At 39.7% G+C, this 144,179-nt stretch overlaps 3 protein-coding genes across 17 annotated transcripts in view; 2 read left to right on the forward strand and 1 right to left on the reverse strand.

The window, feature by feature from the left end:
• Positions 1-6,716: 6,716 nt before the first annotated feature.
• Positions 6,717-94,410, forward strand: LIN54 (lin-54 DREAM MuvB core complex component). 4 transcript variants are annotated; one of them, XM_025385621.1, is made up of 13 exons: positions 6,717-6,837; positions 31,854-31,906; positions 38,090-38,213; positions 46,935-47,077; positions 72,918-73,134; positions 79,752-79,825; positions 79,978-80,175; positions 81,205-81,296; positions 82,409-82,480; positions 83,295-83,397; positions 83,555-83,692; positions 88,821-89,023; positions 91,648-94,410. In XM_025385621.1, the coding sequence occupies exons 2-13, from the start codon at positions 31,886-31,888 to the stop codon at positions 91,847-91,849; spliced, it is 1,587 nt and encodes a 528-aa protein (XP_025241406.1). In that variant the 5' UTR covers positions 6,717-6,837; positions 31,854-31,885; the 3' UTR covers positions 91,850-94,410. The 4 variants fall into 4 exon arrangements, with proteins under 4 accessions (XP_025241406.1, XP_025241404.1, XP_025241405.1 ...); XM_025385619.1 differs by lacking the exon at positions 6,717-6,837 and adding an exon at positions 8,783-9,133 and having other exon boundaries at positions 31,854-32,569; XM_025385623.1 differs by lacking the exon at positions 6,717-6,837 and adding an exon at positions 8,794-8,870.
• Positions 94,411-100,115: 5,705 nt separating this feature from the next.
• THAP9 (THAP domain containing 9) lies at positions 100,116-120,202 on the reverse strand. 2 transcript variants are annotated; one of them, XM_025385614.1, is made up of 6 exons: positions 119,972-120,202; positions 115,935-116,130; positions 114,938-115,003; positions 114,220-114,523; positions 112,600-112,750; positions 100,116-103,425 (listed from the first exon to the last, which is right to left on the reverse strand). In XM_025385614.1, exons 4-6 carry the CDS (start codon positions 114,401-114,403, stop codon positions 101,448-101,450), a joined length of 2,313 nt encoding a protein of 770 aa, XP_025241399.1. In that variant the 5' UTR covers positions 114,404-114,523; positions 114,938-115,003; positions 115,935-116,130; positions 119,972-120,202; the 3' UTR covers positions 100,116-101,447. The 2 variants fall into 2 exon arrangements, with proteins under 2 accessions (XP_025241399.1, XP_025241398.1); XM_025385613.1 differs by lacking the exon at positions 114,938-115,003.
• Positions 120,203-129,820: 9,618 nt separating this feature from the next.
• SEC31A (SEC31 homolog A, COPII coat complex component) overlaps positions 129,821-144,179 on the forward strand; it is an 82,181-nt gene continuing 67,822 nt past the window's right edge. For 6 of the 11 annotated variants that reach the window (XM_025384612.1, XM_025384614.1, XM_025384619.1 and 3 more), the window contains exons 1-4: positions 129,821-130,015; positions 140,567-140,649; positions 141,934-142,057; positions 144,154-144,179. The exon at positions 144,154-144,179 is cut by the window's right edge and continues 173 nt beyond it. In XM_025384612.1, the coding sequence (XP_025240397.1) occupies positions 140,571-140,649; positions 141,934-142,057; positions 144,154-144,179 (229 nt within the window). In that variant the 5' untranslated portion in view covers positions 129,821-130,015; positions 140,567-140,570. The remainder of the gene's footprint in view (positions 130,016-140,566; positions 140,650-141,933; positions 142,058-144,153) is intronic. The other 5 variants (XM_025384615.1, XM_025384621.1, XM_025384620.1 and 2 more) reach the window with 5 other exon arrangements.

Consider the following 144,179-nt stretch of genomic DNA (forward strand, 5'->3'; position numbering starts at 1 on the left):
TTTTAAGAAAATTTTATTAGTGTATACTATGTACCTAACAGTATACCTGGCACATAATAGATACCCAGTGATACCTTTTTATTTTTTTTCTGATGATTCTACCCAGCTCATTTCTCCATACTCCTGTCTTTATTTATTTATTATTATTTTTTTTGAGACAGAGTTTTGCTCTTGTCACCCAGGCTGGAGTGCAATGGCGCCATCTCTGCTCACTGCAACCTTCACTTTCCAGGTTCAAGCGATTCTCCTGTCTCAGCCTCCCGAGTAGCTGGGATTACAGGCATGCGCCACCACGCCCAGTTAATGTTTGTATTTTTAGTAGAGACGGGGTTTTACCATGTTGGTCAGGCTTGTCTCAAACTCCTGACCTCAGGTGATCTACCTGCCTTGGCCTCCTAAAGTGCTAGGATTACAGGTGTGATCCACTGTGCCCGGCCTCCTGTCTTTTTTAATATTAACATTTTCCTCAGAAACCTCCTCTGTTTATTTAAAAAGCTCTGATTTTTTTCTTGTTTATTATCTGTCACATCTTCTAGAAGTGTCCAATACTGTCTATTTATTTTTTATAGAGACAGGGTCTCATTCTGTCATCCAGGTTGGAGTACAATGGTGTGATCATGGCTCACTGTAATCTTGAACTCCTGGGCTCAAGCCATCCTCTCACCTCAGCCTCCCAAGTAGCTAGGACTTTAGGCATGTGCCACCATGCCTGGCTAATTTTTTTATACCACTTTTTTTTTGTAGAGAGTGCTTCTCACTATGTTGCCGAGACTGGTCTTGAACTCCTGGGCTCAAGTGATCCTCCAGCCTCAGCCTCCCAGAGTGCTGGGATTATGGACGTAAACCACCACTCTGGCCATATGTGGCTATTTAAATTTAAATTAATGGCAATTAAAATGAAAAAGTCAGTTATTTTAGCCACGCTAGCCACATTTCAGTTGCTTGATAGCCACATGTGGCTAGTGGCTACAGTATCAGATAGTGCAGAATAGTTCCACCATTGCAGAATGTTCCATTGGACAGAATTGTGCTGTCTTGTTCACCACATTATTTTTAGTGCCTTGCACAGACGTTGGGATCCAGTAGATAATCAACAAATATTTGCTGAATAAATGTTTTTAGTTCATCTGGAAACACCATCATGCAAATGTAAAGCACAGAGTTTCTTCTGAAATAGATGTTTGAATAGCAGAGGTTTTTGGTGTTTGTTTGTTTTTTGTTTGTTTGTTTGTTTGTTTGGGACAGAGTCTCGCTGTTGCCCAGGCTGAAGTTCTGTGGTGCAATTATAGTTCACTGCAACCTTAAACTGCTGGGTTCAAGCAATCTTCTGTCTTAGCTCCCACGTAGCTGGGACTACAGGTATGATTCATCATGGCCAAGTAATTTTTTTTTTTTTTTTTTGAGACAGAGTCTTGCTCTGTCGCCCAGGCTGGAGTGCAGTGGCCGGATCTCAGCTCACTGCAAGCTCCGCCTCCCGGGTTTACGCCATTCTCCCGCCTCAGCCTCCCGAGTAGCTGGGACTACAGGCGCCCGCCACCTCGCCCGGCTAGTTTTTTGTATTTTTTTAGTAGAGACGGGGTTTCACCGTGTAAGCCAGGGTGGTCTCGATCTCCTGACCCTGTGATCCGCCCGTCTCGGCCTCCCAAAGTGCTGGGATTACAGGCTTGAGCCACCGCGCCCGGCCAGGCCAACTAATTTTTAAATGTTTATTTTGTAGAGACAAGGTCTTGCTATGTTGAACAGGCTTTTTTTTTTTTTTTTTTTTTTTTTGAGACAGAGTCTTACTCTGTCGCCCAGGCTGGAGTGCAGTGGTGGGATCTCGGCTCATGGCAACCTCTGCCTTCCAGGTTCAAGTGATTCTCCTGCCTCAGCCTCCCTAGTAGCTGGGATTACAGGCACGCACCACCATGCCCAGCTAATATTTTGTATTTTAGTAGAGACAGGGTTTCACCATATTGGGCAGGCTGGTCTGGAATTCCTGACCTCAGGTGATCCACTTGCCTCGGCCTCCCAAAGTGCTGGGATTATAGGCATGAGCCACTGCATCTGATCTAAAATTATTTATTTGAGAAAGTAAGGCCGGTCGCAGTGTCTCACGCCTGTAATCCCAGCACTTTGGGAGGCTGAGGCAGGTGGATCATGAGGTCAGAAGACAGAGGTCATCCTGGCTAACGCAATGAAACCCCATTTCTACTAAAAACACAAAAATTAGCCGGATGTGGTGGCACGCCCCTGTAGTCCCAGCTACTTGGAAGGCTGAGGCAGGAGAATCACTTGAACCCGGAAGGTGGAGGTTGCAGTGAGCCAAGATTGCGCCACTGCACTCCAGCTTGGGCGACAGAGAGAGACTCTGTCTCGAAAAAAAAAAAAAAAGTAAAAGATTAGATTAGATTTAGACTCTATTTAGTTTTGATTATTAATAGCTTTCAGACGTTGGGCGCTTACTATATGCCAGGCACTGTTCTCAGTGTTTTACACACATTACCTCATTAATTTTCACAATAACCTTGTGATGTATGCACTATTCTCAATTTACAGATAAGGACACTAAGACACAAGAGGAAAGTACACAAGAGGAAAGTTGCCCAAGTTCACAGAGCTATTATGTGGAGGGCCAGGATTTAAGCCTAGGCCGTCTGGCTCCAGGTGCCATGCAATTTACTGTAACACTTTGAACTCTTTATGATTATTTTTAATAAGGGCTTTTAAAATGAACGCTTTATGAGGCCGGATGCGGTGGCTCACACCTGAAATCCCAACACTTTGGGAGGCTGAGGAGGGTGGATCATGTGAGGTCAGGAGTTTGTGACCAACCTGGCCAACATGGTGAAACCCCATCTCTACTAAAAATATGAAAAAAAAAAAAAAATTAGCTGTGTGTGGTGGCCCCTGAGCCTGTAATCCCAGCTACTTGGGACTCTGCCTGAGGCAGGAGAATCACTTGAACCCGGGAGGCGAAAGTTGCAGTGGGCCGAGATCGAAGAACTGCCTTCCAGCCTGGCCAGAGCAAGACTCAAAAAACAAAACAATACCAAACAAAAACAGGAAAAATAACTATTTATGATTATTTTTATTTTTATTTATTTATTTTTATTTTTAGATGGAATCTTGCTCTGTCCCAGGCTAGAGTGCAACGGTGTGATCTTAGCTCACTGCAACCTCTGCCTCCTGGATTCAAGCTATTCTCCTGCCTCAGCCACCTGAGTGGCTGGGATTACAGGAGCCTGCCACCACACCCGGATAATTTTTGTATTTTTAGTAGAGATGGGGTTTCACCATGTTGGCCAGGCTGGTCTTGAACTCCTGACCTCATGATCCACCTACCCTGGCCTCTCAAAGTGTTGGGATTACAGCGTCAGCCACCGCGCCTGGCCTCTATGATTATTATTTTTATTTTTATTTTTTGAGACAGAGTCTCACTCTGTCACCCAGGCTGGAATGCAGTGGCACCATCTTGGCTCACTGCAAACTTCACCTCCCGGGTTCAAGTAATTCTCCTGCCTCAGCCTCCCGAGTAACTGGGATTACAGGTGTCCGTCACCACGCCTAGCTAATTTTTGTATTTTTAGTAGAGGCAGGGTTTCACTATGTTGGTCAGGCTGGTCTGGAACCCCTGACCTCGTGATCCACCCGCCTCGGCCTCTCGGCCTCCCAAAGTGCTGGGATTACAGGCCTGAGCCACCACCCCCGGCCTGATTGTTTTTAATAAGGACCATTTAGTCTCCTTCTTCCCATATATTACACCTCTTCTTTCTTTTTTTCTTATTTAACTTAGCTAGGATACCCTCAAAAATGGTAAATAATAGCTACTATATCCCTGCCTCCTTGTTGAGTCTCTGATTTTAAGGTGAATGCCTCTGCCATTTCACTGAAATGTATGGTGTTGCTCTCTGATGATTATCTTGCTCCAATTAAGGAAACATTCTTTTATTTCTAGTTTACTAAGAATTTTAAAAATTCAGAGTGGTTGCCGGGCGCGGTGGCTCACGCTTGTAATCCCAGCACTTTGGGAGGCCAAGGTGGGCAGATCACGAGGTCAGGAGATCAAGGCCATTCTGGCTAACACAGTGAAACCCCGTCTCTACTAAAAATACAAAAAAATTAGCTGGGCGTGGTGGCGGGCACCTGTAGTCCCAGCTACTCCGGAGACTGAGGCAGGAGAATGGCGTGAACCCGGGAGGCGGAGGTTGCAGTGAGCCGAGATCGCGCCACTGCACTCCAGCCTGGGTGAAAGGGTGACACTCTGTCTCAAAAAAAAAAAAAAAAAAAAAAATTCAGAGTGGTTGTTGAATGTTATACAGTGTATCTCTAGAGACTATCATTTGGTTTTTCTCCTTCAGTCTAATAAATTATACTTGTAGATTTCTTAATGTTAGATCACTGTTTATGTTAAACCACATACTTTGTCATGATGTAAATTCTTTTTTTTTTTTTTTTTTTTTTTTTGAGACGGAGTCTGGCTCTGTTGCCCAGGCTGGAGTGCAGTGGCGCTATCTCGGCTCACTGCAACCTCTGCCTCCCAGGTTCACGCCATTCTCCTGCCTCAGCCTCCCGAGTAGCTGGGACTACAGGCGCCCGACACCACGCCTGGCTAATTTTTTTTTATGTGTTTAGTAGATACGGGGTTTCACCGTGTTAGCCAGGATGGTCTCGATCTCCTGACCTCGTGATCCACCTGCCTCAGACTCCCAAAGTGCCCGGATTACAGGCATGAGCCACCGTGCCCAGCTTGTAAATTCTTTTTACTACCACATTGCTGGAATTTGATAACATTTTTTTTTTTTTGAGAGTCTCACTCTGTTACCCAGGCTGGAGTGCACTGGTATGACCTCGGCTCACTGCAAACTCTGCTTCTCGGGTTCAAGTGATTCTCCTGCCTCAGCCTCCTGAGTAGCTGGTACTACAGGCGCATGCCACCATGCCCGGCTAATTTTTGTATTTTTAGTAGAGACAGGGTTTCCCCATGTTGGCCAGGCTGGTCTCAAACTCCTGACCTCAGGTGATCCACCTGCCTCAGCCTCCCAAAGCGCTGGGATTACAGGTGTGAGCCACTGTGCCTGGTCTGATAACATCTTAATTCTTTTTATTTAAAAAAAATTATTTTGTAGAGATGGAATCTCACTACGTTGCCCAGGCTGGTCTCAAACTCCTGGCCTCAACCCATCCTCCTGCTTCGGTCTCCCAGAGTCCTGCGATTACAGGTGTGAGCCACAGCAGCAGACCAATAACATCTAAATAATCAATTTTCCCTTCATAACAAAATCATAGTGAGAAAGGAAGTTTCCCTTCTCTTTTTTGGGCACTGTTTGTCTTGGGTTTTAGTATGAGAGTTATGCTGCCTTGTGGAATAAACTGGGAAAGGGTCTCCCTTTTTTGAGATTTGTTTGGTCTCTCTAAAATCTAGCCAGTTTTGGGTACCCCATCGCACTCTCTTCTTCCTTCCAGTGGTGCGCCAACAGTACCATCAATCATTTTACCATGAGGATTTCTCACACTAGCTCTCAAGGTTGCTCATAAAGTGGGCTCACAATGCTGATCTCCAACAAAGCCTTTGTGTCTTTCAACTTTATCACATTCCTTGCACATGTCACAGACCTTACCATTTTCAAGGCTTTGCTAATTTCATGACATCTGCCTTGTTAAATCCTGACTATTAGTGTTTGGGCTGGTACTGGGTGTTGATTATGGCACAACGGAACTAACATTTTAGGCAGAGATAGTGTACCTGCTTAGCACCCTTCATTTTATTTAATCATCAGAATTCTGGGAAGTTTTGTTATTTTTATTTGCTGGATAGGAAAATAAACGTTATACACTAATAAACGGAGGTGCCACTAAATACCAGTACCGCTTGATTCCAAAGTGATTGCTGCCTCCACTAGTTTCACCTCCTCCATTGTGTTCCCTAGGTAGTCTCTGATGCTGACCTGTATGTCCTCCGTGCTCCATTAGCAAATTATACACTGTACCGCACCATCTTACATTTACACTCTTGTATTTTCTATTTTTTCATATCTGTAGTGCTTGTCTCACACACAGCAGTTAATAATCTCTCAGAATAATTTTTCTTTTTCCCCTCAGAATGATCTCTCAGCATCTGGTCATCCGACTCCGTATTTGGATATCATATAAATCGCGGGAAAAAATAAAAGGTGATTAAATACAAATAATTTTGACTGTGTTAGTCTTAGCTGTGTGTTGCAAGAAAAAAACAAAAGGTCTCTTTCAAAATAAGTTTAACTCTCAATGATCTCCCTGGGGCTTTTTAGCGACCCCTGCAAAATTGGTGCCTAAAAACACAGTGACTTGGCATTTGTGACTACTGATCACCTCCTCACTCAAGCACATCAAACAGCGGGATATCCTGGAAGTCGCACCTACAGCTCACACTTACTAACAAGGAAAGCTAGACGAAGGGACGGTCTTTCCCAACAGCAACGCGATGCGGGTCCTCCCCCCACCAGCTTCAGTGGGATGGAACATTCCGTGCGATCGCTTTGACCGGGCGCCACTCGGAGTCACGTGGAGCTGTAGCGCCCCGGCGGAGCCGGGCGGAATAGCGCGGGCTCGGGTTGCCAAGGGGAGGGGCGAGGCACCGCGGAAGAGGCGGAGCGAAGGAAGCCGGCCGTGGGGCGGGGTGCTGAGCGCAGGGGCGGGCAGAGAGGGGCGCGCGGGCGGGGAGGGCCCGGCGTATTATGGGATGCGGCGGTGGAATGGCGCTGGGCGCGTGATTTTGAACAAACCCTGGTCTGTGTCTCGGAGGCGCCGCCGCCGCCGCTGCTGCTGGGAGCCCAGGGAGCGCCGCGCGACCAGGAGGCGGCGGCGCCGCCGGCTTTGGTGAGTGTCAGCCGCCGGGATGGGGGCTACTGGGCGGGCGGGCGGGAAGGGGGAACCGGCCCCCGCTGCGAGTGGCTGCGCGGGCGGAGAGCGCTGGACCGCTCCCTCCGGGAGCCCGGGCCGGTGGGCCTTGGCGGGGAGCGGGAACCCGCCAGCGGGGTCAGCCGCGCCCCTTCCCTGGGCTGCGGGGGGCGGAGGATCCTCGGGGCTCCGTCTCTTCCCGCCGGCTCCCGGGAGGGTGGCTGTCACCCGGCAGGGCCAGCGCTCGGCCAGCCGCCTGCCTGGCGGTCTGGAGGAAGGGCTCCCGCGACTGTTGACACGCACACTGCGCGACCCAACAAGCCGGCCGTGGCGGCCCCGGGTTTCTGGGAACCGGTTTTGCTGCTGTGTCATTTGTGCCAGTCCCTCCTCTCCCTACTGCCCGCCGCCGCGTTCTTCCTATGCCCCTTTGTACAGGCTCTTGTTCGTGCGTGTCCGTTTTCCTCGCGAAGCCCACCAGCCAAATGTCATAATGTTCCCGAGGTGCACGGGGGAAGGGAGCTGGCCGGGACTTAGCTTGGCCAGCAACGGTAAACAACCAAGCAGAGTGCGGATGGACGGGGCCGTCAGTGGGGAAATGAAGTTTAAAGATGAAGTAACTGATAACACTTTATACTCTCAGCATCTGGCAGTCTGCATATAAAAACAGCAATTGGGGTGGGTGGTAGACAGCCCTTGTTGAAGGCTGAATCTACCGACTTTTATATGGAGTTGCCATTGAAACAAGGTAGGGAAATGAAATGACTTTTTCAACTTCAACCTTAATCTTCTTACACTAACTTAGACAGTAGAGTGGCCCTGTTCGCAGCCTTGAAATTCAGTTTGCCCAGAGCTTATATTGTAGTTGAATGATAAAGAATTAAGTTTTTGGTTGGTTAACTCTTTCTGAAATTGACAAAGGCAGCCAGTTTCCTTTTTTTTTTTTTAAGTGTTGGTCTCAGAAGAAGCCTTGCAGCTTATGTTTTGTTATTTTTTAAATGATTAAGAATTACCTCTGTTCTCTTTTGGTTACTTATTCAACTGACTGATGACAGGAGCTGGTAACTCTTACTTAACCTGGTAGGTAACTCTAGGGTCTTGTTCTGAAGCAAGCTGTTTATTTTCACTGTATTGAACAAATATATCAGCAGCAGATGGTTTGTTTTTTTTTTAATTTGATGACTTAGATCCTAAAAACATTTGGCAAATACTTTTAGCTTAGAGTTGTATTTTCAATATTTTAGAAATTGATCATTCATGAATGTTTCTACAATTAGTTCAATACATTTTAAATCTAGTTGCGCTTTGACGTCTTAAACCGATGACAGATTGGAAGTCACAGTGTTCATGGACAGAAATGACCAGATAAAATTAAGTTGGAGAGGAAGACAGCTCAGAACTTTATTTTTTAAAATGAAGTGTTTTGACCACCTCACCTGCATGAGGATTGCTGCCTGTAATTGACAAAAGTGTCAAAGGTCGAACATGCATATGGAAATAGCTCATCCTGTCAAAGTAGTTCCGCGGGTGGGGTAAAATGTCAAAGTTGGTGAATGACATTAAGGGTCTTCACAGTGTTTTTGGTACCTGAGATAGCCACAGTGAATAAAACGCATTCCACCATCTCTCTCAAGTTGCTGCTCTGAAAATAAAAGAGTTTGGGTTCTTTATTGTCCTTATGCCACCCTCCGCATGGCTTTTGGTCTTGCAAACAAAAATATGCCGGACTTGGGACCCCGCAGGTGGCGCGACTTCCTTTGGCGTCCCTGCGGGGGCCCGTGCTCCGCCCGGGGGTGAAAGGTCTCGGCGTAGCCGGTGTGCACTTGCACGGCCCTTGTGCGTTTGAAGGTTGGCGGGGCGGCGGGAGGCTTCCCCGGATATGTGGGTGTGCGCCTCCCGGGAGGGGCGGGCGGGGAGGGGAGGAGGAAGGGGGAGGTTACTGGTGGTGGCGGCGGCGGCGGCGGCCCGGGCTCCGGCTGTCGGGGAAGCTGCTGAGCTGTGATGGTGATGACGAGGTGAAAATGGCGGATCTTTCGAAATACAATCCCGGCCCCTGACATACCAGAGGCGGCGGCGGCGGCGACGTCGCCACCCCGGCTCCCTTCTCGGGCCCCGGGTACCCTGAAGCGCTCCAGTTTGGACAAACTGGGAAAGGAAGCTGTTGGCCAGAGCTATCGTGCACGGGCAAAACAAGCCCCGCCGGGGCTCGGGATTGCCCAGGACCTTCTGGAGCCCCCACCTCGGAGCCCGAGGGAGGAGAAAGCGGCAGCCGCTGGAGGTAGAGGAGGAGGGGGTACCCGAGGGCTTCTCTGTCTGGAGATCTCTTTATTTGGGGGGATGGGGGTGGGTGGGGAAAGAACTGCGCTGTGGATCAAGGAATGACTTGTCCGGAGTGCGAAGAATCAGTAGCCTCGTCATGACATCAACATTATTCTTTGAGTGTTAAGAGGGCTCCAGTTTGCTCTTATACCTAAGGCTGCTGCTGAGGCCTAGAGGAACCGCTAGCACTTAGCATGATTTCCTGATACAATTTTTAAAACAGCCACTCTGGCGGGTGTTGCTTTGATGGTGTTCAGCAGTTCTTGGTGTTGTATGTTTCTTTAGGGAGGCGGAGCATTGGCATTTTATTCTGCATTTAAGGTCTGTGTCTTAGATCCTAGTCTGTAACTTGTTGGGGTGTGGATGTTCACATTTTATAGAATAGGGACCAGTTTTGTAAGAATTAGAAAAAAAATTTTTAATGCTCTGTTATCCATAGAGTAACCTCTTTGCCCCTGCCATTTGGCAAATAACAATTGAGATACTGTCAGTCATATTTTATACCCACGCTTTTCAGGGAAGTTCTTCTCTATACCCACCCTCCTGCCCCCGCCACTCTAGTTCATGAATTCAGAGAGTAAAGTTATGAAAAATTTTGCGGTAGATTTTATAATGCAAATGAAATACAGCTTTAGGAGCTCTCTTTTGGTCCTGAGTTTTACCTTCATTGTTAGGGAGAGTTGTGATGGCGTGACGCAAGCATTTGTTGTGAGTACATTAAGTTGGTAAAGATAAATTGAGACCTCTGTTATTTCTAAATGCTGGAGTGTTTAGCCTAGCCCTTTTAGAGAGCTGTATTGATTGACTATAACAGCCACTGTTTTATTAGGTTATCTAAAGACCCATGTAAGTTTTAGGTTATGCTGAAAGATCCCTAAGGAGTCTGTGTCCTTGCACACAACACTAGTGTTACGGAAAAGTTACATGTGAAACAAATGTTTAGGCTGGGCAAAAAAATTTTTGTTTGTTAATTTGGACCCTATGCTTTTCCCCAAGCTTTTTTGAGTCAATGACATTGAGTGTATAATGAACAGAGAGATTAGTATTTGAGGAATGCCCATGGGTAATGTTTATGATTAGCCCTAAATTTCCTTATTCAAATTGTCTTCAGAGAGTATATGTGATATTATTTCCTTATTCAAATTGTCTACAGAGAGTATATGTGAACACACTATGCCATAGTGTGTCATTTATCACAAATTTTGTAGTGTACTTAGAGGGGAAAAATTTTGTGTGAATGGATGTGTATAGTTTGGATGTCTGGCTTTCACTTACTAGAAGAATAAGAGACCCAAAAAATTTTTTAGGACAAATACCTGAGAGGTACTCAGAAGATTTAATGATAATGATAATGATTATTTTTTAAAAATAGTTTGTCTGATGCTGTATTATTCAGTAGGTATTTCGTTTTGTCTTTTTAAAATTACAGTTTTTATGTTGCAGTTATTTAACCCATGCCTTATAGCTGCTGACTTAGTAGCAAGACTAAGAATTTTTAAAGTAATTAAAATAGGGGGATTAAAAAGCTTTTTCATTGACTTTCTTTTAATCACAGAGGGCTATTGTCTCTTTGTGATTCTTTGTGATTGTCTTTAAAGACCAGTTTTCATATTGTCCTGGTTAGAACAATTGTGTATTAATAATTAAAAATGTGTTAGAAAGAAATGAAGCAAGAATTATACCACCAGAGATAGTCCAGTGTTCATTTTTGGGGGAAGAGTATTACAGATTTTCACTACTTTTTCTTTTTTTTTTTTATTTCGAGACAGAGTTTCGCTGTGTTGCCCAGGCTAGAGGGCAGTGGCGAGATCTCAGCTCACTGCAAGCTCCGCCTCCCGGGTTCGGCCATTCTCCTGCCTCAGCCTCCTGAGTAGCTGGGACTACAGGCGCCCACGACTGCACCTGGCTAATTTTTTGTATTTTTAGTAGAGATGGTGTTTCACCATGTTAGCCAGGATGGTCTCGATCTCCTCACCTCATGATCCACCTGCCTCAGCCTCCCAAAGTGCTGGGATTACAGGCGTGAGCCACCGCGCCCGGCCGATTTTCACTGCTTTTTCAAACATTATTATTGGGTGTCTATTATGTGTCATATAGTATGCTAGGGATCGTGGATAAAATAACCTAAATATCATTACCTCAGGGAACTTACAGTTTAAGAATCACTGGAGGTGAAGTTGGAAGGATCTATTCAGTGGGGCGTTGCTGCAAAAGGCCTTAAGAGTTACAGAAAATGTAACTTAGTGTAGGAGAATGACAACCTCAGAGATATACTTCAGAAGATAAATCCTGTACATATAGCTTTTATGTAGAATGCATTACAGGTGAGAGGAGATGGAGGTAAAAACACCATAGTAGGCTTCAGGATTTAGAGATTTAGACACGATTGGTTACAGGCGGATAGAGTCATGGTGAAGGTGTAATCTGCATAATATATGACAGATTAATATTTCTATGGAAAGAAGAGATGTCAACGACCATACAATCGTAAGCCCTGGTGTTTGATATAATTTTTTTTTTTTTTTTTTTTAATGAGATGGGGTCTTACTCTGTCACCCAGGTGAGGGTGCAGTGGATCTCAGCTCACTGCAACCTCTGCCTCCCAGGCTCAAGAGATACTCCCACCTCAGCCTCATGAGTAGTTGGGACCACAGGCATGGGCCACCACGCTCGGCTAATTTTTTATATTTTTGGTAGAGACAGGGTTTCACCATGTTGGCCAGGCTGGTCTCAAACTCCTGAGCTCAGGCTATCTACCTGACTCACCCTTCCAAAGTGCTGGAATTACAAGCGTTAGCTACCACGTCCGGCCATTTGGTAGATTATTGAATGCTGTAAAACAATAGAGAAATCAGAAGGAGAAGCTAATTTAGATAAACAGGAAAATAACTTTGAGTTACAGCATACCTCATAACTATCTTCACAGTAACCCTGTAAGTAAACTGAAGCTCAGAGATGTTATTATTGACTCGGATTACATGATAAAGCAACTAGGAGAGCCATGATTTGGAAACAGATCTTTTCTGATTTTGAATCTCCATGTTTTTTCCATCATGTTAATCATAAGCATGAATAATATAGAGTTCCCTTTTTTATTTTTATATATTTGTTCAGTTTTATAGGCTGTGTTATTCTCATTCTTGGGTACGATGCCTATCCCTTGGTACATAACCCTATTCATTGAGTATGTGAATAAATGAATAGCATTTATTTGTTATTTCACTCAATTATATAATCTTTTTTTAAAATTTATTTTTATGTATTTATTTTTTGAGACGGAGTCTCATTCTGTTGCCCAGGCTGGAGGGTAGTGGTGTGATCTCTACTCACTGCAGCCTCTACCTCCTGGGTTCAAGCGATTCTCTTGCCTCAGCCTCTTGAGTAGCTGGGATTACAGGCACCCGCCACCATGCCCGGCTACTTTTTGTATTTTTACTAGAGATGGGGTTTCACCATGTTGGCCAGGCTGGTCTTGAACTCCTGACCTAAGGTGATCCACCAACCTCAGCCTCCCAAAGTGGTAGGATGTGAGCCATCATGCCTGGCCCATTTCTTTTTTTTATTATGGTGTTAATTCACACCCTTTGAAATACATTGTGAAATTCATGTAATTATCATGTAGCAAAGACTTTATGGAAAGTAAGTTACAAAGTTAAGGAAGCTCACCTAAATAGAATGGGAGTAGTGCAGCAGATACTTCATATACATTTAAATATGAGTGGCAGAAGCTCAAATTTAAATACTATATACTTGAACATAGACTTTAAAGGTATGTGACTAATTTGGAATTCACCTTTTTTTCCAGCTTTTATTTTAGGTTCAAGGGGTACATGTGCAGTTCTGTTACCTGGGTATATTGCATGATGCTGAGGTTTGCAGTATGAATGGTCCTGTCACCCAGGCACTGAGCATAGTATCCAATAGTTTTTCTTTTATTCTTTTTTTTTTTTTTTTTTTTTTTGAGACGGAGTCTCACTCTGTCGATTGCAGTGGTGCAATCTTGGCTCACTGTAACTTCTGCCTCCCAGGTCCGAGCTATTCTCCTGCCTCAGCCTCCGGAGTAGCTGGGACTACAGGTGCATGCCATCACGTCTGGCTAATTTTTTGTATTTTTAGTAGAGATGGGGTTTCACCATGTTAGCTGGGATGATCCTGATCTCCTGACCTCGTGATCCACCAGTGTCAGCCTCCCAAAGTGCTGGGGTTACAGGTGTGAGCCACTGTGCCCAGCCAATAGTTAGTTTTTCAACCCTTGACCCCCTCCCTATGTCCCCAGTAGTCCTCAGTTTCCATTGTTGCCATCTTTATGTTCATGAGTACCCAATGTTTAGCTCCCACTTATAAGTGAGAATTTGTGGTATTTAGTTTTCTGTTTCTATGTTAATTTGCTTAGGATAATGGCCTCCAGCTACATCCATGTTGCTGCAAAGGACGTGGTTTCTTTCTTTTTTTTTTTTTTTTTTGAGACGGTGTCTTGCTCTGTCTCCCAGGCTGGAGTGCAGTGGCACGATCTCGGCTCACTGCAAGCTCCGCCTCCCAGGTTCAGGCCGTTCTCCTGCCTCAGCCTCCCCAGTAGCTGGGACTACAGGCGCCCGCCACCATGCCCGGCTAATTTTTTTTGTATTTTTAGTAGAGATGGGGTTTCACCGTGTTAGCCAGGATGGTCTTGATCTCCTGACCTCGTGATCCACCTGCCTCGGCCTCCCAAAGTGCTGGGATTACAGGCATGAGCCACCTTACCTGGCGGTTTCTTTCATTTTTATGGCTATGTAGTATTTCATATTGTATATGTACCACATTTTCCTTATCCAGTCACCATTGATGGGCACCCAGCTTGATTCCATGTCTTTGATGCTGTGAGTAGTGCTGCGATGACCATGCAGGTGCATGTGTCTTTCTGGTGTAAACATTTATTTTCTTTTAGGTATGTACCCAGTAATGTGATTGCTGGGTCAAACGGTAGTTCTCTTTCAAATTCTTTGAGAAGTCACCAAGCTGCTTTCTACAGTGGCTGAACTAATTTACATTTTCACCAACAGTGTGTAAGTGTTCCCATGACCTCTCCAGCATCTATTTTTTGACTTTTTTTTTTTTTTTTTTTTTTTGAGACAGAGTCTCGCGCTGTGTCACCCAGGCTGGAGTGCAATGGCGCGATCTCGGCTCACTGCAAGCTCCGCCTCTCAGGTTCACGCCATTCTCCTGCCTCAGCCTCCGAGTAGCTGGGACTACAGGCGCCCGCCACCACGCCCGGCTAGTTTTTTGTATTTTTAGTAGAGACGGGGTTTCACCATGTTAGCCAGGATGGTCTCGATCTCCTGACCTCGTGATCCACCCGCCTCGGCCTCCCAAAGTGCTGGGATTACAGGCTTGAGCCACCGCGCCCGGCCGACTTTTTTTTTTTCTGAGATGGAGTCTCACCCTGTTGCCCAGGCTGGCGTGCAGTGGTGTGATTTCAACTCACTGCAACCTCTGCCTCCCGTGTTCAAGTGATTGTCCTAGCTCAGCCCCCTGAGTAGTTGGGACTATAGGTGCGCTCCACCATGCCCAGCTAATTTTTGTAGAGGCGGGCTTTCCCCATGTTGGCCAGGCTGTTCGCAAACTCCTGGCCTCAAGTGATCCGCCTGCCTTAGTCCTCCAAAGTGTTGGGATTACAAGCGTGAGTCACCATGCCTGGCCCCTGTTTTTTGATTTTTTAATAATAGCGATTTACAATTCCCTTTTAAAGGAAACAAAAATTGTGAATCCCCAGTATTTTATTAAAATATTTTATTAAAATATTTACTAACTTATTTTATTAAAATATTAAAATATTTACTTTCTAAGCTAGATATAAATATATAAAACCAGGATAAATCAAAAGTAAATTTATAGGCCAGGTGCGATGGCTCATGCCTGTAATCCCAGCACTTTGGGAGGCCAAGGTGAGCCGATCATCTGAGGTCAGGAGTTCGAGACCAGCCTGGCCAACATGGCAAAACCTCATCTCTACTAAAAGATACAAAAATGAACTGGGTGTGGTGGTGGGTTCCTGTACGAAAATGCCAGCTGCTTCGCAGGCTGAGGCAGGAGAATCGTTTGAACCTGGAAGGCAGAGGTTGCAGAGAGCTGAGATTGTGCCACTGCACTCCAGCCTGGGCGACAGAGCCAGACTCTGTCTCAAAAACAAATGAACGAAAAGTAAATTTATGAATCTAGTATAAACAAAACTGGAAAACCAATGTAAAATAATTAAACTTAGGTGATGTTGTTTTGCTTAAACAGTCTTTAGGTCAGGCACAGTGGCTCACACCTGTAATCGCAGCACTTTGGGAGTCCAAAATGGGGGGAAAACTTGTGTCCACAAGTTCAAGACCAGTCTGGGCGACGTAGCAAGACCTTGTCTCTACAACAAATATAAAGAAAATTGGCCAGAGTGTGATGGCTTGTGCCTGTTCTGTAGTCCCAGCTACTCGGGAGGCTGAGGTGGGAGGATCACTTGAGCCTAGGTGTCTAAGACTGCAGTGAGCCATGATCTTGGCGTTGCACTGTAGCCTGATGACAGAGCAAGACAGTCTCAATACAAAACAAAACAAAAATATATTTCTTTCCATAGTGAGTATACTAGGTTCTGCCTTAGGGCAGATGTGCAGTTTCTTTCTTTCTTTTTCTTCCTTTCCTGTCCTGTCCTGTCCTTTCCTGTCCAGTTTCCGACAGTCTCACTCTGTCACCCACACTGGAGTACAGTGGCGCGATCTTGGCTCGCTGCAACCTCTGCCTCCCAGGTTCAAGCGATTTTCCTGCCGCAGCCTCCCAAGTAGCTGGGACTACAGGCGCCCGCCACCATGCCTGGCTAATTTTTTTGTATTTTTAGTGGAGACGGGGTTTCACTATATTGGCCAGGCTGGTCTCGAACTCCTGACCTCGCAATCTGTCCCCCTCAGCCTCTGCAAGTGCTGGGATTGCAGGCGTGAGCCACTGCACCCGGCCTGTTTTCTACATACTCTATATCCTATGATGACTCAATTTCTACGCCACTCTTCTGTGTTTGAATGCTGCAAGGCTTTCCTTCTTAAATCTCAGGTTAAGTGGTTTGGCTTTTATTTGGCATAAATATGTCATTTATTTTATAAGTCCATTTTTTGCCTTTTTCTTTAGCTCATATGAATTCTTGTACATTGATTTTGGATGTGATGTGGTTATTCAAATGATCCAGAATGTACTTTATAAAAATACTATTGAAATGAAAATACAAACCTTTCTTTTTTAAAAAAAATTTAGGCCGAGTGCGGTAGCTCACGCCTGTAATTCCAGCACTCTGTGAGGCCGAGGTGGGTGGATGGCTTGAGCTCAGGAGTTTGAGACTAGCCTGGGCAATATGGTGAGACCCTGTCTCTAGAAAAACGAGACAAATTAGCTAGTTGTGGTGGCGCACACCTGTAGTCCCAGCTACTCCAGTGGCTGAGGTGGGAGGATAACTTGAGCCCCCAGGTGGAGGTTGCTGTAAGCCAAGATTGCGCCACTGCATTCCAGCCTGGGCAACAGAGTGAGACTCTGTCTCAAAAAAAAAATTTATGTATTTAATTTGTTTTTTTCATGGAACACTTCACAAATTTGCATGTCGTCCTTGCACAGGGGCCATACCAGTCTTCTCTGAGAAATACAAACCTTTCAAACCTTCATCAGAACTCATGGGTTATAGTCTACTGCTCCCAGTTTAGTTTGAGAAATGTAGTTCTATAACTGGTTTTTTAGTTGATGTTTGATTTTAGAAATAAAAGCTAAAATCTGGCCAAGCGAGGTGGCTTACACCTTTAATCCCAGCACTTTGGGAGACCGAGGTGGGTGGATCATTTGAGGTCAGGAGTTCAAGACCAGCCTGGCCAACATGGTGAAATCCCATGTCTACTAAAAATACAAAAAATCAGTCTAGTGTGGTGGCATACGTCTGTAATCCCAGCTATTCAGGAGGCTGAGGCGGGAGAATCACTGAAACTTGGGAGGCGGAGGTTGCAGTGAGCGGAGATCGTGCCACTGCACTCCAACCTGGGTGACAGAGCAAGACTCCATCTCACACACAAAAAGAAAAGCTAAAATCTAAGTGGTATAGTTAACCAGTTAACGCTGGTAGTAAGCTCTAGGTACAAAAAATACAGTTGACCCTTGAACAACATGGGAATTAGGGACACCAACCCCAAGCAGTCATATCCACATCCACATATGACTTTTGAATCCCCAAAAACTTGTTGTCCAAGCCTTACTGATAACATAGTTGATTAACACATAGTTTATGTATTTATTACGTAGCATATTATTACAATAAAGTATGCTAGAGAAAAAATGTTATTATAAAAACTGTAAGGGAGAGAAAATATAGTTACTGTTCATGAACTGAAGTGGATCGAGGAAGAGCAGCGATGGGTCTTGCTGTCTGGAGTGTCAGAGGCAGAAGAGGTGGAGAAGGTAGATGAGGAGACAGGAGAGGCAGGGACACCTGATGTAACTTTATGGAAATACATTGTAATTTCTGTCTGACTTTTTTTCCCTCCCTCCCTCCTTCCCTTCCTCCCTCCCTTCCTCCCTCCTTCCCTCCCTTCCTCCCTCCCTTCCTCCCTCCTTCCCTCCCTTCCTTCCTCCCCTCCTCCCTTCCTTCCTCCCTCCCTTTCTTCCTTCTATCCCTCCTTCCTTCTCTCCTTACTTCCTTCCTCCCTCACCCTCACTTTTTTTTTTTTTTAAAGAGGTGATATCTCGCTATGTTGCTGGTCTTGAACTCCGCCTGGGCTCAGGCGATCCTCCTGCCTCAGTCTCCCAAGTAGCTGGGATTAAAGGCGTGCGCCACTGTGCTTGATTTCTCTAACAATATTTCCCTATGGTAGCAAGCTTTTTTTCACTGTTTGCTTTAGCTTCATTGTGTGTATCGTAGAAGGGTCCACATCAAAAGCAGTCTTGAATAATGCCAATCGTCTACTGTCAATTTGTTTTCTGTGCTTCTTCTACATCTTCTTTCTCATTGTCTGGCACTAGTTCAGAAGCAGTCATCTCCGTCAAGTTGTCCCCTGTTAATTCCTCTGGTATGGTATCTGTTAGCTCTTGAATTTCTCCAAGATTCTTTCTTTTTCTTTTCTTTTCGGCAGGATTTCACTCCTGCTCAGGCTGGAGTGAAGTGGTGTGATCATAGCTCACAGCATCCTTGACCTCCTGGGCTCAAGTGATCCTTCCACCTCAGCCTCCTGAGTAGCTGGGACTACAGGTGCACACCACCACATCTGGCTAACTTTTAAATTTTTTGTAGAGTTGAGGTCTCACTAGGTTGCCCAGGTTGCTCTCAAACTGCTGGGCTCAAGTGATCCCCTCACCTTGGCCTCCCGAAGTGTTGGGATTACAGGCATGAGCCACTGTGCCTTACCCAAGACGCATATCTTGAAACCCTTCACCTCTCACCATTTTTGTCATATCCACAATTTATTTCATGATTTTCTTCATTGGTTATGTCGTAAATCCTGTGAAGTCGTGCACAATGTCTAGACGCAGTTTTCTCTGTAAGAATTTATTGCTTTTGGGCCGGGCCTGGAGGCTTTGCCTGTAATCCCAGCACTTTGGGAGGCCAAGGTGGGGGGATCACCTGAGGTTAGGAGTTTGAGCCCAGCCTGGCCAACATGGCAGAACCCTGTCTCTACTAAAAATACAAAAATTAGCTGGGTGTGGTGGCGCGTGCCTTTAATCCCAGCTATTTGGGAGGCTGAGTCAGGAGAATCAGTTGAACCTGGGAGGCAGAGGTTGCAGTGAGCCGAGATTCAGATTGTGCCACTGCACTTCACCCTGGGGGACAAAGTGAGACTCCATCTACAAAAAAACAAAACAAAACAAAAAAAGAATTTATTGCCTTGGGCTTGATGGCTTTCATGGCTTTGTCTATAACAATGATGGCATCTTCAGTGGTGTAATCCTTTCTGATTTCCATAATGTTCTCTCAACTGGGTTCTCTTCCATAGACTTGATGTTCATTCCATAGAGTACCATATATAATGAGCCTTAAAGGGCCTTAGAGGCCAAATTAAAGATGCTGTATCTGGGGGCAAGTAGACCATGTTGATGCCTTCGATGTTGAACACATGGTGTTCTGAGTGGCTGGGAGCATTGTCCAATATCAAAGGAATTTTAAAAGGCAGTTCCTTACTGGCAAGGTACTTCTGTCTTCAGGGACAAAACACTGATGGACCCAATCCAGAAAAAGAGTTCTCATTGTCCAGGCCTTCTTGTTGTACATTTGAAAGAGTGGCAACTGGTGTTTATCCTTTCCCTTCAAGGCTCAGGGTTTAGCAGCTTAATAGATAAGGGCAGTTCTGATCATGAACCCAACTACATTTGCACAAAACAATAGACTTAGTCTATCCTTTCCTGCCTTAAAAATTCTGGTGCTGCCTTCTCTTCCTTACTAATAAATGTCTTTTATGGCATTCTTTTCCAGAATAAGGCACTTTCATCCGCATCGAAAACCTGTTTGGGCTGGGCATGGTGGCTCATACCTGTAATCCTAGCACTTTGGAGAGCTGAGGCAGGAGGATCACTTGAGCCTAGGAGTTGGAGACCAGCCTGGGCAACATAATGAGACTCTATCTCTATAAAAATTTTAAAAATTTAGCCAGATGTGGTGGCATGCACCTGTGGTCCCAGCTACTCAGGAGGCTGAGGTATGAGGATCACTTGAGCCCAGGAGGTCGAGGCTGCAGTAAGCTCTGATTATGCCACTGCACTCCAGTCTGGGTGACAGAATGAGACCCTGTCTCAAAAAACAACAAAACAAAAAACCTGTTTGGGCATATATCCATTCTCCTCAATGATTTTCTTAATGGCACCTGGGAATTCTTGGTCACCAGAAGCTGCTTCTCCTGTTTTCTTGACCTTTTTTTTTGTTTTGTTTTTTTGAGACAGTCTCACTCTATCACCTAGACTGGAGTGCAGTGGTGCAATCTCAGCTCACTAGAGCCTCCACCTCCCGGGTTCAAGCTATTCTCCCACCTCTGCCTCCCAAGTAGCTGGGACCACAGGCACGTACCACCATACACAGCTAATTTTTGTATTATTTGGTAGAGATGGGGTTTTACCGTATTGGCCAGGCTGGTCTAAAACTCCTGATCTCAAATGATCTGCCTGCCTCATCCTCCCAAAGTGCTGGGATTATAGGCATGAGCCAAATCCCAGCACTTTGGCCACACCTGGCCAAAGGCTGCATTTTCAATGTTAGACAAAAAAATATTTTGCTAAAAGTGCAAGGTTTTTGTATCTGCTGGTGCAACTGCAGTGATGTCTTAACAGATTTCCTTTTTTATAATGGTCTTTACACTGGATTCATTTATCTTGAAATGTTGGGCAACTGCAGCTGTACACCTCGATCTATAGTACATATCAAGCAGTTAAATTTTTGCTTGTAATGTCATACTTTTCTCTGCTTCTTGGGAGCACTTCCAGCATCATTAGTGGCACTTCATATGGGTCTCCTAGTGTTATTCAAGTTTTACAGTATTGCACTAAGCACGATGAAAAATATGGGAGATCACCTTTTACTGCAATACACAATTTACTGGAGGGAGGAACTGCTCATGTGGAAACTGACAATTAGTGGCAACATTTGAGCTCACCACAGTAGCAACAGGAGGTGGCTACAAAAATGTTACAATAGTATAGTATGTACTACAGTTACTTTTTTGTGGTTTTGATTTAATAGTGCATCTTTGTTTACATTTCTCTCCACTGCAAATGATACAATGTGTTTGTGTGGGTAAGTTTTTATACATTTTAACTTTTTATAATTTATATATTTTATGGTAGTAAATTATAAAACACAATGTTTACATATGTTTTATGCATTCATGACATATCAAACTTTTTCTTAAATCTTTTTGATATTTCTAAGTGGTGACATGGTTCATCAGCAAGTTTTTTCAAATTGCCACAAATTTCCAAAAAATATTTAATATATTTATGGAAAAAAAATGTGTGTAAGTGGACCCTGTTGTTCAAAGGTCAACTAAACACTCAGATTCTCTTTCTTGTCTTGTCTTGTCTTGTCTTGTCTTGTCTTGTCTTTTCTTTGAGACAGAGTCTCGCACTGTTGCCAGAGTTGGAGTGCAATGCCGCTATCTCTGCTCACTGCACCCTCCACCTCCCGGGTTCAAGCAATTCTCCTGCCTTAGCCTCCTGAGTAGCCAGGACTACAGGCATGCAGCACCACGCCCAGCTGATTTTTGTAGTTTTAGTGGAGACGTGGTTTCACTATGTTGGCCAGGCTGGTCTTGAACTCCTGACCTTCTGAGATTACACTTTCCTCCTGTCTCAGCCTCTCGAGTAGCTAGGACTTTAGACATGCTCCACCATGCCCGGCTAATTTTTAAAAATTATTTTTTTGTAGAGAAGAGGATCTTACCATGTTATGCCCAGGCTGGTCTCCAACTCCTGGACTTAAGCAGTCCTCTTGCCTCGGCCTCCCAGAGTGTTGGGATTACAGTTGTGAGCCACTGAACCCGGCCCAGACCTTTTCTTGTTAGAAGTTAGGACTTTGCTCCTAGTTCAAAGGGCGAGTCCCACTCCTGTAATTTTCAGTGTCTTTTAACAGGACAGGTAAAAATCTATGTTCTTCCGACAACAGAACTTCAAAATATATGAAGCAAAAATGTGCAGAGGAGGAGACATGGACAAATCCACCATCATATTTGGGAATTTTAACAGCCTAAAAATTTATTAAGGATATCAAGGATCTGAATAACACTATAAACCAGCTTTTGCTAACTGACATAAATGGAATACTACCCTCAGCACCTATTAAGAAAAAAATGTTCTTGGCCAGGTGCGGTGGCTCTCGCCTGTAATCCCAGCACTTCGGGAGGCTGAGGAGGGCGGATTGCCTGAGTTCAGGAGTTCAAGACCAGTCTGGCCAACATGGCGAAACCCCGTCTACTAAAAATACAAAAAAAGTAACTGGGCGTGGTGCCATGCACCTGTAATCCCAGCTGCTCGGGAGGCTGAGGCAGTGGAATTGTGTGAACCAGGGAGATGGAGGTTGCAGTCAGCCCAGATTGCATCACTGCACTCCAGCCTGGGTGACAGAGTGAGACTCTGTCTCAAAAAAAACCCCAAAAAACTAAAAAAAAGTAAAAATTCTTTTCAAATGCACAAGGAACATTCACCAAGAGAGAATATACTGAGTCAAAATATAAGTCTCTAATTTCAAATTAGAATGTTGCAGAGCATTATGTTCTCTGACAATACTATAATTAAATTAGTAATCAATAATAATAGCATAGCTAGAAAATCTCCAAGTGCTTGGGAATTAAATGGCACACTTTATTAACCATGTGTCAGATGAAATCACAAGCAATATTAGAAAACATTTGAAGTGAATGATAATAAAAACATATTGAGGCTGGGCGTGGTGGCTCACGCCTGTAATCCCAGCACTTTGGGAGGCCGAGGCGGGCGGATCACGAGGTCAGGAGATCGAGACCATCCTGGCTAACACGGTGAAACCCCGTCTCTACTAAAAATACAAAAAATTAGCTGGGTGTGGTGGCGGGCGCCTGTAGTCCCAGCTACTTGGGAGGCTGAGGCAGGAGAATGGCGTGAACCCGGGAGGCAGAGCTTGCAGTGAGCTGAGATCGTGCCACTGCACTCCAGCCTGGGCGACACAGCGAGACTCCATCTCAAAAAAAATAAAATAAAATAAAAAATAAATAAAAACATATTGAAATTAATGGAATACATCTAAAGCAGCTTTGGGGAAAAGTTTTCATATTAAAGGCTTACTATAAAAAAGAAGAAAGTTTTAAAATCAATCAATCATTTAAACGAGGAGTTGACAGACTTTTTCTGTAAAAGTCCAGGTAGCAAATATTTGAGGCCTTTGTAAGTCATGTAAGTCTGTCACATATTCTCCCTCACCCCAACCATTTAAAAATGTAAATATCAGGCCGGGCGCAGTGGCTCATGCCTGTAATCCCAGCACTTTGGGAGGCTGAGGCGGGTGGATCAGTTGAGATCAGAAGTTCAAGACCAGCCTGACCAACATGGTGAAACCCCATCTCTACTAAAAATACAAAAGTAGCCAGCAGGGTGGCATGCGCCTCTAATCCCAGCTACTTGGGAGGCTGAGGCAGGAGAGTCACTTGAACCCGGGGCGCAGAGGTTGCAGTGAGCCAAGATCGCACCACTGCACTCCAGCCTGGGTGACAGAGCAAGGCTCTGTCTCAAAAACAAACAAACAAACAAACAAACAACCATTCTTAGGTGGGAAGCAATACATAAAGACCATTGTCATGATTTAGTAGTTTGGTGAACACTGATCTGTGCTTCCTTCTTAAGATTCTAGGCGGGTAGGCGCAGTGGCTCACCCCTGTAATCCCAGCACTTTGGGAGGCCGAGGCAGGCGGATCACCTGAGGTGTGGAGTTTGAGACCAGCTTGACCAACATGGAGAAACCCTGTCTCTACTAAAAATACAAAAAATTAGCCAGGCGTGGTGGCACATGCCTATAATCCCAGCTACTTGGGAGGCTGAGGCAGGAGACTCGCTTGAACCCGTGTGGCGGAGGTTGTGGTGAGCCGAGATTGCGCCGTTGCACTTCAGCCTGGGCAACAAGAATGAAACTCCATCTCAAAAAAAAAAAAAAAAAAAAGATTCTGGGAAAAGAAGAATAAATCAAACAGAAGGAAAGAGGTAAAAATAATAGTTAATTAAATAAAAAATGGGCCAGGCACAGTGGTGCATGCTGAGAGGCCAAGCTGGGCAGATCACTTGAGCTCAGGAGTTTGAGACCAGCCTAGGCAACGTGGTGAAACCTCATTTCTACAAAACAAAAGCCAGGCATTGTGGTGCATGCCTGTGGTCCCAGCTACTTGCAGGGCTGGGGCAGGAGGATTGCTTGAGCCTGGGAATTTGACGCTTCAGTGAGCCATGTTCATGCCACTGTGTCGTGGTTTGCTTGCTGCAGCCTCCAAGTCAAGGGAGTGTGAGCTAGGACTACAAGGAGGCCCTACCACACCCAGCTAATTTTTATCTTTATTTTGTTGATATGTTGTCCAGACTGGTCTCAAACCTGTGGCCACAAGTGAGCCATCTTAACCTCTCGAAGTTCTGAGATTACAGGTGTGAGCCACCATGCCTGGTCCAAAAATGGTTCTTTGTAAAGGTCAATAAAATGGATAAATCTCTAGCTAATCAAGAATGAAAGGAGAGAAGACAATTTACCACTATGAGGAATGAAGAGAGGACATTTCTACAGATCCTGCAGATATTAAAAGAATATTACATGTAATTTTATGCTAATACATTTGGCAGCTTAGAGGAAATAGACAAATTCCTTCAAAGACACAAACTATCAAATATCCCAGGTTACTTGGGAAGAAAGATATCTGAATAGCCCTGCATCTGCTGAAGAAAGTGAATTTATATTTAAAAACCTTCCCACAAGGAAGCTTTATATCTAGATGGCTTTACTGGTGAATTTTAGCAAATATTTAAGGAGGAAATAGAGACAATTCTGTGCAAACTTTTCCCTGAAAAATAAGAACACACTCCAATTCATTTTATTAGCTAGCATTGTCTCCAGGCAGACACTATAAAATGAAAAGAAAACTACAGATCAATATCCCTCATGAACATAACAAAAATGTTTAACAAAATATTAGCACAATGTAATTTAGCAATATATATATAAATTATAAGATGTGATCAAGTGGGGTTTATATCAGGAATGCTAAATTAATGTAATCAAAAATTAATATAATTCACAGACTAAAAAAAGAAAAGCCATACGATTCACTAGTTACAGAAAAAGCATATGATAGAATTAAACATCCTTTTATGATTTTTTAAAAAACCTCATCAAATTGGGAAAGAAGTAAACTTTCTCAACCTGGTAAAGAAAATCTATGGAAACCTATAACTAACAGATAAAATTAGGAACAGGGCAAGGATGTCTGCTGTCACCACTTTTAGTCAACATTTTACTGGAGGTCCCAGCAAGGTGTAGTAAGGGAAAAGAAATATAAAACATGCAGATTGGAAAGGAGGAAATAAAGATGTTACAGACAACATGGACTGTATTTGTAGAAATTCATAAGGAATCTATACTGAAAAACTGTCAGAATTAACAAGTGAGTTTAGCTGGGTTGTAGGATACATGGACAGTATACAAAAATCAATTTTATTTGTACATACTCGTAAACAATTGGAAAACGGAAAAAAGCGCCATTTATAACAGCATCAAAAAACCATGAAATACTTAAGGATAAATTTAACAAAATACGTATAAGACCTATATGCTTAAAGTGCACAACATTGCTAACATAAATAAGATATAGTTATTTGGGAGACAATTCTCCATGGGTTTTTTTTTTTTTCCCTTAAGAGACAGGCTCTCACTGTGTTGCCCAGGCTGCAGTACAGTGGTGCACTGCAGCCTTGAACTTCTGGCATCAAGCGATCCTCCCATTTCATCCTCCTGAATAGCTGGGACTACAGGTGCACGCCATTGCACCTGGCTTTTCCATGGGTCCTTGCATTTCTGTACCTCTTACCAGTGAGGCAGTGACAGCCCTTTTGTTTTAAATGATCTTCAATGATATCTGTATAGCAAACAGCCTAGGATGATACAGCATCTCCCTCTGTAGCAAAGGGCAGATTTGCTTATTGTCCAGTATAATAAAGATAATATGTGCCTCTGGGCAAAGAGCAGGTTTGCTTTGGGTTCCCTGGCTGGGCGCGGTGGCTCATGTCTGTAATCCCAGCACTTTGGGACGCCGAGGCGGGCGGATCACGAGGTCAGGAGATCGAGACCATCCTGGCTAACATAGTGAAACCCTGCCTCTACTAAAAATACAAAAAATTAGCCGGGCGTGGTGGCGGGCGCCGGTAGTCCCAGCTACTCAGGAGGCTGAGGCAGGAGAATGGCATGAACCTGGGAGGCGGAGCTTGCTGTGAGCGGAGATCGCGCCACTGCATTCCAGCATGGGCAACCGAGAGAGACTCTGTCTCAAAACAACAACAACAAAAAAAGATTTGGGTTCCCTAAGCTCAGGGTTCCTCAGCTATGATGCAAACCTACTGCATGTGCGGCATCTACCTGGACCCCCCTGTGTCTTCCCTGCGGGACTTGGAGGATATGGGGGAACTGATACACACATGATGCTCATGTTCCTTGCTGTACTGTGGGTCAAAAGTCCTTTTGTCTCTGACACAGGACTACTGTGTCTTCTGCCGGTATCCATGGAAGAGTACTAGGCTACTTTATTAGCTTTCAAAGAGAGTAGGAAGTCTCAGACCTCTCACAATTCTTGATAGTTTTGGCCATAAGGATGGGGTACTGACAGGCATGGCATTCTGAAAGAGGAAGGATGAGAGCCTCTTGAGCTAGGTTAGGAGATATAAAAATTCTCTTTGGCATCTGTTAGTGAATGGTCTTACCCAGGTGGTGGGCAAGGGCAGTGGGGATAGGGAGAGTGAAAGTCCTCCACTGTTCTACCTGTTAATGAATAATTTAGAGGCTTAGTTGAGAGGCAGGATTGAAACATACCACCTGAATGGTGCTTTGGTTGTTGTACACTCAACTTCATGGCCCCTGCTCTGCTGAAAGGCAGTGTGGCTATAGCTGCTGAGTTAAGGAGCCCTCAAAGCGGAACATACGGTGTCCACAATAGGGATATAGAGCTTTAGGTGGATTCAAAACCTTAGAAGTTTGGTTTAGCTGCAAGGGTTAATGCTTGAAAATGAAAGTAATTGCAAGCTTTGCTTATTGCTGTAGAGCCACAGTCTTGCTCTGTGGCCTGACCTCTCCCTCCTCCTACTCTTTAATTTTAGGTGCTTTAAAGAGAAAGATTAAAAGGGGTTGGGCTGATGTCTGTGTGTCCTTAGGGGGACCAAAGGCCATACCCATATGTCTAAATATGCTGGAAGAACTTCAGGGAGAGGAAGGAGTCAAACTTTTATGGTTCTGTTGGATATAGGAACTAAATCATCATTCGGTGGGGATGGAGTATCCAGATTCAACTCTTGGGATTTGGGGAAGAAAGCTAGTGTGACATTGTGAGTGGAGCCCTTTGTTGTGTGTTGTTGTGATTGTCATTGCCGATGTATATTTGATGTTGATATTTTTACATGCTTGTGCCGTGAATGCCCATAAGTGCCAGAGGGAATTCTTTGATCAGGAAGAGTCACATAAAGAAGTGCTAGTAGTTTGGGGTCCCAAAACCCTAGTGAGTCCTTTAAGATGTTATAAGTGACGGGTAACTTCGCAGTACATGTAACGAATTCATCCAATTAAGTAAGACTATAAACCCGTTTTTTTTTTCCCCCTTGAGACAGAGTCTCGCTCTGTCTCCCAGGCTGGAGTGCAGTGATGCGATCTCGGCTCACTGCAAGCTCCGCCTCCCGGGTTGACGCCATTCTCCTGCCTCAGCCTCCAGAGTAGCCAGGACTACGGGCGCCCGCCACCTCGCCCGGCTAATTTTTTGTATTTTTAGTTGAGACAGGGTTTCACCATGTTAGCCAGGATGATCTCGATCTCCTGACCTCATGGTCCGCCCGCTTCGGCCTCCCAAAGTGCTGGGATTACAGGCATGAGCCACCACACCTGGCCAAACCAGGTATTTTTAAAAGAAAAAAAAAAAATGACAGAGACTTTAACAGGAACTTGTCAAAGGAAGATATACAGATAGACAATATGCACATGAACAGAGGCTAGAGTCATTAATCATCTGGGAATTGTAAATTAAAAACACAATGAGATATCACTTCACATACACTAGAATGGCTGGAGTTAAAAAGACCAACAGAAGACTGACAATACCAATTGTTGGTGAGGCTGTGGAGCAGCTGAAACTCTCATACATTGCTGGTGGGTGTATAAAACGCTACAGTTAAGTTGGGAAATAGTTTAGCAGTTTCATGCAAAATTAAAAATAAACTTACCATGTGATTCACCTAGAAGGAATTGCAAGATCTCCTTTTAGATATTTACTCAAAAGAAATGAAAAATATATTTTCAGAAAAAACTTGAACCTAAATATTTATAGCAGTTTATAGTAGAATTATTCATCATAGTTCCAAACTGGAAACAGTCCAAATGTCCATTAACAGATGAATGCATATACAAATTGTCGTTGATTTATACAATGGAATATTACTCAGCAGTAAAAAGGAGTGGAACTACTAATAAGTAAAACAATGCAGATAAATCTCAAACGCATGCTGAGAGAAAAAACTCATACTATATGATTGCTTTATGTCGTAAGTACATATATTATTCAATTTATATGAATTTCTGGGATGAGCAAAAACACAAAACTAATCTTTAGTGATAGAACAGACCCACTTTTCAAAAGAAGACAAATATGGCCAAAAAACATGAAAAAAAGCTCGACATCGTTTCATTGATCATCAGAGAAATGCAAATCAAAACCACAATGAGATACCATCTCATGCCAGTCAGAATGGCAATTATTAAAAAGTCAGGAAACAATAGATGCTGGCGAGGCTGTGGAGAAATAGGAACACTTTTAACTGTTTGTGAGAATGTAAATTAGTTCAACCATTGTGGAAGACAGTGTGGTGATTCCTCAAGGATCTAGAACCAGAAATACCATTTGACCCAGCAGTCCCATTACTGGGTATGTACCCAAAGGAATATAAATCATTCTGCTCTAAAGACACGTTCACACGTATGTTTATTGCAGCACTATTCACAATAGCAAAGACTTGGAACCAACCCAGATGTCCATCAGTGATAGACTGGATAAATAAAATGTGGCACATATATACCATGGAATACTATGCAGCCATAAAAAGGAATGCAATCGTGTCCTTTGCAGGGACATGGATGAAGCTGGAAGCCATTATCCTCAGCAAACTCACACAGAAACAGAAAACCAAACACTGCATGTTCTCACTCCTAAGTGGAAGTTGAACAATGAGAACACATGGGCACAGAAAGGGGAACAACACACACTGTGGTCTGTTGGGGGGTGGAGGTCGAGGGGAGGGAACTTCAACAGGTGTGGCAAACCACCATAGCACACATACACCTGTGTAACAAACCTACATGTTCTGCACATGTATGTCGGTTTTTTGTTTGTTTGTTTGTCTTTTTGGAAAAGTAGACTTATTTTTTCCCTGTTTTAAAACACCAATGGTAAAATTTAAGGGAATATAATTTTGGGATTAAGATTATTAACTGTGGCATCTTTTAAAAAAATTTTTTTTGAGACAGAGTCTCACTCTGTTGCCCAGGCTGGAGTGCAGTGGCACAATCTCGGCTCACTGCACCCTCCGCCTCCCGGCTTCAAGCGATTATTGTGCTTCAGCCGCCTGAGTAGCTGGAATTACAAGCGCCTGCCACCGCCGCGGCTAATTTTTGTATTTTTAGTAGAGATGGAGTTTTGCCATGTTGGCCAGACTGGTCTCGAACACCTGACCTCAGGTGATCTGCCCACCTCGGCCTCCCAAAGTGCTGGGATTACAGGCAAAAGCCACTGTGCCCAGCCAAGATTATTAACTGTGGCATCTTAAAAACCTGAGCTGGAGTCCTGGCTCTGCCATTCACTAGCTATGTGACCTTAGGCAAATTAACCTTTCTAAATGACCTCATCTATAAAACAGAGATAATGATGATTCCCATCTCTGAGTTGTTGTGAGGATAAATTAAATTATGTCATCACTGTTGTATAGTAAGCACTCAATAATGATGGTTTATTTTGGCAGTAGTAGTATTTGCCAGTGCTAATAGTCATAATTTGCTACTTTTGTGTTAATTTTATATGTGTGGTGTATCTTTTTTTTTTTTTTTTTTTTTTTTGAGATGGAGTCTTGCTCTGTCGCCAGGCTGGAGTGCAGTGGCACGATCTCGGCTCACTGTAACCTCAACCTCCCGGGTTCAAGCGATTCTCCTGCCTCAGCCTCCTGAGTAGCTGGTACTGTAGGTGTACGCCACCATGCCCAGCTAATTTTTGTATTTTTAGTTGAGACGGGGTTTCACCATGTTGGCCAGGATGGTCTCTATCTCTTGACCTCGTGATCCACCCACCTTGGCCTCCCAAAGTGCTGGGATTACAGGCGTGAGCCATTACGCCCAGCCGGGTGGTGTATTTTTATATTTAAAAAAAGGGGGCCGAGCATGGTGGCTCACGCCTATAATCCCAGCACTTTGGGAGGCCAACGTGGGCAGATCACCTGAGGTCGGGAGTTTGAGACCAGCCTTACCAACATGGAGAAACTCGGTCTCTACTAAAAATACAAAAAATTAGCTGGGCGTGGTGGCGCATGCCTGTAATCCTAGCTACTTGGGAGGGTGAGGCAGGAGAATCGCTTGAACCTGGGAGGTGGAGGTTGCAGTGAGCCAAGATTGCACCATTGCACTCCGGTCTGGGTAACAAGAGCAAGACTCCATCTCAAAAAAAAAAAAGGAAGAGAAGAAAGTTGCTGATTAGGTTCCTATGGATCTGATGTTCTCTGGGCGAATAACTCACTGCAATTTATTCTGTCATAAACATGATTTACTGTCTTTTGTACATGAAGATAATAGAATTGATTCCTTTATTGGAAGTTCTGCAGACCTTTGGCTAAAAGTACCACAGCTCAAGGTTTTTCATAATCTGCTTTATGACTATTACTTTTTTTTCTTCATGGGGACTGGCTGTGCGTCTCTTAAATGGTTCTTTTTGACACTTTAAATGGCTGAGGATGGCCAGGCATGGTGGCTCATGCCTGTAATCCCGGCACTTTGGGAAGCTGAGGCAGGTGGATCACCCGAGGTCAGGAGTTCAAGACCAGTCTGGCCAACATGACAAAACCCTGTTTCTACTAAAAATACAAAAATTAGCTTGGCATGGTGGCAGGCACCTGTAATTCCAGCTACTCAGGAGGCTGAGGCAGGAGAATCGCTTGAACCCAGGAGGCGGAGGTTGCAGTGAGCCGAGATTGTGCCACTGTACTTCAGCCTTGCCAACAGAGTGAGACTCCGTCTCAATAAATAAATAAATAAATAAATAAATAAATAAATAAATGGCTGAGGAGGGTTTGAGAATCTTCTTTCCAAATAAAAGTTTCCTTGGTATGAAGCTAGTTGATCAAAGTTGGACCACAAATGCTATTTGATCTGCAATTGCTGAGATGGATTACTCTAGAAACTCCTTTAACATTAATTTTGGTATTTAATGGATTTTTAAAATGGGGTAGTACACTCATATTAGGACTTAGCTCATTGGAGATTTGAATATATTTTACAATATGTTAATATTTAAATCTTTATTTCCTTGTGTGAATCAGCAGTTTTCAAGTCTGTCAATGAGAGGAAAAAAAACTGGGAAGAAATAAGATCAGATACGTCAAAGATTACAAGTTTTATTAGAGGGCATTAGAAAGGAGTTTCATGTGATTATGTGACTTAGTGTTGCCTGAGTGCGGGATACTTGTGGATTGAGACAAGGAGAGTAAGAATGTTTGCTCCTAGTTTTGTGTTCTATATGACTTAGATTACAGATTCTTGCAGGTTGAAGATCTGTTAACATGATTTAGCCCAGATAAGCATCAGGAATGTTCTTCATTCAATTATATATCAATTTAAAAATTGTCATTTTGCCAGTTGCATTTTTCTTGGATTTTTTTTCTTACATCTTTTGAAACCTAGTAACTTGTTCATTTTTCAACTTTTATTACAGTGCCTGATCAACTTTCTAGCGGGAGAACGATCATGGAGGTGGTGCCAGCCGAGGTGAATAGTTTGCTTCCAGAGGAAATAATGGACACTGGTATAACTTTAGTGGATGATGATAGTATTGAGGCTGTTATTGTTTCATCCCCAATTCCCATGGAGACAGAACTGGAAGAAATTGTCAACATAAATTCTACTGGTGACTCTACAGCCACGCCCATTTCCACGGAACCAATCACAGTGTACAGTAACCACACTAACCAAGTTGCAGTGAATACCACAATTACTAAAGCAGATTCTAATACCACAGTGAAACCAGCTTTTCCAAGTGGCCTTCAAAAACTTGGTGCTCAGACTCCTGTGACTATATCAGCCAATCAGATTATTTTAAACAAAGTATCACAGACATCTGATCTTAAACTTGGCAATCAGACCCTTAAACCAGATGGACAGAAGTTAATTTTAACAACTTTGGGCAAGTCTGGTTCACCAATTGTTTTAGCACTACCCCATAGCCAACTACCCCAGGCTCAGAAAGTTACAACTCAGGCCCAGTCAGGAGATGCTAAGTTACCACCGCAGCAAATTAAAGTAGTTACCATTGGAGGGAGGCCAGAGGTGAAACCTGTCATTGGTGTCTCAGCATTGACCCCAGGAAGTCAACTGATTAATACTACAACTCAGCCCTCTGTGTTACAGACCCAACAGTTAAAAACAGTACAGGTAAAAGAAAAAAGGGGGCTTACTAATTAAAATGCATGTTAAAAAAATTTAACTGGTTCATAGTTGTGTTTGTAGGGTTACTAAATACATAGTTGTTACTGAATTCTTTTGAATGTTGTTTTACGTAATTGTGTGTGTGTTTTTTAAGTTTGATATGTCTAATGCTTATGAAAATTTTTACCAGATAACTTAGAAAGCAAACTTAATTTTGGTTAAACTCCAAATTAGTATTTTATAGCCTTTTACTAATCTTAAAATGCATTTTATTCTTAGTGGTAGTTTGATTACAAGGATGTTTTGCTGGTATAAAGATGCCAGACTTGCTGCTGGGCTATCAAAAAATCATTTAGACAACATTGTTTTTTGTTTTTTGTTTTTTTTTTTTCAAGTTAACAGATGGCCAAAGGCTAGGTTCACAGAACTTTGTTGCTCTGAGAAACCCTCAGAGCCAGTAATAGTGCATGTTAGCCAACGTGTGCCTTTTATTTGGAGTTTACTACTCATTGCCATTATTTAAGTTTGTACTATGGAAAAGACAGTGACATGTGATGGAAGATAACATATAGGCTTTAGAGTTGTACCAGCTGGGTTTGAGTTGCCTCTATGTTATCCTACCAGTTATGGAAAACTTTTGTAGGTTACTTATCTTCTCTGAGTTTTTGACTTTTTCTTAAGAATACTTTTTGATCATGATAAATGTGTAGTATAATTCTCAAAATATTGAGGATGTTTCATAATGGTACCTATTATTAGTATGAACAGGACCCTAAGAAAGAAGGTTACTGGAATATCTATTAAGTGATTTCCAGTTTATCAAGCCCAGATAGGCTTTCTTAGGCCACCACTGCTCTTAGAAATGCGGTGATCGGCTGGGCATGATGGCTTAAGCCTGTAATCCCAGCACTTTGGCAGGCTGAGGTGGGCAGATTCCCTGAGGTCAGGAGTTTGAGACTAGCCTGCCCAACATGGTGAAACCCCATCTCTACTAAAAATACAAAAAATTAGCCGGGTCTGGTGGCGAGTGCTTATAATCCCAGCTACTCGGGAGGCTGAGACAGGAGAATTGGTTGAACTCGGGAGGCAGAGGTTGCAGTGAGCCGAGATCGCGCCATTGCACTCCAGCCTGGGCGACAAGAGTGAAACTCCATCTCAAAAAAAAAAAAAAAAAAAAGAAAAAGAAAAAGAAAAAAGAAATACAATGATCTAGTTATGACCAGGAAACAAAAATGTATCCTCTGTTTGAAAGAGCTATCTTTGAGAAAAAAGGAGAATGCATAGAAATAAAGGAAATGTATAAGAAGGAAGTAGGAAGGTTTTGGGAAACTACACTCAGCTGATACTAGAAGTAATGTTTTGGTTACTGTGTTGACAGTAGAATTAGAAACCACTTTTCATGGGCTTTGCATTTAAGAACTTTGTAGAATTTATTAAATCTTATAACTTGCCTGTGTCCCCTTTGCTACTATTAAATGTTTAGTGCTCTTTCTTGTTCATTATTCTCACTTATCTATGACTTCCTTTTACTTCTTATTTTTGCTAAGAATCTCTTGGATGAGATATCCTATCAAGCATCTTGTCCTCAGTTTTGAAGCTGGTGTTGATTAGTTTACCAAAGTTTATTTGGCTTTGGCAATATGGATCATAATTATGTTCAAAAGAAACTGATACCAGGTGTGGTGGCTCACACCTGTAAGCCCAACACTTTGGGAGGCCAAGGTGGGCAGATTCTGTGAGGCCAGGAGTTTGAGACCAGTCTGGGCAACATAGTGAAACCCTGTTTCTACCAAAAATACAAAAAATTAGCCCGGCATGGTGGTGCACACCTGTGTTCCCAGGTACTCAGGAGGCTGAGGTGAGAGGATCGCTTGAGCCAGGGAGGTCTAGGCTGCTGTGAGCTGTGGTCGCACCACTGCACCTCAGCCTGGGCTACGGGAAGACCCTGTCTCAAAAATAAAAAAAAAAAAGGAAAAGAACATAAATTAGAATGGCATTTTTTTTTTAAATTTATGAGAGCAAGGCATATGTGCCATTTCACTGACCAGTGTTGCTTGTCTCTATTATTTCTCTACTTTAATTCCCTAAGTAATGATGATAAAAGCGAAGACTGGGGTCTAATTCTTATAACTTGTTTTATTGTAACTTTTCTCTTCTGTTTTGTTTTTGAGAAAGGTCTTGCTGTCACCCAGTCTGGAGTGCAGCGTGTAATCTTGACTCACTGCACCCTTGACCTCCCAGGCTCAAATGATTCTCTCATCTCAGCCTCCCAAGTAGCTGGGACTACAGATGCAAGCCACCATACCTGGCCAATTTTTGTATTTTTTTTTTTGTAGCGATGGGGCTTCGCCATGTTGCCCACGCTGGTCTCAAACTCCTGGATGCAAGCAATCCACCTGCCTTGGCCTCTCAAAAGTGCTGGGATTACAAGCATCAGCCACTGCACCCAGGCTACTGTTAGTTTTCTAAAGCCTGACTCTATTTAATAAAAAAGAATTCTATTTTAAAAAACACAGTAAAAACAAAAGAATTACATTTAGAATATTTTTTTACTTGTACGGTCCGTTATTTTTAGGCGTCTTAAGTCTTTCCAACTCAGAAGTAACCTAAAAAGCTCTGAAGCACAAAAGACAAATTAAAAACTATGCATCTATATTTTTCCTTTTTCAACACCAGAATATTTGGTTTAGTATTACAAAGATTATATCATTTTCTGGGTTTTTTTCCCCCTAGGTAGTTGTCAGTGTTGTCTTAAGTTTAATCAGAGTATTAAGACTGTTAGGGTATAGTTAGCAGGCAAGGGTGGAAGATGGAGGCCATCTTGAAAAATGAAGAAAAGGGCCGGGCGCGGTGGCTCAAGCCTGTAATCCCAGCACTTTGGGAGGCCGAGGCGGGTGGATCACGAGGTCAGGAGATCGAGACTATCCTGGCTAACATGGTGAAACCCCGTCTGTACTAAAAATACAAAAAATTAGCCGGGCACGGTGGCGGGCGCCTGTAGTCCCAGCTACTTGGGAGGCTGAGGCGGGAGAATGGCGTGAACCCGGGAGGCGGAGCTTGCAGTGAGCCGAGATCACGCCACTGCACTCCAGCCTGGGAGACACAGTGAGACTCCGTCTCAAAAAAAAAAAAAAAAAAAAAAAAAAAAGAAAAATGAAGAAAAGACGTGACCTTTGAAGCCAGGGGCAGTAACAGAGGTATAATTATATGTAATAACAGATATATAAACACTTTCCCATGTTTCCTGTGCATAGTTTATAAGAGTAGTAAATAACTAGCAGTCTGGGACAACAGAACTCCTTACTAGTTCCTGAATCTATCCAACACAGTGCCAAAAATTACTTATATGTATTACTTGATGACATATTTTACTACCTTATTTGTAAGATTTTTTTTCATTTTTGTCTTAAGCTGCTGATTTTATAAACTTGTTAAAGGGATCTTTGATGCTTTGTTTTACTTAATAATTTTGTTCCAGGATACTTTAGAATTCATAGTGCAAAAAATTCATAGTTCTTTTAATGAAACCAAAAGTTATTATTTTCAGCACCACTAAAGAAACATAACCACAAGGGCAAGATGAGATTGTTTATTTGAATAATTAATGTGCTTTTGGTTGTACTGTTTATATTTTTTTCCTCACTGATAAGTATTCATATATTCATGATTGTGAAAAATCAGTTTAAAATGGGGAAATACTTTAAGCCCATAATTGTTATAGCTAAGGTTATTTATTGTTAATATGGCTTTCTAAGAATAGCAATACTTCTACCTCTAGAGATCCTTAATATTATAGATACAATAGATACAATTTTGACTGACTTTAGGGTTTTAGGTCTGTAAACATACTTGGGAAATTTGTATTTCTCTAAATTTCATTAGCTTTCTAGAGTATAATTATGGATTTATTTGAGTATGTTATAGTTTTGCAAGTTGGCTGTTTTTAAATACAATAATGGGTATCTTTTTTAAGTAATTTGTATCGTATGTACAGTTGGTTTTGTCAGTAATGTGTTCTGAGTATAAAAAAGTAATATATTGTGAGTATGTTGTGTTATTTAGTTTAATTTATAATTTGAGCACAAAGAGCTAATATTTGCCTAGTCCTGTGATCTATTATAGCTTCCGGTGTATTTCAGTTATTCACGTTGATCATATATTTTCATTTGAGTCACTATTTCCTATAATAAATAGTACTTTTATGGTCTCAATTTTCATTGCCAAAAGATATAATTAATATTTAATGTTCTTCACACTCTAAAATTCTTTGATTTTTATCCTAGGTAAATTTCTTCTTTTAACTTTCAGAAGAAGCTGTGTCTTTGTATATGGTGATAATTGCAATATAAAAATTTGATAATTCTACACTCCTTGACTTGCGGAGAATTATAATTCAGGTCAACAGTGTGCCAATATATAACTTCAAGTTGGAGATGAATTAAATATAGATTCCCTCTTCAAGGAATTTAAAATATAGTAAACAGTTGCTGTAGCCCAGGAGTTTCGGGCTGCAGTGAACTATGATTGCACCACTGCACTCCAGCCTGGGTGACAAGATGAGACCCCATTTTTTTTTTGTTTTTTTTTTTGAGACAGAGTCTCACTCACTCTGTCACCCAGGCTGGAGTGCAGTGGTGCAATCTCGACTCCCTGCAACCTCTGCTCCTGGGTTCAAGCAATTCTCCTGCCTCAGCCTCCTGAGTAACTAAGATTATAGGCGTGCGCCACCACACCCTGCTAATTTTTATATTTTTGTAGAGACAGGGTTTCACCATTTTGGCCCGGCTGGGCTTGAACTCCTGACCTCAAGTGATCCTCCTGCCTCAGCCTCCCAAAGGGCTGGAATTACAGGCATGAGCCACTGCACCTGGCCCGGGACCGCATCTTTAAAACAAGAAAAGTATAGTACCTAACAGTTTAGTAAATAATATTTCACAGCTATTGCCCTTAAAATAGTTTTTGTTCTACCAAATTTTTCTGTTTTGTACCCTAGGGCTTTACCTTACTCAGTTCTCCCTTAATCTACTCCTCATATTTAGATCTAAAGTTGAAAATCTAGTCATAAGCCTACCTTTAATGTGTATGTATTTATATTTTGCATCCAAAGGCCAATGTAATTGCATATATAGGTGGCTTCGTCATTCGCACTATACTTTCTTTACTTACTCTTTTTATTATTGAGTAATTTGTTATTTTGAACAAGAATATTACTGTGCCATAGTTTTATTTTTTCATTAAGCATTATTAATTTTGTTTTCATCATATGCATATATCCAAGACATGAAAATAAGGAATTGTATTAAAATGCAAAGGTATTATGTATGGGATTAAGGATATGATCATATTAATATTTTGATGAATGTCTGCATTTTAAATGTTCTTAACATTAATATTAATACATAGATATAGTCTGTTAAGTGTGAGTTGGTTTTACATGTACTACTTTGTATGAATCTTTGGTATAATTTTGATTTAATAGGCATTTTATAGAAACAGATGGTCTTCATAGTTATTTATATGTTTCAGATTGCTAAGAAGCCTCGAACGCCAACCTCTGGTCCAGTAATCACGAAGCTGATCTTTGCAAAACCAATTAATAGTAAAGCAGTTACAGGACAGACAACTCAAGTTTCACCACCAGTCATTGCAGGTTATATTTCTTTATAGTTTATTAAGCTAAATATTTATCTTCCTTTTAGATTTAAAAAGGCTGTTCTGCCAACTTAAAATGTTTTAGTGTAACAAACATAGCTTATTATTATAAACCAGACTAGTTAATAAGAAATGTTTGCTTCAAGCAAAATGCCTTATCTGAAAATCAGTTCATTACTTTAGTCTCTTTAGTTTTTGGTAGAAATTTACCATGATACTAGCAAAGTCTCAAACTCCAATAATACTAGCTAATATTTATATAGTGTTCACTGTGTGCCAGGCGTCATTCTTAGCCCTTTACATGTGGTGACTATATCATTCCCCAGCAATCCTATGAGGTAGGTACTAATAACATCCCCATTTTGCCAGTGTGGAAGTGGAAGCACTCAGCTAGTAAATGGCTGAGCTGGAATTTGAACCCAGGCAATTTGACTCTGGAGCACATATGCTAAGTTTAATAAATTTAAATTAATATACACAAGAGTATAGTATTTCATGGTTTCTGTTTGAATTTTTGGTTTCACTATTTTAGTATACTCTATATGGAGTTATCTGTAAACAGAAAATTGTCACAATGATAGTAATTACTTAAGTGATAACAGAATTTTAGCTGAATTACTTTTATTAGAACACTCCTTAGTGTAGCCCAGTTCTCTTTTATTTTATACTTTAATATGTGTCATCACCAGTCACTATATCACCTCAGAAATCTTGACTTCAAGTGTTCGTTCTCTTTATTCTTTTAGTTTACTTGCCTTTCTACTCCCAATCCAGCAATTGACTTTGAAATTTCTGGTCCATTTATTTTTCTACTTTCTCAATAATCATTCCTTTCCTGTCCTCAAATTCTTCCTTCCTCAAGATGAAGTCCATGACCCATCCTATTGCTCTCTTGTAGACACCATTGATTCTCTTTTTCCGGTCTCTTTCTCTGATGGCTTGGCTAAGTCCAACCCTCCCATTCCTTGTTTGGCTAGCAGCTCAAGGTTTTTAGAGAAGAATCACACAGCCATATTGATCTTTAATCCAGAGCCATACTAAATGACTCTTTAACTAGTTATAGGATCATTTCTAATTTCTACTGTGCTAAAGGCTTATATGAAAGCACCTCTGGATGGTAAACTTTTGACTAGAGACTTTCATATCCTAATTACCCATCCCTAGACTGTGTATTCTTGATGAGGGTACTCAAATATTAACTGATCATTCCTAGCATGTATATTAAAACCATCTGTCTTTAATACATTTACAACATAGCGGTAGGCAACTCGGAAGTCAATGGCAGTGACTTGTCATTTTCCTGAGGCTTTGATTTGTACGTAGGCTTGATTTGTATTTGTATGTAGAGAGGCTTCTCATTTTAGCTAATGAAAAGAGATGGAAAAATTGTAATGTGAAAGCAGTGTTAGGTGAGTGACTATTCTCTTTCTCTTGGTGCTCAGTAGAGATTTGTGACAGTATAGGAAGCTGATGTCTTGAGACGTCATGGGAGGCAGATGTGGCCCCAAAGAAAAGACTGGAAAGGGTTTGGGTTTGGAGCTGGTTTAGGAAGTGGGCTGCAATTGGCTATAAGTAAGCAAGGGTTGGAAGTATTGATTAAAAAGAAAACACCAGTCCCCTTGGATATTTTGTATAGGTAGAGGGGCTTAACCAGGAGTGTTTTAATGGGATATTCTTTACTGTTTTGAGTCTCTGAAGAGACTCTGAGAGAGTCCCTGAAAAGTTTTAGTTAATGGGAAGGAGGAGGTATGGGTTGTATGGTACACAATTGTAGTGTTTGAGGAAGTGTCTGAATGAATTTTTGGTTAATGTCAAGAGTTCACCCTATCATAGACATTTGTATATGTCATTGCTTGGTCTTTGGGTTGTTTATAATGTGTTACAGACTGATTGTAACTTTATTTTTTAATTGCACACGGACTTAATAGCCCTACCAGAATACATGGAGATATACTTCTGTAAAATTTTACTAGCATTGTTGGCATTAAATTCAGTTTGGATAGATAATTTCTACTTTTAACTGGTTCTTTATAACCTTTAAAAATTCATATATGCTAAATTTTAAACCATCCAAGTGCCTTTCTGTTGAATTGTATCACAAGGAGATTCCATCATCTTTATGTTTACACTGCAGCTAAGACTGCAGTCTTTTTCCATGCAGCTAGTCTTTATATTGCAGCTAATGCTTTTTTTTTTGAGACAGTCTCACCCTGTTGCCCAGGCTGGGGTACAATGGCACGATCTTGGCTCACTGCAACCTCCGCCTCCCGGGTTCAAGCGATTCTCCTGCCTCAGCCTCCCGAGTAACTGGGATTACAGGCGCCCGCCACCACAACCAGCTAATTTTTGTATTTTTAGTAGAGACGGGGTTTCACCATGTTGGCCAGGCTGGTCTCGAACTCCTAACCTTGTGATCCACCCGTCTTGGCCTCCCAAAGTGCTGGGACTACAGGCATGCGCCACTGCGCCCTGCCAGCTAATGCTCTTTCAAAGTACCTTGAGATTTTTTTTTTTTTTAATGGTTTTTGGGCTTCTCATTAAAGATGACTATCTTTTCCTGTGTTTCAGTCAAGAGGATTTTTTATTTGTGTATAAGTGAGTTTTCTAAAATGCATATCTGAACTTGTCACACCCTTGCTTAAAATTTTCTTGGCCTTGTTCATTTCTTCAGCTGGACCCATCAGGATTAAGTTCAAATGCCAGTGCTTTCTTAGTATTAAAGGCATTTATGATCTAATGCATGCCTTTTTATTTTCACCTCCAAAATAGTAGCTCCAAACCTACTGATTTAACTTATTGTAAGAAATCACCAAATAGATTGAAACTAAGTTGTAGGACTAAGGGTCTTGGCAAAGTTCCTTTTACATGGAATGCCTTTCTTTGCTGTTCCTCGCGGCTGACTCATCCATTTTATCTCTTAGATTACCCATGTCGGAAGTTTTTGACTTCTGGGTTTAGTCAGGTATTCTTTCTCTGATCATTTCCTATTTATTTCCATAAAAATTGGTTATACTTACGAAGTACTTATCTTAAACTTCTGATAAATTTCACACTGGCTTTCAGTTATCCATTAGTCATATTATATTATAAATGTTGGTTTTCTTGTCTGTCTCCCCATAACCCTTATAATTTTTCATGATGGTAGTTTTTTTGTTTGTTTTTGTTTTTTTGTTTATCATCTAGCTCTCTCTCTCTTTTTTTTTTTTTTTGAACGGAGTTTTCGCTCTTCTTGCCCAAGCTAGAGTGCAATGGCGCGATCTTGGCTCACTGCAACCTCCGCCTCCCGGGTTCAAGCGATTCTCCTATCTCAGCCTCCTGAGTAGCTGGGATTACAGGTGCTTGGCACTATGCCTGGCTAATTTTTTGTATTTTTAGTGGAGACGAGGTTTCACCATGTTGGCCAGGCTGGTCTCGAACTCCTGACCTTAGGTAATCCTCCCGCCTCAGCCTCCCAAAGTGCTGGGATTACAGGCATGAGCCACTGTGCCTGGCCTCATCATCTAGTTCTTTTAAAAAACTTATTTTTAAAAAATTGTGGTAAGATATACATAACATAAAATTTACCATCTTAACTTTTTTTTTTTTTTTTTGAGATGGAGTTTCACTCTGTCACCCAGGCTGGAGTGCAGTGACATGATCTTAACTCACTGCAGCCTCTACCTCCCAGGGTCAAGTGATTTTCCTGCCTCAGCTTCCTGAATTGCTGAGACTACAGGCATGCTCCACCACATCTGGCTAATTTTTGTATTTTTAGTAGAGAAGGGGTTTCACCATGTTGATCAGGCTGGTCTTGAACTTATGACCTCAAGTGATCCACCCGCCTCAGCCTTCCAAAGTGCTGGGATTACAGATGTGAGCCACTGCACCCAGCCTCATCTTAACTGTTTTAAGTGTATAGTTCATTGGCATTAGGCACATTCACATTGTTATACAACCATCACCACCATCCCATCTCTAAAACTTTTTCTTTTTGCAAAACTGAAATCTTCTACCCATTAAGCAAAAACTCCTTATTCTTTCTTCCCCAGTCCAGCATCTGGCAACTAGCATCCCACTTTTATCTCTCCATGGTTTTTTTTTTTGAGACAGTCTGTCACTCTGTCACTCAGGCTGGAGTGCAGTGGCACGATCTTGGCTCACTGCAACCTGTGCCTTCCCGGGTTCAAATGATCCTCCTGCCTCAGCCTCCCAAGTAGCTGGGATTTAAGATGGAGTCTCAGTCTGTTGCCCAGGTTGGAATGCAGTGGTACGATCTTGGCTCACTGCAACCTCTGTCTCCTGGGTTCAAGTGATTCTCTTGCTTCAGCCTCCCAAGTAGCTGGGATTACAGATGTGTGCCATCACGCCTGGCCAATTTTTGTATTTTTAGTAGAGATGGTGTTTCACCATGTTGGCCAAGCTGTTCTCAAACTCCCTACCTCAGGTGATGTGCCCACCTCAGCCTCCCAAAGTGCTGGGATTACAGGTGTGAGCCACCATGCCCATCCATTGCCCTTTTTTTTTTGATTGGCTTATTTCACTTAGCATAATGTCCTTAAGGTGCATTTGTGTTGTAGTATATATCAGAATTTTCTTTTTAAGGCAGAATCATGTTCCATTGCAGTTATGTATGTACTGTATTGATGGTTCTTTTATCTTGTTTCTCTCGCTCTTTCACTTTCTCCTCTCTCTCCACCTCCCCAGAACCTAGCACAATTTTTGACACTTTTTTTTTTTTTTTTTTTTTTTGAGATGGAGTTTTGCTCTGTCGCCCAGGCTGAGTGCGATTTCGGCTCACTGCAAGCTCCGCCTCGAGGGTTCACGCCATTCTCTTGCCTCAGCCTCCTGAGTAGCTGGGACTACAGGCGCCTGCCACCACGCCCGGCTAATTTTTTGTATTTTTAATAGAGACAGGGTTTCACCGTGTTAACCAAGATGGTCTTGATCTCCTGTCCTCGTGATCCACCCGCTTTGGCCTCCTGAAGTGCTGGGATTACAGGCGTGAGCCACTGTGCCCGGCCCCTATTTTTGGCACTTTGATGTAGTTCTGTGAATGCATATTGTTGCATGAATATGTATATCATGGAGGTACTATAGTGATACAGTAGGAGCTATTGGGAAACTTGGGTTTTTAGTCATGGGTCTTCTATTGATTTTCTCTGTGATCTTAGGTAAATACATTATTTTGTTCATCTTAGTTTAGTAAAATGTAGATACCAACCACCTGACAAGACTTGAGGTAGTTCCATGAGATAATAGAGGTTCCCATTATCACAGCTCTCACAGTAGAAGGTTGCTTCATGGGAGCAAGTTTCATCACAATGTGAAATTAATCTCTTATAGAATTTGGCCTTACTCAAATATTCTAGCTTACTGCCCCAGCCTATCCAGTCTGTGGCTTTAAGGAGTGTGTCTCTTTTGATTCTTGGAGAATACCTGACAACAGAAATTGATTTCAAGGTGAAATTATGTAACTTGCATGCTTGCTTGAATCTGTGGAACTAAGGATCAGAAATGCCATCAGGATAAAAGCCAAGTGGACCCTCAAAAAGAGTAACTTGAATTTCAAAGGATATCAAGGTTCTTGGGAACATTGATGAAATCTAGAAATATTTTGGTAGAAATGACCTGCTTTATGAGTATGTCGTTCCCATTTATCATTATCAACATAATTTATCCTTTTGCTGTCATCCAGATTTTCAGAAGCAATCTCTCTCCCTGAAACTCAACAGCTGATTTTTTTCTTTGTTCATCCTAAGAGTTAATATAGTTGCAATTATAAACGGAATTTTTAAAAAATATAGGCCACAAAAAGAAAGTAAAAGTTTTATTACTTTTAGTTTTGTAATTTATATTGAAGTTTTTGTTCCTGTTTTAAGTTAATTAATATTAAGTTGCCTTTTTCTGATATCAGTTATCCTCAGGAATTGAGGATTTTCTATATGAATTTTTTTTTTTTTTTTAAAGGGATTCTTCCTCTTGTTGCCCAGGCTGGAGTGCAATGGTGCAATCTCAGCTCACCGCAACCTCTGCCTCCCAAGTAACCGGGATTACAGACACATGCCACCACGCCCGGCTAATTTTTTTTTTTTTTTTTTTTTTTTGAGACGGAGTCTCGCTCTGTCACCCAGGCTGGACTGCAGTGGCCGGATCTCAGCTCACTGCAAGCTCCGCCTCCCGGGTTCACGCCATTCTCCGGCCTCAGCCTCCCGAGTAGCTGGGACTACAGGTGCCCGCCACCTCGCCCGGCTAGTTTTTTTTTGTATTTCTTAATAGAGACGGGGTTTCACCGTGTTAGCCAGGATGGTCTCGATCTCCTGACCTCGTGATCCGCCCGTCTCGGCCTCCCAAAGTGCTGGGATTACAGGCTTGAGCCACCGCGCCCGGCCCCGGCTAATTTTTATAGTTTTAGTAGAGACGGGGTTTCACCATGTTGGCCAGGCTGGTCTCGAATTCCTGACCTCGTGATCCACCCACCTTGGCCTCCCAAAGTGCTGGGATTACAGGTGTGAGCCACTGTCCCCGGCTCTTTATGAATATTGTCTGAAAGATGTGTAATTCCTAACAAATACGAAATTATAGCAGTGGCTATAAATATTGAATATTTTATGAAACTGTGTCTTTACTGGTAATTTCTTTTCTTAACATAATGGTTGTTGGGGCTTCACACTTATCCCACAAGTATTAGCTTTGGAAACCAGAGTAGACAAACATATTACTTTAGACAGGCTCGATACTTTAGAGCAGCTCTCTAAACATTGGATGTAGATTCATTTGGTTTATTTAGAATTGACTTTATGTAGTTATGATGTATTCAGGTTTTTTAAAAACCTGGCAGAATGTCATTAAAATTAATCTATATACTACAAAGAAATTTTGAAAATTATATTAAAAATACTTAAAAAATTCATAGATGGAGAAAAAACTTGATTCACTTTTTAAAAAAGAAACTGTGCCAGCCTGGGCAACATGACAAAACTCCATGTCTAAAAAAATTTTTTAAATAGCTGAGAATGGTGGCATGTGCCTGTGGCCCCAGCTACTCAGAAGGCTGAGGTGGGAGGATCATTTGAGCCCAGAAGATCGAGGCTGCAGTGAGCTATGATCACACCACTGCTTTCTAGCCTGGGTAACTGAGCGAGACCCTTGTCTCAAGGAAAAAAAGAAAAAAAAAAAAGGCACACTTTGGCATTGTTATCAGGAAAAATGGCCCAGAAGCTGCTAAGCATTAGTTCTTTATTTTTGTCTAAAGTGAAAGTCCTTTCTTTCTCTCTTACCCTTTCTCCCTCACTGTCATGCTCTCTCCTTCATCTCTATAGCTGGATCTATGAGTTTAATCATAGTATCTAAAGGTTAGAGCAGATTCTAGAGATAATTTAGTTATCAATCTTCTCTACTTCTTAGATGCTTGACTTTCTTCTTTAGCCAGTGTATTTGATTATCCAGCATCTGCTTGGGATACCTTTAGTGACTAGAAACTCATTTGTGTTGAAATAGTCATTTCAATTGGAAATTTTTGTTAGAAGTTATTTCTTAGTGCTGAGCTGAAGTATTTTCTGTTTCTCTGCATTTGATGTGATACAGATTGGTTCTAAGCCTTTAACCTGACAGCCTGGATTAGTTAGGATAATCTTGGTTTTTCTGCCAAAATAATCTCCAAATCTCTGAAGGGTAAAAAACCTGTTTTTTAAAAAATTCATACTTCATGATTATCTATATGACCATTGTGGGTTCAAAAAGTATCTTCTCTTCATAGTCACTCAGGGACACAGGCTAACCGAGGAGCTGCCATCTCAGATGGTGGAAGAAAATAAACTTTGGAAGGTCTTGCATAGGCAGTAATAAATGCTATGACCCAAGAATGACACACATCACTTCTACTCATAACTCATCTGCCAGGAGTAGTGTCATGACTCTAACTACAAGATGGGGTGGGAGTGGTAGGAAGTGCAAGTGCAGTTCTACCGTGTGCCCAGAATGGGAGAAAGCTGGAATACTTGGTGAATGGGAATAACGGCTATCACACAGTCTTCAAGAATTTGAAGATCTGTTATGTCTGTAGTCTCTTCTTGCCTAGGATAAAAATTCCTGATATTTCAACTCAATATAATATGATTTTCAGTTCCCCAAGCATCCAGACACTAGAGTTTTTCATTGTTGTTTCTGAAGGGTCCTATCCAGAAGGGAACGCAGTATGGAATCTGGCTGGGGTGGATAGAAAAAACATTTTTTTTATCCTGTTTGGCTGTCTAAAATCACATAGTATTAAATCTGTCAGTGTTTAAATTAGTCCAGTAACTATCTGTTTTATAAGTGTGGATATCAGTTGTACCTTCATGGCTTAAGTTCAAATGGGAAGACAGCTATAGATAGTAGAATACAGAGATGGAAGTTTTAAGACTTGGGTTCATGTCCTGACTTTCAGGAGCTGTGTTACACAGGGCACGTTGCTTAGTTGCCCTGAGCTTTCTCTCTGATGGATATAGCAACAGTATTGATGAACACATGAGTTAAACTGTTTTTGTAGAGTTTAATGTAGGCTAATATTAAGTATTGCTAAGAAGTAGTGTTTTGTTTAGTTCTGCCTAGGGTTACCACAGTTCATTAGTGGCTCATTAAGTGTTGAACATGAAATGACGAACATACATTCTGCAGTCCTTGTGAGTGTAGAGCATCATCACATAAATTTTTATACTATTATTGAAAAAAGTCAAACTGATGTGCTGCCTCTCATTTGCAGGTAGGGTTCTTTCACAGTCTACTCCCGGAACTCCATCAAAGACCATAACAATATCTGAAAGTGGTGTTATTGGATCAACTTTAAATTCTACAACACAGACACCAAATAAAATAGCCATCTCACCTTTGAAATCGCCAAATAAGGTAAAAAATCAATTAGCCACAAATACCAAATATTGTGGTTGATGCCTTTATTTTCTTACTAGTCACTTCAGATACTTCAGTTTTAATACATTCCCAAGCAAGTAATAGGCATTCAGTGAAGACTGGATTAATTTAGTAATCAAGGATGTCTGACAGATTAAAAAACTTACTTTAAACACATAGTAATCATTTTGCATGTGAATATGATTTCCATAGCCCATATGAATGTGGGTACAACAAAATCTTTTGAATAAAGTCGATAATGTAGGTGTTTAGTTCTTCTGTAGTTAATATTTTAGCAAAATTACTGTATTTGTGGAAGGTACATATAGACTTAACAATATAAATATAAAATATTGAATGTAACTTTAAAAAAATGGAGATCTGAACTTCTGCTTGGTAACAGGACCCAGAGTACTAGAAATTGCCATCAGATGCTGGTAGCCATATTATCAGTGTTGTTTAAACTTAAGTACATTTTATTGGAAGCGTTCAAATGCTTTCTCATTTTGTTGTCAGGTAAAGTAAGTCATCTAACTCACTTTCCTAAAACATACAGTTGTTATACCAGCATAACATTTTGAAAAAGATATGTTTTAAAGGACATATTATTCAGATAGAAAGCCAAACATTATTATTCTGTCAGGTTTCACACTTGTGACTCTGGAAACATACTGCCCTTTGCACCTGCTTTCTTTGATTTGTTACTGTTCATAAATAGAACAAACATTAAACATTTGCCTTACATTTTTTAAAAGTCTGGGTGTTGGTTTCTTTAATGAACCTTGAATATAATGTACAAATATGATATCTCATATAGTTTATTAAGGTCAAATTCTTCCTTCATAAGGTTGCCCTAAATCGAATGAATTTGGCAGAAATTTGAGGGTAACTGTGCCATGCATAGTGATAGGCACTGGGGATAAAACATGGATGAGGTTTTTCATTTCAAGGAGTTCAATAAGGTAGTTAGACTGAAACATTAAAAATTATCCTACAGAATTACAGTGGTCACAGATGGATTAATGACTGCTGTGTGTTTGGCAGGGAAGGTTTATACAAAGGAGCTTATTCTTGAAAGGTGTTAACCTTAAAGGTGGGTTGGACTTAGCTCTGGATGAGCAGAAGGGACTTTCAGGATTGAGGTGATACTTTACATAAAGGTGTAAAAGTATGGCCTTTCAGGGAGCCTCACTGATTTTTGCAGTGTGAGAGCCGAGGGTGCTAAGGTTAGATGGGACGTTTTCATTGTCTTCAGGGGAGTTTGGACTTCTGTGACTTCTCATTGCTTCTAGGACAGTGATTCTCACCCTTATCTGCTTATTGGGATCACCTGGAGAGGTTAATAAATATTGATGCCTGGTTCTCATCCCCAGAGATTCTGTTTTCATTTCTCTAGACTTGACCTGGTACCAGGATTTTACAAAGCTCTCTAAGTGATTCTACTGGGTAGCCTAGATTGGGAACCACTGCTATAAATAATACGAAATTTGCGTTTTTAAAAATACGACTCTTGTGGCATTATGAGAGATAGTTTGGGGGAAGGTAAGCCTGTATTGTGGGAGAGATCAGTTAGGTTAGTGATTCTCAACCTTGGCTGCAGTTAGTACTGAGGACCTCTTGAGAAAACTAATGGCAGGCCCCTACCTGACCCCATTTAAGTCAGAATCTCTAGGCTGGGGCCTGTGTGTTAAATTTAATCTTTTAAAAGTGTAGGCCAGGGTAGAGAGTCACCAAGAGATTATTACAGCGCTTCATGTTTGAACTACACTAGTAGCTCAGGGGCAGGAGAAAGAGATGTGTTGAAAGAGGTTCAGTATCTTAGGGGGAGAATCTAGGATGACTCCTGTATTTCTGACTTGAATAATGGGGTAGATGGTAGCCCTGTGGACTAATTTGACTGGTATATAGTTTATACCTGATGACATATGAATAGGAACTGGCTTTATTGTTTTCCCATCCTTGACTTTAGCCCTGCCATATTGGATCTTCCTTTCTTGCCTCTTGGCAAGATTTTACACTTAACTGTAAGAACAAGCTTGTTTTATTTCTTTTTTTTTTTTTTTTTTTTTTTTTTTTTTTTTTTTTTTTTTTTTTTTGAGACGGAGTCTCGCTCTGTCGCCCAGGCTGGAGTGCTGTGGCCGGATCTCAGCTCACTGCAAGCTCCGCCTCCCGGGTTCACGCCATTCTCTGGCCTCAGCCTCCCGAGTAGCTGGGACTACAGGCGCTGCCACCTCGCCCGGCTATTTTTTGTATTTCTTAGTAGAGACGGGGTTTCACCGTGTTAGCCAGGATGGTCTCGATCTCCTGACCTCGTGATCCGCCCGTCTCGGCCTCCCAAAGTGCTGGGATTACAGGCTTGAGCCACCGCGCCCGGCCGCTTGTTTTATTTCGAGACCAGCCTGACCAACATGGAGAAACCCCATCTCTACTAAAAATACAAAATTAGCTGGGCGTGGTGGCGCATGCCTGTAATCCCAGCTACTTGGGAGGCTGAGGCAGGAGAAATGCTTGAACCCGGGAGGTGGAGGTTGCAGTGAGTCGAGATCGTGCCATTGCTCTCCAGCCTGGGCAACAAAAGCAAAACTCCGTCTCCAGAAAAAAAAAAAAACAAAAAACAGAAAAACAAAAACAAGCTTGTTCTGGCGATTAAAATTCACAGGTGTGAAATGTACAGTCAAAAGCTTACATCCAGTTGAAAGCTTATTTACCTCTCAGGTGAGATCTAACCATGGCTCAGGGATCTACGGTGGAGAAGAGGCGCATGATCTGTTTCTTCACTCTTCAACCTCCTCTCCCTTTCTGATTTGTCTTCTGATCAGAAGGAAGATTAGAGGAGAAAGGACAAGGTTTTGTTTGACTGAGACTATTGTACTCCAGCTTCTGGTGCCTTCTGTGTAACCGGTGTCCAAATGTAGACTTACGGAGATGTTCACTCAGGATGGTTTTTTGGAACCCTCCTGTGGGCTATGTCCACATTGCCAAGTTCCCTGTCAGGGGTACGGTGTACCCTCCAGCTGCCTTTTGCAGCCTCCCTTTAGCTCTTGATTCCTGTAGTCTACGCCTGGCACTCCTGAGTGCCTTTACTCCACAAGGTACATGGCTTTGGCAGGGTTCCATCAAGATGTCTTAGCCCTTCTGCAGCATCTGCGTGGCCAGTGGGAAACCTCTACAACCCAGTGGTAAAAGTGCAGCTTGCCCAACTGCTGTCCTCTAAATCTTTGTCCTACCATTGTGACAGCTGCAGCCATCTTCTTTCTTGCAGAATTTTCCAGGCTGGGACCAGTTTCTGTGTTCACATATTCTCTGAATAAACTCTTGAGGCTATCTGTCAGGTTATCCCAGGAACTCTCGCTGCATTTAGTTCTGGTGTTTAAAACAAGATACAGCTCAGTTTCTTTTTTTCTTTTCTTTTTCTTTTTCTTTTTTTTTTTTTTTTGAGATGGAGTCTTGCTCTGTCACCAGGCTGGAGTGCAGTGGCGCCATCTCTGCTCACTGCAACCTCCGCCTCCTGAGTAGCTGGGATTACAGGCATGTGCCACCACACCCAGCTCATTTTTCTATTTTTAGTAGAGACGGGTTTTCGCCATGTCATCCAGGAGGGTCTCAATCTCCTGACCTCATGATCCGCCAGCCTTGGCCTCCCAGTGCTGGGATTACAGGTGTAACAGCTGAGTTTCTTTATCTTAATAAGTTGATAGCCAAAAAAGATTCAGATGTCAGGGCTGGGTCTAGTGACTCATGGCTGTAATCCCAGCACTTTGGTAGGTTGAGGTGGGCAGATCACCTGAGATCAGGAGTTCGAGACCAGCCTGGCTAACATGGTGAAACCCTGTCTCTACTAAAAATACAAAAACTAGCTGGGTGTGGTAGCACATCCTAGCTACTTGGGAGGCTGAGGCAGGAGAATTGCTTGAACTGGGGAGGCAGAGGTTGCAGCGAGCTGAGATTGTGCCACTGCACTCCAGCCTGGGTGACAGAATGAGACTCTGTCTCAAAATGTAAACAAACAAAACCAAAAAACCCCAAAGATTCAGATATCAGTTTCTCCTTGCAGTTGTCACCTAGTCTGTCTCAGAGGTTTTTTTTTTTTTTCCTTTCCCCTCACTGAGATGTAAAGCCCTAGCATTCTCCATGTTTGCAAATTTTCTTCTATCTTTTTTTTTTTTTAAATAGGAGGTGGATAATAGGGATACCATCTTTTGGTAAGTCTGGCATGGATGTCCTTTTTAGAGTGTGGGGGAGTTTGTCATTTTTCGTTTAGCTTTGCGGCCTCACTTCAGCCAGATTCTGAGATAGTAGAAAGTATCCCATCCTATCTCATACTAAAATATAGCAGTACTATAGGCTTGGGCAGAGAGATGTTTTTAGAACTTTTTTTTTTTTTTTTTTGGTCATTGAAGTACCCACGGATTATCTAGATGAGGATGTCCATTGTGAAACTGAATGTAGGCAGTGACTGAAACTATGGATATAGATGAAATCATCTGGGGAGCATCAGATTGTATGTAGAGAGAAAAGAAAAGCAGGACTGAACCATAAAATATTAAGTGTTAGTAGAAGAAAAGGAGCCAATGGGAGAGAGTAAATGATAAGGGAGGTAGTAGTAGAAACTAAACAAAATGTGAAGGGAGGATGATTTCAAAAAGGATACTAGACCCCAATTTCAAATGTCAGAGAAAAGTCAATTACGAAAATGACTAAAAAGTGAGGATTTGCTGGAGATCTCCTTGTTTCTACTGATAGAGGCCAAAAGGAAAGCTGAACCACTCACCCTTCCCTACCCACCAGCACTCAACATTCTGACCGCTATCTGCCTTGAGTCAGTTGAGACTCCTCTCATTATTTATCTTTGTTGATACTGGGTACCCTCAACCCCCCGACTCTTAGATCACCTTTCATCTCCTGAATCTAATCTCCTTAAGGCTCTTGCTGTCTTCTGACCCCGTTTCCACCCATGCCTCTCTTGAAATCCTTCCACTGTGCCTTCTCTGGAGTTCATAATCAAAATAATAATTCCCTAAATTCACAACCTTTTCATTGAATGTTCCTTTTATCTCCTTGCTCTAATGGATACCTGGGTCTCCCTGAGGACACTGCTTCTCCTGCAGACCTATTAAGTGATGACTCTTTTTCTCCTTCAGCTCTTATACCTCTGGGCCTGGAAGCCTAGGTATTTCCCGTGATTATTCTCTTTACAATTTCAGAACGTTTTCACCCCCTCCTCCAGCTTTAAATCTAATGTTACTAGGTTTGTTGTTGGGAAATCAAGCATGGCTAGTGTTTTCTCAATTTATATTGTAGTTGTCTCCTATTGCAGGACAGATTTCTTCCATTATATTTATTTTCTAAAGTAATCCTCAGTTTTCTTCAATATTTATTAGATATACAACTAAGCATTAAACTAATAAAAATGTGATTCTGCTTGGTTTACTTTATTCTTGGTTAGACAATGCTGTTATCTTTTACTTTAATGTGACTTTAATGTGACTTTTGTAATCTTATTCTTAGACTTTCAGTATCATTTTTTACATGGCCCTTTTCAGTTTATCTCAGAAATACAAGGTAGCTTTCTTCAAAATTTTTCTTTAAAAAAAACATTATTTTTTCTTGAAGACGGAGTCTCACTCTATTGCCCACGCTGGAGTGCAGTGGCACGATCTTGGCTCACTCCAACCTCTGCCTCCCGGGTTCAGGCGATTCTCCTGCTTCAGCTTCCCGAGTAGCTATGCCATCATGCCTGGCTAATTTATATATTTTTAGTAGACATGTAATTTCGCCATGTTGACTAGGCTGGCCTCAAGTGATCCACCCAACTCAGCCTCCGAAAGTGCTAGGATTATAGGCATGAGCCACTGCACTGGCCTTTTAAATTTTTTTCTTTTTTTTTTTGAGCAATAAAGCTTTTTAATCATCTGGGTTAAATTTTTTTCTTATTCACTTAACAGCAAGCTCATCCTTAACAAAGTAGCTTAATAGCCAAAAATCTATCCATCTAATTTACAATAATAGAAAAAGAATTTTATGACAGTCTTAATACATGCAGAAGAATCCTGATAATATCCAACCTCCATTTTGATTGAAATACTTGAACCCACAAAAATAGAAGGACACTTTGATAATTTGAAAAGGGAGAAAAATATATCAAACTTTATGTAATGGTGCAGTGTTGATCAGGGATTCCCACTTTCAATACTTGTTTAATTCTACTGCAGGTCTGAGTTAATGCAGTAAGGCAAGAAAAAAGAATAAGTGGCTGGTGGGCGTGGTGGCTCACACCTGTAATCCCAACACTTTGGGAGGCCAAGGTGGGAGGATCATTTGAGGTCAGGAGTTTGAGGCTAGTGTGGCTAACATGGTGAAACCCTGTCTCTATTAAAAATACAAAAATTACCCAGGCGTGGTGGCACGCGCCTGTAGTCCCAGCTACTCGGGAGGCTGAGGCATGAGAATTGCTTGAACCTGGGAGGCAGAGGTTGCAGTGAGCCGAGATTGTGCCACTGCATTTCAGCCTGGCGACAGAGCAAGACTCTGTCTCAAAAGAAAGAAAAGAGGAAGGGAGGGGAGGGGAGCGGAGGGAGGGGAGGTGGAGTGAGGGAGGGAGGGAGGGAAGGAAGGAAGAGGAAGGGAGGGAGGAAGGAAGGAAGGAAGGAAGGAAGGAAAAGTGTATAGAGGTTCAAAAGAAAGTTAAAAAAAGTCATAATTCACATATTACATTATTATATACATATAAAATTAAGAAATTTACTATTGAACTCTTAGAATTAGTACATAAATTATAAATTTAGCACAGTGATTGGATACATGGTCAATATAAAATATTTTAAACCCTTTATATTTAATGTAATTGTTGATATGATTGAATTTAAATCTTCCACCTTACTAGTTTTCTGTTTGTCTCATCTTTATGTTCTTTCTTTAACTGTTTTCCTGCCCTTTTTTGGTTAATTGAAGTTTTTCATGATTCTATTTTATTTCCATGATTGGCTTGTTATAAGTACAAAGAGTTTTTTTTTAGTGGTTGCTGTACAGTCAAATATACATTTTGATTTATCACAGTCTACTTTCCAATTTATATTACTTAATGTAGAGTAAGAACCTTACAATAGAGTGTTTCCAATTTCTCCCTCCTGTTCTGTATGCTATTGTTGTTAAACATTTTATTTTTACCTGTTATAAATTCCATAACCCATTTTAGTGTTTTAGCTTTAGGCAAAATTACCTCATGAAGCAACTGCTAATAAGAAAAACAAGTCCTTTATTTGCTTTTATTTTAACCATATCCTATATACTTCCTTGCTTTGGGTAGGTCCAAATCTCAGACTGGTGTCGAATTCATCTCTAAAGAACTTTTAAAAATATTTCTTTTAATGAAAGACTACTGACAATAGATTCTCTCAGCTTTTGCTTGTTTGAAAAATTTGTATCTTTTTTTTTTTTTGAGACGGAGTCTCGCTCTGTCACCCAGGCTGGAGTGCAGTGGCCGGATCTCAGCTCACTGCAAGCTCTGCCTCCTGGGTTTACGCCATTCTCCTGCCTCAGCCTCCCGAGTAGCTGGGACTACAGGCGCCCGCCACCTCGCCCGGCTAGTTTTTTGTATTTTTTAGTAGAGACGGAGTTTCACCGTATTAGCCAGGATGGCCTCGATCTCCTGACCTCATGATCCACCCTTCTCGGCCTCCCAAAGTGCTGGGATTACAGGCTTGAGCCACCGCGCCCGGCCCGAAAAATTTGTATCTTGACATTATTTTTTAAAGATATTTTAATTGGGTAAGGAATTGATAGTTTTTCTGCTAGTACTTTAAAGATGTCATTTATTGCCTTCTGGGTTGCATTGTTTCTGGCAAGAATTATACTGTAATTTTTAATACCTTTTTCTATGTATACAATGTCTTTTTTTTCCTGTTTTCAAGATTTTCTCTTTATATTTGGATTTCTGCGGTTGGACTATTGTGTGTCTAAATGTGTATTGTGTGTTTTGTTGTTGCTCATTTCTTTTTTAAATATATATTCTGATTTGAAGTCTTCTTGGATTTATGATTTGATGTCTTTACTTTCAGAAAACTTGGGCCATTTTTCTTCAAATAGTTCTTAAACTGATCTTCTCTTCTCATTTTAAGACTTCGGTTTCAAAGATGTTAGACTATTTAATAGAGTTCCATAGCTCTTGGATGCTCAATTCTGTTTTTCTCCCTAGTTTTTTTTTCTTTGTGTTTCAATTAAGATAATTTTGATTGACATATCTTTAAATTTATTGATTATTTTCTTAGTTGTGTGGAGTCTCCAAATATGCTTATTAAAGACTTCTTCACTTCTGGTGGTTTTTTTTTTATTTTTAGCATTTTCATTTGGCCCTTTTTTTATTTACACCACCTACTCATCTGTCAGGTTACCATTTGACTCTTAGAGTTCTCATCTCTCTGCTGAAATTCCTTTTATATTCATTATCTGTTATCCCTCTTTTCTACTAGCTTAATTAATTAATCATAAAGTCCTTATATCATGGTTGTAACATCTGGATCATCTCTGAGTCTGGCTCTCATTTTATTACTAGAATGTCCATCTGGACTTTAAGTTTAAAAATAAATTTTTTAAAGTTTATACCACTATGGTAGAGAAACCATATTCTATTAAAAGTAGGTGACTTAGTGCAAAGAGTGAATCCAGGTCAGTGATTTATACCAAAACTGATTAGAAAAAGTTGAACTTTTAGAGCCGAAATTCAAGGGAATATAAAGTTCTGCTTTGGTTCTGTGGGATTGGGTCAAATAAATGAGAGTTAAGCCAGATGTAATGGCACACACATGCAGTTCCAGCTACGTGGAAGGCCGGGGTGGGAAGATTGCTTGAGTCCAGGAGTTAAAGGCCAGCCTGGGTAACATAGCAAGACTCCATATCCAAAAAAAGAAATAAGGGTTAGGTTCCTAGAGAACTCTTTCTTTCCCATTAATAATTATTTATGGCTAATTGTTAATAAAAATAACTTTTATTAATAAATTAATTAAAAAAATAAAAAACTCTACCCACCATTTATGGTGGGTAAATATTCCTAAAATGTAAGGCCTGGTCACACTTCATGTAATGTTGATGAATAAATTTTTTTTTTTTTTTTTTTTTTTTTTTGAGACAGAGTCTCATTCTGTCGCCCAGGCTGGAGTGCAGTGGCGTGATCTTAGCTCACTGCAACCTCCGCCTCTGGGGTTCAGGTGATTCTCCTGCCTCAGCCTCCCAAGGAGCTGGGACTACAGGCATGCACCACTAAAGCCTGGCTAATTTTTTTGTATTTTTGGTAGAGATGGGGTTTCACCATGTTGACCAGACTGGTCTTGAACTCCTGAACTCAGGTGATCCACCCGCTTCGGCCTCTCACAGTGCTGGGATTACAAGCGTGAGCCACCACGTCTGGACTTCTTAATGTTTTTATGGTGAAGAGAAATGCATCTTTAGAAAATCCTTCTTTTTACTTTTGAGAGTCTATGCAAATTTTACTGGACATCCTTACATATGCTTCATATTAGTTTTGCTCTCCTACCCAGGGGAGCACTCTTTTTTTTCAGCCTTTATTTTTGCAACAAATCTTTCCTGTTTGTCCGGCCTGTGGTAAGTAATGAAACGTCACATAGCCATTTTGAATGAAGAATGTACTTGACTGCCATCTGAAGAATTTCAGGGCATAAGCTGTGTGCAGATGGTTAAGTAAAAGTTTTTTACTTTTCTGATTTCTGTGACCAGTATATCTTCTTGAACTCCTCCTATTCTAGGTCTTATAGCTTGAGTAGAATTCTTTGAAGCTTCTGTAACATTTGGCTATAGTTGCATTATCATGTGTCTATCCATACATCATCTATTAATCATCTTTTGTTAAAATGCACTTCAAAGTAAGTTGCACGTATTTAATATACTTCTCTCCAAATAACCCATCAAGCATATCAACTAGACTTTACTATTTGTTTAAAGGGAATTTTTTTTATTTAGGTTCAAAAGAAAATTTTTAAAAAATTTTATTTGAAACAGGATTGCACTGTGTCACCCAGGCTGGAATGCAGTGGCGTGATCGTGGCTCTCTGCAACCTTGACCTCCTGGTCTGAAGTGATCCTTCTGCCTCGGCCTCCTGAGTAGCTGGGAATACACGCGCATGCCTCACACCCAGCTAATATTTCTATTTTTTGTAGAGATGGGTTTTTACCATGTTGCCCAGGCTGGTCTTTAAATCCTGGGCTCAAGCGATCCACCTGCCTCGGCCTCCCCAAAGTGCTGGGATTACATGTGTGAGCTGGGATTACCCACACCACCACGTCTGGCTGGTAAAATTTACTTATACTGAAATACACTAATCTTAAAGGTGCCATGGGATGAATTCAGATAAAATGTATACATCTGTGTAAACCAAAACTTTATTAAGACACAGATTGGGCACCAGGAGTTTGACACCAGCCTGGGGAACATGATGAGACCCCACCCCTGTACAAAAATAAAAACTTAGTCAGGCGTGGTGGTGTGGGCCTGTAGTCCTAGCTACTCAGGGGGCTGAAGCAGGAGAATGGCTTGAGCCCAGGAGGTTGAGGCTCTATTGAGCCACAGTTGTATCACTTCACTCCAACCTGGGTGATGGAGTGAAACCTTGTCTCAAAAAAAAAAAAAAAAAAAAAAAAAGGACAATCCAGGTGCAGTGGCTTATACCTGTAGTCCCAATGCTTTGGGAGGCTGAGGTGGTAGGATTGTGAGAGGCCGAGATCATCTTAAGCAACATAGTGAGATCCCAACTCTACAAAAAATTTAAAAATTAGCCAAGTGTGCTGGTGTGTGCCTGTAGTGTCCTAGCTACTCGTGAGTCTGAGGCAGGGGGATGGCTTGGTCCCAGCAGTTTGAGGTTACAGTGAGCTGTGATCATGCCATTGCACTCCAGTCTGGGTGACACAGCAAGACTGTCTCAAAAAAAAAGAAAGTGATTTGACCCAGGTAGTGAACAATTAAAAAACATTTTTCCTAACCATTTCTGAATGTATCAGGATAAAAAAGGCACCTATCATTTGATATGTTTTGATAAAAACCTTTTTTGATAAATTTCCTAGAAATTGAGAAAATGAATGACTCTGCAGATTATTATAGCTCAGATAGGTTTCAATCTTTATCTTTTACCAAGTTGAAAGAGGACTTAAGTGAGTTCTCACATAATTAAAAATACTTTTTTTCAACTTCTTAAAAATAATTTTTGATGGTAGAACATAATGTAATTTTTGGTATAGGACTCAAGGAATTAAAAATGTTAATATATTATTATAATAAAAATCCTGTTCATACATACTTATCTGTGAGAACAATGTTTTTCAATGTTTATAATGATGAAAAATAGGAATATAATTGTTATTCAGCTCTGTCTTACTCTAGTTACATGTAATATCTATGGACACAAGAAGTAATTTTTTAAAAATGAGTCCTATCTATCTAGTAAGATGCATTTTAATAACATTTTTAATGTAATATATTTGTACAAATTGTTATTTGCATTGCTTTGGTTAATTGCATACAGTAATTGTATTGTTAACTCCATCAGATGAAATAACTTTGAGCAACATTTTGTTTTTTGGTTTTGGGTTTTTTTTTTTTTCCAAGATTGGGTCTTGCTTTGTCACCCAGGCAGTGCAGTGGTGTGATCATAGCTAATTATAGCCTTAGACTCCTGGGTTGAAGCAATCCTCTTGCCTCAGCCTCCTGAATAGCTAGGACTACAGGTGTGCACCACCACACCCAGCTAATTTTGAAAAAATTTTTTTTGGAATCTCGGTCTTGTGATGTTGCCCAGGCTGGTCTCAAATTCTTGGCCTCTAGTATCCCACCTCAACCTCCTGAGTTGCTGGGATTACAGACATGAGCCACCACCATCACCTCTAAAGCAATGTTTTGATTTTAAAAAATTTTCAATTTATGTACTTTTTTTTGTTTCAGGGAAGTATGATAAAAAAATTTCAAGCATAAGAATGTTACATTAAGATAAAATTTTTAGATGAAATGGAATTCAAATACAAGTTCACAAAAAAGGAAAAATATAAATTTCCAACTGTTAGAGAATGGTTTATTTTTAAAAACATAGTAAATAGGCTGGGCACAGTGGCTTACGCCTGCAATCCCAGTACTTTGGGAGGCTGAGGCAGGAGGATCACCCGAGGTCGGGAGTTCATGACCAGCTTGACCAACATGGTGAAACCCTGTCTCTACTAAAAATACAAAATTAGCCAGGCATAGTGGCACATGCTTGTTATCGCAGCTACTTGGGAGGCTGAGTCAGGAGAATCACTTGAACCCAGGAGGCGGAGGTTGCAGTAAACCGAGATTGCGCCACTGCCTTCCAGCGTGGGCAGTGGAGCCAGAGCAAGACTCTGTCTCAAAAAAAAAAATAATAATAAAATTTAAAAAATCAAAAATAAATTAAAAAAATTAAAAACGTAGTAAATAATGGTGGGCATCAAATCACTATGTTGATTTGATTCTGTTGACTGCACTTTAAAAAGTAGTGTAGCAGTTTTATTTTTAAATGCTAGTATTTACAGTAGGCTGGAGATTACAGTTGGATAAGTGTTATTTCCAGTCTCCCTGATGGTTATCACCTTTCCAGTGAACTGGAAGGGGAAAAGACATGGAAAAGGCACATACAGGAAGCTTTTGTGAACCAAAAGCTTTTAAGGGAGACTAAAAAATACAATCTGGCTGTTAAGCCTAGGAAGCAGAAGAGAATATGGATTTTGGTTAACAGCAAGCAGTCTGTGGAATAGTCATCTGTATATATACTTAATAATGCTACGTAAACACAGGTAAATTGGCATTAGTTGCACAGTGAACTGGGAGTCTGAACAATGATGAAGACTTCCTGTTACAAAGAGACACTGTTCCATTTCGTAATTATCAGTGGCTATCAAGTATTTATTGAGGTCTCTGTGTGCCCTGTGCTTAGGTTGAACAGCTTGCAGTCGTTCAGCAGACAAAATTGAATGCAAGTAAAACAATGATGAGATAGGTGCTAAGTTGTGTAGTATAGACTAGGTGATATAAAAGTGCAGAGGAAAGAGGAAGAGAGAAGCCCTGGTATTCCTTCTTTCACCATTCAACAAGTATTTATTGAGTGCTTACTATGTAGTAGGGGCATTTTCTGTGGTCTTTTTGGGGAAACAGTAGAAAGAAAAAAATAGATACACAGAACCTAAAGTCTGTGGGGGTTGGGAAGGGAGTATGACAGAAATGAATCAAATAATTACACAAACATATAAAATTACAAAACCAAGAAAAGATACATTATGTCGTGAGATCCTACATAAGGGGATTCAGCTCCAGTTGGGATGGTTAGAGAGGGCATCCTAAGCTAAGGTTTTCTGTGGGTATGGTTTAGAATGGATGTCAGCCACAAGAGTGAAGGACTGGAGCTGAAACAGGTGTGTACACATGGGACAGGAAGATCACTACTCTGATTGGAAATATGAATTGGAAATATTGGAAATGCTTTGGAGGGAATGGAGAGAAAATAAATATAGGGTCAGATTAGGGCTAATCTTCAAAACGAAGAAAATTTAGGCTTAATTTTGTCATTAAATGGAGACTCTTGGGATGTTTCTGAGACGAGATTTAATAAAAACATGAAAGTAAAGTTTGCAAAATATTAGTTAGGCAATGTCTGTGTGGTGGATTCAAGCTTTATGAATCAATGTCTGTCAGAAATTGTGTGGTGGGCAGGTAGAGACTGGAATCATAAAGCTTACTTTCAGTGTGTTTTGCAAATATCCCGGCAGGAAGTGATGTGACCAGTGACAGTATTGCCAAGTTGAAAATGAGAACAGATTTGGAGAAATGGTTTCAGATGTTGATTGCTTTTGCTTTTAGCTGTAAAGCTGTTACGTAATTGAATTGTGGTGGTAATGAATACAATTTGAAAAGAATGGGATCCATTTTCCTAATATATTGACCAATTATTGTAAGATTAGTAAGAATTGTAGAATTGAGGTGACTACAAGTCGTAGGTTCTATTGATTGTGTTACCCAAATTTTTGTCTTATATATAGGTCTTTATACCAGTACCCATTAGCCAGGATAAAGAAGGAGAAATGGCTGGGCACGGTGGCTCACACCTGTAATCTCAGCACTTTTTGGGAGGCTGAAGTGGGAGAATCACTTGAGCTCAGGAGTTTGAGACCAGCCTGGGCAACATAGTGAGACCCTGTATCTATGTTTTTTTAAGAAAGAGAAGAAAGACTCCCCCCGCACCTCCCAAAGAAAAAAGAGGCAGAAAGAATAAATGAATGAGAAATTCTTCTTTTTACCGTGTTATATATATTGGTTTCGTTTCATGCATTTATATATTATGTTGATTAAATACCTGTGGGGTCCTGTTACCTTTTTAAAAATTGTTATTTAAATGAAATGGTCTTACTCTGTCACCCCGGCAGGAGTGCAGTGGTGCGATCACAGCTCACTGCAGCCTTGACTTCCCAGGCTCAGGTGATTCTCCCACCTCAGCCTCCCAGGTAGTTGGGGCTGCAGGAGCACAACCCCACGCCCAGCTAATTTTTTGTATTTTTTGTAGAGACAGGGTTTTACCATGTTGCCCCAGGTTGGCATTGAACTCCTGGGCTCAAATGATTTGTCTGCCTTGGACTTCCAAAGTGCTGGGATTACAGACATGAGCCTTCATGGCCAGCCATTATTGCCATATTTTAAAAAAACACTTTTTTTTTTTTTAAAGTTGAGATGGGGTTTCAACATGTTGACCAGGCAAGACTAAGTCTCAAAAAATAAAAAAACACTCTTACTATAGAAGTTTAAAATGTAGGCTGGGCACGGTGGCTCACACCTGTAATCCCAGCACTTTGGGAGGCCGAGGCAGGTGGATCTCCTGAGGTCAGGAGTTCGAGACTAGCCTGGCCAACATGGTAAAATCCCATTTCTACTAAAAATACTAAAAAAATTAGCTGGGTGTGGTAGCAGGTGCTACTTGGGAGGCTAAGGCAGGAGAATCGCTTGAACTCGGGAGGTGGAGGTTGCAGTGAGCTGAGATTATGCCACTGCACTCCAGCCTGGGTGACAGAGCAAGACTCTATCTCAAAAAAATTCAAATATATTAAAAGGTTCAAATAGCAGTTAACTCCCATGTACCTTTCATCCAACTTTGGAATTACCAACTTGCCTGTTTTTTGTCACCCTGCTTCTTATTTTTAAGTTAATCATGTCATTTCATCTGTAGATGTGTCTTTATGTATAGGAAAGATAGGGACACTTTTGGGAAAAAAACTTACCCACAGTCTTTTAATTTTTTTTTTTTAAATGAGATGAGGGTCTTGCTGTGTTGCCTAGGCTGGTCTCGAACTCCTGAGTTCAAGCTTTCCTCCCACCTTGGCCTCCCAAAGTGCTGAGATTACAGGCATGAGCCACCATGCCCAGCCCCTTTAATGTTCTTAAATACCTAGTTAGTGTTCACATTTCCCCAGTCATCATATTTTTTTCACTATGTTTGAATTGAGATCCAGTTCTATGTCTGTCTTTGTAAGTTTGGAAATGATTGGTATTTCTCTTAGTTTTATGATCTCCTTTATCTTGTTGCCTTTTACCATGTGTTTTGCAGATATTTTCTCTCAATCTATGGCATGTCTGTTCTTTATTTTATTTTATTTATTTATGTTTTTGAGATGGAGTCTCGCTCTGTCGCCCAGGCTGGAGTGCAGTGACGCAATCTTGACTCACTGCAACCTCCACCTCCCAGGTTCAAGCGATTCTCCTGCCTCAGCCTCCCAAGCAGCTGGAATTACAAGTGGATGCCACCAAGCCCGGATAATTTTTGTATTTTTAGTAGAGATGGGGTTTCAACGTATTGGCTAGGCTGGTCCTGACCTCAAGTGATCCACCTCCCTCGGCCTCTTTAAGTGCTAGGATTACAGGCGTGAGCCACCGTACCCGACCTGTTCATTCTTTTAACAGTGTATTTTTTAAAAATCATGTTCTTGAATCATATTAACAGTGGTTTTTGCAGAGCAGTTTTTAATTTTAATGAAGTTTGACTTACCAGTTTTTTCTTTCATGGATTGTGCTTTTCGTAGTGTATCTAAAAAGACAGAGCTAAACTCAAGGTTATCAAATGTTATCTTCTAGGAGTTGTTTGTATAGTTTTGTACTTTATGTTTAAAGTGTAAAGTCTGTGTCTAGATTCCTTTTTTGCATGTGGACCTTCTGTTATATCAGCACCGTTTGTTGAAAAGACTATCCTTTCTTCATTAAATTGCTTCTGGTGCTTTGTTAGAGGTCAGTTGATAGTGTTGGGTGTGGTCTGTTTTTATGTTCTCCTGTTAATTAGTCATTTTCAGTCTTTGCCAATTTAACTGATTAAAAAATCTCATATACCAGCCTTGCCACATGGTGAAATCCGTCTTTGTTAAAAATACAAAAACTAGCCAAGCATGGTGGTGTGCGCCTGTATGTCCTACTACTTGGGAGGCTGAAGTGGGAGAGTCGCCTGACCTGGGGAGGCAAAGGTTGCAGTGAACTGAGATTGCACCCCTGAACTCCAGCCTGGAAGACAGAGCGAGACTCCGTCTTAAAAATAAATAAATAAACTCATATAAATTTGTATTTTAAAAAAACTATTCATATCCGTGTCTTCTGGACTCATTTTCTGTGAACTCCATGCCTGTTAAATTGTCTTTTTTCCCTTGTGGTCTTAAAAATGTCTGTGGTATGTTAAGGAACTTTATTATTATATTATATTTCTTTATTATTAATGTGTTTACAAATATTTTTCTCCGTGGCTTGTTCTATATAATATTTTTCTTTGGAGAAATTTCACATTAAATTAGTCAAAATTTAGTCTCTTCATGTGTGAATTTTTAGTTTTTGAATCACACTTAGATAAGTCTTCCTTACTCCTGTTTATCCATTTTGAAAATCGTCATTCAGTTTTATGTTATTTTTTACATGTACTATATTCCTTTAGTACAAATTAAGTATAGGAATAGACTTTTTTTTTAAAACTATATGAAATGGTTAAATTGGTATTTGATTCTATATCATTTTGATCCTGATTTTTTTGTTTTTGAGATAGGGTCTCACTCTGTCACCCAGGCTGGAGTGCAGTGGTGCGATCATGGCTCACCACAGCCTTCACCTCTCAGGCTGAGACGATCCTCCCACCTCAGGGCTGGGACTATAGGCACATGCCACTGTGCCTGGATAATTTTTTCAGTGTTTGTAGAGATGGGGTTTTGCCATGTTGCCCATGCTGGTCTTGAGCTCCCTGGCTCAAGTGATCTGTTCACCTTGGCCTCCCAAATTGCTGGGATTACAGATGTGAGCCATTGCCATCATACACCTGGGCGATCCTGACTGATTTTCATAACTTAACCTTGCAAAGTGGATATCTCTTTCTTTCTTTCTTTTTTTAAAGACAGAGTCTTGCTATGTTGCCCAGGCTGGTCTTAAAGACCTGGCCTTAAATGATCCTCCCATCTCAGCCTCCCAAGTAGCTGTGATTACAGGTGTGAGTCACTGTACCCAGCTATTTTTTCAATTTTTAAAAATTGTGGCAAAATATATGTAATAAAGGATTTATCATCTTTTAAAATTATACAGTTCAGTGATATGAAGTACATTCATATTGTTCTGTAGGTATCACCACCATCCATCTCCAAAACTGTTTTCTTCTTGTGAAACTGAATTTCTATATCCATTTAACGAAAACTCCCCATTCCAGTCTGGCGTGCTGGCACAAGCCTATAATCTCAGCACTTTGGGAGGCTAAGGTGGGAGGGTTGCTTGAGCCCAGGAGTTCAAGACCAGTCTGGGCAACATGGCGAGACCCCATCTCTATAAAAATTTAAAAATTAGCTGGATGTGGTGATGTGTGCCTGTAGGCCCACCTACTTGGAGGCTGAGATGGGAGGATCCCTTGAGCCCAGAAAGTCAAGGCAGCGATTACTGCCTCGCAAGTGCCTAAGCTATCGCATCACTGCTGTCCAGGCTGGGCCACAAAGCAACATCTTATCTCTAAAGAGATTAAAAATAACCCCGCGTCTTTTCTCTCTCCAGTCCCTGAAAGTCACTATTCTACTAATGTCTCCATAATTTTGACTATAGTACTTCATATAAGTATAAACATACAATATTTGTCTTTTTGCGATGGGCATATTTTACTTAGCATAATGTCCTGAAGGTCCATTGGTGTTGTAGCATATACATCAGAATACCCTTCCTTTTTAGGGCTGAATAATATTCCGTTGGATATATATACCGCATTTTGATGAGGCATTCATCTGTCTGTGGACACTTGGGTTGTTTCCGCCTTTTGGCTGTTGTGGATAGCGCTGCTGTGAATGTGAGTTTACAAATATCTCTTCAAGACCCTACTTTTAATTCTTTTGAGTACAGTATGTACCCAGAAGTAGAATTGCTGGATCATATAGTACTTCTGTTTTTACTTTTTTGAGGAACTGTCATACTGTTTTCCACAGTGTACTATTTTATATTCCCATCAACAGTGCATAAAGATTCCAATTTCTCTACATCCTTACCAACAGTTGTTTTTGATAGTAGCCATCCTAATGGGTGTGAGATAGTATCTTACTGTAGTTTTGACTTGTATTTCCTTAATAATTAGTAATACTGAGCACCATGTTATGTGCTTATTGGCCATTTCTATGTCTTATTTGGAGAAAAATCTATCCAAGTTCTTTGCTCGTTTTAAAATTGGATTGTTTATTTTTTGTTATTACATTTAGGAGTTCTTTGTATATTCTAAATGTTAATCACTTATCGATATACCATTTGCTAATGTTCTCCCATTCTGTGGGTTGCCTTTTTACTCTGTTGATAGTGTTTTCTGATGCACAAAATTTAAAAAATTTTATGATATCCATTTCTCTATTTTTCTTTGATTGTCTGCACCTTTGGTGTCATATCCAGTAAATCATTGCCAGACCCAATGTTGTGAAGCTTTGCCCTGTGTTTTCTTCTAAGAGTTTTTTTTGTTTGTTTGTTTTAGCTTGTACATTTTGGTCATGGATCTCTTTTGAGTTTATTTGTGTGTAATTTGTTAGGTAGGTGAGGGTCCAACTTCACTGTTTTGCACATGGACATTCAGTTTTCCCAGCACCATTTGTTAAAAAGTATGTCTTTTCCCTGTTGAACGATCTCAGCACCCTTGCTGAAAATCATTTGATCATAAATGGGAATTTTTTTTTTTTCCTTAGGGCTCTTTATTCTGTTCTGTTGGTCTATATATTTTAATACCAGTTCTGGTTTTACTTTTTAGGTTAAATCTTAAATCCATTTGGAATTTGTTAAAAGGAATGAGGTATAGGGTTCAGCTTTTTTCTTCAGATCATGTAGCTAATCCACATTATTATCACTCTCCATGATTCGAGATGCCCACTTTTATCATAAACTTTTTTATATATAGATTTTTTTTTTAAGTATTCCTTTGATCTTTAGCATTCTGTTCCTAGGCTAATCCCATACTATTTTATTTTCCCTATCTTGATAGATATGTTTTAATCCTTAGTAGGGCTGGTTTGTGGTCCTGATACCTTATAGTTTGTCTAATTTTGCTTCATATCATCATTGGACTCCTTCTATGACTGCTACCATGGATACTAATAAACCACATATAAATTACTCATCCATGTCACTATAACTCATAACTATGAATAAAACATAAGTTGGATTAATATCCATGGAAAAATAGCAAATGAATGGCTTATACTTCTTTTGTAATATTTCACCAGTCAATAAATCAGTACTGAATGTTCTCGTGCATCTCAAGGTTCACTCTGTCATTGGTCATGTAATACATTTAATATTTATCTTTTCTTACTTTATCATTTGTCTCTTTTAGCTTGAAAGTATTTTAAAGCTTGCAAATTTGTTTCTTGCCAGATTTATTTATTTTAATAACCTACGATTTGGGAATCAGGATAATGTAAACATAGCTTTTCCATGAGGATAAGCTCTATAAACATTGTTACAAATTTTTAAAAACTGTATTAATATGTATCTATGCAAATTCAGTGTTTTTGGATATTAGTTAAGCCATATCTCTATATTTTCATATCTACATATCTACACATAAGTATCAAAATCACCAAGTAAAAGAGAATAGTCATTTGTGAGGACAAAAGAAGAATGTTTTATTCCTCTTTTTCTTTTAGGTAAATCTGCAATTTTAAGTAAGGACTTTTGGTGTTTAGTAATAGGAAACTAATGATCCAAGAAATTATCTTATATATAATTATATTAATCTGTAAAAAGAAATGGCTTAGGAAATAGTACAAATAGAAATATCTTGCAAGTCTGTCCGCGTTTTTGAGGGCAGACACTTATACACGTTAAACATAGCTATTTTGAATCTAAATTAAGATATTTGCTTTTTAGCCCAACTCTTAAAGATGTTATTCAGGAAACAGAGATAACTCCAAATGAAGATTTTTATTGAACACACATGAACTGTTTTATGTAATGGGTGTTTTCAGAGAGACGTTCACATGTAGTTCTTTGCAGGCCACTGTAATTGAAGGAAGGGGCCAATTTGTGATTTCTCTCAAGCAATGAAATGTATATAATCCTTCTGTTTTTTTCAGTTTTTAAGTAGTAACTTTTATATGTTACTTAGTTTTTTAAATGCTAAGAAATGTGGTTTAATAAGTGGTTGCTAAGGGTTAGGGCTGGGGAGAGAGTGTTACTATAAAGGATGGTGCAAGGGAGATTGGGGTGAAGGAAGAATTTTATATATCTTCATGGTGGTGTTGATTACATGAATCTCTACAAGTGATACCATTACATGGACTAACACATCAAAAAAGTGCGCATAAAAACTGGTGAAATCGGAATATGATCTGTTCTGTAGTTTAGTTAATAGTTTTGTGCTGGCCGGGCACTGTGGCTCACACCTGTAATCCCAGCACTTTGGGAGGCCGAGGCAGGTGGATCACCTGAGGTTAGGAGTTCAAGACCAGCCTGACCAACATGGTGAAACCCCATCTCTACTAAAGATACAAAAAAAAAAATTAGGTATGGTGGTGGGCACCTGTAATCCCAGCTACTTGGGAGGCTGAGGCAGGAGAATTGCTTTAGCTGGGAAGTTGGAGGCTTCAGTGAGCCGAGATTGCGCCATTGTACTCTAGCCTGGGTGACAGGACTGAGACTCCATCTAAAAAAAAAGTTTTGTGCCAATTGTCAATTTCCTGGTTTTAATAATGTCCAGTGGTTAGTAAGATTTTATTCTGTTTGGGGAAGGATGCATCAGAACTCTGTGTTAGTTTTACACCTTCTTGTGAGTCTGAAACTATTGTAAAGTGAAGTTCTTTAAAATGCAGTGTATACTTCTATTTCGTATACTAACTAATACTTTTGTGTGTCTTAGAGGCAGATGTGTGACTTGACTTCTTAGAGTTCTTGAGGACTGGATGTTGCCTACATTTATTCAATCATTTAATTACTATTAATCAAGCATCTACAGTAAGAGGCAGTATAATGTTTTGGTTAAGCAAATAGTCTTTTGAGTTAGATCTGTTTCACATCCTTTCTCTGCTACTTTTTAGTTGTGTAACCTTGGAGAATTTACTTAATCTCTCTGAGCTTTTCTATCTAAATTGGGCATTGTTGATAATCTCTTTCAATAATGATGATAGGAATAGTGACTCATATTTACTGAACATGCACTATGTGACATGTTATTGTTTGCACTTTGTATAATTTAACTCATTTAATCCTCACAATTCTATGAGAAAGGTACCATTTTCACACTTTCAGAAGTTTAGTCACTTAACCAATATCACACAAGTAGGAAATGGAGATGCCTAGAATAAAACCCCAGCAGTCTAGATTTTCTGTTTTTGACTATATAGAACTAGCTTGTTGCACTAACCCTTCTACCAAGAATAACTAAAAAGCAGAATGAAATATATTTCACTTTGGGAGGCTGAGGCAGGAGGATCACTTGAGGCCAGGAGGTTGAGCCCAGCCTGGGCAACACAGTGAGACTTGGTCTCTACAAAAAATAAAAATAAAATTAGGCAGGCAAGATGATGAGCACATAGTCTAGCTACTTGGGAGGCTGAGGCAGGAGGATCGCTTGAGCCCAGGAGTTTGAGGCTGCAGTGAGCTATGATCATGCCACTGCACTCCAGCCTGGGTGACAGGCTGCATGTGGATATTCTGTTGTACCAGTACCATTTGTTGAAAAGACTGTCCTTTCCTCATTGAATTGCTTCTGGTGCATTGTCAGAGGTCAGCTGATTGCGTTGGGTGTGGTCTGTTTTTATGTTCTCCTGTTAATCAGTCATTTTCAGTCTTTGCCAATCTGATTAAAAGCTCTCATATACCAGCCTGACCAACATGGTGAAACCCCATCTCTACTAAAAACACAAAAATTAGCTGGGTTTGGTGGCACACGCCTGTAAATCCCAGCTACTTGGGAGGCTGAGGTAGGAGAATTGCTTGAACCTGGGAGGCAGAGGTTGCAGCAAGCCAAGATCATGCCACTGCACTCCAGCGTGGGTGACAGAGCAAGACTCCATCTGGAAAAAAAAAAAAAAAGCAAAAATAAACGGACTGCATTAAACAAAAAAGCTTCTGCACAAAAAGGAAATGATAAAATGAAGTGGCAGCCTATGGATTGAGGAAAAAACATTTGCAAACCGTATATCTGATAAGAGGTTAAAATCTACAATTTAGAAAGAACTCAGGCTGGGTGCAGTGGCTCATGCCTGTAATCCCGGCACTTTGGGAGGCTGAGGGAGGCCAATCACTTGAGGTTAGGAGTTCGAGACCAGCCTGGCCAACATGGTGAAACCCCGCCTCTATTCAAAATACAAAAATTAGCCGGGCATGGTGGCACGCGCCTGATTTCCCAGCTACTTGGGAGGCTGAAGCAGGAGCATCACGTGAACCCAAGAGACAGAGGTTGCAGTGAGTGGAGATGGCACCACTGCACTCCAGCTTCGGCGGCAGAGTGAAACTCCATCTCAACAACAGCATCAACAACAAAAGAACTCATACATCTTAGTAGAAAAACAACCCAATTAAAAAATACACAAAGTACCTGAATAGACATTTCTGCAAAGATACAAAAATGGCCAACAGACATATGAAAATGTATTCAACATCATTAATCATCAGGGAAATGGAAATGAGAGCCACTATGAGATGCCATTTCACACCCATTAGGATGGCTATTATCAAAAGTTAACATAATAAATGTGGTGAGGATGTGCAGAAAATAGAACTCTTGTGTATTGATTGTGGGGATGTAGATTGGTGCAGCCATTATGGAAAACAGTGTGGAGGTTTCTAAAGAAATTCAAAATAGAACTGCCACATGACCCAGCAATCCCTCTTCTGGGATTGTTCAGAAGAAATGAGATCACCACCTCATGAGGATATCTGCACTTCCATGTTTATTATAGCACTATTCACAATAACCAGGATATGAAAACAACCTGTTGACAGACGAATGAGTAAAGAAACTGTAGTATATACATAAAATAAAATATTATTCAGCCTTGAAAAATAAGATCTTGCCATTTGCCACAACATGATGAATCTGGTGGGCATTATGCTAAGAGAAACAGAAAGAAAAATATTGCATGATCTCACTTATATGTGGAATCTGGAAAAAAAATGGTCAAATATACAGAGATAGAAAATAAAACTGGTTTACTGGGTGGGGGTAGCAGAGGAACTAGGTCAGAGGTTGTAGAATAATAGATATGTAGGATGAACAAGTGTTAATATACAGTGTTAAGACTGTAAGTAACGAAATTGTACAGTATTTGGGATTCCTGCTAAATAAGTAGATTTTAACTGCCCTTGCCACAAAAACAAAATGGAAAACTATGCAAGATGATGGATATATTGATTTGCTTCATTATAGTAACATTGATACACATTTTGCTATATGTATCCCATACATCATGTGATACACCTTAAATATACACAATCAAATGTACTTTTAGAAGAAGAGAAAAATCTATACTAAACAAACTTAGTTAAACCAGTCCCTGTACTATGCCATGCCATAACTACCTCATAATGTGGTTGTTAGATCAGTTAGTCTTCTATAGAATTTTTAGTACTATCCTCCATGCATATTAAGTACCCAATAAATGTAACTCTTATGTTTCAAGCACCTTGTTTCCTAATATACTTAGTGTTTTTCCTCCATGTTGAGCAGATATAGTAAGGACTATGTCCTTTGCACTATTGTATGTATTGGTCTTTTAGGTTGCTTGATTTTTCAGTAGCTTCCATATTTATACATTTAATCCTTTTTTAATGCTTTCCATTTTCATTTAATTCACTGCTATGGCTGCTGTTATCTCTTATTTTGAATCTGGTTTTTGCTTATGATAATATGTGAATTATTTTATGCAGAAGTAATGTCTTTTGTAATGTTTCTGAACTAAATGGCATTATTTTTGTTTTCTCCTGGACTTTTATGAAAGTATTTAGAATTCTTGTTTCATAATTATCCATGTAGTGAATACAGATTTCCTCCATCATACATCAGTTGTCTTTTAGCATGAGAGCTTTTTATAGAATAGGTGGGGATGTAATTATTTATAAAATAATACTATATATCTGGTTAGAGAATCTTTGATCCTTTGCATTGTATGACAGTGTGTTGTACATTGGTTAAACAGCAGTTAGGGACTTGTCAAAAGACTGTTGTGTTCTGCTCTGCCTATGATGTTTCATTTAGCTTTTGGGGAATTCCCATTGCCTTTTGTTGGACTAAAGAAAAGGATTAGTATCAGTCTTTAATTTTTAAAATAATTAAATCATTTTAATCAATTAAAATGATGTGGCTCCCACCCTTTGGGAAGCTGAGGTAGGAGGATTGCTTGAGCCTAGGGAGTTAAAGACCAGCCTGGGCAGCAAAGTGAGACCCTGTCTCTACTACCCCATCATCACACACAAATTAACTGGGCATGGTACCTGCGGTCCTACTTGCTCAGGAGGCTGAGGCAGGAGGATGGCTTGAGCCCAGGAGGTCGAGGCTGTAGTGAGCTGTTACTGCACCACTGCACTCCAGCCTGGGTGACAGAATGAGACCCTGTCTATGTATATACATACACACACGCACACAGATACACACTTAGGGAATACAAAACTAGTTTCCCTAGACAAACAAAATTGGTAATTTTGGACGGAATTTGGCCTCCTGCCCATATGCTAGTAGGTACTTTTATATCTAGGGAGTATTATGCCTTTCAGAATTTACTAAACTTCGTAAGGGTATCAGGTAGGCTTTTCTTTTGGGAAAATACAGCACTTTGGGAGGCCAAGGCAGGTGGATCACCTGAGGTCAGGAGTTCAAGACCAGTCTGACCAATATGGTGAAACCCCATCTCTACTAAAAATACAAAACATACAGAACATGGGAATATAAAATTTGTTGTAGTTATTTTGGTGGGTAGCAATAATGACAACTATCTGTATCATCTTTTCTCTATTTTGAATATGGGGCTTAATTCTGGGAATTTTAAAATAATTCTTTTCTTATAAATTTTACCTGATAGTAACAAAATTGTGTAAGTACTTGCAAATTAAGTAATAATTTCTTCATAGCAAGTTATCTGAAATGAACTACCAAGGAAGTTAACTACTAGAGATGGAAGGTAGAACTCATTAATTTTTGTTTTATTTCTGTATTTATTACCATTCTTTTCATTTCTCTTTGAACAGGTTGTTCCTTTCAGCAGCTTTTGATGCAATACAGGAGCATACTTTATAACTTGAGCAATTGTTATAAATTAAAAATAGTAGGAAAGTTACATCCCAGATTAATGACAGCCATGTTGTATTGTTTAATAGGCAGTGAAATCAACTGTGCAGACCATCACTGTTGGAGGAGTGAGCACATCACAGTTTAAGACAATTATTCCTCTGGCAACTGCTCCCAATGTCCAGCAGATTCAAGTGCCTGGAAGCAAGTTTCATTATGTCCGACTTGTTACTGCCACATCAGCCAGTAGCTCAACCCAGCCAGTTAGTCAGAATCCCAGTACAAACACTCAGCCTCTTCAGCAAGGTTAGTAACCATTTTTTAAAAACAGTAATTCTTGATTTTAACATGATTAAAGAACATTTGTCCATTTCTTGCTGAAATCCTGATGAAGAGTGGCATTTCAACTGAGTATGAGCCAGTAACTGGTGCAGAAGGCAGTGAAATAGAATGAGAGTTGCGTATAACTGTAGTATTCTTTCTGCTGGAAGTTGGTACACAGTGTGCTGTTATACCAGATAATAGTAATTATTTGTTAATTTGTGGTTAGCCATTTTATTGCTGGTTTTAAAACCTGCCATTTATGCCAGTGGGATACACTTAGATGGAACCAAATTATGTATTTTATTTGCTGAACTATAAAGCCCCTTGATAGGGTTTGGGTCAGTTGAAATGACAAATAGGCAAGGTAAATATAAGTAAGAACTTAATGTCACTTTTTACTTATTTTGAATCTATAATTGCTACTAAAATAGTGATTAAAAGGCCAGGCACGGTGGCTCACACCTGTAATCCCAGCACCTTGGGAGGCCGAGGCAGGCGGATCACCTGAGGTCAGGAGTTCAAGACCAGCCTGGCCAATATGGTGAAACCCCCTGTCAACTAAAAATACAAAAATTAGCCAGGTGTGGTGATGTGCGCCTGTAGTCCCAGCTACTCAGGAGGCTGAGACAGGAGAAGTGCTCGAACCCGGGAGGTGGAGGTTGCAGTGAGCCGAGATCATGCCATTGCACTCCAGCCTGGGTGACAGAGTGAGACTCCATCTCAAAAAAAAAAAAAAAAAAGTGATTAAAATGTTTTATTTTGCTTAGTTGTATTTTCCCTAAAGGATATTCCTGTTTGTTGTCCTACTATTTTCTGTGTTTGTGTTTAACTCTTTTTACCACCTGATATACATCCATAGACACGTAAATGACCTTTTTCATATTTATCTACTTTTCTAAAAATTAAAGGGTATGAAAGGATCAGGATAGTTCATAGTTTAGGGCTTACGTGTTTCCTTGTTTTATATTCTAACAATGTCAAGAAGCAGTTGATGGCAATTGAATGATATATTGTTTATCGAAAGTAAGTAGAAGAATTAAAGACTAGTTGGTTACTCTTTTTTATTAAGAGATCAAAGGGTAGGTCAGACGCTGTGGCTCACTCCTGTAATCCCAGCACTTTGGGAGGCCAAGGATCACCTGAGGTCAGGAGTTTGTGGCCAGTCTGGCCAACATGGCGAAACCCCATCTCTACTAAAAATATAAAAATTAGCTGGGTGTGATGTCACATGCCTGTGATCCCAGCTACCCAGGAGTTTGAGGCAGGAGAATCGCTTCAACCTGGGCAGAGGAGGTTGCTGTGAACTGAGATTGCACCACTGCACTCCAGCCTGGGCGACAGAGCGAGACTCTATCTCAAAACAAAACAGAACAAAACAAAACAGATCAGAGGGTAGTCTGAAGGTCGTGAATTATCTTGATTGATTCTTCACAGTTACAGTTGGAACTCCTTGTTCTACCTTTTTCCCCTTCTTACTGCTATACTTGAGTAGTCTAAAATAAAAAATAAAAAAAAAGATCAGATCAGAGATTTGGAGCTATCTGTTGCCAATAGCTGGTTCACCTGAGGGAACCTATAGAAGAATAAAACCTATTTATTTCTCTTTCAAATTACTGAAGGGAGAAAACAGTAAGCAGTATTTTAGTACATATTCTATTAAATTAGACACAGCAAGCAGTTATATTTTCTAATTCTTTTTAAAACTGATTTTGGAATAAAATCATTATCATAATCTTAGTGAGGGGAAAACTGAAACATCCATATTATTGACTAAGGGAGTCAAATTTTATATTCTCTCAATACTTAGACTTAGCAGGGTACTGAGAGAAGTGCTGTAAGTCCAATCTACTTAGGTAGTACGATGATGATGATGATAGAAAGTGGTCATTAGATACAACTGGTTGTATTTTATGTGTGTGTGTGTATGTGTATAATAGTATGCTGAGAATCCATATAATGGATTAAACCTAATTAATGTTAACATTAATTTATTCTTTAGGAAGAGTATGACTTTCGTATAAGGAAGATCCAGGGAGAGTGGAGGAATGGGATGGACATTTCAAAATAGAGTATTGGCTGGGCACGGTGGTGCACACCTGTAATCCCAGCACTTTGGGAGGCCGAGGCGGGCGGATCGCTTGAGGTTGAGAGTTTGAGAACAGCCTGGCCAACGTGGTGAAATCCTGTCTCTGCTAAAAAAATACAAAAATTAGCTGGGCGTGGTGGTGCACACCTGTAATCCCAGCTACTTGGGAGGCTGAGGCAGGAGAATCACTTGAACCTGGGAGGCAGAGGTTGCAGTGAGCTGAGATCGCACCACTACACCCCAGCCTGGGCAACAGAGCAAGACTCTGTCTCAAAAAATAATAAATAAGTAAAATTCAGTATTGACTGGTGCCTCCATTTCCAGCTTTATATCTGTCTTTCTGCCTGTCTCTACTTCTCTTTTTCTCCTTGCCACCTGGCAATCCCTCACCACTCTTCTGCTTCCCTTCAGGTTCCTTTTTTGCTTTCCACCTTGAACATTGCCTCTCTGTTCTCCCCTATATCTCTCTGCCTTCTTCACCTCACTCTATACCCTATTCCCACCCAGCCACATACATATACTGCCCATGTTATTTCCCTTATATCCATCTATATTTTTCTGTTTTTGTCTTTCTCTCCTGTCCCATAAAAGATCTGGATATATATAATATATATTATTTCACAGGAATAACAAATGCAATTTTTATTAGAGTTACACTAAATAGTTGCTCTAGTTCATCAAATATATTAATGTCTCTTTATGAAGAGTTTACTTAAATGCCAAAGGGGCTTATCTTGTACATTTTTCCCCAAAAGTTGTACAAGAACTAATGTTCAAAGGCTCCACCATGTTAATCACTAGTTCAGTGGTGGGCAGCATAGTAGAAGAACTCAGGAAAGTGCTTGGTTATGCTTTTCAGAATACAGCCTATCATCTCGGTGAGGGAGGAAACCAATTTAAGAAGTTAAAAAGCCTCAAACACTTGCAGGTATGGTTTCTGAAGTTTGGAAGGAGGATATTCTAAAGGATTGTTCAGAGTTCCTGCCAAAGACTAAACACTAAACTATTATGCCAGCCTCTATGAAAACTGAAGTAGTAGTTAGTAATGTGCGCTAAGGTAAGGAGGAGGAGAAATGCAGACAGTTGACTTAGTTACATAACATCCCCTTCCATAGGTATTTTATAGTATTCTGTTTTATGACCACTTGATTTTATATTTTCTACATTCCCCAGGCTTCAGTTAAAACTCAGCATGCAAGTGTCAAACCTATGTAAATTTCAGTTTCTAAGTTTTTTTTACCGGGCCAGGGAGGGTGTGTGTGTGTCTGTGTGTGTGTGACTGTGTGTGCACACACACATTTGTGCATGTGTATGAGGAGAGGGCAGGGATAGTCCCCATTTAATGTGATGGAGGGCAGGTCACTCTCCTTCCCAGTTATTTCTCAGGACCACCAGGATGTTTTTGGATTCCACTGGTCATTGCTCTCACTTCAGAATCACTGCACTGTGCTCATGGAACAGCGACTGTCATCTCTCCCAGGAGCAGGTGGTGGAGGGAGTCCAGTCTGCTGTGTCCTAAGCGGGAATTCAGGCTCTCCTTTTAATTCCTTCTAGCATTGCTGAGACCAATCTACAATGGTTATTATAACCTTGCTAATGCTTCAGTATAATTGAGGAAAATTCAAACAGAACAGGTATCAGATGTCACACTGCTCCAGTATTTCATACAGGAAGAGAGTCATACACTCTTTGTATAACAACCTTACTGAGATGTAATTCACATATACCATAAAGTTCACCCTTTCAAAGCATACAATTGACTGGTTTTTAGTATATTCACAAAATTGTGCCACCATCACCACTAATCATATACTCTCTCTAGACATCTCCTCCTCTCCCTCCTTCCCCCTAGTTTGTCACCTTGCTGCAGTGGCCTGCTGCCTTTTAAATCAGAGTGCCTACTCTAAGATTCTCTTCTAGGACTCTCAGCTTTTTGGTCTTTAGCCATCATCCTTCCAGTCCCCACCAAAAGCAAAAAAAAAAAAACAAAAAAACAACAACAAAAAAACAAAACTGCTGATATCATAGTAGCCTTTCTATCTAAGGAAATTTATTCTTTTTTGTTTTGTTGAGAATTGTCTCAACCTCTCTTTCAGACCAGGCTCTAGGCCTTACTTTTACATCAATGAAACCTGAAGAGATGTCATTTCTATCTTCTTAAATGTCTGCTTTTAACAGTGGAAATGACAGTAGGCAGTTTTTAAAACTGCACTTCTTGTTGGTCCAAACGTATATGTCTAGTGCCAATGTCTTTCCTGAATTTCATCCCAGTATTTCTCCATGTCAAGTTTCATCCTCCCTTTAAAACAGCTCATTCTTGAGTTTTTAGTTCTAATAACTGTCATTTTCCTGGTCACTTGAAAGCTCTGCAGTGGTTACATTTTCTTCGCTTATACCTACAGTTCCTACCATTCAGTGGTTGGTTGGTAAGTCATGATCCTTTCACCTACACCAGGTCTCCTGCATCTGCTCTCTCTGTTTTATTCCCATTGCTGTCACTCCAGATCAGACCCTCATTTTTGTGCACTCTTCTGACTTGTCTCTTGCAACTCCATTCTGTTTTATGCACTGCTGCCAAATACAATTAATTTTTCTTTATTTCGATATAATTTCTGTATTTAAAAATCCCTAGAAACTTCTCATTGCATACTGAATTAAAAATACAGATTAAATATAGAGTCCTACCCTAACATTCAAGGTCCTCAATAAATGTCTGCAATGTGCCTTTTTGCCTGTGTTTGTCTACGTTAATCCCAGGTATTAGCCAGATGGTTTGTTCATCAACATTTGTGACTATGCTTTGCAGCTTCCCAAGATTAAGCCTCCACTTCTCATGTTTCTGTCTCTGCGTGAAATGCCCTTCTCCAGTCTGTGTGCCCTCCATGCGGCCGGCCTATTGATTGGGGCCCATCTCAGTACTCTGTCCTCCATGTGCTTTTTCTATATTTCCATCCTCTGCAAATTATATATCCTCTTTCCTCTAAACTCCCACAGCTCTTCATGTATCTTCTTTAATAATATTTATCTTGGCCGGGCGCGGTGGCTCACGCCTGTAATCCCAGCACTGTGGGAGGCCAAGGCGGGCGGATCACGAGGTCAGGAGATTGAGATCATCCTGGCTAACACGGTGAAATCCTGTCTCTACTAAAAATACAAAAAAATTAGCCGGGTGTGGTGACAGGTGCCTGTAGTCCCAGCTACTCGGGAGGCTGAGGCAGGAGAATGGCGTGAACCTGGGAGGCGGAGCTTACAGTGAGCCGAGATCACGCCACTGCACTCCAGCCTGGGTGACACAGGGAGACACCATCTACAAAAAAAAAAAAAAAAAAAAAAAAAAACTATATATATTTATATTTATTTGTCTTATTTGGGCACCTGCCTAATCTGCTGAACTAGATTGTAATCTCCCTGACAGCAGAGGTCTAGTGCTTTAGGTTTCCTGAAACAATGTCCACAGTGCCATTTATATAGTAGCAGCAGTTGTAACAACAATGATGGCAGCTAATATTTAGTGAGCATTTACTGTTTGTTGGGCAGTGTTCCGATCAATTTTCATGAATTATCATATACTTAACCCTCATATGCCATAAGGTAGATGCTCCCCATATTGCAGATGAGGATACAGGCAAAGAGAGCTTAAGTGCTTAGAAGACAGCAGAACTGGGATTTTAATGCCCTGGGTCTTATGACTTTAGAGCCCATGTTCTTATCCTTTTTGCTGTGCTGCCTTTTAGTATGTATTCTGTAAATATTGAATTACACTGGCTGGGTGCAGTAGCTCACGCCCATAATCCCAGCACTTTGGGTGGCTGAGGCGGGTGGATCACCTGAGGTCAGGAGTTCGAGACCATTCTGGCCAACATGGCAGAACCCAGTCTCTACTAAAAATACAAAAATTAGCCGGATGTGGTGGCGTGCGCCTGTAATTTTAGGTACTTGGGAGGCTGAGGTATGAGAATCGCTTGAACCTGGGAGGCGGAGGTTGCAGTGAGCTGAGATTGCACCACTGCACTCCAGCCTGGGTGATAGACAGAGCGAGTCTCCGTCTCAAAAAAAAAAAAAAAGAGAGAGAAAAAAAAAAAGACCCAAGAATGACATATTCTGTGGTTTGAATAGAAACAGCAATTAGAAATAGTAGTATAGAGTGCTGTTGTTACTCAAGCTTATAAATGACAGTTCTTTTATTTATACATTTCATTTGACTGGATTAGGTACTGAATGTATAAATCATCTGAATACAGATTGAGGTATTTTCATTTGAATGTCTTGAACCTACAAATATTCCTTCATAAAGTGGATAGACTGTAGTCACCTTAGATATAAGTTCTCTGGTAGATGGGGTAAGCGATTTTGAAAGGTAACTATCCTGATTAAAGATTGCTCAAATTAGGAATCAGATGGAATTCTTTAAGCTCTTTTATGAGAAAAACTTGGGAGAGCTAAGTATTCTTAAGTGTTTTAAATACTATTTTCTGTAAATAACTTGTTCACCCTTTTTTTGTTTTTTAAAAAGCAAAGCCAGTGGTTGTTAATACAACCCCAGTGCGGATGTCAGTTCCAATTGTCTCAGCTCAGGCTGTCAAACAAGTGAGTATCACATAACTTCTTTCTGAGTCTTTCCCAAATAGACGAGTTACTTTTTAAATAGAACGTTAAGATTTAGGTGCAAGAGATTTATACTGAATTGAACAGCTGTAAAATTTATTTTGTGGTCATTGATGTATGTCCCTTCTTTTTAGGTTGTTCCAAAACCAATCAATCCAACTTCACAAATAGTAACTACTAGCCAGCCACAGCAACGGCTTATCATGCCTGCCACACCACTGCCACAGATCCAGCCCAACCTCACTAACCTGCCACCAGGCACTGTCCTGGCACCGGCTCCGGGAACAGGGAATGTGGGTTATGCAGTGCTTCCAGCTCAGTATGTTACTCAGGTATGTGGAAAAAATGAAGTCATTGTATTGCAAAAGTGATAACGGGGTCCAAGATGTCTAGTGCTATCACAGAAACTACTCAAACACATCTAACTCAGTATTGAAGTGGCACTTTCCAAAATCTTAAAATGTTAACCCAAACCTTTAAGTTTATTTCTATGTACCTTTAGCATTTAGAAATATATAACAGAGGTCAGATATACAAGTCAGACAATTTGGAGCTGAGAGCAGCTTGGCAAGAGCACAAGGCTGTGGCGGTATGATAGAAAATAGACTGAAGTTAAAATCGGCAGAGTCCAAATGAATTTAGAAAAGACCGTGGCTGTTACAAAGCTCTTCCTCACACATCAGTTTGATGCCACTGACTTGGAAAATAAGTCCAAGTTTATTTATTGGAAAATAAACTGTGAGATGCATTTCCAGGTGACGTATCTTTAGCGATCTGTCTACTCTTACTGGTCATCTTTAGAATGAAAGACAGGGAAACAAACCCACACGTGTACTTTTTAATGAAATATACTCTGGAATATGTTTTGTGGCTATTGATAAAAAGAATAATGTTCAGTATTTTTGTCATAAGCATTTCTAATGTTTAGAAGTTGGTGTAAAATAGAAACTCAACTATTGTGCATGTAACTTATTCTCTGTAATTTGTAGTGTGATAAATGATCAATATAGTACCTGTTTTATTTGTAAGTAGGCACATTGCATTTTTCTAGCCAAAACAAGTTATTACAGTACTTCGAGAGCATTCATCTAGAATTTCCTATCATTCTGACATACTTAACTCTTCTGTGAAATACTTTCTTTATATTTGTACTATGTAGTACTATAAAATGTTCACATTATTTTCACCTATAGTATTGGTTTGAGTCTTTAAAAGAGCTCTGTGAAGTATGTGTTTGTATGAAATTCTCCATTGTGTTTTTCTTATTTTAATAGATGAATTTGTATTGCTTACCTTATCATACCTGAGAATATTGTCCGTTTTTGGAAATATGATCTAAAATTAATTGTCTTTACATGTAGCTACAGCAGTCTTCATATGTATCAATAGCAAGCAACTCTACCTTTACTGGAACATCTGGTATCCAGACCCAGGCACGGCTTCCATTCAATGGGTGAGTATTTTGAAAATAGGTACATAAGTTGTTAGATCAGCTTAAATGCAACAATAAATATATATATTCCAAACTACATCCTCTTTGACTTTTTTCCCCTCAAAGCTATGTAAGCATGCCTCTAAAATACTTGTTGAAATATTTCAAACAGAAAAATTACAGAAATAGTCAATTCCCAAATACTCTATTCAGGTTCACCAATTTTGCTACATTGGTTTTATTATTCTCTTTCATTCTGAGTATGTTTCCAAAATGATGATGCTAACTATTTTTTATCTTTATTTTTCGAGACAAGGTCTTGCTCTGTTGCCCGGGCTGGAGTGCAGTGCTGTGATCTCAGCTCACTGCAACCTCCACCTCCCAGGCTCAAGCAATCCTGCTTCAGCCTCCTGAGTAGCTGGAACTGTATGCGCAGGCCACCATGCTCTCCTAATTTTTAAATTTTTTGGTAGCGATGCAGTCTCACTATATTGCCCAGGCTAATCTCCAAGTCGGGCTCAAGTGATCCTCCTGGCTCAGTCTCCCAAAGTGCTGGGATTCCAGGCTTGAGCCACTGCACCTGCCCAACTATTTTAAAAATTATGTTAGGTCCTTGTTTTTTGTTGATGTTTATTTATCTGTTAATTACTGCCTTTGCAATCTCAGCTTAGAAGCCGTGCTTAATTACCCGGAATCAGTCCACATCCCACTTCCATTTCCTCCTCCACACACTCCTTTTCCTCACTGCCTTTTTATACTTGAATCCCAAGAGTTTTGAGGCAATCTCAACTTTGTTTTCTTAGAAGGGACAGTGTTTGTGGAGTGTTCTTTAGCAGCTATTGATAACTTCTTTTTAAAAAATTATTCCATATCTTGTCTTTACCTCTTTTCATGTTACAACTTGCCTTTGGACCTAATGTAAACAGAACAACATAGCAAACTTTTTATTTTAGATGGACACATTTAACATTGGTTAAAAACTTTATTTCTGGAACGATTTATAGATTGGAGACTTTTCTAATCTTAAATTAGTTTTAGGTCTAATTTTTAAAATTTTAAATTAATTGTAGCAACTAAATTAATTTTAGTTACTATTAATTGATTAAATGTATATATTTTTTCTATCTGTACAGCATAATCCCATCAGAGTCTGCCAGTCGGCCCCGAAAGCCCTGTAATTGTACAAAATCACTGTGTTTGAAATTGTAAGTGTTGTTGCCACTCTTTGCTCATTTAATATAATTAGAAATGCTCTTAAAAGTAAATGGAGTTAACTAAAAATTTTTAACAGACCAAAGCTTGTAAGTCTAAGTAATTTAAATAAACATATAAGTCAATGTTTGCACATATATGGCAGTATAAAAATATTTCATTCATTTTAGAAAGGAATATTAGAGTCCTTACTATACATGAATCACTGGAGTAGGGGTTAGGGACATAGCAGCATGAGACAGACATAGCTTCTGCCCTTAATAATGTTTGATCTTATTCATGACTTTTGTATTTGGTCTACTATGTGAAGAGATGATACTCTAGGTAGTTTTAAAAATCATTGAATGGTTAATTTGCTTATTAGCATTATAAAGATTTGACATGAACTAGTTAAATGAAAAGCATTAGTCTTATTGGGGCATAGAATCCAAAGAAGTACTACTATAACTCAAATGAGCCAGCTCAGCTATTAAAATATAGCCAGTGTTCTTCCTTTTTCAGAATTGTGAAATGCCTGACTTTGGGGGCACATAAAATTACATAGCTCTTGTGCGATAGCTGTTACTGGTTGGACTAAGTTTTTTAGGTCAAAATTCTAGGACTTGGTGATTTAAACTTTGAGCCTTAGTATGCGGTTGACAATATATGTTGTTAACTCTTCAACTGGGTAGCTGAGTAGATTTCTGAAATGATTTACCACATATGTAGTACATGTACAATATATATATAATGTATGCATATATAATCAGGTAATTAGTAGTTTTCCTTAATAATGACTTTTTACCTATACTGACTTTTACCTTTCAGATATTGTGATTGCTTTGCAAATGGTGAATTTTGCAACAACTGCAATTGTACTAATTGTTATAACAATTTGGAACATGAAAATGAAAGGCAAAAAGCAATAAAGGTGATTATTTTTTATTTCATTTAACTGACAGAAATATCCAGTTTCACCAATTTTTTAAATAACTCAGTTGTCTTGCAAAGAAACATTTCAATTCCTTTTGCAGTGTTTAAATTTCATCTACTGTGATTTAACTCTGATATTTGATCTGTTTTGCTAGGCATGCCTTGACAGAAATCCAGAAGCCTTTAAGCCTAAGATTGGGAAAGGAAAGGAGGGAGAATCTGATCGACGTCATAGCAAAGGATGTAATTGCAAACGATCAGGATGTCTTAAAAACTACTGTGAATGCTATGAGGTGAGATGCTGGGTGGTGAAAATAATATCTTTTAAGATATTTTAGAAAGGACATACTACAAAAATTTACTTGAAAATTGGGAAATCACCTTGCTATTGCAGTTTGAAAATATGCGCAGTTGGCACAGAGGCCCTTGTTTGAGGAAATATGAGGCAGGCTTTCGAGCCTCCTTAGCAGGGCTTCGGAGGAATACCTTGGGTTTACTGTTACAGCCTGGGGTCTTATTGGGTGATTTACCATAACTTCTTGGCCATTATGCCCAGAAATATGCATGCAGATCAGAACACCAATATACTGATTTTCAATAAAAATAATAGTATCAAAGTGGATTGGAAACTCTCCAGCAGTGATTCTCACCTGAGGTGCAGTTCTTATTGTTCTTCACAGGCTTCTTAGAAATATATGGCCGGGCACGGTGGCTCACACCTGTAATCCCAGCACTTTGGGAGGCAGAGGCGGGCAGATCACTTGAGGTCAGGAGTTCGAGACCAGCCTGGCCAACATGGTGAAACCCCGTCTGTACTAAAATACAAAAATTAGCTGGGCATGGTGGCGGGCGCCTGTAATCCCAGCTACTCAGGAGGCTGAGGCACGAGAATCGCTTGAACCCGGGAGGTGGAGGCTGCAGTGAGCCGAGATCATGTCACTGCACTCTAACATGGGCAACAGAGCAAGACTCTGTCTCAGACAGATAGATAGATAGATAGATAGATAGATAGATAGATAGATAGACAGACAGACAGACAGACAGACAGACAGACACAAACAAAATAGCCTGCATCCCACGGTACAGTCTGGAAATTAAAGGATTATCTTGACCAAAATGCTGGTTATGCCCACTCGAAAAGCACACTGCTCTGTGGAAAACCAAAGTATGTTAAGAAGTTTGCTTTGTGAGCATAAAAATAGGAAAGGGGGATCTGGCACATTGCCGGATGAGGTTACTGGTCACAGCAGGCGATTGTCTCCATTTTCACCGTTTTGTTGTTCCACTGAGCTGGTTCTTTTTACTTCTGGGTCAGGCATCTTCTCTGGAAGATGCAGTTGAAACTCTGCTTTGGCAAAAGGCATGTAAATCTTCCCCTTCTTGCTTTAGACACAGTTCTATATAGTTTTATTTTAGAAGCTTATGTGTAACAATCTAGTGATTGAGATTAACCCTAGATTACCATAATTGGTTTCTGGGTATGCCTGAAACTTTACTGACAGTGTTTTGGGTGGTTGTGTTATTCCTGTTCTTGGCTCTTCTCATACTCTCATATATTTTCATTCTTTCTTATTCTCAAGAGAGAATTAATTAATTAGTTTATTTATTTATTGGCAGAAAGCCTAGCTTTGCACTTGCTGAAGGTCTGCCCTGCCACAGGAGCATGTCCTCCAGTTCAATGCCCTCTCCTATGCAGCATGTGTCACATGAAAGATTTTGTGTATTGCATTTGCTGTGAATGCAAATGAATTCTTTCCTAATCTACTTATTTACAAAGTCAAATACTACTCTCAGGAAGTAAAGTAGGAGAGTAACATCTTGTTAGTTCTGCAGATGATCTGAATGAAAATTGCATAGAGAGACAAGTTTTTTGTTGTTGTTGTTTTTTTGCGACGGAGTCTCGCCCTGTCGCCCAGGCTGGAGTACAGTGGTGCGATCTTGGCTCACTGTAATCTCCGCCTCCTGGGTTCAAGTGATTCTCCTGCCTCAGCTTCCCAAGTAGCTGGGATTACTGGCGCCTGCCACCATGCCCAGGTAAGTTTTGTATTTTTTTTTTTTTAAATAGAGACAGGGTTTCACCACGTTGGCCAGGTTGGTCTCGAACTCAAGTGATCTACCCACCCATCAGCCTCCCAAAGTGTTGGGATTACAGGCGTAAGCCACTGTCACAACTTGATTTTTTAAACTGTCTTAAGGAACATCTCCAAATCCAACAAGCCAGTTTCATCCAGTGTTGGAATCTTTTTTAGTCTTTCTTCTTTTGAATACCTGATGAAATAGCTAGCTTGAGTTTAGAAGCCATACAAAAGTTGTCATGAATATGTATGTAAAAATTAACACTTTTTTTTTTTTTTTTTTTTTGAGCCGGTGTCTCACTCTGTTGCCAAGGCTGAAGTGCAGTGGTGCGATCTCGGTTCACTGCAAGCTCCGCCTCCTGGGTTCACACCATTCTCCTGCCTCAGCCTCCCGAGTAGCTGGGACTACAGGCACCCGCCACCACGCCTGGCTAATGTTTTTGTATTTTTTAGTAGAAACAGGGCTTCACCGTGTTAGCCAGGATGGTCTTGATCTCCTGACCTTGTAATCCGGCCGCCTCGGCCTCCCAAAGTGCTGGGATTACAGGCGTCAGCCACTGCACCTGGCCAACATTTCTTTTGAGAACGTGGAAATTTATGTAAAGTTGGATCAGAAGGGCAAAGTGACCCTTTCATGTATATGGCATTGAATAATCAATACATGCTGGGCATATGAAATTCAGACATATATGAACTAACCATTTAATTGAACTGGTTAACAAATCTGTGAATTAATAGAAGTAGAAAAGGTACTGGACTGGTTGAAAAGCTGGAAGAGAGAGCCCTGCCCTACCTATTCTAATGAAGTTTTGTCAGGACAGATACACTGTCTGGTAACAAATTTATCATTCCAAAAGTTATGTACCAAAAAATGGAGAAACTTAGAATATACTGAACTATGAATAGCAGCGGCTAATTGGCTGTAAATTAGCTGTGGGCTTATCTGACATTTTGTGTTGAATTGTTCTTTTGACACCTTTTTCTTCAGCTGAATTGGCTTTTTAATCCCGTTGGTTTGCATCTGGACAACACATTCATGTTTCCTTTCAATGCCTATAGGCTTGCTGATTGGATGAATGGCTACCCACCTTATTTCATGGTTGTGTCTTTTCTTGTGACCTTTTTCCTCCCGTCCACGTCTTTTTTTTTTTTTTTTTTGGTACAGGGGAAGTTAAATTAGCCAAGCTAAGTGTCATTGTAATTTCTCCATCCTGAGCTCCAGTTAGACACTATTAATGTCTTTCTTATGGTTCTTAAAATATAAAGAGAATTAAAATATATATATATATATATATATAATCTAAATTACCATTATTGGTATGTTTTCCCCACTCTGAGGTCAGGAATTTTCTCTCTTCATCACTAGATGCTTATTAAGTATTGCTTTAGTTAGATTACTAGTCAGGCTCACAGTAACCCAGTTAACACAAACTTATATCCATTTATTCCTTTGGTAAATGGAATTTATTGGTGTCTTATAAGAAAGGAGCAGAGTAAATGTGTTTATAATGCAGTCCATTTATCTTACTAGGTGGTATAGAGAGAAAGGACAGTTTTATTTATTTATATAGACATGGGTTCACTGAAGAAAATGCAGCTAACAAAAACATACTCAAATTCATTAGAAATCAGGGAAATATAAATTAAAGAACAGTGAAATCTCACCTTATCACCCACACCATCAGATTATAAATTTTTTTTTTTTTTTTTTGAGACGGAGTTTCATTCTTGTTGCCCAGGCTGGAGTGCAGTGGCGTGATCTCGGCTCACCACAACCTCCACACCTCCAGGGTTCAAGCGATTCTCCTGCCTCAGCCTCCCGAGTAGCTGAGATTACAGGCATGTGCCACTGGCTAATTTTTTTTTCTCTTTAGTAGAGACGGGGTTTCTCCATGTTGGTCAGGCTGGTCTTGAACTCCCGACCTCAGGTGATCCTCCCACCTCAGCCTCCCAAAGTGCTGGGATTACAGGCATGAGCCACCGTGCCTGGCATAAAATGTTAAAAGGAATTATAATATCCATTGTTGGAGGGAATGTGGGAAATCCTTCCTTTACATGTTGCTGATGAGATGTGAGGTATTACAGCCGTTTGAAAAAGCAATCTGGCCGGGCACGGTGGCTCACGCCTGTAATCCCAGCACTTTGGGAGGCCAAGGCAGGCGGATCACTAGGTCAGGAGATCGAGACCATCCTGGCTAACACAGTGAAACCCCTCTCTACTAAAAATGCAAAAAATTAGCTGGGCGTGGCGGTGGGAGCCTGTAGTCCCAGCTACTTGGGAGGCTGAGGCAGGAGAATGGTGTGAACCCAGGAGGCGGAGCTTGCAGTGAGCTGAGATCGTGTCACTGCACTCCAGCCTGGGTGACTGAGCGAGACTCCGTCTCAAAAAAGAAAAAAAATTAAAATACACGACCTGTTATCCAGTGAGCCCAATTCTAGAAATCTAACTCAGATAAATAAAAAGGCATAATGTATACCAAAAAAAATACTCTTTATGCATCATTTGTGGTACCCAAGAACTGGAAACAAAAATAAACACCCATCAACAGGGAAAATGAAAGGCCAAAAAAATAGACACATCATACCAGGGATTTACACTTAGCCGTTAAATACAATGAATTCAAGCTATGCCAGATGACTTTGGAGGGATTCCATGAGTTGTAGTATAAGAAAAGCAAGATGCAGAAAAGCAGGTATATGATTTTGAAAAACTAAAAAGTGAAAGTTCTGTATTTGTGTATATACATAAGGTCTACGGTTTTATATAAATATATGACATTTTTACATGAAAATATATATTTATATAAAATGTAAAACACACCCTAGTTTCATATGGGTTATTGAAGGGTTTTGGGAATCTGAAGTCCCTCCCGAACTCCCTCTTCAGATTAAAATAGCATAATAGAATAATAAAAATAGCATCTATGAAATCCCTTTAATATGAAATTATATACATATGCATAAATGGGAGGTCATCTACATGTTAGTGATGATTTGATTGAGGTGGCTGGATTCTGGATGACCCTTATTTTTGATATTTTAATGTATCATTCATGTTATGAAAAACATGTGTTATTCATATCTGAGGAAAATCTATATCCATAGTGGGGGGAAACTGACATGGAAGGACACAGCCACAAATGTTATACAGCCACTGTCAGACTTAAGAATACCTAACCTAGCTAGCCACATGTGTAGTTACTGTTTGTCAGCCAGAGATGCTTCCATCTAATCTTATTATCAGTTGACCAGGTAATGCTATTAGCTGTTGATTTGATCATGGCATCTACTTCCAGTAATGTATTTTGGTTTTGATTTGGAAACTTTTCTTTTGTAAATCTTTTAGGCAAAAATAATGTGTTCCTCAATATGCAAATGTATTGGCTGTAAGAATTTTGAAGAAAGCCCGGAAAGGAAGACATTGATGCATTTGGCAGATGCAGCTGAAGTAAGGGTACAGCAACAAACAGCAGCCAAGACGAAGTTATCCTCTCAAATTTCAGACTTGCTTACTAGGCCAACACCAGCTTTAAATAGTGGAGGCGGAAAGTAAGTCAGTATTTTAATCTTTTTATAGTATTTCCCAAATACTCACTTTTGATAAAGTTTCTTTTCAGGGGGCAAAGTTGAGTTTATACTTTTGGTTGTTGCAAACCTGATTTTTGCATTTTCTTTCCATCTTTAGTTACTTGTAAAGGAATTTAAAGGTAACAGAAGCCACTGTCAGATTATTGGGCAGTTCGAAAATGCACAGTAATGATTTAGTCCACTGTGCTTAATTCCTACTAAGATGAGGTAATTATGTAATTTGAGGAATCCCAAAGAAAACCAGATGTTTCATATGTCTCGCTGAACGTGTAATTATTTATGCTTTTGCATTTTCTTACCTTCTCTTGCCTCTTCCATTTCTTGGAGCAGTTTTCCCATCCTATTGGGCCACCCATCACACTGTAATAGTGCAGCTCCTTATTGTTATCTCTTATCTGCTGAGTTCTGGAGTAGAAAAGCTTGACCTCTAAAGTCAGGTAGACTTGAGTTTATACTATCTGTGCTGCTTAGTAGTTTGTGAATTTCTTTGAGCCTCGGTTTTCTTGTCCTTAAAATAGCCTATACCGGGTGGCTGTGAGAAATAAGGCATGTCTGTAATATCTCCAGTGTCTGTCAAGACCTGATAAAACATAGTTTGTGATTTGGACTGGACTGGTATTAGAAAGTTTGTTAGAGGTTAATTTGAGGAATTATTAAATGGAATGCACCTTGCAAATGGCATATGATTTAAAATGCCTAAGTAGGCCAGGCACGGTGACTCACGCCTATAATCCTTGCACTTTGGGAGGCCGCGGTGGGCGCATCACCTGAGGTCAAGGGTTTGAGACCAGCCTGGCCAACATGGTGAAACCCCATCTCTACTGAAAATACAAAAAGTTAGCTGAGTGTGTGGTGCACGCTTGTAATCCCAGCTACTTGGGAGGCTAACACAGGAGAATCGCTTGGGCCCGGGAGGCAGAGGTTGCAGTGAGCCGAGATCGCACAATTGCACTCCAGACTAGGCAATGAGAACAAAACTCCATCTCAAAAATAAAATGCCTAAGTTGAAAAGGAGATCCAGTGCTTATAAAAATAAGGCTTTTTTTTTTTTTTACAAACATTTAAGATACTAGTTTTTTGTTTTGTTTTTTTCTCTTTTCTTTTTGAGAGATAGTCTCACTCTGTTGCCCAGGCTGGTGTGCAGTGTCATGATCTCAGCTCAGTGCAACTCCGCCTCCTGGGTTTAAGCAATTCTCCTGCCTCAGCCTCCTAAGTAGCTGGGAATTCAGGCATACACCACCACGCCCAGCTAATTTTATGTATTTTTAGTAGAGATGAAGTCTGTGTTGGCCAGCCTGGTCTTGAATACCTGACCTCAGGTGATCTGTCCATCTCAGCTTCCCAAAGTGCTGGGATTACAGGAGTGAGCCACTGCACCTGGCCTTAAGATATTAAGTCTCAATAACTCTTATGACTGGAATATAAGCAGCAAATAGTTTTTGACTGAATAAAGTGGAAATGGTCAGACACCTTAATGAGGCCTGGGATTCTGGTCTTTAGAGTACTGAATATAATCTCCACGTGGAGATTAAAGATACTGCCACAGTAAAATATTTATAGTTTTTTTAAATTGGGAAGATGTTTATGATATGAAAACAAAATTATAAAATTATACATTATAATCAAAACTACGTATTAAAAACTTGTATAAAAAAAGTTATGCTAGCATGTTAACAAGCTTGTTTCAAGTGACCAAAACCTTAAATTAATATTTTCTAGTTTAAAATGCTGGTTTGTATGTTAAAGATTCCTATACAGCTGCATGGCAGCCTGAATTCTCAATTACCCTTTCTTGCCATAGTGAGCTTTAATTTCAGACTTCATCGTTTAGTATACTTGTTAGTGACCGCTTACTCACAGGTTGTTGAGTTCGTGGTTAGATTACGTTGCTTGACTTAATCTGTCACAGGCTTTAAGACCTGAGTTGGCTGCAAATATAGCAAGCCTCACGATGGGCTGCTCCAATTTAATACTCAATGGCTCAGGTCTTCATGAATGCAACTCTGTGTAGAACGGCATTTGGTTTCCCCATTTTGTTTTGTTGTGATAGAACAATGCAGAATTTTGGAATGTTTTCTACAAACAGTATCAGTGACTATGGTAAAGTGCTTTATTTTTCATTTTGCTCAAGAGATAGTGCTGTCAATTCCCAGTATTATTCATTTAGCAACTATACATGTAGTGTCTCTATGTCATGCACTATTCTAGGCACTGGAGCAACAGCAGTAAATAAAAATTGAACTTTTGGAGCGTACATTCATGATTTGGGAGGATTTTAGTTAAATTCTAGTCTTCATGTAGACTATTATCTTTTAGTTAACCACATAACCTTGCCTAGGTAGTAAGTCATGTGTTTTATATGTTAAATTTTCTGAACAATATTCTTACAGTATGTGAATAATAAAACCAAATCTAACTTTTTAAAGCCCTTTTTAGGATGTGCTTGTGCTCACTGTGTCAATTGTGATGCTCATCCTGCTGGTGAATTGTGAAAGTGTCAGTAGAGATTTCCAGATGAAAGAATGTATCCACTTTTGCTGTTTTTTAACACCACCATCATCTTTCTCTTTCAAAAATCATTTCAGATTGCCATTTACATTTGTAACTAAGGAAGTAGCTGAAGCCACATGTAATTGCCTCCTTGCCCAGGCAGAGCAGGCAGACAAGAAGGGAAAATCAAAGGCAGCAGCGGAACGGATGATACTCGAGGAATTCGGACGATGTTTGATGAGTGTCATCAACTCTGCAGGAAAGGCAAAAAGTGACCCTTGTGCCATGAATTGCTAACTCTTGCACAAAAGACTGATAAATGGAACTGTACAGAAAATTTAAGGTGCAGGGACACTTGATTTTCTGCAAGAAAAACAATTACTGTATTTTAATTCAGTCCTTGTTTTAAAAGACCTGAAATTATAATACTGAAGAGGAAGAAATTTTAAATGAGGAAATTAGTACATTTTAAATCTTAGTTAAATCTGCTTATGCCCCTTCTAAATTGAATTTTTCTTTATTATATAGATTTTTAAATTTGCTTGGGTTTCTTAAGAATTAGATGTTCTCTTTCTGATACCTTTAACAAAAAATGTTTATAAATTCATATAATTTATAATGTATGGTGTTGTATGACTTTGTTAGTAGAAAAGCCAAAGCAGCAATGGTTAGCACCCATTCTTTGGGACTTGATCTAGAATATATGCAGACAGAATGTTACATAAACAAGTTCTTATGAAACACATTCAAATGACATTTTGTATTTAGAATAGGACTATCTTTTAAAGAAAAATCAGCCTTTCTGGGCAGATTCTGGAATAATATCCTGTTGTCACTTTGGGAATGTCAGAAGGGGAAATAATCCCCAGGCACACTTTAAAAAATTTTTAAAGTTATTTAAAAAAAAAACATATAAAATATTAAAGGACAGTAAATAATTCTCAGAGGATGGACAATGTGTTTCTGTCATAAGGAATGGCTAACAGATGCTCTGGGCTGTCTCCCTTTTCTTTCAAAGAGGTGGTATGTATTTGAAGAAATAAATTGTCAAACTGATTACTGGGTACTACTAAAATGATAGGTGGATATAAATAGAAGTAAACATATTATGTAGTGATAATATAGAACCTAACATAGTAATCAAGTATAAAATTTGGCATGGGTGGAGAAACAAAGACTAGGGAAGCTACAAAAGATGAATTTAGAGAAGTTTTCATCTATACAATCAGTCATTTTTATAGACTTTTTTTTTTTTTTTTTTTTGAGACAGAGTCTCACTGTGTAGCCCAGGCTGGAGTGCAATAGTGCGATCTCAGCTCACTGCAACCTCTGCCTCCCGGGTTCAAGCGATTCTTCTGCCTCAGCCTCCCGAGTAGCTGGGACTACAGGCACCCGCCAGCATGCCCGGCTAATTTTTTGTATTTTTAGTAGAGACGGGGTTTCACCGTGTTAGCCAGGATGGTCTCAATCTCCTGACCTCGCAATCCGCCCGCCTCGGCCTCCCAAAGTGCTGGGATTACAGGCGTGAGCCACCATGCCCGGCCCTTTTTATAGATTTTGGAACTAAGAGGTTTCAGATCAATTCACAACTCTTACTTGATTTGCAGAAATGGGCCTGCTAACAAAATTTTCAAAATTGCAGTGGGATTTCTTTTTATAAGGGAAATTTAATATGACATTATTTTCAGCCAGTGATTTGGAAGGTCTGTTTTCCTATAATTACTAAAATAACCTAAATCATTTTCAGTAATTCAAAAACTATGAATTTAAGAGCCTGTTGTAACAGGACTCTTGATTTTATGACAAGAAAAAACCATGTTGGAATTCAGGCATTTTGTTAGGTACCTTAATTGTCAGTAATTAGTATATGATTATTGCATTTCCTACAAGGACTCTATAGTTGTATGTATTAAGTGTGTATATATGTTCATATGAACACACAAGATATAGGCAATAGAAATTAAGTAATCTAAAAGAGGATTCCGTTATTCACTAAAGTATCTTCCTTTTAAATTTGGATTTATAAAATCATAGTGCAGTAACTTTAAATGTAGATAGTGCAAACATTCTTAGCACCTCAATCTAGTATGTTTAATTAAAATTTGTATAAATGTAAATTAGTGTAAGAGGGTAAAATAATCAAGTTATTTTTCAAAAGACTGCAATAAGTTTTTGGTCTAAACTTAAACTTTGTTCATTTTGTACATACTCTGTGTTAATTCTAATTGCACCTTTGTGATGTGTATTTATATACAGTGTGCAGAAAATGTTCGTGAAATTTTGATTACAATTGTAGATTATGTATGATGGCATTGCTTACGAATGTTTTGCTTGTAAAAAAATTTCAAGGTGCAATCAAATGCTACTAGTTTTTCTGATTTTCAAAAATCTATCTAAAATATTAAGCCTTTTCCTTCCTGTGTAGTACTTACTAAACAACTTTTTGTATTCAGGCATTTGCATCAAATTGCTGAACAAGATGAACAGCCACATTAATTCAGTGATTTTAAAAGACTATTTGGGGAGGGTTGGGTATATAATTTTTTAGCTCTATTTACATCCCAAAGTAGAAAGATTAAATTTATATTTACTAGAGCTATTCAAAGAATACACTTTTCTATATTGTAAAAACAGGACAGCAAAGTAAATCATACAGAAAATAAACATTTATACTATTCTGTAAAAAAAAAGGTTTTGCATTTTTTCTTTAGTTTAATAACACCACTTTAACCATTTAATATGCAAGAAACCTTTTAAATTATCTGAAGTAAATTTGACATTACTTCTGAAAACACACAACTAAAATATTCTACCATTTTGCTCAGTTATTACTAACATAAATTGCTTTGAAATGAGAATATGTCTTCTCTTTCTTCCCTACTGTTTAACAACAGAAATTCAGCTGGGCATGGTGGCTCACGCCTGTAATCCCAGCACTTTGGGAGGCCAAGGCGGGTGAATCACTTGAGTCCAGGAGTTCTAGACCAGCCTGGGCAACATGGTGAAACTCTGTCTCTACTAAAAATACAAAAAATTAACTGGGTGTGGTGGCACACGCCTGTAGTCCCTGCTAATTGGGAGGCTGAGGTGGGAGGATCACCTGAGCCTGGGGAGGGTGAGGCTGTAGTGAGTCAAAATTATACCGCTGTACTCTAGCCTAGCAATCAGAGCGAGACCTTGTCTCAAAAACAAAAACAAAAATACCCAGGAAATCAATCTACTCTGTCTTTTAATGTGAGATGTTCTTATGATAGCTATCTTTCTCAGTTTCCTTTTTTCTGAAGCACTAAACACAACCTGTAGGTCTTATCTCTGGGGTCTGGGAAACAGAACCTTAATGTTACAGGTACAGGTACAAAAGCAAACAGAGTGATTGGGGAGGTGGGAAGGACATACTCCTTAGTTCCCCATTTTCTGGTAGTGGACAACTGACATTTTTTCAATCTTATGTAAAATGTGAATAAAAATACTTTTAGAAAAGTTATCTATTTTTATTGTTCTGTAACACAAATAGTTAAGAAAATGAATACCAGTTATGTAAATGAAGCTTCACAGCAGGACCTCCAGCCTAACTCTGATCATATTGTATCTCTTAAGCATTTTCTATAGGAATTCTGGTGTGGCCACCCAAAGCAGAGGGAAGGCAATCAGCTAAAAATCCCTTACTATTGGAGTTATTTTCATCGTGTAAATTACTTAAGGCTTTTCTTGTAAGGGCTTCTTGAATGCACATTTTGTCATTATCTGTAGACCAAAGGTGACCTTTTTTTTTTAATCCATGTGATTTTATAAGTTGAAAGCTATAAGGTATTTTTTTAATTAAAAATTTCCTTCTAAATGGCAAATTTTATGAGAGCATTTAAGACACTCTTAGTTTCTATTCAAAAGCAATAAGAAAACAATTGTATGTTTAGGGTAATGTTTATTATAAGGTCACAGGGATTTTATAAAACTGTCATTTGTCATACTCGCATATGAAATCTGATCCTAATATTATAAAAAGAATACATCATGACCAAGTAGGGTTTATCCCAGGAATAAAAGGCTGATCCAATGTTTAAAAAAAAATCAACGTAGTTCACTGTATCAGCATACAAATAAGAAAAGCCAAATGATCATCTCAAAAGTTGCAGAAAATGACTGTGGATATAGGAAAAACTGCTAAATTGTATGTTTGTTTGTTTCTTGAGATGGAGTCTCACTCTGTCGCCCAGGCTGGAGTGCAGTGGTGCGATCTCAGCTCACTGCAACCTCTGCCTCCCGGGTTCAAGCAATTCTCACGTCTCAGTCACCTAAGTAGCTGGGACTACAGGCGCACGCCACCATGCCTGGCTACTTTTGTATTTTTAGTAGTGATGGGGTTTCACTATATTGATCAGGCTAGTCTCCAACTCCTGACCTCAGGTGATCCACCCTCTTTGGCCTCCCAAAATGCTGGGATTACAGGCGTGAGCCACTGTGCCCAGCCACTATATGCTTATTTAAGAGGGTGAATATTATGGTTACGTCAGTTTGATCTCAAAAATTGTTTTTACCAAAAGGTGCAGAAAAAAGTATCTGGTAAAATTCAACAGCCACATATGATTCAATAAACAAAAAAATAAAGTCTTCAGAGAACTAAGACTAAACCTGATGAAGACCATTTGCAAAAAAAGCCTGAGCTAACATACAAATGGTGAAGAATGCTTTCCTGTAAGACTGGGAGCAAGGCATTCTTATTCAACACGGTAGCGCACTGTGCAATAAGGCAGGTGGGAAAAAGGCCCACAGATTGGAAATAAATAAATAAGACAGTATTTATTTGATGATATGAATCCCTATACAGAAAAACCAAAGAATCTAAAAAGTACTAGAATAATTTAGCAAAATCAGTATGCAAAAGTTGACTACTGCGTAGTAGCAATGAATGTTTAGAAACTGAAATTTTTAAATCACCACTTACAGATTTCAGAAAACATGAAATCTAACAAAAATATGTAAGATCTGTGCTGAAAAGTAAAAAACTGATGAAAAAAATCAAAGAACTTACAAAAAGAAGATGAAAAAAATCAAAGAACCTACAAAAAGAAGATATACCATGTTTCATGGATTTGAAGATTCTATATTAAGATGTCAATTCTCTCCACATTGATCTATAGATTTAACACAACTTCAGTCAAAATCCCAGCAGGAATTTTTATAGAAATCAACAAGCTGATGATAAAACTTATATGGAAAGGGGCAACCAGAACAGCCAAAATATTTTTGAAAAAAGAACAAAGTTGGAGAACTCCCACCTAATTTCAAGACAGATAAAACTAGAGTAATTAAGACAGTGTGGTAGTGGATAGATCCTATTTATCAGTGGAAGAGAATAGAGACCCCATATATATATAGTTGGTTTTTTATAATTGCACAAAAGTAGTTCAATGGGGATAGTTTTTTAAACAAATGGGGCTGGCATATCCATATGTAAAAATATGAACTTCATGGCTAGGCGCCGTGACTCATGCCTGTAATCCAGGCAGTTTGGGAGGCCGAGGCAGGTGGATCACTTAAGGTCAGGAGTTCAGACTATCCTGGCCAACATGGCAAAACCCATCTCTACTAAAAACACAAAAATTAGCCAGGTGTGGTGGCACACACTTGTAGTCTCAGCTACTCAGGAGGCACAGGAATCACTTGAACCCAGGAGGTGGAGTTGCAGTGAGCCAAGATCATGTCACACTGCTCTCCAGCCTGGGCAAAAGAGCGAGACTCGGTCTCAAAAAAAAAAAAAAAAGAACCTCAACTCATATACCAAAGTTAACTGAGAATGAATGATAGCTTACATGTAAAACCTAAAACTACTAAATATTGAGAAGAAAACCTAAGAAAAATCTGTGACCTTGGGTTAGGCAAAGATTTTAGTATAAAACTAAGATTCCCAAAAAGAAAAAAATTGAAAAACTGGACTTACCAAAATTAATTACATCTGCTTTTCAAAAGACACTGTTAAGAAAATAAAAAAAGCCACAGACTGAGAAAAAAATAATTGCAAAACACATCTGATAATGCACTTATATCCAGAATATGTAACTAATGCTCAGTAAGAAAAGAGCCAATCTTCCAAAATATGAACAAAAGACTTAAGCAGACCTTTCACCTAAGATGATACGTGATGGCAAAGAAGCATATGAAAAGGTACCCCACATCATTGGTTATTAGGAAAATGCAAGTGAAAACTACAATGAAATAGCACTAGACACCTATTAGAATGGCTACTTTAAAACAGACCAAAATCCTGACAATATCAAGTACTAAGAAGTAGTGCAATGGGAACATTGATATATTGCTGGCCAGAATGCAAAATGATACTCACTTTGCAAGTTTTGGCGGTTTGTTATAAGGTTAAACATATACTTACCCATCTTGTGGTTATAGCACATTTTGTTGTTTTCATTAATCAGTCGATGGACATTTAGGCTTTTTCCCACTTTTTGGCTACTATCAATGAAGTTCACGTACACATTTTTGTGTGGACGTTTTCATTTCTCTTGGGTATATGCCTAGGAGTACAATTTGCTAGGTCATAGGTAACTCCAAGCTTTTGAGGAACTGCCAGGCTATTTTCCAAAGCTGCTGCACTAGCTGGACTATTTTACATTCTCACCAACAAAAGTGTATGAGGGTTCTAATTTCTCCACATTCTTGCCAATACTATGTCTTTCCCTTTTTTTTTCCTTTCAGAGATGGGGGTCTCACTCTTTATATTGTCCAGGCTGGTTTTAAACTCCTGGGTTCAAGCAATCCTCCTGCCTCAGCTTCCCAAATGCTGGGAGCTGAGGCATGAGCTACTATGCCTAGCCATGTCTTATTTTTTTTTGAGACGGAATCTTGCTCGTTGCCCAGGCGGGAGTGCAGTGGCATGATCTCAGCTCACTGCAACCTCCGCCTCCCGAGTTCAAACGCTTCTCCTGCCTCAGCCTCCTGAGTAGCTGGGATTACAGGGTTTCATCATGTTGCCAGGCTGATCTCAAACTCCTGACCTCAGGTGATCCACCCGCCTCAGCCTCGCAAAGTGCAAGGATTACAGGCATGGGCCACTGCGCCCAGCCTCGATGTCTTCCTTATAATAGCTGTCCTAACAGGTGCGATGTGATATTTCATTGTCATATTGATTTGCATTTTCCGGATAGCTGATGTGAACATATATTCGTGTGTTTTATGGCCTTCTGTATATCTCCTTTGGAGAAAAATTCATATTCTTTACCCATTTAAAAATTTTGGTTATTTGTCCTTTTGAGTCATAGGAATTCTTTGTAGATTCTAGATATAACTTTATTAGATAAATGATTTGCAAACATTTTTTTCCATTCAGTGGGTTGTCTTTCACTTTCTTGATGGTATCCCTTCAAAGCACAAGTTAATTTTGATGAAGTACAATTATTTTCCTTTGCTGTGCTTTAAGTGTCTTAAGAAACCACTACCTGGCCAGGCACAGTGGCTCACACCAGTAATCCCACCACTTTGGGAGGCTGAGGTGGGTGGATCATGAGGTCAGGAGTTCAATATCAGCCTGGCCAACACAGTGAAATCCCGTCTCTACTAAAAATACAAAAATTAGCCGGGCATGATGGTGCATGCCTGTAGTCCCAGCTACTTGGGAGGCTGAGGCAGGAGAATCGCTTACACCCAGGAGGTGGAGGTTGTGGTGACCCAAGATCCCTCCACTGCGCTCCAGCCTGGGCAACAGAGCGAGACTCTGCCTCAAAAAAACAGAAAAAAAGAAAAAGAAACCACCACCTAATCCAAATCTCAAAGTTTAACTCTATATTTTCTACAAGTTGTATAGCCTTACCTCTTCTATTCAGGTCTTTGCTTCATTTCAAGTTAATTTTTTTGCATGTGAATAACCATTTCTCCTAGCACTAGTTATTGGAAAGTAGGATAAATTTTTTTTTTTTTTTTGAGACGGAGTCTCGCTCTGTCGCGCAGGCTGGAATGCAGTGGCCGGATCTCAGCTCACTGCAAGCTCTGCCTCCTGGGTTTACGCCATTCTCCTGCCTCAGCCTCCCGAGTAGCTGGGACTACAGGCGCCCGCCACCTTGCCCGGCTAGTTTTTTGTATTTTTTAGTAGAGATGGAGTTTCACCAAGTTAGCCAGGATGGTCTCAATCTCCTGACCTCGTGATCCACCCGTCTCGGCCTCCCAAAGTGCTGGGATTACAGGCTTGAGCCACCGCGCCCGGCTGAGGATAAATTTTTAAAGGGAATGCTTTTCTCTGAAGAAAAACATGGCCAAGATGCAAAGTCGAAATTATAACCAAACTGCCCTAAATCAAAAATGAATGAATAATTTATTTCACTGTAAAGTGTATCATATCAAGTAAATCTGGTATAAGACTCCAAGCCCTTTCACAAGTGCAGGAGCAATTAACTGGGCTAAAAGTAGTGATGAGACTATTCTTATCTTCTTATCTAAGAGAAATCTGTGACCTTCAGATTCTTCAATATTCATTGTCTCCAATTTATCGACCATCTCTTTCCAATTTATCTAGCACTTAAAGTAATGCAAAACACTAAAATACAGACATCTGCACATCAGTCAAATGTAACACCAAAGGGCATTAGATAACTACACATATAAATCTTGCTTTACATAAAGATCAGGTACAGAGCTTGGATTTATATAAGCAATAAGTTAAAGTTGGTGATTTACAAACAGGCTTCCTTTAAATAAGATTTATCCTGGTGTATTTAATTCAATTCTATTTACAAACAAAGCACAATATTCAGGCTTTTCAGCAATAGGTTCTGTATAAAATGAAGTATAAATTGGTTACACTTCAAAACTTAAGCCTTTGTTTGAGGTAGAATAAACAAACATATCAAAATATACTTTGTAAGGGGAATTTTAATTAATATACTTTTACGTTATCATTAATCTTTTACAATTCTAAGTTTTCATATTAGGATTAACTGTACTTTGCAAACACTTAGTGACAAAAAAAAGAGATGTTTTATAACACAGGTGAATAATGTGCTTGTTTCTTCTATCCATTAAACTATTCTCATTTGTGAAAGCAGAGTTACCTATGTTTTTCTGTTTCTCTTTTCAAATGTGGATGTGAGTGGAGAAAATTGTCCTTAGTATGCTTCCATCTTCAAATTAGGTTCCCCCTGTTTTCTGATGAGCAGTGAGCTTTTTCAAGTCAAACTAAGTCTCCAGCCTTTTATTCAACAGTAATATTTCAAAGTTCTGAGATAATGGATAGTGAAAAACACATTAGGTATGTTCTTTCCAGACTGCACTCCCCAGTGTGGCTGTAGCACAAGGAAGAATCTCATGGCTCATGTCCTTTACCTTCTGCCTGACGAAGTTTAAGCACTTCTATTTTAGGTATCCTGGGACAAGGGGATTTTTGCAGTATTTGATATTTGAGCCTAATTTTCAAACTACAATTTAATTTTCATATTTAAGTAAAAGTTATCTTCAAGGTTTTATAGGTATTGTTAATATTTTTAAGAATTGTAATCCGAAGATCTTTTAGAAATGCAGTGTAGTCATAAAAGTAGTCAATGTTTTGATAACTCATAGTTGTTGTTTTTCTTGTTTTTGAAGCAGATTGAACAAGTTAAAACTGTGTCCAGTAACACTGCTTAGTCTTACAGTGGTAAATTCAAAGACAGTACCTGTTGGCCAGTCTGCTCCTACTGACTTACTGCTTTCTACATTTTGGAAAACTCATAAATGCTACAAGCCATACCAAAAGTATAAGCAGATTTTGTGATATGCAGAATTTGAAATTTTAGTAAGTCAGAATTGCAAATTTGTCCACTGTGCAGAATGATCAATTTATAAAATATGGTAAATTGAACTTTAAAAAATGTTGACCAAGTGTTCTTAATTAAAATGTTAATATATTTTAGGTCTCTCATTTGAATGGATATCCATCATTACTCAGCAAATGCCTGAATTTACTACTGGTATTAGCAAAACTTGAACATTTATAATCCTGTAGAGATGACCAGTGTTTCCTTGATAAAGTTTTCATATCAGTTCTCTCTGACTGTTTTAAAGGGTTCTGTGCAACATTTTTAGCTCTGATATTTAAGAAACAGATTATTATATCCTTTAGCAACTTGACAAAGTGATTGATGGCACACACTTCTCCATCAAAGAGATGCTTATTCAAATCTACAAAAAGATAAATATGCCCAGAAAGCTCACATAATATTTTCTGTTGAAGATACAATTCCCTTTGTTTAGGAACTAGTTCAAAAATTGCCATTCTTGAATGGGTTCTTACAACTCGCTCACAAATATTTATGACCCGACACAGACCTTCTGAAGGAAAATGCAAACCATTCTTCTTTTTAACAAATAATAGTGACCCAATTTTAGAGGCTTTGAGATCCGATGCATACAGTGCAGTGATGCAGTCCTCACAAGTTAAAAGAGCTGATAACTTGTTTGCAACATAACCAGCATAACAGATGAGATTTCGTCTATGATCTGACAGGTCTAATAATGCCTCACTTAGTGAACAATTAGACCAGTCTTGACAAATACCCTCTTCGTGAAAGAGAGTCTTTGTAACGCTGACACCATACTGACGTTGAACTGTCCAAAGTGCCAAGTCTTTCCTTCGAGCAATTGAAATGTCAAAGATGCTTACTTTGCTTAGAAAAACTTCATCTTGAAATTTGTATCTGGTCTCCAAATTATGGTAAGCTTTCTGGAATGCCATGCAGGTAGGGCTAGAACTTGTTACTAATACCTGCCTAAGCATATTTAGAAATAATTCCAGATGATCGTGACTGAATTTGTAAGTCAGAAGATAAGGAAAAGGCATGACCTTTGGGAAAACATAATTTTGGTAGAGCCATTTTAAGCTCTCAGCATTGAGCAAAAATCCCAGGAATCCTAGTTTTTGCTTACCCTTAATTATTTGATTATTGCTAGTGTCAGATAATGTAACAAAAATAGTCTTGGCTTCAATTAACACGTGGTTTATTTTACCGTAAGTTTCAGGCAACAGAGGTCCTTTAAGTCCCTTTCCATAACAGTTCCTACTGTTAAAGATGTCAAATAGATTGTTAATTAAACGTAAAAAATGGATGGTACCAATACAGTTTTGAAAAGGTGGCAGGTCTAAGGATAGCAAATATTCTAATGCACTGGCTACACTCTCACTAAAGAGTTGGGCGGCACAATTCACTTTCAGTACATGATTTTTCAAATTTGCAAGTGTACTTGGTATTCTTTCCATATTTGATAATTCCTGTTCCTCCAGTGCCACTAACTCCACAAGGTGCTGCCAATGTGCTATGCCATTAATAAACTGAATGCTTTGAAAATTCTGAAATGCATTTCTTATTAATCTTAGCAAGTGGCAAGAGTCAAAGAAGTATGCAATCTGTTGACTAGACGATGAAGGATGCTGAAATGTACATTTCATGTCATCTCCATCAATATGTATCCCCAATGCTTTTGCCATCTGAACACTATGTGCTGTGGCATCAGATGTAACAGCCAGAACTGTGATTCCTATGTCACTCAGTTTACCAATAGTCAGACGAAGCAGCTGAGCTTGCAAATATCCAGATGCTCTGTTAACAAAAAAATAACCAAGAGGTGTTCTCCAATGGCCAAAAATACCCACTGCCATTAACAAAACAGTTTCTGAAGCAAGTGGCGTTTCATCAGCATCAAGTTTTCCAAGACCAAAGTCCATAAACCCCTGCAAACTGTGACTGCTAGGATCCCAGTGAAGCTGTTGCTTGAGAGGTATACTTTTTATTAACAATGAACAGTATTGATAGAGCTGATCTCCATTCTCTACTCTTCGTTGAAGAAAAGAAAAAATGTTGCTGTTGAAACCTGGACTGGGTTGGCATTTGGATAACCACCTAGAATATATAAAAAGTGAAAAACAGAAAACTTAAAGAGAAATAAAAAGATAAATGGGAAAATGCCTTAAGCAGTACTAAAGTAGTCTCCTATCCCTGTAGAAATAAAGCCAAGTATATAAGCGGCCAAACTGTATAAATATTTTCAATCGTAAATTCGTTACAATAAAATAGTAAGATAAGAGAAACTTAGAAACACAAAGTAGTATTTTAAGATGCAAATATACAACATATTTTTAATTCCTCATTTATTCTTTAAAAAGTAAACAACTAACCAGTTTGTTCTAACTGATCTTTTTATATTGTAAATCATAAACAAGTCTTACCTGTAAATTCACTGAAATGAGAAAATTGCTGAATGTGAAGGAACCTTTGAGAACATCTAGTACCTCTACCTCATTTTACAGATTAGGAAACTGGGACAGAGGGAGAGGTTAAGCGACTTGGCCCATAATGTACTGTTAGTTATGAATGAATGTGAAACCTGGCTTTCCTGATGCCCAGGGGTTTAGTGCATTTCTCACTCTTTACAGCCTCAAAATTACACCCTTAAAGGCATATAACAAGTGTGCATCTGCACCCCTATACAACCTACCTGCGCTACTGTTCTTTCATAGTATCCCTGCTCTTCTCAGACTGCTAAGTATTTTCTTCCTATTACGGTGTCTATCTTTGGAATTCTTCTTACTTCTAGTTTACTCTAACTTGTTATAGCCAGGAAAGAAAACAGCCACATTTAATAATTGTCTAAAACTAAAGGGATTCTGAGGCAGAGACTAGGATGTTCACCTGTAACTAACATATACTTTTGTAACTCAAATGTCTGTTAAGTTAAATTTCTGATTTTCTGGCTATATTCTAAGGCAACCAAGGCTTCTTCTTGGACAGCTGACCTCTACTTAATTGTGAGTTTAATGTTCTTCCCTAAGTATTTTGGGATAGGGCTTTCCAAATATTTTAAGTGTCACCTAGGAGTTTCATAAACAAAATTCACCTTTAGTACATACTATGAACTTTCACATATATGAAATATATATACTACACACACACACACACACATATATACACACACAGAGTTGACTTCTGAACTAAATGGCATGGGTACACTTATACCAGAATTTTTTTTTTTTTTCAAACAAATGCATGGAGAGAAAATACAGTATTAATAGGATGCAAAACTTGCGTATATGGCCAGCCAACTTTTCATACACATAAGTACTGCAGGACTGTCTACAGGACTTGTGTATGCATGGATTTTGGTATACGGGCACAAGTGGGGGGTGTCCTAGAACCAATCCCCCCACATATACCAAGGGATGACTGTAATAGTTTAAATATATATATATGTGTGTTTATATATACTTAAATGGCAATTATGACCCACTAATTTCATGATCCATTAATAGGTTTTAAAAACACACTTATAGGCCAGGCATAGTGGCTCATGCCTATAATCTCAGCACTTTGGGAGGCTGAGGCAGGCAGATCACCTGAGGTCAGGAGTTTGAGACCAGCCTGGCCAACATGCTTAAACTTCATCTCTACTAAAAATACAAAAATTAGCTGGGCATGGTGGTGCGCACCTGTAATCCCAGCTACTCAGGAGGCTGAGGCAGGAGAAGTGCTTGAACCTGGGAGGTAGAGGTTGCAGTAAGCCGAGATTGCGCCACTGCACCCCAGCCTAGGTGACAGAGCAAAACTGTCTCAGAACAAAACAAAACAACATACTTACAGGATGGCAAAAGACATACCTTGACTATAAGTAGGTTATAATCTATTCAGAAGACAAAAGTATCTGTTGTTCGTATATTAAAATAGGCAAACCAGAAATAAGGCCACACACTTATGACAATCTGATCTTCTACAAAGCTGACAAAAACAAGCAAAAGGGAAAAGACTCCCTATTCAATAAATGGTGCTGGGGTAACTGGCCAGCCATACGCATCAGACTGAAGCTGGACCCTTACAAGCCACATACAAAAATTAACTCATGATGGATTAAAGACTTACATGTAAAACTCAAAACTATAAAAACCCTGGAAGGCAACTGAGGCAGTATCATCCTGGATATAGGAACAGTAAAAGATTTCATGACAAAGACACCAAAGCAATCATAACAAAAGCAAAAATTGACAGGTGGGATCTAATTAAGCTAAAGAGCTTCTGCACAGCAAAAGAAAATGTCAACAGTAAACAGACATCCTACAAAATGGGAGAAAATATTTGCAAACTGTGCATCTGACAAAAGTCTAATATCCAGCATCTATAAGGAACTTAAACAAATTTACAAGAGAAAAACAAGCCCATTAAAAAGTGGGCAAAGGATATGAACAGACACTTTTCAAGACATACATGCCACCAACAAGCATATGAAAAAAAGCTCAACATCACCGATCGTTAGAGAAATGCAAATCAAAACCACAATGAGACACTATCCCACACCAGTCAGAATGGCTATTATTAAAAAGTCAACAAATAACAGATGCTGGCAAGATTGCAGAGAAATGGGAAAACTTACTTATACACTGTTGGTGGGAGTGTAAATTAATTCAATTATTGTGGAAAGTGATTCCTCAAAGGGTTAAAAAAAGAATGATGATTTGATCCAGCAATCCCATTACTGGTTATATACCCAGAGGAATATAATTATTCTACCATAAAGACACACGCATGCAAATTTTCATTGCAGCACTATTCACAATAGCAAAGACATGGAATCAACTTGAATCTCCATCAATGGCACACTGAATAAAGAAAAAGTAGTACATACACACCATGGAATACTATGTAGCCATAAAAAAGAATGAGATCATGTCTTTTGCAGCAACATGGATGGAGCTAAAGGCTATTATCCTCAGCAAACTAACACAGGAACAGAAAACCAAATACTGCATGTTCTCACTTATAAGTGGGAGCTAAATGATGAAAACTTGGCTGGGCACAGTGGCTCACGCCTGTAATCCCAGCACTTTGGGAGGCCGAGGGAGGCAGATGACCTGATATCAGGAGTTTGAGGCCAGCCTGGCCAATATGGTGAAACCCCATCTCTACTAAAAATACACAAATTAGCCAGGCTCAGTGGTGTGTGCCTATAATCCCAGCTACTTGGTAGGCTGAGGCAGGAGAATCACTTGAACCCGGGAGGTGGAGGTTGCAGTGAGCGAAGATCATACCACTACACTCCAGTCTGGGCAACAGAGTGAAACTCTGTCTCAAAAAAAAAAAAAAAAAAAAAAAAAAAAGATAAGAACTCATACTCAAGGAAGAAAACAACAGACACTGGGGTCTACTTGAGGCTGGAGGTTGGGATGAAATAATCTGTACAACAAACCCCTGTGGCATGAGTTTACCTATGTAACAAACCTTCACATGTACCCCTGAACCTAAAATTAAAAGATAAAAAAAAAAAAGGAAAAAATAGTAAGACAATGACTAAGCAATATAGCAGTGCTACAGCACACTAGAATGTTGACAACTCTTTGCAAGTATGTCACCGAATTTTAATTGTTTAGTTTATTTCTTTTACATTAGGATTCTCAAATAAGCACCAAAGATGCTAACTGTGTTGCATATGTGGTACATACATAACAAAGCACTTAATGTCCCTATGTAATTTTATTTTAAATGGGTTAGGGTTAAAAAAACAACCAACTTATGTTCTGCTGAGTTTGATTTTTAAATGGAAATCTCAGTGGTATCTGAATATCTACAGCTACTAAAACAATGTCATGAACATGAAGCAGAATGGTATGTGGATTTGTTGATTTATTTTTTAAAGTTTTTACAAGAAAGAGTAGGCATACCCAAACCAAGTTCATGAGTTAGAACGGTAAGGAAGGAAACAATTTCTCCTTTAAATCTCTTTTCTTCTCTGAAAGTAAAACAATTTTCTTCTGATCATAAAAAAAGACATTCTTCTTTTTAAAAAAACTAAACACAAAAAGTATAAAGAAGAAAGTAAAAGTTACTGTTAATGTCTTTGTGTATACATACCTAGATATAATTTTCAAAATTGTATACTGAAACTATTTTTCACTTAATGGTAAGTAATGTTTCACATATTTTTATGCGCCCTTAAATATCAACCTACAGCAACATTTTAAATGTGTACACAGTATATACCACAGTATAGTTAAATGAAAAATAATTTAACCAACTCAAATCGAAGGACATCTTGATAATTTCAAATTTTAGATAATAGTACCACAATGTGTATGTGTATGCATGTGCACCCATACACATATACATATTTATGTCATTTGTGTAATTCCTAGGAATAACATACCGAGGTAAACTTACTTATATTTTAATAAGAAATTAAAGACAAAGTTTGGATTTCAGCTGCACATAAGTTGGTGGGTCAGTTTAAAATTCATATTCCCAAATTGTCCTTGCAAAAGTTCAAACCAATTTTCATTTATACTCTCATCAACATGATATTTTAAATTAACAAACCAATATCTAATAACTTAGTTATGGAATGATTATAGGGAGTCACTTGTGTGGCCTAAAATTCTGCCTGGGAAAAATATAGTCCTAGACAGTGCTAAGTGTTTTTCTGTTAAGACTTTTAGCTACTCCCACTGTTGTTACTTTTGATTCTCTCACAGCAGGTAATCTATAGAGGGAGTTGGTTCATTAAATTGCAGTGAATATAAACCAAAAATTAGAAACAGAGGAAATATAAATAAGAAGCAACTGTGCCAGCATTTTCTATCTATGACCAAGATCACACTAAACATTATCACTATTATAACAAGGAAAGTTGAGGATATTAAGACTTAGTTTCAAAGGATTTGTGAAAATAAATTACCTTAAAAGACCGCAAACACTGAAAATTATAAAAAAACACAGCTTTGGGAAAGTTTTGGACATAAAGAATCCAGGGAGAACTGAAAAAGGATCCAACATCAGTAAACAGAAAATTAGAGAAGTATCTGATGTAGCTAAGACTAGAGAAAGATATATGACAATCAGAAATTCATGAGGCACCCTATCTAACCAAACCAAGGGTTTTAAAAAAATTTAAGTCTAGTTTGGTCTGTCATCGTCCAATTCTTAACCATCTAATTGTTTCTCCATCATTATGGAGGGAAAGACAACAGTTTTGACCACAAATCTGGTACTGCATTTTTCTAGTTACTTACTTTTCCTGTCGGTGACTGGTCACATATTCTCCTTTCTTTCCAAATCTAAAGCCTTCCTCCTCAACTCTCAGTTAATAACTTTATTTCATTGAGAAAACAGAAGCAATGCAATAAAAACTCATTTTCCTGCTGAGTGTGGTGTTGCATGTCTATAGTTCTAGCTACTCCGGGATTGCTTAAGCCCGGAAGTTCAAGGCCAGTCTGGGCAACACAGTGAGACCCCATCTTTTTTTTTTCTTTTTGAGACGGAATCTCACTCTGTCACCCAGGCTGGAGTGCAGTGGTGCGATCTCAGCTCACTGCAAGCTTTGCCTCCCGGGTTCACGTCATTCTCCTGCCTCAGAATCCCGAGTATCTGGGACTACAGGCGCCCGCCACCATGCCTGGCTAATTTTTTTGTATTTTTTTAGTAGAGACGGGGTTTCACCGTGTTAGCCAGGATGTTCTCGATCTCCTGACCCCGTGATCCGCCCGCCTCAGCCTCCCAAAGTGCTGGGATTACAGGTGTGAGCCACCGCGCCCAGCCAAGAACCCATCTTTGTAAAAGACAAAACTCATTTTCCTACTACCAAATCTGTTAACCTATTGTATCTGTACTTCTGCTTTTCTTCCTGTTTCAATGGATGAACTGTCCCAAAACCTTAAGGTCACATTTCCTTCCACAGTGGTGTTGGATATCATCCTCCTGCAATTATCATTTCTCTTATACGTCACGAATTTTCTTTTCTCTCTTGGATTATTCCCATAAACATGCAAACATGCTGGAACATCTGCCATCTCAACAAACACCCTCCCCTCAATGCATGTTCCTTTCTACCCACAGACCCATTTCTTTGCTCTCCTTCATAGCAAAACTCCATGGAAGAGTCCACAATCATTTTCTCTGCTTCTTCACTTTTAGTCTCTCTTAATCCCACTCCAGCCAGGTTTACCTCTCCACCACTCTACTGTAACTGCTTTTGTCATGGTCACCAATGACCTTCATCTTGCAAAATCCAATGGTCAATTCTCTGTCCTCATCTTACCTGATCTCCCAGCAGCATTTGACATAGTGGACTACTCCCTCCTTGAAATACTTTCTACACTTGGCTTCCAGGCCATCACAATCTCCTGGTTTTCCTCCTGCCTCACTGGCCGCTCCTGATCAATAAATATTTATTGAATAAATGAATATTAAATATAATGATTATAAAGATCTAATACTTAAGATAACTGTGTTAAAAACAGATCACTTTTTATATGGGAAAATAAATGGAAATGTATATACCATTAATATTAGAATCTTATATTAATATAATATAATCTTACATTAATATAAGAAAATAAACGGAAGCTCTATATACCATTAATATAACAGAACACTATATAGCCACTAAAACAAAATTTTATTGGTAGGTAAATAGTTTTTTGTTTTTTTTAACTCGGAGGACATACACAAAACTGCTAATTGTAGTTGTCTTGTGGGATTAGGGGAAGGGAAGTACTGTGTTTTTCACTTTCTGGTATTTATGTACTTATATATGGTTTGAATGTTTTATAACAAACATGTATTACCATCATACTAAACAATATACCTTACTTATATGCAAAGTACCTAAAGAAATGAGCAACTGTTTGAATACTGGAATTATGAATCTAAATATATATATAATGTTACAGCAAAGGTCACAAAATGCCAAATGACATGAAGAGAGAAAAGATAAATGTGAGCTGGAATTACCAGGAAGATTTAATCTAGGAGTTGATGCAGAACTATGGGAAATGAAGAAAACCATGGAAAAGATGAGAAGTTGCATGAAATACCTTATATAAACCACAGTGAAATATCATTAAGTAACACTTTAAAACCAGTGTAGAAGAGATTAAAAAGGTATACGCTTCTCAACACAAAGAAAAGATAGATGTTTGGATTTATAAATGATGGATATTTTAATTACCCTGATTTGATCATTACAAATTATATAAATGTATCAAAATATCACATGTACCCCCAGAATATGTACAGCTATCAATCAGAAAACAAAAAAACCAAAAAGGTATAGGAGGAGAAATTAACATAGCACCTATAAAACTCTCTTGCTTAGCAAAAAGTGAACATTTATAAATAAGTATAATATCTAGCCTGAATGGTAAAATCATACTATAAAAGAGTAAAGCCTTATATACAAATGTTCATCTAAATATATGAAAAAACAATTATAACCCCAAAATGGAAACAATAGAAATGTCCAATAGCTGGAGAACGCCAGAGTTAGGTAGGGTAGGACTACCATGTATCATGCAGCTATTAAAACTTGTCTATAAAGAGTTCAAAATAATGTTATAGATAAAAGGCATACATAATAAAGTGATAAAAGGCTGGTTGGAAATTTATTTACAAAAGATCATAACTATGTAAACACTAGTAAATCTAAGTGCACACACACACACACACAGGAAGGAAATACTCTAAAGGTTAACAGTAATTGTTTATATATATATATACTGTGTATATATATACAGTATGAGATATACTGTATATATATACTATATATATAGTATGGCATATACTGTATATATAAAATATATATATTTTTATATATTACATATAATATATATTATATATAATATATATAATGTATGGGAACAATAAATTTTTCGTCTTCTAAATTTTTTTAGAAGAGCAGCCCACTCTGAAGGTCAATTATTTTGAAATCTTTTATTAGTAGTATTATTGTAATAGTGTGTATACAGGAAAATCTACAATTTTTAAAAAAGGAACCTGGGCTGGGCACAGTGGCTCATGTCTGTAATCCCAGCACTTTGGGAGGCTGAGGTGGGTGGATCATGAGATCAGGAGTTCGAGATCAGCCTGGCCAACATGATGAAACCCCACCTCTACTAAAAATATAAAAATTAGCTGGGCATGGTGGACGCCTGCAATTCCAGCTACTCGGGAGGCTGAGGCAGAAGAATGGGTTGAACCTGGGAGACTGAGACTGTAGTGAGCCAAGATCTTGCACCAGTGCACTCTAGCCTGAGCAACAGAGCAAGACTCCATCTCAAAAAAAAAGGAATCTGTAAAACTAGGCTGGGCATGGTGACTCATGCCTGTAATCCCAGCACTTTGGGAGGCCAAGGCGGGTAGATCACTTGAGACCAGGGATTCGAGATCAGCCTGGCCAACAAAGCGAAACCCCATCTCTAGTAAAAATACAAAATAGTAGTTGGGTGTGGTGGCACATGCCTGCAATCCCAACTACTCAGTAGGAGGCTGAGGCATGAGAATTGCTTGAACCTGGGAGGCAAGGTTGCAGTGAACTGAGATCATGCCACTGTGCTGCATGCAACCTGGGCGACAGAGCAAGACTCAGTCTCAAAAATAAAAAAAGGAATCTGTAAAACTAGTGGTAAAAGCAGTAAAAATTAAGAATTCAGTATTACATTTATAAGACATTACTAAAAAATCATTGTTTACTCCACACGAAGAGAATATAAATATATCTATCCATTTTGATCACAAATCCTAAAAAATTATTTATCAAAATCTGTTCCCTGGACAACCTACATTGGCATCAACTGCAATGTTTATGAAAAATGCAGATTTTTTTTGTGCTTTGCCTAAGACCAATGGCGATCAATCCAGAACTGTTCTAGATTTTCCAGGATAGTCAGATATTAAACTACTGAAGTATACTGGAAATTCCAGTATTTCAGGATTCAAATTTTATCCACCCAGAGTGTCTGGGAGATGCAAAAAGCTTGTCACACTGTGTGTCTTCATTTTGTTAGTGAAAATATTGCTGTTGTGATAACAGGCAAATACCACCTAGAAGTTTTTGAAAAACAGAAAATGGGCTAATAATGGGAGTCCATTTTTTCATTAGTCCATGTTTTCTTTTTTTAATGGGAGTATGAGTACTAATAGCCTTAATAAGTAAAATGCGATAAAAGAATAATATGGTTTAACATCTAGAGTAATTCACATGTAATCAACAAGATGTGGTGACCAGAAAGACACTTTTAAAAAATAAAGTAATTCACTTACGTTCTGAGGATGGAAGAATGAGGCAGCTTAAGAATCTTTCTTACATAATCATAGACTTTGCTACTGCACAAGTAGAGTGTACATGCAAATTGTTTCATTTCTGTGGTGTACTCATCTGTTTCTCTCCAATTATATAACTCCCACTTAAAATCTGTTAAAATAAATTTTTTTATTCTTTGTGATGAATAGTAAAATTTTCAGGTACAGATTATAGCATTTGGATGTAAAATGTACTGGGCATCAAAATTCAAATACAAATATAGATGCATTTTAATTAAGTCTATTCAGAGGTTAATATCCACGTAGGCCCCTTGACCAATTTATTCAGTTCATCTGGAATCATTTCACTAGAGGGAAAAAAATTTTTCAACTTGAATTATGTTTTACTATTCAGTGGCAGCCTGAGTGGAGAGATTTTTAGAGGAACAGGAAAGAAAATAAAATGAGGACATTTATTTATTTTATTTTGTTCCCTGATTAGTATTTATCTGAGGGTGAAAATTAGATATGAAAAACATTTCTGGGGATAGGGTACTATTCAGACTGAACAGACCATCTTGCCTAATATCGAGAAAGAAAAAAAAAATTCTTTTCCTGGTGGGGATTCCTATTTATGACCTCTAGTCCCCTCTTGGAAAAACACAAAATATTCTCCTCCTTTGGAGATACCCACTCTTTTCTAAAAACAGGACACGTTTCTCTTTTCCTGGAATGTAATCCAAATCTCTGCTGCTTTCATCAAAGAGTAAGTTGGCAATTTTTATTTTGCCCTTTTTCAAATATCTTAGTTCACAAAGAGGACTAGGTAGCCTTTCTGTGGGTTTACAGGTCTACTCTATAGAATATTTTAGAAAAAAATATGGAGATACACAATTTCCAAGCTCAAAGAAATTCTGCAAACTAGTACAACTCCACTGCAAAAAAACTTTGGTAAAATTATGTAGCAGTTAAAACTGTTTATAATGAATTTGCAGTAGCAAATGGGTAAGAGCTACTATAAAAAGTGAAAAGTGCAGAACAAAAAATGGTATAAACCATATGGTCTCGTCTCTGGGTAGTGGGATTACACATTATTTTAATTACTTAAATATTTCTTTGCTTTCCTATAATAAATGTTACTTTTATAACTGGAAAACCATAAGATACAAAAGAATTTTGGTGATTTTCTTTCTTTTTTTTTTTTTTTTTTTTTTTTGAGACGGAGTCTTGCTCTGTCACCCAGGCTGGAGTGCAGTGGCCGGATCTCAGCTCACTGCAAGCTCCACCTCCCGGGCTTACGCCATTCTCCTGCCTCAGCCTCCCGAGTAGCTGGGACTACAGGCGCCCGCCACCTCGCCCGGCTAAGTTTTTGTATTTTTAGTAGAGACAGGGTTTCACTGTGTTAGCCAGGATGGTCTCGATCTCCTGACCTCGTGATCCGCCCGTCTCGGCCTCCCAAAGTGCTGGGATTACAGGCTTGAGCCACCGCGCCCGGCCGATTTTCTTTCTTCTTGCTTAAGCTGAGACTTTCACTTCCCAACTAAAAGCATGTTTTCATAGGCAAGAACAAAATAAATATTTAATGGTATTTCAGAAAAACAGCTATTTTTGTAAATACTACAGGTTACCAAGGGGAAATACCTGAAAATTGAGCTCGTAGCAGACACTCTGTTTCTTCAGAAAGTAGTTTCTCTTCTACAAGTGCATCAATTAATCGTAAACCCTTTCTCTTCTTGATCATCCTGTAGTTCTTTACGGAGATAAGTCTTTTTTTGGATACTTGTAACATTTGTTGCACCTCAGCCAGTTTCTCTGCACCTATCATCAAAGGTGTCTTTAAACTATAGTTATGGTCCTCAGTGGCAACTTCTTGAGAATTATCTGGAAGAGGCTGTTTTAGGATTTTCTGTCTTGCTTTACCTTTAAGATGTACACCTTGAGGAATCTATGACAGACATATAAAATTAAAGTTATTTTAGAAATAATCACACAGAAGAGTATCTATAAAAATACCCTAGGTACAAAGCACTAATCTGGTTGCTGTGGAGAGTTAGTTAGGAAAGAAAAGGTCAAAATCTCTGAATGTTTTAATGTATAGTTTATAGGGTAATATAAACAGTTTTTGGGTTTTTTTTTTTTTTTTTTTTTTGCACTACACAGAAATATTAATGTGATGTTGAAAGTTTCTGAAATAAAATAACTAGAGAAAAGTGGTAGTAAACTGGGATGGCTTCATGGAAGTGAGTTTTAAGCAGTTCTTAGAAGGTACAATAACATGGTTAATGAAGGTGACAGAGAAGTTATTTGTGCAAAAAGGAAGGCTTAGTGGACAGAGCATGGCTTTGGAATTAAGACTGACCTGGGTTTGAATCTTAGCTCCCTCAATTAGCTGTCACATAAGCTCTACAATCCCTTGTGTCCTCATCTGTAAAATGTGGATAATAATACAAGGTTGTTTTGAGGATACAATATAAGAATTTATGTAGATCTCCTAGTACAATGCCTGGACCATTGTAGCTCTCAATAATGGCAGCCATTATTGATTTTACACAAAAGTATGAAAGCAGGCAAATGTATCACATATATAGTAAGTATATACGGTTTGAAAAGAGAATTCAAGGCAGTTAAAAATGTACAAATCAGTTAACAGTAAGCTCTTGGAACTTGGTGAGTTTGAATTTGACACCAACTAAATACTTCTGAATAGGGGAATGAGATAAACCAATACTGAAAGAAGGAGACTCTGATGATTAAGAGGAAAGTAAGGCAAGTGTGAGGATAGAACAGGTGACTATCACAGACTGTGCAGAAAGTGAAAGCCCATGTGTCAGAGTTGTGGTTAAGGGGTAAAAGGATAAAATAAAACCAGTCATAGGAAACAGAAGAATATCATACCAATACTGGTGACTCACTCATAGAAAGTTTCATTATTTCCCTTAGACTTCCTGTATCAATGTTAATAATTAGGTATATATTTGATCAAGATAAATAACATTATTAGGAGGAACCAAAAAACATAGATAATTTCAAAGTACTTTGAAAGCTGTCTCATAATTTTAAAAAGTCTGTATTCTAAGGCTATTTATATCTACCAGTTGATTTTTGCAATTGGTTAGTAACCTTTATATGTATCTAGACAAATGATTTGCATTTATATAGTTTTTTAAAAGCTCCAGAACAAATGCTAATATATATAGATTTTTTTTTTTTAATTTCCAAAGCATTTAAAATCTATTACTGGATTTGAGACTTGGGATTTTTTTCTGTCTGCAAATTCTAGCTATAATAGGGGCTATCTTGATTTTTAAAAGCTCTGTAAATTTTCATTTTGTTGACTTACACCTACATTTAAGTACCTTGTATAGAGAAACAGAAGGCACAGCTCCTTTTTTCAGCTTTCTTCTTATGCCATATGACTCAAAGTCACTTTCTTGAAAATGTTTGGAACACAGTATAGCACCTGGTCCTGGAATCCAAATCTTTTTGCTTCTGGGGTCCACACGATTAACAGCCCTGATCCATTTTGAGCGCTGTATGGTATCAGTTGGAAATCTATGGCAATCAGATTAAAGTTCCATTAACATGAAAACATTATAGTAATACTGCAGTAGTATTTATTATATAAACCCATTTATTATTTTACTGCTTTATAGAAACATAAAGCCGAGTGAATTAAAAGTTTACTTAGTTCATTTTTCAAAGTTCTTTGATTTTTTTAATCCACAAGTTCAATATCTGATTGTCTGTGTCAATCATAGAGGGGCAATTCTCATACTAAAAATCCTACTGTATTTTGTCTTCACTTCCTGCACTTAACAGAATCTGCTCAAATTTAAATGGTTAAAGAATATATGACTCTTCCTTTCCTGTGGTGATTTTAAACTATTTGGTACTCCTTTTAAGAAGTGGAGCCTGGCTGGGCACAGTGGCTCATGCCTGTAATCCCAGCACTTTGGGAGGCTGAGGCGGAAGGATCAGAGGTCAGGAGTTCAAGACCAGCCTGGACAACATGGTGAAACCCCGTCTCTACTAAACATACAAAAAATTAGCCGGGCGTGGTGGCGGGTGCCTGTAATCCCAGCTACTGGGAAGGCTGAGGCAGGAGAATCTCTTGAATCCAGAGGTGGAGGCTGCAGTGAGCTGAGATCGCACCATTGCACCCCAATATGGGCAACAAGAGTGAAACTCCGTCACAAAAAAAAGGTGGAGCCTAATTCCCCTCCCCGTGAGTGAGTATGGGCTAGAGTTAGTGATTTGCTAAGGAATGGAAAAACAACATGTGACAGTAAGTGACCACAGACTATGTCATAAAGGAACAAGTTTTCCTCCTTGCTCCCTGTAGAGAATGGTTTGCTCTGGGGTAAGGTATCTGGCATGTTATAAGCAGTCCTGTGGAGAAAACTAGTTGGTGAGCAACTGAGGCCTCCAGTCAAAGGCCATGTTGAGTTAGTCTTTTTGAAAGCAGGTGACTTCAGCCTTCAGATGACTGCAATCTTATGAGATACCATAACATCCAGCTACACTCCTGAATTCCTGACCCTTAGAAATGTGTGAGATAATGTTTATAGTGAATTTGAGGTAACTTGTTATGCAGCAGTAGAAAACAAGACAAGTATATTTACTATATTCAACTTTTTCATGTTTAAAGGCACTACTTTTTGCTAGCCCTGATTATAAAAATTACCTTGCATTTATTTATTTTTCAATCCAAGCCAAATTATGTTTAGAAACTTGTCGGCTAGGCGTGGTGGCTCACGCCTGTAATCCCAACACGTTGGGAGGCTGAGGCGGGCGGATCACTTGAGGTCAGGAGTTCAAGACCAACCTGGCCAACATGGTGAAACCCTGTCTCTAATAAAAACACAAAAATTAGCTGGGCATGGTGGCTCGCACCTGTAATCCCAGCTACTAGGGAGGCTGAGGCAGGAGAATCGCTTGAATCTGGTAGGCAGAGGTTGCGGTGAGCCAAGATCGCGCCACTACACTCCAGCCTGGGCGACAGCAAGACTCCATCTCAAAAAAAAAAAAAACCCAAAAAAAACACAAGAAACTTGTGAAATTAACACAATAAAAACCACAAAACTACTCTTTCTGCCCCCTCTTCTTTGACTTATTTTAGAGACAGATTTATAGGTAACTATGCTTTTTGTGCATTTTAATTTAGACTTTAAGGCACATAGTTACCAGAACTGAGATTGGTATAAATTTTATTTCTCAGTTAATTGCTACAAAAATATAGCAGTATGGTAAAACATAATTCTGAGATACTCTCTCCATCACCTTGAGAAAGAACACTGACTTGGAAAACCTGTTTTTAAGCTTTATAGCTTTAAAAGATCAGAACACTGACCTTTTACCAGCTATATGGTATTAGACACATCTCTCAATCTTAGAACTTCCTCATGGGGCTGTAGTAAGAGTGTATGAGGCTACAAATGTATTCAAAATCACTTTGTAAACTCTAAAGTACTATCCAAAGTTTGTGCTTTCCTAGGAACAACTAATTCCATTTCTGGGATTACAATTTTATTGTTCCAGGAAGATGATGATACTTGATCAAGGGAAAATGAACAGGGAATTCTTTTTCCAATAAGGTTGGAGCAAATCTATCTTTTTTCACTGAGTTATTTTTTAACTCATGGAACATATTTGCAAGGGAGCTTTTCCACAGATTTGGTATAGTCTCTAAATGTGCAAGCAACCCTCAAAAGTTGGCTGGTCCAACAACTTCTATTACTAGCGTGGTCCTCTGATGCAAAGCTTCCCAACTGGTATGCCTAGTGAGTACAGCTGTTGATATTGGCCTGGGACACCTGAGTAGTTACTTCAAGGCAGCCCCAAAGAGTGCTGCAGGTTTGCCCCCAAAGTATTGAACAATTATTTCCTATGCGTAAAATGCTATGAAAAAGGCTGGGGCTGGGCAGGGTGGCTCATGCCTGTAATCCCAGCCCAGAAGTTGGAGACCAACCTGGGCAACACACTGAGACCTCTTCTCTACCAAAAAAAAAAAAAAAAAAAAATAGCCGGGGTGGTGGCCTGTGCCTGTAGTCTCATGAGGCTGAGGTGGGAGGATCACTTGAGCCTGGGAGATAGAGGCTGCGCTGAGCTGTGATAGTGCCACTGCTCTCCAGCCTGGGCAACAGTAAGACCCTGTCTCCAAAAAAAGAAAAAAAAAAAAAAAGAAGAGAAAGCTTGGGAAATATTGTAGTCTAACTAGCATAACTAGTTTTGAGTTCTGGAAAAAATTAAATTGGTAATAATACCATTTTTAAAGCATTTACCTTGTGCTCTACGTATGCTATAAAGTCTTACGTTTTGGTTTTACAAAACTCTACAAGGCAGGTTTTTATTCCTCTTACAGAAGAAGAAACCAAGACCCAGAGCTAAGTACAGAGATCAGTAAATAATCAATTAAAATTGGAATTCATGTCTCCCTAGTTTAAAGCTACCTCTATCACAAGAAAAATCCCAAATCAATTATCGTCTCACATACAGAATGAATTGGTTCACACTGTTAACAATTTAGGTGGAGGAATCAGCCTTATTTAAAACATAAAAAAAAAAAATCCATGAATTTGATACACAGCCTACCATACATAATCCAAACTCCTTAACCTGGCATTTAAATTTTTTAAATGATTTGTCTCTCAGGTACTTTCCCATTCCTCTATATTTGCACTTTCTATCCTTTACATTTTCCCATGCCATTCCTAACTACCCTCTTCCTAAATACCATTTTCCAACCATAAAGTTCTTTTTGATCGTTCCATAAATCTGCTCCTTTTGTCTGGGATGATCTCTTTTACCCACTTTTCTACTTGCCGGTACACTCTGAATACTGATTTGAATGACCTATAGCAGTCTGAACCATGGATAAGTTCAGATAAGGCTGGTCTGAAATTCTTCCCCACTGTCGAGCCAAATGAAACTTCCCCATGATCAAATCCAACCAGAATTGGACCGGCCTTGTAGAGCTCGGCTAATAGCACTTAAGAACTTTCAATGTCTGCCAGTACAGGAGAAAACTGATCTGTACTCGTGCTCAGGAACACGCCACACACTTCAACCGTTGTCCCAAACTGCCTTCCCTTCCGGCCTCCTCACTTTAAATAATAAGACCATCCAATTAATGGAGGACTCCTTTCGCGTAACTCTCGCTACAGTGGTAAGCGGTGCGAGACCCGGCTACAAAGAGGTAAACACTGAGCGAGGAGAGAGAACCTCAATTCTCACAGTGCCCCAACTCCGCTCCCACGCCCCGACGCTGCGCACGTCACGTCGCGTCACATCCACGGCACGACCCACAGTGCGGCCCGGCCCCGCCCCACGCCGCGCTACGGCCCGCCGGGCCCCGCAGGGAGTTCGAAGGCTCCGAGGCTGCTCCCATACGCACTGGTGGAAGGAGAGGCCGCGCTCCCGGCTGAGCACGGTGTCACGGGTGCTGCAGCCCACTGCGGAGCAACTTCGGGTCATCTTCTTGTTACGTGGGGCCCCACCTTCGGGGTTCCCGCGACAGCATGAATCACGAGCACTTTAGCTCCGCCCGTTGACTGCGGCTACGACCTTTATTTGTCAAGAAAGGCGGGCTTTAGAGGCGCGGGACTTCCACACTTCCTCTCCGAAGGCCCTGCGCCGGTACCGTAGCCAATCACAGGCCACGTTGTGTCGCAGCAGCCAATAGGAAGGGCCTGAGCCTGAAGACGTACACTTGACCGCTCCTCCTTCCGCGTTGGAGGCCCAATAGTGGGTTTTGCTGCCACCGGTTCATTTTCTTTCTGTTTTCACCCATTCTGGCACAATCCGCCGCCATCGTCGTTCTTTGTGAGACCGAGCCTGAAAATGCGAAGCAGAGAGGCAGGACCAAAATTGAGGCGAATCCGGGAACCTGCCAATGGGTCTCCGGATGCGTTCTCTGAAACTGGAGGATATCGGGAGGAAAGGGTATGGAAAAGAGATAAAACACGGTGCCCTAGGTATGTTGAAGACAGAGTCGGGCCCAAAATACATGATTTACTGAGATGCATGTCGTGTTCTTGCGCTTTATCTTGTAGCTCTCCGATGCGGAGATAATGCGGAAACTCTTGGCATGGTTGGCTGTAGGTACCTGATACGGGAGGAGCGGGAGTCAAATAGGATACGCCGACTTTTAATTCGAGGAACCCTTTTTTGAAACACTGCCACAATGAAGGACATAAGGTAAGGTTCTTGGGGCTCGTCAGTAGTAATAGGGGCAGGGGACAAGGGGCAATTAAGTGGTTTTGGTTGGGAATGAGGCGTTATGGATAGCTTTCAGGAGAAAAAGCTTAGAACAATGTCTTAGTTATAAGCCCTTATGTTTGAGGAAGAGATTTCAATTTGCTTAGAAGGAAACAGGCAGTGTGTTTTTGTCTCTGAGGAGATCCTTAGCATACAGAAAACAGAAGGGTTTGCAACTTTTCCGTTTCTTTGTATAGCACACAAAAATAATTCCAAATATCCAGGCCTAACAAGATTGCTTCTTTTTCCCCTTTGTGTTTACTTTGTCCTGATTACAGCCGAAAAGACACACATTAAGGTATTATTTATTCACACCAGTTTTCCACTAAAATATGTTTATGTCTTCTTTGGATGGAATTAATAGCTTTTGGTTATGGTTCCTTAAAAGTCACATGGCCTAAGGATAGTCAAGGAACTTTGGAAAAATTTGTCCCTGGGGGATGTGCAGGGAAAATACTTTTTGGCTGTAAGATGTGTGCAGAGAGTAGGAACTGGATTTAAATACTGTAAGTTGGTTGGGCTGTTAGAGCCTTTTCCTACTCAACCAATTAAGACCTGAATGAGGCTGAATAAAAATACATTGTTTTTAGCTGTCTTTAAGGGAAAAATCAGTTGCCTTGTATTTTTGTAACAGTTTTATTCAGATATAATTCTCATACCATACAACTAACTGGTTTAAACTGTACAATTCAGTGGGTTTTAGGATATGCACAGAATTGTGCAATAGTCACAATCAATCTTAGAATATTTTCATCACTCCAAAAAGAAACCTCATTTTTTTTTTTTTTTTGAGACGGAGTTTCACTCTGTCGCCCAGGCTGGAGTGCAGTGGCGCGATCTTGGCTCACTGCAAGCTTCGCCTCCCAGGTTCACGCCATTCTCCTGCCTCAGCCTCCCAAGTAGCTGGGACTACAGGCGCCCGCGACCACACCCGGCTAATTTTTTGTGTTCTTAGTAGAGACGGTTTTCACCATGTTAGCCAGGATGGTCTCGATATCCTGACCTCGTGATCCACCTGCCTCGGCCTCCCAAAGTGCTGGGATTACAGACGTGAGCCACCGCGCCTGTCCGAAACCTCATTCTTATTAGCAGTACCTCCAAATATTCCCCCACCCCGCTTCAGCAACCACTAATTTACTTTCTGTGTGCCCATGCCTGCTCTGTACACTTCATGTAAATGGAATTATAAACTAATATATGGTCCTTGTGATTGGCTTCTTTCACTTGGAATGTTTTCAGAGTTCATCCATCTTATAGCACGTATCAGTACTTTATTTTTTATTGCCGAATCGTATTCCATTTTATGGATGTAGCAGATTTTGTTTATCTGTTCATCAGTTGGAGGGCATTTGGGTTTTTCCTTTTTTTTTTTTTTTTTTTTTTTACTGTTAGGAACATTTGTGTACAAGTTTTTGTGTGGACAAATGTTTTCATTTTCCTGATTACACACCTAAGAGTGAAACTGGTGAGTCATAAGGTAACTAACTGTGTTTAACTTCTTGAGGAAGTGCCAGATTATTTTCCCTAGTGGCTGCAACATTTTACATTCCCACCAGCAGTGGATGAGGCTGTCAGTTTCTCCACATTTGTGGTGTGAAGTGACTGTCTCATCGTGGTGTTTACCTTTTCTTAAGGACTCAAAATTTGTTTGCAGATACAGGCCTTCACTTGCCATTTTCTTAAGGTAGAGTTGAAAAGTACTGCTGCCAGTTCATCATCTGAAATGAGGGCTGTTTTCTTTCCTGTTTAATTGGATTGTAACTATTTGCCTTTCCTAAAGTTGAAACAGTGTGCTTCCACATTATTCTGACAACATTCCTTTATTATATTCAAATCAGTTTCTGAAAACTGCTTTTATTAGAACAGATTTACTTAAATGAAGGCAATAGCCGCAAGGGGTTACTGCTGTAGATATTTACTTCTGGATAGGAAATAAGTAATCCTATCTTTACATTTGTTTATAACTTATATATGCTTTTTTTGTTGTTGTGATTGTTTATTTTATTGTTGACATTGAAGTTCTCAATTTGATCCTTTGGTTATATCGTTGCTTCTTCTAGTAACTTCATATCCAGTGATTAAACCTTTTCACTGCTGTTCACATAATGAACTGTTGTGATTATTGAATACTTTAATGAGGATATGTAAGCTGTATTAAAGATAGTGTTATTTGCAAAGGCATTGACTATTGCACAAAAAATTTTAAAAGAAAATATCTCTTTCCAGGAGTCATGCTCAGAGATGTCAAGAAAAGATACATGGGTCTTGGAAGATAATTACTCAAAATATGCAGGGGAAGGTAGTATATTTTTCTATTCTAAATGTGTTAAGTATTCCTGGAACTATAGCAGTGAGTTGGAAATGGAGGATTGTCCAAGTAAAAAAACATTTATAAAGGATTTGATGAAATCTAATTACCTATTTTATGGTATAGAATCTTATTAATTGTCCACTTGGAAAGAATAATAAATTATTTATTGGCCCATTACTATGGGCCACACATTATGCTGAGCTTTTTATTATTTTATCTTATTTTTTTGAGATGGGGTCTCACTCTGTCACCCAGGCTGGAGTGCAGTGGCACAATCTCAGCTCACTGCAACCTCTGTCTTCCAGGCTCAAGCAATCTTCCCACCTCAGCTTCCTAAGTAGCTGGGACCATAGGCATGTACCACTACACCTGGCTAATTTTTTTTGTATTTTTGGTAGAGACAGGGTTTTGCCGTGTTGCCCAGGCTGCTAAGCTTTTTATATAGAGTACATAGAAAGAGTTGGTTTTCTTAAACACTGTTTATTTCTTATAATAGCTATGAAAGCAGATACAGACTTCTTGCTTTCTAGGGTTGGTATCTTGCTTGTTGAGCACCTACCCCTTTTGTCTTGCCAAATTTTTCATTGTTTGAGTTCTGTCTTTTGTTTCAGAAAGCCATGGAGTTTTGAAATTATTGTTAAATCATTATTTGTTACATAATTATTTCTACTTCTAGAATCTCATGCTAACTTGGAAGTGTCTTCTCAGCATCAAGCCTGATATGGAGGGGCAGCTACACCCTAATGTACTCCAAAACTAGTTATGCTTTGTTTTATACGTAATGCTTCTATTATTAGACAAGTGGTTTCCAACTATTAGAAGCGGTGCTAAGACTTAAAGGAAAAGGGGGAGTGTTTTTTCTTCTAACAGAACTTTTGAGCAGTGATGAAAGGAAAACAAGAAGACTCAAAAGATTATAAATCTTGGCATGAATTAGTATTCTGCCAATTAGAAACATTCTGATTGCCTGACAAGGTCTATTGCTGATGAGGAGTAGAAGCCTGTGGGAGGTGGGGGTGGAAGCAGCAGAAGGGAAAGACAAGCAAGTAGTAAAATGTATTCATCATAGTGGATAAAAATCCACTTTGGGGGAAAAAGTCAAACTCCTTTAACGGTGCTGTACATCTGTACCTTTACTCCATCCTATGGCAAATATTTGTATAACTGCACAGAAGAAATTGGACAATATTCGTTGAAATATTCATAGAAAGTTCAACTTTCCAAGTTAGTACCACCCCAAGGAAAATTATATGAGTAGGGATACTTAATTTCTAGCCATACTCTAGTTCTAATCAGCTTCTCTAAGTAGCTGGAACTGCAGGCGTGTGCCACCACACCTGGCTAATTTTTTGTACTTTTGGTAGAGAAGGGGTTTTGCCATGTTGCCCAGGCTGGTAAGATTTTTATATATAGTATAAAGAGTTGGTTTTCTTAGCCAGGCATGGTGGCTCACACCTGTAATCCCAGTACTTTGGGAGGCTAAGGCAGGTGGATCACCTGAGCTCAGGAGTTCAAGACCAGCCTGGCCAACATGGCGAAACACCATCTCTACTAAAAATACAAAAATTAGCCAGGCGTGGTGGCATGTACCTGTAACCCCAGCTACTTGGGAGGCCAAGGCAGGAGAATCACTTGAACCCAGGAGGTGGAAGTTGCAGTGGGCCAAGATTTGCCACTGCACTCCAGCCTGGGTAACAGAGCACGACTCCGTCTCAAAAAAGAAAGAGTTGGTTTTCTTAAACAATATTTATTTCTCTTAATAACCCAATGAAAGTAGATACAGACTTCTTGCTTTTTAGGGTTGGTATCTCACTTGTTGAACACCTACCCTTTTGTCAGATGCATAGCAGGTTAACAAAGTCGATAAAGTGATATACTTGACATTGTTCTGAGTTTTTTTTCCCAATTATAGTAAAATTGGAGGTCTTAACTGTTCTACATTAGATAAATATACGCATTTGTTTTAAAGAGCTAAGCAATGAGAATCTTATGAGTAGAGCTGAAGTTCAAGAAATAAATGTCCAATGATTAAACTTTTTCCACTGCTGTTCACATCATGATTTGTTGTGATTAATGTATGTGGATGAGGACATAAAAAAAAAAAGAAAATGGTGAGGCTTGTATATATTGTGTTTCTGCACAATGAGTTCCTTTGAATGTTTTTCGTTTTAGGAATAAAATTGAAGGGTGTTTTTCTTAGAGAACATCATTTGTCATATTTATTTGATGAAGAAGTTGAAGATTTATGTAATAAGGTATGGGACTTACACATTTATTTTGATAAAAGAACACAAAAAAGGTCAGGTATGAGTAGAAAATTCACATTTATTTGAGTCTAATGTGGATACTGTACTCTGAATTAAAATTTTCTTTTTGTTACTCTTCCAGCTTTTAAAGATAATAAGTATTATTTCAAAATAGTATTTTTTAAATTAATAGATTCAATTCAGGAAAGGCATTGGAGGGGGTGGAGCTTTTAACTTTGACAGTCTCACTCTGTTGCCCAGGCTGGAGTGCAGTGGCGCAATCTCTGCTCACTGCAATCTCTGCCTCCTGGGTTTAAACAGTTATTGTGGCTCAGCTTCCGAAGTGGCTGGGATTAGAGGCGCATGCCACCATGCCCAGCTAATTTTTTTTATTAAATAGAGACCAGGTTTTGCCATGTTGGCCAGACTGGTCTCAAACTTCCAGCCTCAAGTGATCCGCCTACCTTGGCCTCCCAGAGTGCTGGGATTATAGTCATGAGCCACTGCACCTGGCTGTTGGTTATCTTTTCTTAGAAATAATGATGTAATCTTTTCAGCACCTGAATTCTTAAAGATCCAGGGTTTACAAATGACTCTTAGATATGCCAAGGATGACTATCCTATAACTTAAGGAAGTCAGGAACAGTAGAAAAGAAGGTGATAGGAAACTAGGAATCTTAAAACTAGTTCTGTCATTAATTAGGCTTGTTATTGTGGGTATTTCTCAAATTTAAGAAATATGAGGGGTCTTGAAAAAGTTCATGGAAAATGCATATCATGAAAAAACTGCATGGATTTCAAAATTTTTGGACCAAAATAAACTCCTACTAACTTGTTATAACATGTTTGAACAGGATCTAGTTTGAAGCACTAAGAAGAATAAGACATCAGTTTGAAAAGAGGCTCTATCAGAGCAACACGAATTCTGCTAAAATTGAAGGAAGAACAAACATCAAATATATGTTGACACTTGGGTGGAAGAATGGTGAGCTAATTGATGCTTTATGAAAAGTTTATGGGGACAATGCTCCAAAGAAATCAGTTTACAAATGGATAACTCGTTTTAAGAAGGGATAAGGTAATGTTGAAGAAGAAGCCCACAGTGGCAGATCATCCACATCAGTTTGTGAGAAAAAAATTAGTTCATGGCATAATTGAAGAAAACCAACAATTAACAGCAGAGACGACAGCCAACACCATAGACATCTCAGTTGGTTCACCTTACACAATTTTGACTGGAAAAGTTCAGCAAACTTTATACCTGATAGGTACCAAAACCACTGCACCCAGATCAGCTACAGACAAGAACAGAACTTTCAATGGAAATTTTAAATAAGTGGGATCAGGATCGTGAAGCCTTTCATTGAAAAATTGTAACAGGAGATGAAACATGGTTTTACCAGCGCAATCCTGAAGACAAAACACAAAGCAATGTTACCCAGATAAGAAGTAGTTCAGTCAAAGCACAAGTGGACTGGTTGAGAACAAAGGTCATGGCAACAGCTTTTGAATGCTCAAGGCATTTTGCTTGTTGACTTTCTGTAGGGCCAAAGAATGGTAACATGTGCTTATCATGGGAGTATTTTGAGAAACTTAGCCAAAGCTTTAGCAGAAAAATGCCCGAGAAAGATCAGAGAGTTCTTCACCACAACAATGTTCCTACTCATCCCTCTCATCAAACAAGGGCAATTTTGCAAGAGTTTTGATGGGAAATCACTAGGCATCCACCCTACAGTCCTGGTTTGGCTCCTTCTGACTTTTTGTTTCCTAATCTTAAAAATTTTTTTAAGGGCAGTACATTTTTCTAAAGTTAAATGTAAAAACACTGCATTGATGTGGGTAAATTCCCAGAACTCTTAGTTCTTTAGGGATGGACTAAATTTTATAGCTGGTATCATCACTTACAAAAGTGTCTTGAACCCTATAGAGCTAATGTTCAGAAATATCGTTTATATTTTTATCTTTTAATTCCATTTTTCTACAAACTTTTTGAAGTCTCCTTGAATATGTACCCTTTATAAAGGGGAAAAATTCTGTGACTAATGTTGACTTAATGCTGACTTAATTTTCTATTTTGTAAATATATACAAACATAAAAGTTGATACAAATTTTGTTCATAGCCCTTAACAAACAAATTTGTGAAATAAATGCATTCAGAAACAAACTAAAACATTAATGAAATGGATGCTACTGTTTTACTGAGGTGTAAACATAGTACTGGCTGCTATGGAAAAAGTTACATAAACAGTCATGTGCCTTGTGATGATTGTTTGTCTACAACTTCGCTCTTTGCAGACCGCAAGACTATTGAAATGAGGGGAAGGGATCTGAATTCCCGAAAGAATGTCAAGTGGGCATCGAGGCTTATGCCTATAATCCTTGCACTTTGGGTGGCTAAAGCAGAAGGATCCTTTGAGGCCAGGAGTTCCAGACCAGTATGGGTGACAAAATGAGTCCCTGTCTCTACAAAAAATAAAATAATCAAGCATGGCCATGTGCCTATAGTCCTAGCTACTTGGGAGGCTGAGGTGGGAGGATCACTTGCACCCTGGATGTTGAAGCTGCAGTGAGCTGTGATCATTGCCACCACACTCCAGCCTAGGTGACACAGCAAAAACCTGTCTGTAAAAAAAAATGAAAATATCTTTGTGCTATGAAATCCTAATTTGAAGAATTCGTCATTAAATTCTCTCCATTCTTCTAGTGAGCAATTCAGTTTTTATTTGATTCAGGATTAGGCTTGGATAGTAGTTAACGAAATTGGATTACAACTGTTTTGTGAACTAGAGTTTTTTTTTTAGATACAGGCAGTCCTTGCTTTGCAAAGTTCCAATATGCATAAATGCCAGTTACCACAATTAAGTTAAATAAAACCAGTCCAACAATGTGGTTAATAATTCCATTACCACAGTACTGAGAAAACTTGCATAAATTTTGCTGCTAGCTCTTTAGTCCACAAATCGTTGTGCCCCCCACCTCTGCCAAAAAAAGGTGTGCATCATGATCAGTGGCCAGTTACGTTCTTTCAAAGTTTGTTGGTGATTTGTTACTGATCCATCAGTTCATGCACAGATAGCAAAGCACAAAGTGCATAGTAGTGTTGCCTCCATGACCCCAGAGATTAAACTTGTGACCATTTACAGAAATGGATAATCAAAATAGGTAATTGGTCAACAAAGGACAGGGCAGCAAAGAAAAGTGATAACGCTGGAAGTGAAATTGGATGTGATTAGAAGATTTGAAAGTGGTGACAGCAAAGCAAAGATAGGTTGAGACCCAGACCTGCATGAAGCTGTAATACAGGCCTATTGAAAAAGTATGATAAATGTAAAAAGGTAAACTTGCTTCAACGTCTTTCAGTTTTAATTGCACTAGGAACAGAAAGCTGCTTGCGGTTGAAATGGAGCATTTACTTGTTTCAAGACTAATCAAAAACAAATGCCAATCGGTTTGACTAGCATTCAGGCCAAAGTGATTACCTTAGTTACTGCGTTGAAAGAAAATGGTAATTAGAAGACTGAAAGAAAATATATTACTACCAGTAAAAGCTGGGTTCATTATTTCAGAAGTTGGCGTGAATTAATGTTAAGCTATCTTATGAAGCTGCAAGCTTCAGATGGAATGTTACAGAAGATGTAGCTGATTGGGAATGTTGACACTGCTGCTGTTCAAGAGGCAGGATCCTGCTTTAGCCACCCAAAGTGCAAGAGTTGGCTTTGAATGCTAGGTGTAATGAGAAAATAATTTGTCTAGAAGTTAGGAGACCTGGGTTGAATCCAGTTTCTGGTAGTTTAGCAAGTGATTTTCCTTTGGCTTTACCTCGCTGTAAAATAATTCCTCCCTAAACTAAAAGTACACCCAGGCAACGCATCTAATTAGATTTGAAGCTCTGGGGAAACTAGTAACAGCGGAAGGCGAGTGCTACGGGGTCTCAATACCATGGGATAGTAACAAGTATGAAAGGGTACTAATTGATAACACCGTAACACCCCATCTATGCCTCTCTGTTCACAATAGCCTTTGGGTATGCCCAGATAGTTTCGCTTTGTGTAAGTTCTCAAAATGCCAGAATGTGTAATCAAGTGGGTAATTTTAAGAACTCGGTCACAAATTACAATAAAGCTCTTGCAGCCCAATTTTCCACGTGGTTTGGCTCGGGCAGTGTCGCCAGGGGCTGCAGACGCCTCACAGGACTAGTGCTACGTGGCGTTCCTGCGGACCACAGCGGTTATTCGGCCGGACGGAGACACCCTCTGCACTACTCCTTTACCTGCTAGTCCTGGCTACCGCATCCATATTCTGCGCGCCGCCCCTCAGAAAAGGGTTTCTACATTCGCGCGGGCGCGATGCCCGCAGAGTGCGCCCAACCCGCAGAGCCATACCCTGCACCCCAGCCTACCGCCGGTCCCGGAAGTGCCGTGGCGGGCCGTGCGTCGGGGTGGGCGGGGAGAAATGTTGCTCCCGGAAGTGTTGGGCGGCAGGGCGTGGCTGCGGCTGCGGCTGCCACGTTGGAACGGAACGTGGAGGTGGCCCTGGCCCGGGAGGAGGGGCGGCGGCGAATGCTGGGAGACTCCGACGGGCGCTGCACTAACGCAGGATCCGGCTGCTCAAAGTCCTTGCCAGGTGTGTCCACCCGTTGCTTTTTGTCCTCTTCGCCGGTCCTTAAGCCTTGAGGTAGAGCCCAGGCCAAAACTGGGACCGCAGCCTGGGTCTCCGCTGCCCCGCGCCAGCCTGGGGCCCGGTCTCTGGTGACGGCGCGCCCCCAGTCTTGGTTTCGGGCCCGGCGGAACAACGCCTGGCGTCTGGACTCCTTCAGTGATCGCGCCCGTCCGCATCCGCCGACGTCTCCACTGCTGAGCAAAAGCCACCCGAGGCTGGCGACGGTGTCTTGCCGGGGAGTCGTAGCCGGGCTGGTAACTGGAGTTTGAGGTTAGGAGACTTTCAGACCCTTGTGCACAAAGAGGTGCGGTCCCCGAGGGTGAGGAAAGGAAAAAATCTAAGGATTACTTTGGTTGACTTTAGTTTGGTTAGGATTTGTTTGTACTTGAACTGTTGCTAGATTTATAGTTAAAGGTTCATAGGTTTGAACTGACGTCTACTGTCATTTAACTAGGATTGGATTATTTTAAGGACAGTGGTAGCCAGGCGCAGCCTGTACTTTGAGGGCAGTCTCATTAAGTGTTACATGTTTGTGCTAATAAGTTGTTAAATTTCGGGACTGTTGTAAAATAAACCAAAATATTGCCTGGACTTGTGGGCATTATAAAATTTTCCTTGCGCTTAAGGAACTAATTTTACGTAGGGCTTTTTGAAGTTGCAATGATCTGATAGTTTGTGACAAATCCTTTCTCCTATTTTTTTCTAACTATAGAAAACTGAAATTTGGTTGTCTTTGTGGGCAGTTATAACTGTATTTAATCAGTAAAGCTGTGTTCTTGTTATAGCGTCTAGCGTTTTCTGTACCTCCGATTATTCAAGGGTTGGCAAAAGCTTACTCTCCTTTTTTGTTTTTTGTTTGTTTGTTTGTTTTTGTTTTTGTTTTTGTTTTTTTGAGACGGAGTCTCGCTCTGTCACTCAGGCTGGAGTGCTATGGCGCGATCTCAGCTCACTGCAACCTCCGTCTCCCGGGTTCAAGTGATTCTCCTGCCTCAGCCTCCTGAGTAGCTAGCTGGTATTACAGGCGCCCGCCACCACGCCCGTCCAATTTTTGTGTTTTTGGTAGAGACTGGGTTTCACTATGTTGGTCAAGCTGATCTCGCACTCCTGACCTCAAGTGATCCGCCCGCATTGGCCTCCCAAAGTGCTAGGATTACAGGCATGAGCCACCACGCCCAGCCTACTCTCCTTTAGTGGTTCTTCTGTGCTTCTTGTTTCTCAGTATTCCTTAATTACAGCTCAGGGAGAGGTTTGTAGACTCCAAGAACTTTTGGATAACTCGTGGTGTTTTTGTAGTTTTGTAGTGATTTTATCTTACATACGTCCACGGTTATTTGTGAAACTTGAAATTTAAGGTAGATTTAGAATAATATTGCTTAATTTTATATAGGCAAATTCTTTATTGAAACTAATAACGTGGGAATAGAAATAATTTTGTAAACCGTGAAGAGCAATGATTCACAATTTTGGGGGGATTTCACTGTCTTATGGGAATCTAATGAAAGCATTGGAAGAATGCACATATACACACGTAGGATTTTCTTTTTTTTTTATTTTACTTTTTTTTTTTGAGACAGGGTCACTCTTTGTTGCCCAGATTGGAGTGCAGTGGTGCAGTCATAGCTCACTATAACCTTGAACTCTTGGACTCAAGAGATCCTCCCTCCTCAGCCTCAGAAGTAGCTAGGAATATGCACGTGGCGCACGCCCAGTTAATCTCTTATTTTTTATAGGGATGGGGGTCTCACTATGTTCCCCAGGCTGGACTCAAGCTCCTGCTCTCAAGTGACATGTAGGATTTTCTGTGTACATAATATTATGAAGTTTACAAGTTAAAAACTCCTGTAAGGGGATATTACTAGATTGATTTACATTGATTACATTGTTTTTAGAAATGTCATTAGGTTAATTTCAGCTCAAAAAGTTTTATTATACTGAAGATTAATATGACACCAATTAGTTCAGTAACCAGTGCACAGTTACTTTCTCCTTTGATTTGGTTTGGGTTGAGTGAAATGAACCTAGGACATTGAAAATAATAAATCCTCTGAACAATTGTTTCTATCCATATTGAGATATTTTGCCCACAGAAAATGGATTTTTACTAAAAGCAATGCCAACTAGGGATTGTATACCTGGTTTGGGAATCAAAGTTCCAATTCTATTACCTCTTTAACTTTTTACTTGCTTTCTGAGGTATGGGTCAGCTCTATATAGCATTGTAAGGTTGGTACTTTTCAAAGAATAGTGCTGTGGGGTTTTAGTATTGCTTCAGAAAATTTACATTTTGAAAATGAGCAGAAAGAAAAAAGTTTCCACCTAATTGAATGCAATTATCGAGAGAAAGTTGCATGAAAAATAAGAGTTCTAGTCTGGAATATAAATATTCCTCAATAAATCTTTTTTTTTTTTTTTTTTTTTCTGAGACAGAGTCTTGCTCTGTCTCCTAGGCTGGAGTGCAATGGCACGATCTTGGCCCACTGCAAACTCCGCCTCCTGGGTTCAAGCGATTCTCCTCCCTCAATCTCCTGAGTAGCTGGGATTACAGGCATGCGCCACCATGCCCGGCTAATTTGTGTATTTTTTAGTAGAGACAGAGTTTCACCATGTTGGTGAGTCTGGTCTCGAACTCCTAACCTCGTGATCTGCCCACCTCGGCCTCCCAAAGAGCTGGGATTACAGCCGGGAGCCACTGTGCCCGGCCATATGTATTTTTTAAATTTATTTATTTTTTGAGATGGAGTCTAGCTCTGTCTCCCAGGCTCACTGTAGCCTCTGACTCACTGCAACCTCTGCCTCCCAGGTTCAAGCGATTCTTCTGCCTCTTTCTCCTGAGTAGCTGGGATTACAGGTGCGCACCACCACGCCCGGCTAATTTTGGTATTTTTTAGTAGAGATGGGGTTTCGCCATGTTGGCCAGGCTGGTCCCGAACTTCCGGCCTCAAGTGATCCGCCCACCTCAGCCTCCCAAAGTGCTGGGATTACAGGCATGAGCCACTCCGCCTGGCCAATAGATGTATTTTTGAAGGTTCATGGTAGTAGACGTTTTAAATGGTGATGTTTGTAATAACTGTCATTTATGAGCATTTGTTTATATATGCCAGGCACTGTTCTAACTATTCTGAGTAATACCACTTATTTCTCACAACAACCCTATAGTATAGATACTGTTATCCTTATTTTAATGAGAGAGGAGCCAGGACATACATGGATAAAGCGACATGACTAAAGTCAGAAGTAGACATGGTGAAGCTGGAATTTAAACTGAGGGTGTCTGCCCTAGACCCCATGCTCTTAATTGCTGTGGTATAGATACTGTCTTGTAGATGGCATATATGAACAAGCGATTGTCCACACAATTTTCTTTTTGTCTTGTCTTGTCCCTTTCTTCCTTTCTTCCTTCCTTCCTTCCTTCCTTTCTTTCCTTCCTTCCTTCCTTCCTTCCTTCCTTCCTTCCTTCCTTCCTTCTTTCTTTCTTTCTTTCTTTCTTTCTTTCTTTCTTTCTTTTCCTTTCTTTCCTTTCATTCTTTCTTCTTTCTTTCGTGTGTGTGTGTGTGTGTGTGTGTGTGTGTGTGTGTGTGTGGCGGAGTTTCGCTCTTGTTGCCCAGGCTGGAGTGCCGTGGCGCGATCTCGGCTCACTGCAACCTCCGCCTCCCAGGTTCAAGGGATTCTCCTGCCTTAGCCTCCGGAGTAGCTGGGATTACAGACGCCTGCCACCAAGCCCGGCTAATTTTTTGTATTTTTAGTAGAGACAGGGTTTCGCCACGTTGGTCAGGCTGGTCTCGAACTCCTGACCTCAGGTGATCCTCCTGCCTCTGCCTCCCAAAGTGCTCGGATTACAGGCGTGAGCCACTGCGCCCGGCCTTCTTTTTATATTTTCGTAGTGATGATGTTCTGTTTAAAATAGTATTGAGTGTGGGCCGGGCGCGGTGGCTCAAGCCTGTAATCCCAGCACTTTGGGAGGCTGAGACGGGCGGATCACGAGGTCAGGAGATCGAGACCATCCTGGCGAACACGGTGAAACCCCGTCTCTACTAAAAATACAAAAAACTAGCCGGGCGAGGTGGCGGGCGCCTGTAGTCCCAGCTACTCCGGAGGCTGAGGCAGGAGAATGGCGCAAACCCGGGAGGCGGAGCTTGCAGTGAGCTGAGATCCGGCCACTGCACTCTAGCCCGGGCTACAGAGCAAGACTCCGTCTCAAAAAAAAAAAAAAAATAGTATTGAGTGAAACAAGTATTCATAGTATAAATTGTAATCACGTTTAATATTGAAAAAACATTACACACGGCTTTTAAAGTAAGTCTTGCTTGGGAAGTATGTATGGTTTAATCTAAAACTTTTTCCTGTTTTTGAGCGCGATGGCTCATGCCCGTAATCCTAGAATTTTGGGAGGCTAAGGATGATTGCTTGAGGCCAAGAGTTCAAGACCAACCTGGCCAACATAGTGAGAACCTGTCTCTGTAAAAAAAAAAAAAAAAAAATTAAAATACATTTTTAAAAATACCTTTTTGGGCAGGTGTGGTGGCTCACTCCTGTAATCCCAGCACTTTGAGAGGCCGAGGTGGGCTGACCACGAGGTCAGAAGTTTGAGACCAGCCGGACCAACATGGTGAAACTCTGTCTCTACTAAAAAATACATAAATTAGCTGGGGGTGGTGGTGTGTGCCTATAATCCCAGCTACTTGGGAGGCTGAGGCAGGAGAATCACTTGAACCCAGGAGGCAGAGGTTGCAGTGAGCCGATTTCATGCCATGCACTCCAGCTTTGGTGACAGAGTGAGACTCCATCTCAAAAAAAAAACAAAAAAAAACTTTTCGTATTTTTAAGAAAATCATTTACAACTTAATGATTATTTCCAAGAGAAGGAAATATGCATATCCAGATTTAACTATATTTTCTTGGCATTCTTAGTAATTTTGAGAATGATTGCAATAAGTAGATCGATTATGGTACTCTTATTTAATTAGATTCAGGGCATATAATATAGTTCTAGGCCATTGTAGTATAGTGATTCTTTTTTTTTTTTTTTTTTAATAGATGGTATTGAAACCTTATATTCAGTACAGGTTAATAAGCAGACCTGCTTCTCATGGAACACTGAGTACTAAGGCTAAGAAATAAACTTTAGTAAATGCTTTGAATTCCCATTTAACTATTTTATGTTCGTATAAATGTGTCTCTTTCTTTTTCAATGTTACACATTAACCAAGCATTAATGAATTAGGTAGTCCTTGTACTTTAGCTCTTGGAAGTACTATTATTGTATTCCTTTTTTTTTTTTTATAATATAGCTATTTTGCTTTCACTTTTAGAAATTATTCTGAAGCCATCTTATAACCTTTTCCCCCTTAACAATACTTTCTCCTTTTTTAAAAAGTAAATGATCCTTTAAAGAGTTAAGAATTTAAAAGTAAATGTTTTATCTAAAACTGGTCATTCTAGTTCATTAGTCTACTTGTTTTCCCCTAAATATAAACTTTTAAAATAAATCAGAACTTTCTGCATATCTCCTAGTGTGCTAAGCAATTTTGAGTCTAAAAAGGGGTAAAAGTTTTGAAAAAGACATTATTTGTCTAGTTGATGAGATAAGATAGCACATAAGGCAACTGGTTAAAAAGTAATCGGAAAATATGTCAACAATATGTGCTAGTAGAATGTTACAAAATGTTTATTAAAATAGAATGATATTATTCTAAAATGCTTAAATTGTAGTACTGACAAATATAAACTTGTGGTGAGTATTTAGATCAATGTGGATTGAATCATCAGGGCAGTTTTCATGGAGGAGCTGGAACTTGAATTTATTACTAAAGATTAGATGAGACAGTTGGCAAAGAGGAAGAAGAGGAAATTCATGTTAAGAAAATAAATGCCTTTTTTATATCTTAGAAAGTTGGAATTTTTTCCCCGCAAATAACCCTGAAGTTTTCTTGTTTAATCTCATGATAGCAGTAATCTTTAAAAATAGCAAGCCTATCAAAAGCACTAACCCATGTGCTAAGCACTTTGTTTGGCTCCCTATTATAAAACATATGATCTCATTGGAACCTCACAACATCCCATGAGGTTGTCACTCTTTTCCCTGTTTTACGAATGTAGAAACGGGGCTCAGGGAGGTTAAATAATGTGTCCAAAGTATCATAGCTAATAAGTGGCAGAGCCAGTAGTCAAATTGAGGATTAACTCCAGAGACCATGCTTTTAGCTGTGTGATACATCCTGCCTCCTAATCTCACTTTGCCCTAACCTAACACAATTTCTAAAATGCATTTCTTCAGTTTCATCATACATGCTGGTTGCTTTGTTATTGTTTCTCCTAAATGTTAATATTTCCTCTATGATATGAAAATTGAATACCTGAACTTGTTGGAAGTAATAAGAACTTGGACTCTGGAGCTAAACTTGCGAGTTCTGATCTTGGCTCTAGCCCCTTGCCCCCTTGCTAGCATGTACAGATTGTCTAACTTTCCGTGTCTTAATTTTTTCCTCTATAAAATCTCCTTCAAATATAAACAATTTGCAGGTACAAGACTCGGGGCATATGTTTAAGGCAATCTTAAGGAAGATGTTAGAGGATAGACTCTGGAGCTGAGTAAGGAAACTGGCAAAAAAGTCCTGTTGGATAGCATTGAGTATCCTTTTTAACTGCAGGGCTGAGACTGGAACAAAAGTGAGAATGAGGAAGAAAGAATAAAATGTAAATATTAAATGTCCAATAATATAGGGATTGGTTATACGACTAATAAAAAGAGAAAAGAAATTGGAGGTAGAATAAGTTTGTGAATTGCCACATCTGTAATGGTTATGAGTCAGAGGACATCATTTAAAGCTGACAAATCAGTTAGTAGAAGTATAAGCAGTTCAAAGGTAAACACTGAGAAAGATAATACTATTGATTGTAACTGTGTTGTGTGGAGGGGCAGTAAGATTATACAAGCTAATTTCATAAGTGCTCATAGTAGGGAGTTAATAGTTTCTGTGTAAAGAAATAGAGGATTAATGGTGTTAAGTAAAATATTTAAAATTACAATTAAAAAGATAAAATCAAACACATATTATAATGAAAATATACATCATCCTAATTATCAGAAAAATGGTAATTGCACAAAAAAAGATGAAAGACTTTTTAAAAATTATTACTCAAAGATATTAAACCAAAGTAAAATATGACAAAACTAAGACCAACTATGTCTGTCATGTCATTTTAAATGTCCTTAGCTAACCTACTGAAAAGATTTGCAAATTGGATTACCAATAAAATCTGTTGGTTTTTTGGGTTTTTGTTTCTTTGTTGCCGTATAGCTAATGATGACATAGTTCTGAAGGGCAAAAGTATACGTGTAAAGGCAAACAAAAGGTGGAATTCAGACCAAAAGTCATTATTTCAGACAAAGAAGGATATTCATAAAGCTAAAGTGTACATTTGACAGTGAATTTGAACATTATGGATGTGCACCAAATAACTGTATTAAATAACAAAGTAATTTTCGTAAAGCAAAAGTTTCAGGAGATACCATGAGAAATAGACATAAATATATTAGCAGTAAGAGACTTAATTCACTGTTTCGGTCCAAGGCAGATCAAGTGGACAAAAAAATAAGGACATAGGATATCTAAACAAATCAATAAAGAGGATTTAATTAGTATATATTGAGCTGTAGGTCCTGAAAACAGAGAGCGCCCCTTCTTTCTAGGTCCCAAGAATAATTCACAAACATTTACTATATAGGCTCCATTGATAGGAAAGTAGGAATTAACAGGCACAGGGGATTTTAGGACAAGGGAACTACTCTGTGTGATACTATAATGACAGATACATGTTGTCATATGTTTGTCAAAACCCATAGAATGTACAACACCTAGAGTGAGCCCTCATAAATTGTGGAGTTTCAGTGATAATGATGTGCTCATGTTAGTTCATGGGTTGAAACAAATAGACCTTTATGATGTGCGATGTTGGTAGTGAGAAAGGTTATGTGGTTGGGAACTGTGTAGCATTTTTTTGTACTTTGTGCTCAACTTTTCTAGGAACGTAAATCTAAAAGATAAAGCATATGTCTTTTTTTTTTTTTTTTAGTCAATCCTATGAAAGGTAAAAAGAAGTTTTTTTTTGTTTGTTTGTTTTTAAAAGCAAAGTCAAAAGATAGTCTATCAACTTAATAGAAAAATTGTCAAATGATGGCCAGCTGCAGGGGCTCACCCGTGTAATCGCAGCACTCTGGGAGGCCAAGGAAGGTGGATCACCTGAGGTCAAAAGTTCGAGACCAGCCTGGCCAACATGGTGAAACCCCATCTCTACTAAAAATACAAAAAAATTAGCCTGATGTGGTGATGTGTGCCTGTAATCCCAGCTACTTGGGAGGCTGAGACACCAGAATCGCTTGAACCCTGGAGGCGGAGGTTGCAGTGAGCCGAGATCACGCCACTGTGCTCCAGCCTGGAAGACAGAAAGAAACCCCTTCTCAAAAAAAAAAAAAAGAGAAAAGAAAAATGGTCAAATGATACATGACTAGACAGAAGAGATGACAGAAAAGGAAATATGGTTGACCCATAATCATGTAAAAAAAGATGTTATACATTATTTATAATATTACTATACAGAGCTAACATTTTTCTTTTTGTTTTTCTTTTTTTTTTTTTTTTTTTGAGTCATAGTCTCACTCTGTCACCCAGGCTGGATTGCATTGGCGCGATCACGGCTCACTGCAGCCTCAACTTTCCGGGCTCAAATGATCCTTCCTCCTGAAACTTCCGAGAAGATGGACAGACATGCATTACCATGCCCGGCTAGTTTTTGTATTTTTTGTAGAGATGGGATTTCACCATGTTTTCCAAGCTTGTCTTGAACTCCTGGGCTCAAGCAATCGGCCCGCCTCCCAAAGTGCTGGCATTACAGGGCTGAGCCCCTGCACCTGGCCTTTCATTTTTTAATGTTGCAAAGAATCTAAAAGTGTGACAGTATACTCTGGTAAGGCTGCAGGGCAAGAAGTAATCATATATTACTCTTGGTGGTATGAAAAGGCACAATTGCCATAGAGGACAACTTGGTAATATTTATCAAAATTAAAATTGCATTAACCTTTTAACTTAGCAATTTTACTTCTGGAAATTTATAGCTGTCCCTTGTTTTTAACGAAATAACGTGCAGATGACCATTTATTTCAGCATTTTTTGTAAAAATAGCTAAAAACAGCTTGGGTGTTTGTTGGTATTTGACTAGGTAATTGTGGTACATCTTACAGTGGAGTACTATGCTATTTCAATGTATTTATGTAAAAATGACAAAGATCTTTAAAAAGTGCATAATACTATACGTTTCTAATTTTTCCATAAAAGTAACTTCTTTTTTGAGACCAAGTCTCGCGCTGTCGCCCAGGCTGGAGTACAGTGGCATAATCTCGGCTCAACGTAACCTTCCCCATCTGGGTTCAAGTGATTCTTCTGCCTCAGCCTCACAGATAGCTGGGATTACAGGCATGCATCAATCACCACACTTGGCTAATTTTCTTGTATTTTTAATAGAGACGGGGTTTTGCCCTTTTGGCCAGCCTGGTCTCGAACTCCTGGCCTCAAGTGATCCAACTGCCTTGTCCTCCCAAACTGCTGGGATTGCAAGCATGAGCCACCACGCCTGACCCCATCAAAGTAACTTTAATGACAGAAAATATGTAAACAAGTGGTATATGGGATTATACCTTGAAGTGACCAGTTTTCTAATAATTTCTACTTTATCTTTAAAATCTGTGGGTTCACTGTATTCTCTCTAATATGTTTTAATTTTGAATTATTTTTTTAAACTGCTCTTATCATTGAGTAATCCTACTCCAGGAAGTTGTACCTTATTTATTTTTTGGCTGCTCTTACCCATAATGTTTTGTCACCCATCCTTGTTGGATAAACACATGTGTAGCAAAGTTAATTCTTCAGGTACCACCTCATTATTTTTGTGGGCTATTTTTCTAGACCGATTCAACTGAAGAACTATAATCTGTAGACAGAATAGACCAGTATTTGTCTCAGAATAATTTATCAAGTTTGTCTTTTTTTTTTTTTGAGGTAGAGTCTCGCTGTCTCGCCCAGGTTGGCGTGCAGTGGTGCAATCTCAGCTCACTGCAAGCTTCACCTCCCAGGTCATGCCGTTCTCCTGCCTCAGCCTCCAGAGTAGCTGGGACTACAGGCGCCTGCCACCACGACTGGCTAATTTTTTGTATTTTTAGTAGAGACAGGGTTTCACCATGTTAGCCTGGATGGTCTCGATCTCCTGCTCTTATGATCTGCCCACCTCGGCCTCCCAAAGTGCTAGGATTACAGGCATGAGCCACCGCGCCCGGCCTCAAGTTTGTCTTCTTTCTAATTAATATTTCCAACAAATGACACCTAAACCAAGTTGATTTATTTGCATTTGGACATTACTAATGTTGTAGTGGTTTGTTCAGTATGTTTCTGTGTAAAATATCTGTGTTCTATGTTAGACATTCAAATCATTCAAGTCTATTTCTTTGTAAAATATTCCCTTTAGCAGGATGAAGTTAAAGGAAGTAGATCGTACAGCCATGCAGGCATGGAGCCCTGCCCAGAATCACCCCATTTACCTAGCAACAGGTAAGTTCAAAGGAGAGAAGATAGTATGAGTTACCTAATTTCTTCTCTTCTGCGTCTAGCTTATTCAGGTTAATCTTTATCTTCTCTGGAAAGCCTCTCTCTCCCTGGCAAGTTACCGACATTCTCTCAGCCAAGTTCAGTGTTCTTCCTGTGCGTTCCCATAGTATTTTGATCATGATGTGTTACATCTAAAATAGTTTCCTTCACGGGAATTGTATTTTATCTTTATTCCTCCAGTATTAAGCACAATAGATGGCATGTAAAAAACAAAAAAAAAAAACAGTTAATATCAGTTTGAATGAACGAAGAGCAATTTTGATGTTAGCATTTTTATTTTTTTTTTTTATTTTTATTTTTTTTTTGAGACGGAGTCTCGCTCTGTCGCCCAGGCTGGAGTGCAGTGACCGGATCTCAGCTCACTGCAAGCTCCGCCTCCCGGGTTTACGCCATTCTCCTGCCTCAGCCTCCCGAGTAGCTGGGACTACAGGCGCCCACCACCTCGCCCGGCTAATTTTTTGTATTTTTTAGTAGAGACGGGGTTTCACCAGGTTAGCCAGGATGGTCTCGATCTCCTGACCTCGTGATCCGCCCGTCTCGGCCTCCCAAAGTGCTGGGATTACAGGCTTGAGCCACCGCGCCCGGCCGATGTTAGCATTTTTATATAAAAAGAATTAGTTATATCATGTATGTCTATAAGCAGATATAGTAAATCACAGGACCTTTTTTTGTTTTTTGTTTTTTTTTTTTTTTGAGATGGAGTCTTGCTCTTTCACCCAGGCTGGAATGCAGTGGCATAATCTCTGCTCACTGCAAGCTTCACCTCCCTGGTTCACGCCATTCTCCTGCCTTAGCCTCCCGAGTAACTGGGACTACAGGTGTCCGCCACCACACCTGGCTAATTTTTTAGTACAGGTGGGGTTTCACCGTGTTAGCCAGGATGGTCTTGATCTCCTGACCTTGTGATCCACCCGCCTCGGCCTCCCAAAGTGCTGGGATTACAGGCGTGAGCCACCACGCCCATCCCCTATCATGGGACCATTTTTACAGAGATTTTTAAATATCTACAGGCTTAAAAAATTATTTACACTACCCACTCTTATAAACATCCTCTCCTAGCCCTGTGCTAGAATCTCATTGCTATAGTGATTTAAGCGTCTGCTCAATGGCGTATGCGCAGCATTCATGAGCAAGAGAATTGAAAAACATGCTTTTAACTTCGGTTTTGTAAGGTTTCTCTAAGTCTTATTTTTGTATGTATAGTTACCATAAATGTATTTTCTATAGGAACATCTGCTCAGCAATTGGATGCAACATTTAGTACCAATGCTTCCCTTGAGATATTTGAATTAGACCTCTCGGATCCATCCTTGGACATGAAATCTTGTGCCACTTTCTCCTCTTCTCACAGGTATGAGGTTCAGCTTTAAATTCATGTGATTATTTAATTATATATTGTTCTTGATTCCTAATTTGTTTATAATTATGCCATTATTAGAAACTACAAGGAATACCATCAAGGACATGAAATATTTTGTGAAAAAGCATGTGAGTGTATTTTTATGGAAGTAAAAGTAGTGTTTATATGTCCTATTGACTTTTTTTTTCCTTTGCTTTTTTGAGACAGAATCTCACTTTGTAGCTCAGGCTGGAGTGCAGTGGCACGATCTCGGCTCACTGCAACCTCCACCTTCCGGGCTCAAGCAATTCTTGTGCCTCAGCCTCCCAAAGCGCTGAGATTACAGGTGTGCACAACCCCGCCCAGCTAATCTTGTATCTTTAGTAGTGACAGGGTTTTGCCATGTTGGCCGGGCTAGTCTTGAACTCCTGACCTCAAGCAATCCACCCATCTCAGCCTCCCAAAGTGCTGGGATTATAGGCGTTAGGAACCACGCCTGGCCAGTATATTCCATTGACTTTTTTATTGCTGTTATATGTAAGGTGGGAAGGAGAGCCTGTTTTGTGTTTTTTTTTTGGGGGGGGGGTTTCTGGGTTTTGTGTGTGTGGTTTTTTTTGTTGTTGTTGTTTGTTTTGGATGGAGTTTCACTCTTGTTGCCAGGCTGGAGTGCAGTGGTGCAATCTTGGCTCACTGCAACCTCTGCCTCCTGGGTTCTAGCGATTCTCCTGCCTCAGCCTCCTGAGTAGCTGGGATTACAGGCATGTGCCACCACACCCGGCTAATTTTGTATAGAGTTCGTTTTTCTTTCTCCTTTATTGTGCCTGTTTGCAAAAAGGTAGCTGTACTAGGAAAGAAGTAGTCATAATAAGTATTAGTAGTGATTATCTCTGAATGGTAGCTTATTTTTATTTTCTTCTGTTACAATATTTAGAAATATATTTCAGTTTTGTTGACATGATTTCTAATACACTAGATAACTAGGTATTTGGATCATACTTTCAAGTACTTATGCCTTATTGTAATGCAGAGAAAGGATGCCTTCATTTGAGTGATAAAATAATCTTTACTGCCTCAGTATCTTAGCAGGGTTTAAAGAGATTGCTCTTTAGCTGACAGAATACAGCTCAAATCATGCAGTTTCATGGGATTGCTCATATTCTTCAGAGCTGTCACAGTGGGATGGGAACCCCAGATACTTTTTGTCTAGTAGTTTTTCTGCTTACTACCGTCTGTATCATCGTATACCTTTCTGCCTTCATATTTCATCTCCATTCTGGATCATATATTTTATTCTCCAATAGTAGGGGTACTTGTCATAATATAATCTTGATGTCATTTTTCTAGTGTTAGAATACATTCTTTTTCTTAGAAAATTTCACATGACTCCTTTAACACCTTTACTATTTAACAGACCACTTGTTAGTGACCCTTGTTTGTTTTTTTTTTTTTTTTTTTGAAACGGAGTCTCGCTCTGTCGCCCAGGCTGGAGTGCAGCCGCCACCTCGCCCAGCTAGTCTTTTGTATTTTTTAGTAGAGACAGGGTTTCACCGTGTTAGCCAGGATGGTCTCAATCTCCTGACCTCGTGATCTGCCAGTCTCAGCCTCCCAAAGTGCAGGGATTACAGGCTTGAGCCACCGCGCCTAGCCTGTTTTTGTTTTTTTTTTTTCAGACAAAGGTCAAAGCATGAGACCCTCCTATAGCCAAATAAAGAGTGTTTTTACTTTTCAAAGGAAGTGATTGATTAGCTCTATTTTACAATGAACCAGAGGCAATTTAAGAAGATTAAAACTTAGGGTCTCACCATTTCTAAATGGTAAAATCATTCTTAAGCTCATATTTTTTGACACACAACTCAAGTATATTTTGTTACACTACCTTATAAGAGTTTTTACTCTTTAAGGATTACAAAATCAAATATGCAAATATGAGTATAAATAAAAAATGAAATATTATTATACCAAAGTCATACATAGTTACCAGGAGTGGTGGGGAAGTAATATATTTGGACTGTTTATGAAAACATTAAAAAGTAAATGTATAATTTCAATTTTTTGTCTACATTTATTTGACTTTAAGAATGAGTTATTTTATTCATTTTCTCCTGTAGATACCACAAGTTGATTTGGGGGCCTT

Source organism: Theropithecus gelada, chromosome 5, assembly GCF_003255815.1.
Source record: "Theropithecus gelada isolate Dixy chromosome 5, Tgel_1.0, whole genome shotgun sequence".
NCBI lineage: Eukaryota > Metazoa > Chordata > Mammalia > Primates > Cercopithecidae > Theropithecus > Theropithecus gelada.

What these genes read in the sequence shown, in the direction of transcription:
- LIN54 (XM_025385619.1), top strand. Translation starts at nt 31,886, where the DNA reads ATGGAGGTGGTGCCAGCCGAGGTGAATAGTTTGCTTCCAGAGGAAATA. An exon ending in ACTACTGTGAATGCTATGAG is followed by an intron (nt 83,693 to 88,820) that starts GTGAGATGCTGG and finishes TAAATCTTTTAG; the next exon opens with GCAAAAATAATGTGTTCCTC. An exon ending in TTAAATAGTGGAGGCGGAAA is followed by an intron (nt 89,024 to 91,647) that starts GTAAGTCAGTAT and finishes AAATCATTTCAG; the next exon opens with ATTGCCATTTACATTTGTAA.
- THAP9 (XM_025385613.1), bottom strand. Translation starts at nt 120,051, where the DNA reads ATGACCCGAAGTTGCTCCGCAGTGGGCTGCAGCACCCGTGACACCGTG. An exon ending in CTTCTGTTTCTCTATACAAG is followed by an intron (nt 114,524 to 115,934) that starts GTACTTAAATGT and finishes TGTCTGTCATAG; the next exon opens with ATTCCTCAAGGTGTACATCT. An exon ending in CATTCTTCCATCCTCAGAAC is followed by an intron (nt 103,426 to 112,599) that starts GTAAGTGAATTA and finishes TATATATTCTAG; the next exon opens with GTGGTTATCCAAATGCCAAC.